Below are 144,179 nucleotides of genomic sequence, written 5' to 3' on the forward strand. Positions count from 1 at the left end.
AAGATGATTTGCAATTTGAAGAGATTGTTTAGGTTTAAAGTGCAAATCCAGAGCATTGAACACTCCTAGAGTAACACACACCTTGTATTTGTTGTTAAACTCAGACCTGCAGTTGTGAGATTCTCTATCAGAACATAATGCAGGTCCTTAATAGGCCTTAAAATTTGGTGGAGTAGCCATGCTCAAGTCAAAGCTGTGATTATCCAAACGCTTTACATGGATCAGACGTCTCTGTATTTCTCACCAAAACATATCCATCAGCAATAGATTTAACGTGTCCTTTGTTTAGCTCAGTGTGTTGGAAAGCATTGCATTTAGAATATTCTTGTTCTTTAACAATAGATTTTTAAAAAAATCATATTGAAATCTGCTGCAGATTTAAATATTGGTAAAAGTTGAAAATTGATCAGATTTGTCAGCTATGTTTGGTTGTTAAAAATCAGTTGCTACTCACAAAAAACAGCTAAAAAAGCTAAAATAATCCAATTAAARCAAACTAATAAAAACAAAACACTGAAAGTTTATATTTGTCTGATAGTGTAGTGAAGCTGTTTGCATATATTCTGTTTTCAATTATTTRGTTTCATGTCAGTCTTGGCGTTTGTTCYTCTGTGTTGCTGCTGTRCTTGCGCTCAAATTTTCTTCTTCAACTTGAAAATACACTTTGAAGGTTTTGGCCGGTGCTTTGGAATGATTAGTGTGTCTGAGCTTCCTTGGATACAGTATGGAGAGGGGCAGTGAGGCAGGGCTGCAGGGAAGCAGCAGAGGAATGAAGCAGAGTTCATTTGCATATTTATTGATCTCTGCATACTGAAGGAGGTAAGAGGGTAGTGTTAGATCTGAGCCACTTTAAGGCATGAAGAGATTATTTTCATGGGAAAAAAACTTCAAAATGTGCAATTTCATTGAACTGAGATTAGTTTTAGAGGTTTAATTAATGTTTTGTGAATGACTAACTCTTAATAAAAGTGCAAAAGATCCCAGCCTTTTCTGTGAAACAACCCTCATGAATTTTTGATTTCTTTCCATATTACCATCTTTGCTGTTGACKTTTTTTAATTCTATAACTGCATGAGGAACAAAGTTAAAGCAGATCTKTTGGAAAAGCAGACATGACTGGCACTCAGAGGACATACAATGACACCGACTTATTACCTCCAACTTGGTGCACTACTGCAGCAGTTACATTTATACACTAATAGAAAACCATAATATGAACAGGAGCACAAACAKATGTTAAATAAATCAGGTGCTAATATTTAAAACATGATTTCCTTCAACAGTCAGATTAGAAATTAAGTATTTGCTCTATTAAGCCATAAAACATTCAAACTCAAGGAAAGGCCTGGAGAGCTTTTCACTGAGAATTTTAACAAATATACAATTCCAGCAAGAAGTTTACATACACTATTTATGGACATTGATTTCATATTAATTTTTGAGCCTTYAATTTTTTTTTATTTGAGCAACTCTTTTTTTCAGGATGTGCATATTCTGCAAGATCCAGCACAAAAAAAAAAAAAATCTCTATAAAACAAGATGTATGTGAACATAAGAAAATACTTTAGAATGTCTCTAAACACATGAATACACTAAAATCATCACTTCTTTTTTACTTAAGCTGTTCTTAGGGTTTGTTATTAATTTAGTTTTTATTTTCTCTCAGTTCCCTCAATAAAGTTTCCAACACAGCTGTTCTGCATTTTGTTAATTAGATTCAGCTGGTTTCTATACTACTACTCATCATCTTCCACATTTATAATTCTTCCAGTTTCTTTCACTCCCTGGCAGATCCTCTTATTCTCACGTCTGTTATCAAGTCTGTTGTCTACCATCCAGTTCTGCTGCTCCTTCTTYGTACTACTCTCTCGAGTTTTTGTAAGTTTGTTTATGTTGATGAATCACCTTGATTAACAAGCTTTTGATCATAAAAAGATTTAAATCAGAATAATGGCAGGAGATTGTGTGTCATTTCTTTGGAACTTGCTTTGGCACAAYTAAACAAATGTTAATTTTGAATAACTTTTATCCTGTGGGTATTGGAGAAAATCTGCAAGAGACTTATGAAATAGAGCAGATAAAATGCATAATAGCCTAACATCTAAGTGACATTGCTGCTGATGAGTTCATGAAAACACCCAACTGGAACTTCTCCATCTCACTAATAGATTAATTTTCTGCATWGGAAAATTGGAAAGGGCTACAAAAGTGTATAAGAGGCAACACGTTTTAAATAAATGTGTCTGTTTAATGTAAACTATGCGTAAACGTTTGAGAAGGATTTCAGAACAAATCAAAAGGGATGGATCATCATCAAGCCATGCTTTATGACATTTCTTTTTGAGGCTTAAGTGTCGATTCAGCATAATGTGTCCTATTCATGTCAGTCCCTCAACAACCTACTCCACCACTTTTAATACAAGATTCAGCGATAAAGCTGCTCACGACATCTTACATAATAGACGGCACTGAGGATGTGCTGAAGATGAAACGGGAACATTGGATCTTTGATTGTTTGTCAGCTTTTTTGCTTGATTTGTAGATCAAGGACTTTATCTTTGCTCCCTTCTGAACTTTCTTAAAAACAAGTTTAATACAGTACAACTCCCCTGGAGATAAATTCCCTAAGGCTTGACAACAACAATATTTTTCAATCACATGGTTCAGCAAGAGTATCTGGGGCATATTTGTTGTCTTGTTTCATGTGACGAGACAATTTTCATCTTGTAGAAATGAGGGATAATCTGAGTTCACATTGTGCGCTACGTCCTTTAGCTCACACTCAATAGATGAATTAGTCACTGTCAACAAATGCCTAAACTTGTCAATGGGGAAAATTAAATGTCTCTAATAGGCTTTGAGCTCGTTTTCAAAGTGGGTACAAAGCTGCATGATTTTCCCACACAGAGCTGGAGTTTTTTTTATYCATCACTAAATTAAAACCAYATCCAGAAACAATGCAAAATTATAATCTTTATGAAATGCATTTTATTTATTTAATCATATGCAATAATCATCATRTTGCTTGTGAAAATATTGTTTAACTGTAGGAGAGCAATGGGATTAATTAATGATTTATTAATTTGGTAAAATGTTTAAGCAAACCTATCCAGTGTTGTGTTCAGGCAGACTAAAGTCACAATTTAATCTAAATGTTCTGCAGATTAGATTAGATGAGCAGTAGACCAAAACTTTAACAACAAAATCCATCCATCCATTTTCTTTCACTCTTGTCCCTCAGTGGGGTCGGGAGGGTTGCTGGTGCTTATCTCCAGCTAGCGTGCCGGGTGAGAGGCAGGGTACACCCTGGACAGGTCGCCAGTCTGTCACAGGGCAACACAGAGACTTAACAACAAAATGATTTACCTAAACGAAACACATGTACCTGTATAGTGTGCCATTTTTTTCATTAGATTTGTTTGTTGCAATGGCTTAGGGCACAGAAAAAATTTTCTAGTCACACAATTAGCCAATTTAGCTTAACTTTATTTTTTAGCACCATTATGCTTACTCTATTCAACTTATTCAAAATTATTGCACCAATGTAGATTACAAATAGCAAATAACTGTTTAATTTCCCTCTACGTCAAGAGCTTTTTTGTGTCTGCAGTAACCTGAGGCTGTTTTTTATTATTATCAATAAGTAATAATCAAAAATAAAGAAATTATCCCCTTGAAGAGAAGTAATACTTTAAGAAAGTTCAAGACTCACAGAAACATCGATGACAGCAACAGAATCTGCACCACYGGTCAACAAAAGCTTGCCAAGGAAGATGGCACCATGACTGGACCCAACAGCAGGATCTGGTAAGAAATGAATGAAAGAGAGAGCATTCAGATAGGGGAGAGTGATTAGTGGAACAATGAAAAGTGAGTCTAATTAACTGAATGAGCTGCAGCTGAATGGATGGGACGAGAACAACTGAGACACTGCAGGAGAATGGCCAGAAATGGCAAACACCATGTAAATGCTAAATCATGCCACAGGAGAAATAACGCATTGTAAATAAGAGGATAAATAACATATACCAAAYAGGACATGAGTAAATACAAGAATCTGTCAAATTTATTCAAGACCACTATGAAGCTAAATGTCCTAAAAGTTTTCAGCTTTAGCAAGTAATGCAAACTAAAGCAACAAAGCACATCAAATAGGTCTGGAGTAAATGTGTACAGGTTTAGTCTTTGTTAAATATTTTAATAATCCACCCTATGTTGAAGGTTTCAGTAAGGATTTCATTCCCCTACAGAAGGCYGAACTGTCGAATGCATTTACTTTTGTAAATTTGATCACTTCATTTTGTGAATAAAACAATGTGTTACTTTAAAACTGAYTACAAATAGAGTKGCCTCTCTTTGTTGTGTGCAACTATRTCACATAGCTATGTTTCTACAGAGCATGTTTGGATTCTCATATTCATAAGGTTGTAGTTTCATAAGGATGTAGCAGTCCTGGATGGTGCCTGCCTGCCTCCCCCTGTGGGATGGCTGAACTTGTTAAAAACTGCCAGATGCCAGCTTCTTGACCAAGTCTCCAAACATGCCTGGTAACAATGTGATCCTTGGRACRTATCCAAGCCAGTCTGCTCTGCCCAGGCCAAATCTCCAAAAGTGACAGATTCTGCTGTGGAGTGATATCCCTTTATTTTAGTTTTCTGATTTATCTCTATGTTAGACATTTTAACTTCTCATTATAGAGATGTGGTAGATGACTATTCACAATAATTTATCTGTAGATTATTCACTTTTTCATTGTTTTCCTCATGTCTAAAATGTTTAAGATGACAATGCCTTTACTTTACTATAATATATTGTACTTATTCCAAATGATTTTGTTTTAGCACCTATTGGACCCTTCATGAGCATACTGATTCTGGCATAGCTGACGATTATCATCCTGGCTGGGAAAGCGACCCACATCTGTCAACTGCCAATTTATTATTTGCTGTGGGAACCACATAAGCCAGTGATGAATGGACCTGCCTCCTCTGCTCAATATGATGCTGCCTGGCTTGCTGTCCAGCCCTGGGATCGCTGACAAAAACTGTTGAAACAGAGCAAACTCACAAATGTGAGCTTGACAGTATTTCTCTCCAGTTTAAACATTTTTATAAGTAMAAATAAAAAATGTGAAACAAAAACCACGATTATATATTACAATTTTGTATGCAAATTTCAATTTATTTAGATATCTATTKATAAAATGTTATGGATCCCTTAAGGCTGCAGTGTGCAACTTTTACAAAAAAAGTTGTTTTTTTTWWATCTTGTTAAAACTGTTATRTCATGACAATTTAATRTGACAGATAATGTGAAAAAAAAGCTCCTCTGCCTCCTCCCTGCGATCTGCAGAAATATACGTTTGATCAGAAACAACCAATCAGAGCCAGGAGGAGTTTTAGCACTGTCAATTACCCTTGTGTAAACCTCCCTCTCTGCTACACTACAGCTTCTTCCCCACAACGGAGCCTGTTGTAAATGCACAATAGTTGGCATGGCTACCAATGACATTTGCATAAACAGTTTTCCTGTATTGTGAGTTGTGTTATACTCTCACAAAAAAGACAGTTTTAACAAATATGTAGAAATCATATTTTCAGAAAATATGATTTCTACATATTTGTAGAAATCATATTTCTACAAATATGATTTGTAGAAATATGAATACGAACATTGCAGTTCGTAAAGCTGCAATGTTCGTATTGCAGCTTTACGAACATTTCTTCTGGAACATTAAAATCCCACTGGAAATATAGCACAATAACATACAAAAGAGCATCTATCCATATTCAAGCCTTCCCACATACAATAAAACACATCTTAATTTATTTTCGTAAAAACATTTTACTTCTGAGGCAAAAGATTTCCGGAGTTCTGAGGAACTTACAAAAATGCAATTGGAACTCTCTAGCTGTTGAAAAACAAGCCAGCTCTGATCCAGCGCTAGCACTGGCTTAGGATAAGCATCACGTCAAAAAGTGGTAACGGTGAGATGAACAATTCCTTACAGTGAAGTCACACGGACACCTMCAGCTGTCTGGCTGAATGGCTGTCAATGTCTCAACACTAACTTCACAGTTCAGGCACTCTGACTYATTCACCTGATGATGATGTAACCAAAACGACTTCAGCGGAAGAAGCTCATCCAAACACCTTGCTGACACTCAGCCGCACGTCTTTTATCATTCACTGGGGATATTTGGCAGCCTCAGCACTGCTAGTTTACAGACATGCACAACAATTTTGAGGGCCGAAACAGCCTCTGCATGTGTTGTWGCAACAGAAACTGAAGCATCTGCCATGAAACAAAGCTACTAGTAATTATATGAGATTTTAGATGAGAAACTCCTCATGTTTTTAGTATTATTACTTTGCGTTCTACTGCATCGTCATGAAGGGCGAAAAAGGGACACAGAAATTCATTTGAAGCAAATTTGAATGGTTTTGATTTACGAAACTTCAAAATAAATCTACGACACACACTTTTCAAATCCAGAACTCTTGAAGCATAAAGTAGCTTTTCCCAGAATTAAATATACATGTATTGTATGTGATGAAACCCTRAATGATTATGGACGTAATCTCTCTTTAGGCACAAACTATATTTGAACAAAACGTATGAAAATGTTACYTAAATCAACTTGAAACAATATTTAACTTGTGATGCATGATGCATCACATTCATACCAGTCCGGCCTCAATCTGACATACAACATTTTCCACATVCATAAAAACACACAATGGGTGAATTTCCTCTACAATTCTGCAGTGTGTTTCATCACCTGACTTGAAACACACTGACATTTTACACAGTTATAGTTTTTACCAATGTTTTTGCACTTCAGTAGCCGACATTTTTAGAAAAAGGACAGCATTAAAAGTTAAATTCAGCTTTCCACCAGTTATTTTTTCACCATCCTTCAAGAATAAACTCTTAAAAACATTACATAAAAAAACAGTGAAGTTAAGGCATTTTTTGGAAGCATATATATTTTTTTAAAGGTTAGGCACACATTTAAAAGACAGACGGATCTATACTATTGTCCTCTATTCCATTATCTATTCTATTCTGTTATGAACAACCTTTCTACCACAAGCCTGCACTGAATCTCTCTCATCCTGCCTTTTCCCCCTGCTGTCATCAAAAATATCGTAGGAAGTGTGAAATAAGTTGATTTGTTAGCTGTCAAAGGGGAACGGTGATGAAATGGTGGAATCCCTTTGACAATAAACTTGATWTATTTATCTAGCGCATTTCCTTAAGATATGGTGAGCAAGACTGAATTTGTAATTGATATTACACTCTCCATCTGGTTTGTCACAACACCTGCTTTTAATTTCTTTTGTTTTCAAGAGCCAATTTGCAGAAGACATTACAGGTCTCTCATGGATAAATTATCAGCTGACCTAATCACTCATACATTAAATAGTTGTAAATGTCTTTCGATTTGCATGTCAAGGATTTTATAATTAAAGTATAGAACTGATAAATATCTGTAGGACACACTGTTCCCTCTTACAATTAGAACATTGCCATAGACATAAAGACCCATCCACCAGAGCAATAATATTATATTAACTTATAGTATTCTAATTTTTGAAATTTGTTTTTTCATGATAACTGAGTTTTAGCATTAAAAACTGAGTACACATTGTTGAATGGTTTTCTATAATTCCTATAAGGTTGAAATTACACAGGCCAGGCAAATTTATYCTTACAGCTCCATGGTTAGGTGGTTAAATGTTGCAGAAAAAAACCAATTTTTGAAATCATCGACAACCTTCTGTTGTTCAGTTTGAATATTGACCTCTTAAAAACCGTGGAGCTCATTTTATTGCTTAGTTTCATGGTATTGACTATTTAGCGTAATCTGAACATTTTGAACAGGGTTGAGATAGGGGCCATTACACAAGCTTAATGCTAACTGGCTTTATCTATTCAAAATCCCTTTTTATGCATGTTTAATATGGAGATACCCCTTCACTTTATAGGTGTATTTTTTTTTTCTTCGATGCATCTGTATCACTCCCTGCTAAACAGATCCATGGTATATAAAATCATTCTCCAGAAGACATTTGACTTCCAGTTGAGTTTATGTGTGCTGATTTTGGAGCAGAGGATATGTTCATAGTTTGCACTTTAAATGGTAATGTTAATGTTAAACTGGTGTYTAGGCTCATTGTAGTTCATAAGATTGAGCCTTAGCTGTCCCTTTTTCTCCGTTAACCAATTTCCCTTTAATCTCAGGTTAGATTATTAGAATTTGGACAGCTGAGTGTTAAAATAGATAAAGGCCAACGTTAATGTTGAAGATGGCGCACTCATAGCCTCAACCTCAAGTTTTTTTCTTCAATTTCTAGACATTTTATTAGCCAGCTCAATATAAGGAAATCGACCAGTTTAAAAGAGATGTACCAATTCTGTCATTGAGGGCTGTAAAATATCTATTTGCTGGTTTGTTGAGGACTTCAAAAGCTTGTGGATTCTTAGCAACCTGTCAAGGTACATTTAACACATTATTGGTGGGAGTATACATTTAAAACTGTGTGATCTGGTTAAAAACAAGAAAGATTCAAATGRATAAAATTCAAGACATTAATCTCTGTAACTTAGAAATGCAGAGTGAACACATTTCAATGCACTGCAGCACATCAGCCAAAATGGAGAATTGCTATGTCATGTTTTGTTTAGTCAAACCCAAATGTAGGCACAAGCAGGGGCAAAAAGGTGAAGGGGAGAAATTTTAATAATGAAAACTGTTACACTTACAGAGCTGTCACCAAGGGAACAGGGTATGGAACCAGGGTAAGAGAAACAGACTGTGCAACATATGAAGAATGTATAAATGAACAATGGACAGGAGAGAACTTTTATACTAAAGCAAAGGTGGAAATGACAAAGAACCAGGTGAGCTTATCAGGAGAAGTGTGGTACAGCTGTGGCTGGGAGAAAGAAAGAGAACTGAGGCAGGAAGACAAATTAACACTGAGTGAGCTGGACAAAACCTGGAAGGACCTGCAAACCAAAAGACGGAAAGTCAAGATGATGAGYTAAGAAAATACATTTGAATGTAAAGGGAAAAGAATGTGAGAATAAATTAAAAATATAAATACAAAAAAACTAACTTATATGGCAATGCAATTTTAGCCATAATGAACACAGGAAAATTAACAAGCCTTATGAATATAAATRAACTACAAGAAAATAATAGAAACACAAGAACCCAAATAKGTAAAGGTTGTGAAAATTTYCTTGAAATATGCTTAGTTATGGAACCAGGAAACACAAAATGCACATCAGTCTCTTGCAAGTGATACTCAAAAACTGTTTATGGTCATTTAAGATATTGATTTGATTTAGTGAATCAGTCATTTTCTCAAAACGTTTCTAATTAAACCGAACTTTCATTTTTATCAGTGTTTATATGCTCATCTGTGATTTGATTTGTTTTGACTTGAGTTTTCCTGCACTACAGCTTGTATGTTTGCGAAAACCCTTAGTCAAATTGTAAATGGGTATATTAAAGTTGATCTCAACATCTCTGTGACAATCAAGAAATACATAAAAAGACAAAAGATCCTGAGGATCCTTAATTCTACGTAAAGCGGTGGCAAGTTCATCTAGAGACCGTAAGCACTTTCAAATTGTTACAAAACGATACACTTTACTGAACCTCTGACTGGAAATTGGAAACATTTCTTTAAAATGATAAAACTACAGTTTCTCCAGAGCCAATGGCCAGTTACCTTCAAAATGCCCCGTCACACCACATTGGATTCTCTGTGCAGGCGTTTGTTCTGGCCAAATACCAATTGATTTCCTTTTTACAAAGACAAGTGGCTGGCACCCAGATTGTTATATCATCATTCATTGTTTCAGGCTCATTCAGATAAATTTGATCACAGCAGGATAATAACGGTCAATCACGCTGTAAAGTAGCTTTAATGTTGCCTTTGTCATGCTGTTCCAACCCCTGAAATAGAAAGACAGCCAGCAGAGTTTGCTACAGAGGCAGGAGACAGAGRGGTGTTAAGTATTCAAGGATTTTAGCTATATGAGGGTGACTGTGGTCCTTTATTCCAGCAAATAATTTATGCTTGGTGTGACTCTAAAGTGTAAATAGYARGTTTTATTTGAATCAGTTAGAAGARAATTATGKTACATGAATCTACCCTAGCTATGACCTRGACTGTAGTTAGTGAAAACATTTATTATAGTGAAAATGTTAAGGGTTTTGTTGGAATTCATTTTCTGAAGACTCTCTTCCAATTCTGGTCATTCAATAAAGTTTTAGATAAATTCTCCCAAAACTGCAGATCAGACATGATCAGGCATTTATTAGATCAACTGCTGAAATTTGTTTTAACATTAAATCCGATAGACGTTTGCTATATCATTTCAATGAGCAGGTTTCTTTATCACTTCGTTGGTACTGATTGCTTTAAAGCCAACGTCACTTCATCTTTACTGTGCAGCGTTGATGTGTTTGTACAGTGAAATCCATGGAGCTCACCGAGTTTATGTGTAGGCTTTCCTTCCTGACACTGAATGTTAGTGGGGTCAACTCCTGGTTACATCACTGCTTGGCACTCGGCCTAATAAAACTGCTGTGGGAGTGTATCGGACCCGGCGACTATGACTGCACATTAGTRCCTTCAGATCATGTAACATAGAGGCATTACAGTTTAAATGCTTTTTTAAAAAAACGCATTTATCTAAATATTTCCAATGCACGCCACCATATGTCAAAATCTGCAGGTCATGAGCATTAACAYGTTTCTGTTTGGAAAAGTTCAGCTGTCAAGGCTACTTTGAATATAAATTTTTGTCTGGCAGTGCAGCACAACGGGGAGCAGGAGCATGTAGAAAATAGCACCRCAGATTGTCCTTACTGTCACGTCATGTTGACTCTAATGAGCAAGCTGGAGCAAAACAGACAACAGCATCCATTCTGATTGAAGCCGCAGCCACATTACCAACAACTTTAGCAGCCCAGAGCAAGATTAACATCCTCAGATGCATCTCAATTGAGTCACTGATGCAACTCCAACCCATTTCCAAATGAGCGTCTGGCGAGACCCTCCCTGTCGAAGCGGATAGGATGACGGCACAGAGTTGTACGGACAAAGGGTGAGGGCGTTGAGCTGCAAACAGGATGGAAATGACTGAGAGAGACAGACTGAGATGCAGAAACAGAGACGGAGATGGAAGAAGACTTTCTGTCTTCACATTTTGTGTGTTTTGTTTTAGAAAGAGTGATTCTGTGATGAAWMGCTGTGTGACCTAAATCTGAGCTCTCAGAAGAGAATTAAATAGATATCATTAGATGGTTGCTCAAATCCATTTCTTTCAAGTTACAGTACTTTAATAGCTGGAGCAGACTGAAGGACTGTTGCCAAGGTATTTGATTATTAGCGTGTGTTTGGCCTCAGAATGACGGTTTTRTAATTTTCTTTGATGTATTTTGTGTGTTTTCAGGGTGATTGGATCCGTCAGCAGAAAGTGGAACTCATTAGCTTTATGCTATGTTGTTGCATGACTTATAAAAACTTGCTAAGGCTAGATTCATCCCTATTTGTAAGAGCAACAATTACAATAATTATTAACCTTATATTAGTAATTATTMAACCTAAAAAGAAAATACTTAAAAAATAAATTTAAATCTACCTTTACACTTTTCACACATTTGAATCCAGGCCATGAGAAGAGCAAAYTACAAATATTCGCAATAGCCTCACTTAAGAGGACTGTTGAAAATGTTTTGAAGATAACCAGACACTCCTCCATATTTAAGTGATGCACGCTATGTTTAACCCTGGGGATCTGAACAGCTCATTCTAGTTTAAGGACCGATAAATTATAATAATGAGACGTTCGTGGTTGTCAAATGTATGACAAACATGCTGCTGCAAACTTCCCTGAGGCCCTTTACATGCGCACACAAATGGCTTCTTCATGTGAGGCCACTCCACTGTTGACTGAGTGATTTGGTCCAGTGCCTGCTCCTGGAAAGTCTTTTTTTCCTCATGAGATGAGGCAAAAATCCAAGGATCCAACTCATGGATGTGTAAAAATGGCACAGCAGGACAAAGTCGGTCAACTGGGTTTTCTTTGGGTTGTTATCTTTGTCTAACAATAAGGTGGTGATCTGAAAAATGATAGGTTTGTCTAAAGGGAAGCAATTTCTTGTCACCATAAGTGATATGTTGTCAGGTTTTATAGTGGCTTTTTTTTTCTTTTTAACATTGTYAGTSTTGTGTTGGAGCAGCATACAAAATCTGTTCTGTGGAAAATAGGACAAAATATGTGTTGCTGTCAAGAAAAATGGATAATCCCACATCTGGAGCATCATAAGTGAGTGAGTTATGTGAGACAAGCTGCTGAGGTTTCAAACATATTCATGGCATTGACTTCATAAGCTCAAGCACCGTGTTGAATTTGAACTTGGTGCCAGAAATTCTTAAATAACTTGAATCTATATCAGGAACAACAATGTCTGATCTGGGACATACCCTTTATTTATTTTTACCATGCTGCCATTCATTTTGAAATAACAGTACATGTTGAATCTTTTCAACTATTTATTACTGTCAATGTGCCTTTCTRCAACCTGTGTGTTTTTTGGTTAATATAAAACGCTTGTGATATACTGCCTGCAGCGATTTATTAATGTCGTTAAGTCTGACCAAGAAAAACTGCTGCATAAAAGTGTTGGAAAATTACACCAAAGCGCTCGCTAAAAACGAAATAAACACAGTGAGGGGATCTCAGATTTATGTCCAACTGCGTATCTGACACAAAGCTTTAGCAGCTTCAGCTTGTAAAAAAAATCCTGTCAGGAGTTTAATTTCATGAAAGTGTAATAAAGACAGAGTCTGAGTATTGGTTCATAACCTCCATTAAAACTAGATGAGAAGCACTTCAGTAACACTAAGGAATTTAAAAAGGATTCTATGTAATGACAGCAGAAAATGAATATGAGAGCTTAAGTAATAATTTTGAAATGTGACAGAAACAMAGGTACTTTCCTCTGGCCGCTTCTAAAAGGCTCCATTTCTCTTGCCAGATTGAGTCCGGACTCTGTCCGAAACACAACAAGCTGCCATAAAAGAGTCATTGATGTTTTAAGGAGCCTCCACCTCCAAGCYTAGGGCCAATTTCAGAGCCTCAGAATGAAATAAAACTGAGGGAGGGGAATCTGTCATCACGTGTTTTTCCTCAGAGCTTTCAAACAGTAAGTCTGGCACCTGATCCAAATATAAACACTCACTCACTCTCACACACATGCACTTGTTATATTTCTCCCCTCAACATTACTTTCGCTCACAGTTGTCTCTCACTGCTGCCACGTGTAGTCAAAGCTAGAAGCCATAAATCCCCCATCCACTAAGGACAGTGACAGCGGCAGCAAACAATGGTACATGTGCGCATCAGAGTGAGAATCCATCCTGCTTGACTGGCTTCACTCAGTCACATGCATCTTCATTTATGGTACAGACAAAGCTAAAGAVGTTTGTTGCAAGTTTCAGAAACTCWTTGGTCAACGTAAAGATATCTGAGCAACATTAGGAGTTGGTAGAGCTGTTGCCTTGCAGCAAGAAGGTYCTGGGTTCGATTCCCAGCCCCGGTCTTTCTGCATGGAGTTTGCATGTTCTCCCTGTGCATGCGTGGGTTTTCTCCGGGTACTCCGGTTTCCTCCCACAGTCCAAAACCATTACTGTCAGGTTAATTGGCCTCTCCAAATTGCCCCTAGGTGTGAGTGTGTGTGTCTCTGTGTTGTCCTGCGACAGACTGGCGACCTGTCCAGGGTGACCCCGCCTCTCACCCGGAACGTTAGCTGGAGATAGGCACCAGCAACCCTCCCGACCCCACTGAGGGACAAGGRTGTAAAGAAAATGGACGGATAATACATAAGGCACAGAAGGCTCTTGTTTGACTTGAAGAATTGTCTTTAGAAATGTATTAAAAATGAAATATACCCGGAAAATACTAAACCAGAGAAACATTCAAAGTTTTTACACATTTTCTAAAGTGTATGCCTCCATCACATCTTGATTTTGTTATTTTTAGCTTATTGCACCACATTTTGTACCGTAGAAAATGGCTGCAGACATGTTGTTTTGACTTTGAGCAAACTTTACAAAGGGTGAGGATTTACAGAACCATTGTTTGTCTAAGCTAAATTGGAAACAGATGATTAAATTTAAAGAGATAATTATGTGCAGAAAACAATGAATGAAGTATAATCAGGCTTTATTTCATAGTAATTGTTGTTGCCATTAAGTTAAACTGCTGTGATCACAACATCATAAAATATTGTTTATCAAACTGAATCATGAAACTTAGCTTGCCATCGTTACTTCTGTGGATAAATGAGACCAGTGTAGATCTTTCCACCCATCAGCTATTTGAATGTATAACCAGCTCTGCTCCCAACAAACCCAATGAACCCAATAAAACCAGTGAAAAATGAGAAAAGACCCAGACAGTATTACATTTCAGTGAATATTTTATACTTATGCGACCACCGGGTATGGCCAAGACAGTTTATATCTCTGCAGTTGTTATTTACACAGATCTGTCTGCTCTTTTGCTTAATAAAAAGCATATTTAAACAAGTTCACATTATGTACATTTCACGGTAACACTTTATTTGAAGGGGGGTGAATAAGACTGTCATGACACTTTCATAAACATGACATAACACCCGTCATGAACATGAATAAGCCTTCATGAATATTTATGACTTTTGTCATAAAGTGTCATTCAGTAAATTATGACACTTTTAATACAAGTTGACGTTATTCAAAATGTCTTTGTTATGACAACTTGACATTAACCAAGAAATCATTACTGATATAWATTTGTCATAAAAGTATTACTGATTGCACTTTAAAAATTTGGTGACTTTATGTTATTAAAGGTAAAGTTTAAACAGTAAACTTTACCTTTAATAAAGGTAAAGTTTACTGTTTACCTTTAATAAACAGTAGTAAAACAGTAGTAAAAATAACAGTAGTATTTTTACTACTGTTAAAAATAACAGTAGTAGGAATCATTTGCTTTTCAGTTGTAAACAAAGATAGATTATGTAATAKATTCTTATTTAAAATTGTGTATACACGATAAGGTGATGGTGTATTTTTGTTTTTTACTCAAGGTTATACAATGAGAATCTAATCCTGGCCCATGGCTGCTGCACACATTGGTATCGTGTTCAGGATTGCATACTAGGCTACGATGCAGCTCTTATTATTTCCCACAATAATACTTTTGTGCAGTGTGCTGTTTGGCCAACAAATAACAAAGGAGCCAGTAGAAATTCAGAACAAAGGAGAATGTTGTATTTTCTACTACATCACAAGAAAAGAGTACAAATATTTCATAATGACCTTTGGAATAGAAACTYTTTGAAGTCATCCAACTCCTCCGTAATCCACAGCACAGCAAAGTCAGAATGCAATTGTGAATAAAACAAGATGAACTCACACCCACACACGTATATATATATATATATATATATATATATATATATATGCACTGGAAAAGTACTGGAAAGGTACATGCATACATGCATTTTTCCACTCCTCCAGTTATATAACGTTCCGTTGCCCTACTGGAGAGTTCATTCATCCATTCATTCATTCATTCATTCATTCATTCATTCATTCATTCATTCATTCATTCATTCCGATGTTGAGCTGATGACCTGAGTGTCAAGAGAGATGAATCATGTGGGAAAGCACAGGCCTCCGGGATGAGCAGTGTTTGTCCTGCATGTGCGTTTATGGAAACGACATGCTACTGTTCATGTCCATTCTTACATGCCCTCTCACATTAAGTAGACCCATGTTCCTTCACATGAAAAAATGCTCTGTGATACTATTTCGTGCAGGTTTTTTTTTTTATTTGTATTATTTTGCAGTTGTGTAAGCGTTTTGCAGTTGTATTGGAGACTTTTGGCAAAATGAGGTGCACTTACAGCGAAGGTCATGTTGGAGACAGATACAGCTGAAGGCTTTAATAAGCTGCTGTCAGTGCCACTGTTAAGCCAGTCTCTACTTGTACAGAGTAAGGAAGATCATAAAGCTTTTTCACTTAAACATGCCATGATCTGCAATGTTATAATTAGTTGAAATATGTATTACATAACCCCAAATAAGAGAACAACTTACTGTGGATCATTGGGGTCACTTGGTTTATGGTTCAGGTCCCTACTTTGGCTGTGAAATAAATAACATTTTCTCGCTCCCCAATCCCAGCTCCACTTTCCAGCAGGCATTCACATGCAAAGCGAGCAACAGGCATTCACGTTCCTGCCTGGCAGATGCGCACAGTGAGATGCTCCCAGAGGCCTTCACTGCCGCATACAGGCAGCCGCCACTGACAGCCAGGCGCTGAAATGGACGGTGACAAATAGTAGTGGACTTTTTATGCCCCAGCTACTCTCAACCCCGCCCCCGCCCCCACCACCACCACAACAGCGCCAACTTCAACACTCTTCCCCTCGGCACCCTCGCCTCCTCCTTCATCTATTTTTCCCCGCAGATGACACACACATACACACACACACACACACAAAATTGGAGGCACAGCTTATCAACAGCTCCTGGGATTGCGTGAAAAGAAGAAGAAAAAAAAGTGACGGCACACAAAACAGTGCAACATAATGTGAGTTTACTTCAGTATAATAACCAATGTGAATGGATGTAGAGACAGGAAGTGTTTTAGACATTCAAATGTCATTTTTTACTCATATAAAAACATAATCCACACATTCGATTACACACAATTAATCCCAATAACATTCAGTTCCATTGATACACTTAGATCTCAATAAGCCTTGTCAATAAAAACAAGGTTAATAGATTAATAATGTAACTCTGCAAACTGATATAAAACAATCTCATTTGTCCTGCCGTTTTGATTTTATAGATTTTGTAGCGGCATACTGGTACCGCTTATTTTTCTGCAAAACTTTTATAACAGAAACGATTTAAAACAGGCWCTCTATAACCGTCTGCCTTTTCCTTACTGGGGATTTTAAAATAACCCACAAAGACATACATGTCAACAACTGTGAACAACGTCTCACGGTGTCAGCTGTTAATGCAAAGTAACTTTATTTGTTCTGCCAAATCATGAACATGATTATTCAATGTGATTTATGGGAAAAATAAGAATCAAAGTTCAATGAATGAAGATGTATGCACCAAGCAAGTGAAGGAAATATTATCTCTGTAAAACCTTAATTTATATTTTTTCTATCCCACTTCTACTGTTGACATTAATAATTTCTTACTTTTCTAAATTATGACTACATTGTTCTTTTGCTAATTTCTTTTGATAGCTTGGACCATATTTTGAATAATTCTCCAAATAAATAAAACATAAACTTTGCTGTCCCTAAGCCTTTGTGCAACTAATTGCTCTTTGTCTATTTGAAAGAAAGAAAAAGTTGAGTTTAAGCTTTAGCTTCCTGCAGGAGACAGAGAAACTGAGCAACATGATGGCTGGCCATTCTCATAGCATTAGCAGTTAAAGCATTTCCATTTGCTTTAAATTTTTTTKAACAGGTGGTGCGTTTAGGCATCTGGAAAAAGTAACCCCAGATGAGCCAAACTTCTTAGGGTCCACGCTCATTTTTCTAATATTTTGGTGAATTTCTACAGCTTTTTTTTTATGACATCCCATAAGAAATAAGTGTGCTTGAGGTGTTATCGTAAAACACATCAACTGGTATGCCTCCATTTGACACAAATGTCATCAGATGTCATTAGAGGGTTATACAGTTGTGACATCATTATCTGAGCTTTTCCAAAATGCACAAAGGAAATGTAAACTTAAACCAAGTAAAGGAAAAGCAAAAAGTGTGGTTTAGTGTGCAAAACAAAAATAAAATCAATATAAAAAAGGTAGTGCTAGGCTTTGTTAATACTAACTGGCATGAACATAATATGTGTGTGTTTGTGTGTAATATATAATTTTTATTCCATGTCACAATTATCTTTTACAGCTTTGGTTCAATTTAGCTATCATGGGAGCCATTATGGATGTTCCCAGAACATGCAGGCCCAGCATCAGTTGTATGTATGAAGCATCCATCATCATCCACAAACCTCCATTACCCTGCTGAGCCCATCAGATGGGAGGCATCATGAACCCAGTGAACTGACAAAGATGAATATAAATTCGGGAAATCCTCTCATACCCCTCGTAGACAGCGGGGCTCACATTTGCCACAAAATATAGCAAATTAATAAATATAACGACAGACTTTCCAATTTGAAACTCGGCCGCACAAAATGTAGCAAAAAGCAACCAACAGAAAATGAATTTCACCACATAGAAGTAATATRTGATACAGAGAAGACAGCTGTAATCTGAGAGAATAAAGTCCTTCCATGGTGATGACTCACTGGGCAGGAAGAAAATATAAATGGTAACAAAATTACAGTTTTAAAGGTTAAATTACTTCTATTTTTGATGTTATTACTTTAACATTATGATCTTGGTGTATGGTGTTGTAAGTTTCCTCTTAGAGAAAAGACTTTTTTWAAAGTGTACATATAACAGGTTACCATCTCTGAAAGGAAGACAATAATTAAGTCTATTTCTAAAACAAGCTTGATTGTTTCRAAACATTTTATTAGAACTTTGAAGAGAGCCCTGGGATTCCTTATTTCATTTTACCATTATTTATTTTACCATTATCATTCTACCATTATTTTATTTTTTTATCGTGTGTAGTAAATAATAAAAGATCTATAAAATGATCCGGCATAGGGGTGTCYAAGAAATAACAGAGGTAAATTTGCTAAGCTTGCTGTGTCTGATCCCAAATGTATTTAATCCTAAAAAAAATTCTCTCAGATGCACATTTYATGACTTTATCAAACATAGTAGTTATTCATAAACTCCTCAACTGTCATATACATTACACATCATTCCTTTAAGAAAAATATTCCAGATAATAAAATGCTTTGTAAATACTGCTTTTAAGTTTTATATAATTTACTTGCAAAATAGCAAATGACACCAAAGTTAGCATTTTAAAATACAGAATGCAAAGTATTTGAAAGYTCTACGTAGTAAGRTAACGAAACTATGCTTTCATTACTGTAAACAATGAAAAATAATAATATTTTCAGATTGTTCCRGTGCAATTAAGTAATCTTGCTTCAGTCTTAGAATACCAAAACTTCCTGAACTATCCTTCTCTAGAACACATTGTGAGGAACACTTCTGACACCCAAACACACACAGTGAAACAGAAAGACATAAAGCAGAGAGTTGAAGAGCTGAGATGCATGATTGAATTATAAATTGGCAGCTTTGCCGAGTGAAGATTGCAATTGCGTTTCATCACGCACCACAAGAGGAGCAGCCTGTCACTGCAGAAGCTGCCAAACTCTCTCAGGGTTTCATTATGATGGTGGAAGGTGTTGTCCATAATGACCATGAGTCGTACCATCGTCTGTCTCCTCTACTTCGGTTTCACCAGCAGAACTGATTTAGCATCCCGATGCAAAACAAACCTCGTTCCTTTGCTGACCTTTCCTGCCTGTAGCTCTGACATCAGTGGCCAAACAGAGCACTTTTTTTCACCCAAGGTTTTCTTTCAGCAGGAAAGTGCCAAAGTACAATTGTTTGATCATGAAAGTCATGGAATTCTTTATTTTCTAAATTTAGTCTACAGTATTCATATCCAGGGTAATTTAATTTTCTTCTGACAACAGAATGTGGCTTAGCACTGGCTTGTTAAAATCTTATTTCTGAATGAAAATGCTATCTGGGGAAGGAAAATTAACTTTTCAAAGTCTGTGATGCTGCAACAAGTGTTTGAATTATCAATGAATGCTATGCAAAATTATTATCAATAGCCCTAAAACATTTTCACGTTTTGTACTTAAACTCTGGAGCAGCTACAGAGATCCACAGATCTATTGGGAGAATCAGATAACTATGAGCTGTGAACTCCACATTTCATGTAGGGGACACAGCAAACATGTAAACGATTAATGGATGAGATTAAAATGTAATTTATTTTTGCTTCATGCAAAACACTAAAACATGTAGTGCAAACACACCATCCTCACCATCAAAACTGGCAGTGTCAGCATCATGCTAGAAAAAATTCAAGGGTAGACGGATGTAGCGAAATACAAAAGTTCAGCAACAGAGTTGGATGTTTACCTCGCAGCAGAGTAATGATGACCCTAAACGTACAGACAATGCTACAATGCAATTGCTCAAATTAAGATAAAATAGTAAACTTAATTAAGAAATTTTGGCAAGACGGTCACCAGATTTGCAAAGCTGGTAGTGGGCAAACCATAAAAGGCTTACAACTGTAGTCACTACAATATATTTAATCAGGCAGATGCACTTTTGAAATGTTTGCTTGAGAATTATGAAGCTGATACCTAATTTTATTATTATGCTTTGGTTTATCACTAAACTTCACAATAAAATATTTTAAATTTGTGGAGGTTATGCTTGAAAAGGATTAAGAGGTATTATTACTTTTGCCAGACAATGTAAGATGCTAATTTACTTCTTAACTTAAACTTAATTTAAAAAATGAAAATAGGAAATGATATTCAGCTTCATAAACCAAGAAATTGTTCCAGAGTCCCATTTAATTTGCAAGCTACTTTACAATAGTTTGAACTGTTTGGATTACATACAATCCAGGCATCTGTTTATCTGTAATTTTGGTCAGAGAGGTCACATTTTCACGTTTTAGTCAAATAATTGAAATAATATAAATAGCATAAAGTGTTTATGACCTACAAACATAAACTTAAAAAAAAACAGAAAAAACTTGTTTTCAGCAAAGGAACTGTCACAGAACACCAACTGTATAACTGTGCCAATATTGCGGAGCAAAGCCCCCTGAGGGGCTTTTGGATCAAATATTGAATCTGCAGCTCAGTAATGAAAGGTCAACCAGAAAGAGAAACTGTTGCAGACTGTTATGCATACCGGGTTTATCTCAGTGGAAGGATTTATGTAGAGATTAAAAGGAAAATATTGCTGATGATAACATGAGCAAAGTATGAACAATGTTTTTGCTAAATCCAGTACATTTACGACAATATTGTGCATTCATTAGTATGTATACATAGACAGTATACTGTGCCACTTAAGTAAAATCAGTCAATTAATCTAGTGACCAAAAGTGTTCAATGGACGTATAAATATAATGTCTCTCACATTCCCTTGAGCTGTACATTGTAAATCTACTCCACAGAAGCACTGGTGCTCAAAACTAAAATAAAAAACTCTACAGTGTTTGCTGGGGGATCAGGGCTTTCATAGGTCTTCCATTTCCACTTTAGGACATTTTCTGTTAGCAGGTAAAAGTTTAAAAAAGTGCTGTCTATAATTAGGGTGTAATGTTCTTCATTTGAATTTGATCTGACTAAAATGCATTAACTGTTGTATATTTGAAGATGAAATTGCTCAGACAAAGCTACAAGCAAAAAAGATCAATTGTCTGTTATTATTACTGAGGTGATTTCAGACAATGTTTCCCAACACATGGTCTACTGACTTAGAATTGTAATTTCAATCCTAATGTTGCACCGTATCCCCACATATTCACATTTTGTCAGGCTTCAACAACAAACTTCAGTAATGGGATGTTATGTGATAGACTTGTGAAGCACAGTGATACATCGTTTTCAATAAAATGCTCATTTGAGCAGTGTTGCATGCATTTTTATTAAATAAACAAAATGTTCCATTGTGTGAGTCAATACTTTACAGAAGAATTAGAGGTTTAACCTTTTACCTATTCTTCTTTTCTAAATAGTTCAAGTTCGGTCATTTTGAAATGGGAGTTTTAAGAACTGTAATTTATAAGTGTTTCCACACATTGTTGGTTAGATTTAGGGCTCAACTTTGACTAGGCCATTTAAACAAATAAATATGCCTTGGTCTAAATCATTCAACTAATGCTTTGGTTGTTTGCTTCAGTCATTGTTTTCATTGTTTCAAGTCTTTCACAGCCTTTAGCAGGTTTTAAGCTCGGGTTGCCCTGTATTCAGCTCTTTCCACCTTCCCATCAAATCTAGTCAGAGTCCTTGTCTGTGTTGAATTAAAGCACCCTCACAGCATAATGCAGATTATTACCTTAAAAAAAACATGGATCATTTATTTACTACTTTTTGCTTGTTTAGAACATAAAACCTGCCTAAAATAAAGGAAGATTTGTGATTGTAAAGTGAAAAACTGCATAAACTTTCATAAGTTTATGAAACTTATGGAATAATGCAATACTCATAAGGTGTGAGTATTGCAAGGTACTGCAGGTATCCGCTATTCACAGTAACCAACAGATAGCTCAACACTGAACCTGAAAGTTGGCTGCCCTAAAAGTATTTTAAAAATGAAAATGCGCTCCGTATTCTTCAGGTAATGTGCTCGGATAATGCCAGGCACCTTTTTTATTGTGGATTTATATCAGCAGTGACTTCACACTCTCCTCATTCCAGATCTGCAAATGCAGTCCTCCTGCTATCCGACTGGGCACACATCCAACCAATTTTCCAAGAACAGTGGTTCCAAAACCGCTCAGCTGCAAACTCTGACAGTAACAGTGGAGGAGCGTTGCAGCGCCAGCTATGCAAGGCTGTAGTGCACAAACTTTAATAAAAAGTTAGTTAAAAATGATCCTAGTGTCAAGAAAAACACCTTAAACAGCTTATGAGCATTGATTTGTTTGACCTTTCGGTAACCACTGCTCCAAAGTGAGATCAAAATGCAGCTAGGAGGTCTGAGACATCAAGACTTAGAATCTCCACTGCCTGATGAGGGTGTGACCCAGAAGAAGTCGAAGCTGGAGAGGCCAGATGTTGAAATGCCACGCTTCAGGGGGCGAGCTGAACTGAGCCTGAGTGAGCAAGTGAGTGACAGAGCGCGTGATGGAGGCGGTGTGTACAGTACGGTATCAGCATGCTGGGGGATGAAAGCCACGTTCAAGCCTCCTGTCAGCAGACAGCAGCTTTTACCCCATCCGTGTTCTTCCTAGTTGCAACAGATGCACCACTGACAACTTCTAGAAGCTGAGAGGCAGCTCAGCATGAGTCTTCATTCCCCGCAGCTCCCTGGTTTCAGTCCGAAGGGTGCTTGAAAGCTGCCGAGGCTCAGCCGTTTACTTCGCTGAGGCAATCACTCCCAAATTGGAGGAAATGTAAATGACTTACATAACCAGCCCCCTCCTTTCTCTCACCCTAAATAACTTGAGTCAGCACTTTATAACACTTGTACTAACTCAGTCAAAGTGATTGAAAATAATCAAGCAAGCAAGAAGTTGTTTGGAACTCATAGTGCAGCGAACTTAAAGACATGATATGAATAAATTAGAAGCTGATGAATTTTTTTGTTAATCTCTGTGCATCTTTTTGATTTTTTATATGAAAAACTTGAAAAAAATATTGAGAAACAATATCTGGCTTTAGAGTCTCACTAGTACACAACAAGTGTACCACAAACAGTGAATATGTCCTTCTACTTTTCCAACTTATTGTGTACAGTATTTCTCAATTTCACTTTTTTTTTATTGTGACACATTGGTCCAGAGTGCTGCTACCATCTACAGACCCAAGTTTCCATTTGTTACCTACACACATGAGCCCACATACACACACACAGTATGCCTTTCCATCGTCACAGGGACTTTGCATTACCAGTACATGCCTAACCCTAAAACAAAGCTAAACTTAATTCATACCCTAGTCCTAAACCTAACTTGTAACCCATAAAACAGCACCTTTTCATAAGGAGCAGTCGGTCCTCACAACATATTAGTATTTGGAAAACTGGTCTTTGCACTGCATTAAAGACAAGGACACACTATTTGTATTTTTCCCTATATTAGGACTTTGTATTGACTTCCAATTATCTTAGTAATTGCATTTTTGCCTAAACCTAACCATTACTAGTTTATTCCTAATCCTAGCCTTAACCAAAACTTAATTCACACCTTACCTCTAAACCCAACCCCAAGCGCTAAACCAGGAGGTTTACCATATTTGGACCAGGCTTGACCCCCATAAGGCCCATTGGTCTCCAGAGGGTTAGTAAATATGACAGTTATAGTTTAACATATTCAAAATATAGTGAAACTAAGTAAAATAGAAAAGAAAATTAATTTGTTACCCCAGAGGTTAAATCCCCCACCAGATTTAAGCAGAAAATTTTAAAGCTTTTAGTGCAACATGAGATTAGACAGTCTCTATACAACCACAGCTCCTGGGTAACCCTGGAAACGAATGCTTGCATGTTCATCCTCTTGTCACCAGCTGCAAGCAAACTGCATTACAGATCCCAGCTTGCTCCTCACATCACCTCCCAGGTAAAAGGTGGAAGGTAAAGGGTCTGTGAGGCCCTGCGCATACCGAAAATAGCATCCCTTTCTCCTGAACACAACCAAGAAGCAGCAGGTGACATGCACTGAATGGACAGCTGCTCAGAGAGAAGTGGAGGAGATATTTTTGAAAATGTCATGCACTGGGATTATTAGCATACCCCTTGTACGAGTCTGTATGCAGGCTGTCACTGTATGCAAGCATAACGGGCGAAGACGTTTGCTCTCCTTCAGAACCAGAGGAAGATTTATTATATCTTTCCTTTCGTAGGACGCATTTGTTCAGGACACACTGTTTGGTGAAAGGGTCGTCATCATTTCTGCCTTGTATCTTCAGTCAGATTCAGGGAACAAGGAAAAGCAATGACTGTGTCAGGAGCAAGACGGATGACTTGCATTCCACAGATGATCCTTGGAAAAGTTCCCTGTACAAACCGCCACGTGTTCAGCTACTTACACTGAATGAAAACTGTAAAAGCTGAAAGAATCTCCCTCATGAAAGACAGCAGGGGAAAAAAAATAATTTGCTCAATCTGCCCAGGATGACTCAGCTTTTACAAAGAGCGCCGTAAGAGCACCTTCAAGGGTAGTGTGACCACTGATTCCTGTGGGTTTTATTCAACACGTGTTGCTGGTACACAGAGGGGAAATGTGGTAACGCTGTCAGGCACACTAACTGGAAAACAGCTGTATTTAGATTGTTAGCCATCTCAGCGGAAATTAGGAGTACTGAGCAACGAGCTGACAATCTGAATTCCTCTCTTTACATGTCAGATACAAATACAAGGTTTAAAATGTAAGTACAATTCATTGTGGGTGTTGTTTTCGACTGCAAACCAGATCATCTATTTAAGATTTTTGCATTTTCCTCAGCTCATTCTACATGTTACTTTTTGCTGGGCTTTTTAGGATACAGAGCTGAGTAATTGAGCGAGGAAGGCAGTAATCCACAACAACCTCTGGGTGTTTTTCACACACACTAACTGCCTGTTTTAATCAATGTGCTGTTTGTGGTAGTGAAAGCCTGGAGAGTGCTGCCCCACTGTGTTTGCACTCAATAACTGCAGCTGGTTCGCTATAACGACACTGATGCAGTCACCTCGACTCAAAACAAGTTGGCCTTGTACCCGACAACAGAGGAACTCTCATCAGAGTCCATTATACACTTCCTGAGCAGCTGTCGGGAATGTGGCTCACATCCCACATCACCATCAGAACAACACAGAGCTGTAACATTAGGGAATTGCCTTTTAGTTAATACACTAATGTACCTGAAAGCTGGTGCCAATTGTGTAAGGTCCACTGGTTACGGCCACGTGGTTTTGTTTTATTGTGTGCAAATAATGTAATTTTTGGTTCAACGTGGTTTGTAAACAGAGTTGTGTGAGCTTATGGTCTGTTAAACTAAATCAAATTAACTCTGAAGAGCTACTGCGTTACAACCTTAAAATTCTATGTGGTTTATGTTGCAAACTAACAAAGTAGCACTTAAAGCTGGAGTATGTCACTTTTATAAAAAAAAAAATACATATTTGTGTCACTATGTTGTGATAGTATGAAACAAATTATCTGGGAAAAAAAATCAAGCTCCTCTACCTCCTCCCAGGGATATTGCCATCTGAAGAAATGCATCAATCAGAGTAAGGAGTGTCTGATTATACGTGTAAGTACCGAGTACATAAGCTTGATTGCCAGCGCTAAGATCCTTATTTCTGTTGTTTGCCCTGGGAGAAGGCAGAGCTTGATTTTTTTCCAACAGATTATCCATCTCATGTCATACTGCTACAACATAGTTTTAATAAACATGAAAACAAACTTTTTAAAATAAAAATTACATACTGGAGCTTTAATAGATGGGAGAGGACATACGGTTGTCAAAATATTTCCATTTGACCTACGGGTCGAGAGTTTTCACTTGGYTTGATCTAAACCATTCCATTATACGTCTGATTGTTTCTTTAAGATTGTTGCCCAGTGGCAGCACTACTGCATGTTTTTTGCAGCAGATTTGATTGGGAAAGCACACACACAAAAACAAATATTAGCATGGATCAGTGTTTATTCAAAGAACATCATACAATCGAAACAGAAATACAGTAGGTTAATTCAGTGCTACGCTTAAGGCACACTTTAAATTATCTCTACCAAACGTGTGGAAATAATTTCCTACAGGTGTGTTAAATACAAAATGCTAGTCAAGCTGTAAAAAAAAAAGTAAGCAAAACATTAAGTTAAGAAATACAATCAATAAGAAAACATCAGTACCATTTGATACAGTTGGCTTAATTTTGCTGTTTATAACTTTGGCATAGTTATATCAAAAGATGCAAAAATCAAAAACAAGCATCGTTATTCTTGCATGCATCATAACATAATTTATTTTAACTTAGCTTTTCAACAGTCCAACAGCACATGAGCTATGAGGGACACCAACWAATCCAGCAGCGCTCTAATAACATGTAATAAAGTTGATTAGAAACATATTTTTATTATAAAGACACTTCAGGGAGTAAAAGCAAAACATAAAATCCTGAAATGATTTGCAATAATGTTAAATATTTAAAAGGCCACTCTAATCAAGACTCTGAAATGCATGACTTTTGCATTACTACTGACACAAAATGTTGTCAGATTTAAAGATTTGGGCTTATTATAGCCCATGATACTGGTATAAAGAAGCTGTTGAGATTCAGGATTAACACTTTCTAAAAGTACCAGTTTTACTCTACTGATCTTTACGCCACTCTCCCACATACCAGCCATCCCATGTGTATTAAGAGTACTTTATGGRAATTGGTGTGGCAGAAAACAACATTGCCTAAGTCTCTAGGAGGCTATTCCTAACTAATTCAAACAATATGTGTTAAAATTCCCATTGGCTCCTTTCAGAGGCTCTTCCTCCCCATGCTGTGATTTTGAAGACAAGGCTGATATTGCAATCTGAGTGCACTAATTGCATAAAAAAAGGTTTGTAGTGTTTTTCCACCCTTTGTTTCCTAAAATTAGATTCTCTGATGTGCAATTAGATCCCTTGCATTTTTTTTATTCTCCAGTGTAAAAAATAAAGAAAKAACCTACAAGCTATTTGAGTATAGTACATGGCTAATAAGGCTGCCTCCTTCACCAACACTCTTTTAGTATGGTTCTACTTTCAGACTTCGGTATAGGCAGCATGTAAACACCATTCCAATAATCTGCAGACCAGAGGGAAGGAAGGTAACATAGGTTATTATGTTTACTGAATACCTCCTTAAGTTGAAGAAATATATATACACACTCACCTGTACACAAGCAATCCCAATGCCGACAGCTCCAATAATCTTCAGATGTTCCAGGATGAATTTCTCCAGTTTGCTGATGCAACCGCCCTAAATGAAAAAACAAACAGTGGCTTCARGTTACATCAGTACWTGTGGGAGTATTGTTGAAATCTCACTTCAAACAAATGCTATATATGCAGTACAGTTCTGCCGCACATACTGTCTATGCTGAAATTTCAGGACAGAAAGACAGCCGAATCGCCCTCAGCGMGCAACATGTTCTCACCTCCACCTTGTAGATGTTGGAGGGGTGATCCCTTTGACCGCACAAGTCAAGTTCAGTCTTACAGCAGCTGTCAGGGACCTTCCTGCCCTTTGAATCTGCGCTGCGGATCCACTCGCTCTCCACCCAGTCAGTTGAGTTGTTGCTCCCACAGCATTTGAACTGATGGAGAAGAAGGAAGTTATGCATCTTGAATTAGGAAATTTAATCAAACCAAAACATATAAAACTGTCACAGTCAAGGAGAATCGAAAAAAAAGCAACTTTTTTGTCAAAAAGTTAACAAATCCTGCCTTTGTGGAAGAGTGACGAGCGTAAAGCCATTGCATGTAAGAGAAACAGCAAACATGTACAATGTACAAAGACTAGATTGGTTTTATTCATTTTTTTGATTGTTGCATTTTATTTTGGATATTTAAAATATGTTCTGGTGTTAAGTGCTGTTAACAAAATTAAAACTTTTTTWAAATTTTGCCTTTGAGAAGACAAACTTGATAAATGTCATCAATAGATTACTTGAAAATAGGCTCATTAACTAAGATATTATCTGGGACAATTTATCATCCAGCAAAATATGTCATTGACACAGGATAACTTCAGATTAATGGGTCCGTTAATCTGAAAGAACGGACCCATAACAACTTCTCCATCTAATCTGAGCAAATTTTGCGAAGAACAGACAAATARATTCTGTCTATAGATCTGAAAACCTTATAGACACATTGGACAAAAGACTTGCAGCTGTAAATACAACTGAAACTAATTGCAAGAAGTATTGGCTAGAGGGAGCAAAGTATAAATGCATGCCACACTTTACAGACTTTTTCACAAATCATAAGCCTATTTTGTCTTGCAAAAGCATTATTTTACAAGGCACTTTAGCTATACTTGGGTGTCAATTTAAAAAAAAACAAAAAAAACTTTTGGTTTATAGTTTTAATAATCCAGAACATCAGAGGCGAAACATAAAATATCAACATATACAAGGACAAAAGTCCAGTTGTTTGCTTTTCCAGCCAAAAGGATATAAAAAAAAGATTGGAGGTAAAATAATCCAAAAGACCACAAAGGGTTTGAAAAACACACAATGTGATATAAACTAATCAATTCCATCTACATCWGAGATTTATTCTTTCCTGCTGACAAATGGCATAGTTAGGGGTCGAATGCCTCCACAAAGAGTGGRAAAGTCATTCAGGGTTAGTTGAAGACATAAAGAGAACAATWAGATTTGTTTTGACTCAACCAATCATAAAAATCTCTAGCATGATGGAATGGTAAGTAAGCAAAATTCAGTCCAATCAAAAACTATATGCAAATTTTGGTGACACACAGACAAGCCTAACCAAAAACTATCMCATTCATAGAGCTTTATAGATTTTCAGGTCTTGCCAAAAAAATATGGCAACTTTTATGCTGTAATATTTATAGAAATGCCCATCTGTGCATCCATCCATCTACTTACCTCTTGCTGCAGCTCGTCAACAGCCTTGGTGATGTGCTCGTTTTCATCGCTCTGTCTGTACTTGTTGATCATAGTGGCCTTCAGGTTCTGCTTTAGCTCGTCATTCAGCTGTTAATCCAAACAGACAGCCACATATAAATGCTGTAGCTACCCARTACAATTACAATAGGCGTCTGAGCACAAAGCATGAACGYAAGTGATGAATTAGCTGCAACCGCCAACTTTACTAAATATAGCACACAAGTAACACTGGGGATGAAACCTMTGTTGTATCAAYGCATGSCACAGATGGCAGTTCTGCAGTCAGTAAAGYCAGTATAAAGGAAAATAAAGTCTGTATTTCTCTCTATTCTTTAAGCAGTGGCAGAAAAATGCTCACTGGAGGAGCAGGAGGTCTGTGGGGCTCAGTTTCTATGGCAACAAGCCAGCTGGGGAACCACTGGAAATCAAAGCATGAAGGGGATATCAAGGGAATGAATGATGAAAAGATGAATGGAAGAYGAAGAGAGAGAGACAATAGACAGAGAGCTGATGACAAAAAAGGAGAGGATGGAAGGGAAGATAGGAAAGTGAAATGAGGGTGTTAAGATTTCCATAATACCTGTTGAYAGTTTGGGAAACGGAGTGAAGTGGAAACATCCAGAGACAGTATGGCACAGCAAGCACAGYATTGTTAATGTTACCAAACAGCTGCAGCTCCCCAGATTTTTTTTAAGCTTAAATGTTTTCTATGGAATAGCTATCAAATAAATAAGGAGTTTCCCTCGTTCTGAAACTTTAAGAGGGAAAGAAGAAGACAGGTGWAGTTAATCAAACACAGGCGAGTTCCTCCATAAAAGCAGATGTCGTAAAACTTTGCTTCTCTAATGGTGCGTATCATTTGTAGTTGGAGCTCGGAAACTCCAACTTGGTAGTTGTAAAAATAACAGGAATACCCCTCAACGTTGGACTGCCCACTCAGAAAGTGGGAGTGATTCTGACTATGACCAGTTACAATTTGTAAGTCCAACGTTGTGTTTCAACATGGCCGCTTCTCGCATCAACAGCAGTAAGCTGTGGTGGAAACATGTTTATTTAACAAGAAGACTGTTGAAGACTGGTAGAGCATTGGCTCAGTTGTGATATCAAATCCTGTTCTGAGGGAAATGCAACACAGCATGAGCACTCAGGTTTTTATTAACACAATGCCAAGATAGAAAGACATCAGCAATGGTCCCTAAAGAAATGAATGTAGATACAACTGCACAATGCTATAAAATCTTGCAGTATCTATGTCACTCCTGAATAACTCAATGAAGATATAATTTTCAATAAATCCAGATTTTCCTCATTTCCTTTTCATCTCATCTGCAKTTACAGTGTAATTGTAACTGCCTGACCCATGGAATAGCCAGTAAATATCGCAYTGCACTGGCSAACTTAATGCCTGGACTGTATAGTTAAAGGGTTAGTCACAGGTGTACCAGAAAATCAAGTCATCTGAGTAAAAGGCACCCAGCAAATTCACTCTCAAGACCTTTCCAGATGAAGAAATGCCGAAAACAAAAAGAGCCAAATTTGAGTCTCTACAGGCTCTCGTCATATCAGAACTAACCCAGCAAGAAGGTCTGCAGCATCCATGTTCCTATGTTGTCTTTGAATCCCAGTTTATTTATTTTTTCTTCGCCTTAGCCAAAAATTCCATCATACTGCTGTAAAGAAAAGTCAGTCCCAAAAAAAGAAAGAAAAAAACAACTAAAGAAATTCCTCACTTTTTTATTTATTTTTTATTGTAACTCACCTAAAGAAGCCCATTTCCTTAGGCTACCTTCTGCTGGAGTCAGGTATGAAATAAAGGAAACTGGGCCATGTAATGTGAAAACTGGCTGTCAGCTATCTGAGAGAAATTRGCTCCTAAAACCATGAACATTGTTTCAATCCAGAGTAAGGGAAAGACATGAACCAATAATGTTTGTAAGCTGCTGATATGTTTAATAATTGTAGTAGCTATACTGATTGCAGTACACTTCAAGACTCTCCAGTTGCTGAGCTTCAGTCAATTCAACTTTAGCTCTAGAGAAATAGTTATGTCAAGTCAACATTGCCAACACAGAAGAAAACGCATCTAATTTGCTCCTGTTAACAGCGAAGGGAAGATAATACACAGAGACGGCTGTGAGGTTCAGCTTGGATTTTAAAAGAGCTAAAATGAGATAAACCAAATATTTATACATTCAGGTGTGGAAACAAAGCCTAAACCTGTTGCTAATATAGGTGAGAAAAGTTCAAACTCAACAAATGGTCTCATAAAGCGCTGGCAAAGCATTCAGCCTTGATGTGTGTACTACTGGAGGCGTTTTTCATTCCGTTTGGACTCAATGTATCACAAATAATATGGGCAGTCAGGTATTCATATTTTTAATGGGCTGTCCCATGTTTCCTTCCAGCAATCTCATTTATCATGCTGGTTTTGTTGAACTTAGGATTACAGCAGAGCACAAGCCATGTGGGAAAAGAAACAGTTGTCTACGTTCTGTTACAAGGCTTTTGACTGCGTGCTTGGATTAGGAGCCACAAAACACTGCCAGCATGCTCTATTGATTTTATAGTAGCACACTTTGTACTGCTACACACCTTAAACTCATCTGAAGCCAGATGATCACTTTTTGTTTAGTACAATCACATCTACTTACAGCTGCAGTGTAGATTTAATAAGGTTTGATTCAAAATTGTACTGTATTGAGATATTCACCTGAGTATCTCGTGCTTTTTGCACACCAATTTTCAGAATGCAAGTAGCTGATTTTATATTCATTCTATTTGATAAATATGGCTTACCTGCTGATAATAGATGTAGGCCAGGACACCAGCCAGGATCTCCAACAGGAAGATACATAGAAGCAGCACAAAGTACTGAGTACAGAAAGAACAGAGGAGAAGAAACACACAGTTATTGGACAGTAATGAGATGAAGAGACAACTTACTAATAAATTGCATGTGACAGCTCAGTGGCTGTGTCTAATCCTGCTTCCCTTGATTTATCTCAAATAGTTTTTCTATTACAAAACCGTTGTGTTATCCTTACTTAAGCTGCAGCACTGCTACAAAAGTAGCAAAACTGTAGTAACAAAGAAGTTTGGCGGCATTCCTTTCCTAGAAAGGCGTTTCTAGAAATACTACTCTTAGACATTGGCCAACGGTACGAGATTTTAACAACCAACAAAGCGTCCCAAATCTGCACTAATACCATTTAGTAATACTAGCAGATATACTGATAACAGTTGCAACAGCCTTTATTCTGTATTCCAAACAGAGGATAGGATACCCAATTAGTTATTTCAGGTTGTGCAGATGAAAATGCCTGAACAAACATRGGGAAAATGAAACAGGCACACTTTCTGCCAATAAAATCTGCCAGAAACAACACAAAAGGAAACRGAGAAAAGTTTCCAAAACCTTGCTGGTTCTGTAACGTTAGCAATTAAAACAATTTTGACAGCAACAGAGGATTCAGCCAATCTCTCTGCTCCAATCTTCATCAAGCAGACCACAATGGAGGGATTCAACAAAATAAAATTACTTGAAACCCAAAGAGCAGTTTTATAAAAGGTTATTGCAGTTTTAGTTTTTTAATTGTAACTTTGCAAAATCCTTTGCATAACTGACTCATGACTATTGGAGAATACAAAGTGTTTTTCTAACAGTTCACTGAGCTCTAGCCAGTGCTTGGTGAACTGTGTGTGATTGTGTGAACTGTCAGACTGAAAACTGAACCTATTAAAGGATATACTGTACAGTCTATTGTGTGCAATGTGTGTTTCACCTCCTCGAAACCCACATTGCACACAAGAGAAGCGTGGACTSAAGTGTGTSTCTCTATACCTCCTAAACTCAGCTGCTAAGGAAAGCTATAAGGAACAGCAATGTGGCATTACTCTGCATTTAGGAMTGCATACAAAAGTAATATAGTTACTGCACACACATCAGTGTTAATATGAGGTGATCCTAAAGTAAAATGGGCACATATTAACCAATACCTATTTCTAATTTGTTGCTGTTTGTGTATGCGTTTCTAGAGGGAAGGCATTTGCTTGGGAATGTTGCAATGAAAGTGATMCAGGGCAAAATTGTGGGGTGTTAAAATGAAACAATGAGGCAAGTTCAGTGGGCACACAAGTAAAAAAATAAATAAAAATAAAAACATGAAAATATGATTGCACATATTACATGTACAACTGTGCTACAAGTAAAGCCTGATGGCAGACAATAAAAACCAAATTATAAAAATAACCCCCTTCCTTTTCAGATGATTTGAATTTTCAGCAGTTTGACTCAACGTAGTAGATAATAGAGCTTCAAACCTTCACTTTATCACAGTTATAATCTCTGCTTATTCAGAGAGGTTTGTTGTTCAGAGTTTATTACCAAAATCTGATTCGTGAACTATAGAAAAAAGAGGGAGCGTGAGGCTTTGTCATTTCTTGCCAAAAGAAAAAGCAGCCCGTCTCTCTTCAGAATAGGAGACAAGAAGCGATAWCATCTGACCAAGAGCTTGGCCTGAATTTCCCTTTGTCTGCCTCGATCACAGAGAGAAATTCAGCTTTGTGGTGGACTTAGTCTCCAACTTTGATGGCTCAGCCAGATTAAATCTTTGAACAGCTCTGTGAATGCTGAAGAAGGGAAACGTTTAGAAGCTCAACAAAATACAAACGTTCAATGTAATAATTTTGAAAACRGTTGATTGGGACATTACCAGAAAAACAAGGCCTTTAACACAGGGTTTTTGAGTGTTACTGTGAAGTTACTCTAACATTTCACCAAGAGTTAGGTTATCGTAATAATACAACACAGAATATGAAAATAACATATAATCATAACATTTTAAATTCCAAGAATAGCTTTTATTCCTTTAATATTTTATTCATCTATACATTTACTTATATACTTAAAAACATGTATTTTGTGTCTGGTTATTTTAACATTAGTAGATTTCCCATATARTTTCTGATTTTTAGTAGTAAGATGGATGTTTTTATTGCTATAATTAAAGTGTAAGTACACAACAAAGTAAGGTAATGTGTCTATATTTCCTAATAAAAACTACTCTGTCTTCCACAGACTGCAGTAGATKTGCAGGGTGTGATATTCAACCTGTAGTCGCCTGTAGAGACTGAATGACTGAGTGCAGAGATTTAAAAGGGCCTCTCATGATTTCAGACCCATTTTCTCTCACAGACTGTCACTTTACATCTGAGTCACCATTCTTCTCCCTGTATACATCAGGGCACAGTGCAGCTCATGGCAAAAATCCTGTTTGAAGTTTTGATTCCCACAGCTCTGCATCGTGTAACAGCTGTATGTCTGAAAAAACTGTTTTCTTTGTAGACAGCAAATWTATCAATCTTGAATTTGACTATTTAGGCTCAGTTGATAGAATAGAGGCTGTGGTTATCCTGGTTGTTGTTGCACCTTTATCTACCACACTTTTTCCTTCCACTCAATGTTCCACTTTTGTAGCTTACTCTACATGCACAGGGTGTCAATGTCTGTCTGCTGGATATCTGTCAAGTTATACATACATCATAATATGATAACACAACATTTGTGTATTTAAAAAATCCCTTTTCTTGGTCTCTTAATTGGGTTTTTTTGTGTTAATTTCAATTCAMTTTTTGATCAAATTTAAATGAATTTAGTTGAAACTTCCTAACTTTTGTGCAACATCAATAAAGTACTTTGGCTAAAAGTTTGAAGATTACAGAGGCATAAATCAGAGTAGACATAAAATGTGGTTATTTTTGGTACTACATATTTATACCAGGTACAAGTGAGTCAATAATTACATTTTACAAATAKAATTATGGATGAGATTTTATTGAGGGGTCTAGCAATAACAATAAACCCCATTTCTTTAAGTCTGAAAGATTAAAAATATGTCAAGATTAAGAAAATATAGTAAATTATTCATCCATTATGATCACTCWGATTTTGTGTTTTTTTGGAATCTGAATTTCATAAATAAAACATTTTGTATRAAGAAACACTAAAYTTCAAAATGCTAATGCTTTTAAGATTTAAAGAGAACACCTTATTTCACAAATKTGCCTCTTTTTGGACCTGAYTAAAGTCACGCAAACATACAAAACGACCCCTTGATTAACTCTATCTCTGGCCGTCTCCCACCTGACAACTTCATTCCTTCTCTGTGATTCATGACTTTCATCTCCACTCCTCACTATGCATCAAGGAGCACAGGCACAAGCAGAATGTGTTCATAGATTTCAAACCAAGACTCTGCTTCAGCCACTATCCTGTTCAGGTTTCTTCGATCTAGTGTATTTAAACCTATGCATTTATTATAATTCATCATCCCTGATGATGAATTATATCTGATCTGGGCATGACGCATCTAAGGCTAGGCGATTGTTCAAAGACCCTGGCTGACTCAATAAAGGCTTTCATTTGTGGTTCATGACCAGTGAACATATTAGTCTCGAAAGGCTCATCAGGTTTCTGAGCAGCAGCTCTGACCGAAATGAAGTCCAAAGCAGCAATCTCTTTAACCTTTGYTTCTGCACCCAGCCTGCTGCTCGAGATAAAAACATTCAATAAAAAGCAAAGGGAGACAACAAATACATTTAGATAAGGAAAGATGGCAAAGAACAAAGAAGACATGGATGTTGAGAAAAAGATTGTAAAACAGAACAGAATGCATKTTTTGCTTGTTAGATTTGGTAGAGAACTAAGTTACCAATCTGCAAAAGATCGCTAGATGTTTCAAATATCTTTTGATAAGTTAATATATGTCTTATTGCTATTATGTTAAATTTGTGTCTTTTATTCAAGGGAAACATTTTTTGACAAAACATTAAAAACGTTAAAACAAAAGTATACAAGAGAGCAAACAGAAAAGACAAAACAACAAGATKAGATGTACTGAATTTTTTGAAAGCATTTACTTGCCAATAAGGTTTGAGCCAGGTCTAATTTCTATTCAAGAACTATAAAGAAAAAGTACTACTCTCYCACAGTACATGCAAATYGAGCTTAAGCTAATTATTCCTTAAAAAAAGAAAAAAAGTGAAAAACTAGCACAATCAAAGCTGACATCTTCTGTTCTGCAAAAATCTCATTTAGTGTAAACGAGAATAAAAAATAAGAGAAACTGAATGAATTTGCTCTTCCACAGCTGAATCTAGCCACTAAAAATTAAACTCCATTTAAATTCTTAAACTTAAGAAGACACACTGAATACTGCGTGTCGTTATTCTCCCCGTTCTGTTTCTTTCAAATATAAATGCAATCAAGGTGAGTGTTTGGAGAAACTCACCACACCTCCCTCGCCAGGCCYTTGGCAGTTTGCTCTTTAGATCTTTGTTCTCCTGACCTCTATGTARTGTAAACATCATCCATATCCTCCCTAAAAGTTCTTTAGCCGAAGGAAACAGCAGCTGGTCTATTTAGGCCTTAAAGCAGCAAAATACTGCAGTGAAGCTGTGGAGGGAATCGTTTTGAAGACATCAGCTCTTGTGACCTTCAGGTTACACAACAGAGGTGCCAATCAGTGCATGTGTGCTCTCAGCAAGAAACAGGTGAGAACCCCCACATACCCTCACAAAAAACAATTACCTTTCCACTCTCCCCCTCCTTCCTGTCCTTATGTTCAACCTCTATTAACAATCCAGATAGCATCTCTCCTTGCCGACAAGTATATTCGTTCATGCTGATTCATCGCTGTAATCTCAACTCTTCAGAATGCATCAAGCATTGAAATCACGCTGGAAAAGAAGAGGTCACATGCGAATACATTTCTGAGTTAAAAATCTAATTGATTAACTTAATGTGGATTTTTTTTAGGTTGCTATACATAGATTGAAACTAAGAGCAGAATATCAAGTTTTAAGTACTTTATTCCAATTCCACAGAAACACTGAGAAGCTTGCAAGAACAAATGAGGAAAGAAAATGAAAATGTAACCATAAATTGACTAGTAGCTCACACCCAATGAAAACTGTATGATTTATCATAGTGAAWAATTWATTTTGTTTGYTTAAACAAAAYAAAATTAAGAGCTAGATCCCTCTTGAAGAGGTAACCCATGAATRTCTTACATCTCGCATGAATCACTGCAGCTCCTTGTATGTTTGTGTTCATCAGGCATTGCTAATGCATCTGCAGTCTRTACACAATGCAGCAGCTTGCCTCCTGTCTGAAAGCAAAAGGTGCATCTACATTATCCTTGCACTGATTTCCTATTTCTTACAGAATTCAGTTGGATATTTTACTGTTAACCTGCAAGTGGCTTAACACCACACTGCTTATCGGATCTTCTTCCCTATCAAGAAGAGACCAATGGCTCTTAGATCCACTGGTGAATTACTCTCAGATCCAGACTAAAAACTAGAGGTGACTAAGTCTTTTCTGTTGTGGACCCTGAGCTCTGAAACAGCCTACCTTTAAAAAGCAGAGACACTCCAATACTTGCTCTATTTAAATCTTTTCTACAAAAAAATATTTTTTTTGGCTTACAATTCTAGCTAAGCAGGGTTTTGTGGCAATTGTCAAAAGGTGGAAGCTGCACTGAATTGGTCCAAGGCCCAGAATCTCTGCACCTACATCCTCTAGTACAGAATAGGCAGGAGAGGTTGAGGGGAAAACAAAGACAACTGGATGGACAACATCAAAGGGAAGATAAGTGGGGGGATCTGCGGCTGTTGCCAGAGAGCAGCGGCAAAAGTCCCTGAACTACAATGATCAATGATAAGGATGGGACAAGACAAGACTAGACCTCTTCTCAGAGGTCAGAGAAGTTCCATCACATTGTGGTTAGCAGGTCCTGACAGCACTAAGGTATGTTCAATGATTAGAAAAAGATGGAATTTTTGTGCTTACTTCTGAGTGGTCACAAGTCAGACTGTAAGTCAAATAASGCCAAATATGGTCATGTCTATTAGCAAGAATTTAAAACTGATCACRATTCAAAAGTAAAAAGCTTCCATCACAGTGCAATGGAGAGAGATGAAGTACAAACAACAATGCACACACCTACTCACACCTAAGGGGAATACAGAGAACCTAATTAAACTAACAGTCATGTGTTTTGATTGTGGGAAGGAAACCGTACATGGATGAGCTCTCTATCAAAATGCAAATTCTATGCAGAAGCAGCATAGAACCTTCTTGTTGTAAGGCAATGGTTCTAACCACATTGTCCCCCCATGTCACCCTCTGAACACAGTCACAAGAGTTAAATGTCTGTATGAGAAAAKTGTTTTGAGAGTGTTTTGTAGGTGATTTTATTGGAAGACTCTGTGCTGTGCTGTGTCTATGTTCCAAGTCCAAATGTCTGTTTTGTCTGAAATATATTAGCAGGGATCTCATAACATGCAAGTACTGGAAAAATAGAACTGTGGTTTTAATACTTGCTTAATACTTTTTGGCTTACTGATCGTAAGGGAAAATCTTTTCACATGCCAAGAAAAAAAAAAAAAAGAATCACTCCACGTTATTACAAACTCAGCTTCCACAGTTGTGCTTAGTGGCAGAAAAAAACATATTTGTACTTTCTGATTTTATTTTGTTGACGCTGAACWTCAGAAGYGACTWCTGTTTCACACATTGTGATATTTTCACAGCACTGAAGTTGCGTGCAGCTTCCATTATCTTTCTACCTTGGTGTGATCTCTTACCACTCCCAGCAGCTTCCTCTGCTCCTTGAAAGTGGCACAGCAGCCCAGCACGCCTGTTACCATGACAATGGCTCCAGCCAGGACCAGTATGTAGGCGGAGGCAGCGTAGGTCTTGGAGGGGAGGAGGCTTATGTAGTTGCTCTTTTCCACCAAGGTCCAAACACCCACTGCCATCACAACTCCTCCTGCCAGCTGGGAGAAAAAGGCACARGATGGATTCAGGGTTCTTTCAGTGGACAGAGCGTAAAAGCAAAACAACTCACACTCTGGTCCAGAAAGCTGTAAAAACTGTAATAATTGAAGTAAACTTTTTCTCCAGAGAGAAAAAGTTTACTTCTCCAGGGAGAAGTTGTCTAAATGAGAATCTAAAGGACAAAAACAGGGATTAGCACAATATGTGTTAATCTAAAGAATAACTATAGAGAAGAACTTGAATKTTCTTTTCTTTTCTGAAATAACAGAATGGAACAAATTGATGGATATGTGCAGCAGTCATGTTTCATTAACAGAAAGTGCAAAGCAATCCAGGTTTTCTCATTTACTTGTGCTTCATTCTGCTAGGTACTTAAAATGAAGTAAGTGGTCTGTTTGGTATCATTTAGTTCTCCATTCGTTAATAACTTTTCATTGGATTAAAACACATGCTGAGTTTGAGTCAGTTTAGGATAATTTCATTAGTTTTGTTTTAGTGCCTTTTAAATTTTGAGTTGAATGTAGCAGTAAAACATTCACACTGATATTCAGGTAAAAAAAAATTTATGTGGTTATTTTTATAAAAATTCTGCTTTGTATTTGAAAGAGTGAACAGAGCTGGACAAAAATCTGAAAGGGCAAAAAGGGATTTTCAACTATGGGAAAAACATTTTCTTCCCAGAAACAAAGGATAAAACATTTGCATAGAGAAAATGATTCTCAAAAAAAGACAAACTTTAACTGTGGCCTTGTAAGTATTCACAACTTCTAAAAGCAATGATACGGCTTACATGTTTTTGAGCATGAAACAAGACAAACTAATCAAATCTAAATTAAAATAGGAAGATCCTGACAGCAAATACATATCACAATTCAGAAGAGAGAATAAAGAGTCACATCAATCTAACGTAATTAACACTGATTCATTAATTACATAATAGTTGGGGGGGAAAAAATAATACGCAAGAACTGAAAAAGCTGTATGTAAAGCAAGTACCTGCTTTACATTGTAACAGAAACATGAGTAAGATATGCCTTAACCCGTTAGAATTAAAGAGAATCAGGTTTAAGCTTTAAAATAATAGTAATAATATTGTTTGGTTTTTAACTCCGAGTTAAAAACCAAACAATTGGATTATTAGTTAGAACATATCCACAAATATTTGAAACTCACACATTGGGGACACCCAGTGGCAGTGAGAGGAACGTCTGAATTTCATGTTGGATAAGAGAATTTGTCCATTCACAAAAACATGCTAGAAACTCACAGGTACCCACAATGAGTAATATCACTTACGACTAGTAACTGAAGGAAGAAGTTTATATTTTCTGTTCAGTGTCTGAATGCACACCTGTGCCACACAATGTGCATACTTTATAGCTTCAGACTTGACTTTTCTCATTATTCTGTGGATTTTAGGGTAATATTCACACAAACTCTAAAGCTATAATGTTTAAGACTTTAATTTTAGGTTTAGTTTATAAAAAGGTGTCTAATCTTTTTAAATTTCTGGTTTTCTTCCATTTAAAAGCAAGTTTCTTGTTTGAGTCATGTACTAAAAAATGTTTTTACATTTTTGAAGTAATAAATGTCCGGAATCACATGTATTTTTTTAATCCATATTTCAGGCATAATTACTACATATTTAACAATAACAGATAATTTCCATACATTTCTGGATTATATAAGAACCCTGTAAATACACAAGCAAAATGTAGTAATTTCACTAATTCTCAAAAATCAAATGTAACTGTTCTTGAGAAATGTAAAAAGATCTACCTGAATTTTAAGGTCATATGTTTTATGAATACAAATGAAGAAGACATGAGTGTTCAGTTTTGATTTAGTAAAAAAAAATGTTATGACATCTTTGCTCGTGTAACTACASGTAATTTACATCATTATTTTCAATAGAGAGAAGTGATTCATTATCACAGAGTGGAAAGTGTTCATTCAAACTCAGAATGAGCTACAATCAAGCAGASATATTCATTATGCTGATTGCATCTCTATATTTAAACCACATTGTGCACATTTGTTGGAACAAATGTGAATTCTGCTACATCGTCTTCCCCTTTTGGTAAATGTCAAAAGTTGTTTTAATGGCAAAGTTTTAAAAAAAGAAAATCTGCTASTTGACATTAAAATATTTTTTTTTTCTAAAATCCAGATCAATCTGGTCAGGCTATCTAAAGTTGGCAGTAAATATTGAAACAAAAACAGCTAAAAATATGTGAGATGTCTAAACTATCAGCAGTGAGATTAAACCAGGCAACTTTAAGTTTTAAACAATAACTATTATGATCATCTAATTTCTTTTCCACTCCAAATCCAGCAATCTGTAGCAGCTCCGCTAAAATTGTTTAAGTCAAATGTATTTTTACCATAAGTGCATATTTGCAGAGACATTACTACAAAATCATCTGTGACAACTCAGCGTACCCAAATGGAAACTTACCCAAAAGAGAAAATTAAAAGTAAACAGGAGGTATTTCAGGCAGACAGTTCCACATGCTTCCTTCTTCTCCTCATGAGCCCCCATACTGGAAAGAAACATTAGACAGACAACCATAATCAAACTGTGATGCCAACTTGTGATTTGTTTTTAATATACAACACAAATACCACTATTAATATACAATAAAAATTCAATTAAAACAAAAAAGCACCCAAACTTATCAAGTCCGTGCCAACATAAGGGCATGATATTTGACAATGATGTTTATAAAAAGACTAAAACTGTTTGGTTTTTTTTTGTTTTTTTTATTAACCCATAATTTATTTMCACAGTTATTTCCACAGCTGGTACACAATACCAAGTAAAACTAACTTCACAGTCACTGTGAACAACTTCCACTAAAAGAATTGTTACACTGTTAAATTAGACTGTGGAGAAGTCAGAATTACTTTAGAAGTGTGGGCAGAGTCAGTGAGTTGAGTTATTACATCTGAATGCAGATAGCTCCATGACTAAGAGGTGAGTAAGAGCTAAAGGTTGGAGCAGGCTGGAATTAATGAATAATCACCCACTTCTCAGGTGGTGGACATCTTCTCTTTTAGTGACAAAAATTAACAAAAAATAAACCCAAAACATTGTTTTCTTCTAATGTTGAACATCTTCACCAACTTTTATGTTCTTAAATTAACAATTTAGTCTCCAAGATACTATTTCAAGAGTTAAAAAGAACTGTTGTAATCTAAATTTCCTAAGAATTGCAGGACTTTATGGATTGCTAATGGCACTTTCTAGACTAGTAATTTGATGTTTAAAAGGGGCAAACATGCTCAGGAAATACTATAAATAACCTCTTTAATCTCTTTTATAACTTCTAATYTCTTCTCCATTTTGTAAAAATAATAATAATTACTCAGATAAGCATGGTGACCTCATGTGCTGCTTGCTGAACCACAGACGTTATGTGTCTTACTAAATTTTAAAACCTATTTTTAATCATTGTTATTGATATTTTCTATTGCTTACTAAATTATTGAGGTTGTTTTCTTGTCCAGCACTACTTTCAGCCATAAAGAGGTTATAGAAATAAATTAATCCCATGTTTTGAAATATAACCAATCTGATTGAATCCATTTTAAAAACACACTAACRATATTCTAATTAGAGAGCCGTCTCATCACAGTTACCCTACAAGCTAAGGTTTGAGGAGTGAGTAATGAATAAAACACTTTGCAATGACTAAAGCTGCCTTTCTGGTAACTGTGCTCTTCACACCTAGTTTTTTTAAACCCCCAGTTTTCTTGGATAAYTTCCCAGTCAAGCCCAAACTCGTGGTGCCTCCTTCTCCACTTCATTGTCTCATCCTGACTCTCTCTTCTCCTTTCCCCACCCCCACATTTACAATGCAGTATGTTTCTATGTGGCCACACATATGACAGAGTGACGGAGTGTGGCTGCTCTCCATCTGTTACACTGGGGCCTTTTAGTGTGCTCCTGTTAATTAAATTCAAACAAGACGTAACTGCCAACGCTGTCTTTTTCTTTCCAGTGCACAACACGAAAACTGCTGAATAAAGATATCTGTTTGAATGCCTGTGAGCTTTTCTTTCAAATGAATCTGGATGGTTTGTGGATCTAATTAGGCATTTTCTTCATTACTYAGATAAGCATTAGGCAAGAAATGTCTCTGTTAAAGCCAGTGCTGCCTGTCTCTGACAGAGCTGCAACAGCACCATAATTTCAGCTCTTAGGATTGATTTGAAGATTTACAGTGTCTTAAACAATGCCAGACTAACCATCCATTGTACACTTGCACAACAGAAGCTAAATAAATTAGACAAGACACATGATAAATGTAGTAATCCTTTCAATCCAATTATTTTACCTCCACTGTCACTTTTAGAGAATTAATGCCATAGTAATCTGACACTGGGATTATTTGTTGGTTTTTAGCTTCAACTGTAATTTGCTATAGTTACATATAAAATCTAAATATATGACTTTGTACCATTTGTTTATTTCTTAAAAGAAAGAAAAACAAAACTGAATGTATGATTGGGAACATATATAAAAATTAAGTCATTATTTAGAATATCATCACATATAATTTCCAGTTGAGATACTGTCTGATTACTTAGTGAATAATATTAAATCAAAAATTATAAAATATAGTTTATATAAAAAAAAGTCATGCCAGGATATTACATCTAACAAAATAATCAGGATTTTAAAGTAGTATTTAAAAGTAGCACTTGTATGTGATTGATTTAGGCTCAAAACCATAAAAAAACAAAATTTTATGTTGTTTTTTTTAGATACATTAGCCTCTTTCTGTCATTGAGGCATACTATGGATAAACTAAAAAGTTTTATGAATTGTGGACTGCATTTTATGCATGATTAGACTTTGCTTTCACCAATATGCACTCAATTTACCGTATACCTTGACGTCACCAGATCATCGCTGAATAAATATTAAAAGAAAAGAAAGGTTTAGATCTAGAGAGAGAAAAATAGCAGTCACAACTTTAAAAGAAAAAAACTTATTTTTTGCATATCATATCCATGCCATAGCTTAATGAAAGCCAGAACTACTTTAAATAAAGTACAATTTCAGCAAAAAAAGAAAAGATAATCAATGTAAAGATGTATTCTGAGTTTTTTTAAATGCATTTTTTATTGTAGCAAAGTCTATCAAGCGATTTTGATGTACAAATTTGAGCTTGCTTGATAACTTTTGGATATTTTTCAAACTAGCAAGAGACATTACTCCAGGTTTTGCAACATCAGGAAAAACGGGTAACTGCAATAAGTTGCTTAAAACTGCCATAATATTTTTTTTCTCACCTCTTTTTGAGTTTTTCTCCTAAAAACATACATGAAGAGTAGTGCACTAAGGGCGAATATGTTAGTAGCATAACTTGCATGCATTGCAACCTAATAATATTCAGCCAATAAAATATTGGTCATTTTTTAACATATGAGTGTCGGTCGGATAAATAAAACGGGGTTGATGTGTGTAAACACGGTTCTTCTACTCAAAGTGATCATTTTCTACCCAGGTCATATGTTGAACATTGATATATCAAGCATGGTGTATTCTTCCAAAATGCAAAATAAACCATAAATGGAAACAGGCATAAATGAAATCACAGACCAAATAGCAGTAAGTTTAAATATGGCTCCAATGAGTCATGCACAAACCTGGAAAACCACTGGAATGGAACACAAAGTACAACTTTCCTGAAGTTTCTGGGCTTATAATCAACATTTTAATTTTTTTGATTAAAGCCAATATATCAAATGACTCCACCAAAATGCTGGTTACATGATTATATTCCAGAAAACAAAAACAGTTTTCTGTACTGTTAAAGCCAAGCTTTGTGCAAGCTAGCGCTAATGCTGAATGGGCTGACATAACTCGCAGGGAAAATGGTTTGTTTTTAATCAACGCAGCCCACTTTTAAGTCTTATAAAAACTAATGAAGACACAGTTTTTGTGTTAAACTGGGGAACGTCTCAGCAACTAAACCCATATTATGTCTATGACTAAACCAATGTCGACAGCAGTTCCGTCTGTAGTGTTTACTAACTAACCCGCAGTCTGGGCTAATGTTGACCACATACTACTTCCTGTTTTCACTCACCTGCTTTTTCTTCTGTCTTCTATTAGTACAACGAGATGAATATGATTAATATATTACTAAACGTCGCCTATGTTTAGTTTGATAGAAGCTTCGCTGAGAGGAGACTAAAAGGAGGAAGAAAAAAAATCTGTGCTAGGCTCAGAAAAAGAGGCTGGAGCTGCTTTAGGAGACTCCTCCCTATGCCACCTTGTTTCTTGGTTTTCATGTCCTGAGGCGAAGAGCAGATTTCATCAGGCGTGGCAGAAAAGTCTTCCACACGGCAGAGGATTCGGACTAATCGGCTATATTAGAAATAAATAAATAAAGACTTGAAAGGATTCAAAAAGTTATAATTCTGATTATAACCAGAATTCTGGTTAAAAATTCAAAGAGTCAGAATCAGGATTCTAAAATGTGTTGGAATTCTGAGAAAAAAAAATTCAGAATTCTGGGGGAAAAAAGTCAGAATTGTGCTCTTATTTTTCTCCTTGTAATTTTGAAGGGGAAAAGCCTTGTTGCAGAACTCACATTTTCATCTCAGTCATTTTTCAAATGGGCCATTCAGTGGTTGCAGAATGTGTGGTTTACTTTGTGGCAATCACATTTCTGGTCATACATACCTCTAAGTTTCATTGATACAGCTGCCAATCTGGCAAATTAACAAAGCATATGTTCTAGTGTCTCTGAATTATCCATGGATGCTGTTACAAAAGAACAAAACAATTGGGAAAGGAAAGTGCAAAGTTGTTTGGATATAACATTTTGTGTTTCTCGTGTGTAATAGTACAGGCTTACCACTAGATGACAACAGTTGCTTTAAAGCTTGACTCCAGTTTGCTGCAATCCTTACCGTATTCTTGAGGGGAAATGACCTAGAAAACAGATCACCTTTATTTACATGAACTGTATCCTTCATAGGAGAGTATAGGTTGTAAAATATCAGTTTGGCTTACGAAACAAGTCAATATAATGCATATACATGGAAATAAAGAAGAAATCCACAAGTTTATGGAAACATTTTAAGCTATAAAAGAAATGAAACGCAAACAGCGCAGGTAGGGAATCTAATCAGGCTTGATCAGATAGCCACACATTTCCCCATGGCCTGATTGAGAACTAAAACAAAGCCAAAATTTTTAAATTGACAAAACCATAAAAACAGAAATTTAGCATAATCTGCTGGTACATGAGTCTGTATACAAAGACTGACCTGAAGCACATGATGACACAAATCTCTTGCGTGTTTATTAGAGAGGTGAAAGGATAAAAGCTGCTGCAAGGGCACAAGCTGTCAGTCTGCGGCACACTATGTTGTTTATGAACACATGCGTCCCTCAGAGAGACACAGAGAACTTCAGCTACTGAAATGAACCCTCCAGTACAGGTTTGTTTTTTGTTTTGGCATAAGTTTGTATGTAAATTTCTAGATGGTAGGATATTACATGTTCTATATATTGAAGGTAAAAAAAATTGAAATAAGGAAATGTAGTAGAACAGTACTCAATACTGCAGGCTGAGTGCATACTAACAACAGTTGCTTGCTTGGTTACATGGCTATTCTTTTCCGGTGAATAATTCAATATTTTTCATTAAAAGGTGTATGCAAAAAGAGGTGTAAGACAACATTTCTAATTCTTTTTAAAAAAAATGTCTGATGTGCTGTATGATCCGTCAAAAAATGTAGATGCCTTTATTTGCCTGCATGTGGTTTGTGTGCTGTTTCATGTGCAAAGAAGCCACTAATACCACTAACCGAAAATCTGAGTAGGCCAGCTTTCAAGAGTAAGTAGCCGTCTCCTCCATGGCCGAGTGTTTGGAAGTACCCCTAATCTTTCTCACACCTGTCATGCTCGTGCTGAGCTATAAGTACTGGGACCGTGAGAGGATCCACCAGGTGTCACTGTAGCAGCTCCATATTGACAGCTTCATGAGAAGAGGCAAGGACCACAAAAATAACACTGAGAAACAGAAATATTAGTGAAGACAGGATTTAATTTATCTTTAATCTGCAAAAGACAACCCATTTTTTTTCTTTTTAGTCCTGTAATAAATGAGGATAAAGCTGATTTTTGACAATTAAAAAGTAATTGTCAAAAATTTAGACCAATTTTCTGGTGAAAATTGATCTAAAAACTGAATTAATTCCCACCTAGTTTCTTGGTTTGGATGCTCTAAGTGTTATCAATAATTGTGTTTCATTTAATTTAACGTAAACATATGTTGCGTTTATTGCAACATATGTTTATTACATAGATTCCTTTTAACTCTAGCTTTCTTTCCTCAGTCTTTAAAAGCATGCAAAATATAAAACATTCTAAATGTTTTTTATAAGTTACAACTGCTTTAACTAAATGAATCTGTTGTCTCCTTCCACAGGACATCTGCCCTTTTCCCCTCAAGACACTGATGTCTCACCAGTTCTGATATGCAAGTCTGCAGGTTGAACTGCACAGCTGCATCTGCGGGTTTTGTTGCAGTCAAATGTAACATGTTGACATCTCTGAATGCTTGGCAGCTCATCTCCAGACCAAAACTTGCTTTCCTGTTTGAGAGTGCTTCTGTTTTTCCAAAGTAAACTGAATTCAACCAAACAACATGGAATGAAGCACTAATGTTATAACAAACGGGCTAGATCTGTATTTGGGAGAGCAGGACCACTTGAATGCCTCACTGAGGCATCCAAACTGTCAAACCTGCCGCGTTCAGGTTGATGTTTCTCTGTGGTGGGATTGAGGGAGTGCTGCAGCCTTGGATCCACAGTGGAACCACAATCCGCCAGGGCACCCAGCCTACGGGTCGGAGATGCTCCATGCCAGCAACTACTCCCTTGTGTTGTTGATTCAGCTCAGTCTGCTCTCTTTTGACCTGTTTGTCAACTCCTTCAGTGAGCTGCTAAGGACTGAACCCGCAGTGCAGTTGGTGCTTTTCATGTGAGTCAAACTTTTTTTAAGGTTTCAGCAGGGTAGCAGTAAGAGTAAAACATTTCTACGGTTAGAAACAGCCCACTTACATTGATACCAGAATGAGATCTTCTTTGTCCTTGTTGTTCTTATGGCTGCCAGTTACATAAATATATTTCCTTTCCACAGCATGCAGGACATTTGCATCTTATTTAACCTGATCATCATTCTGCTGATGTTATTCAACACCTACGTGTTCCAGGTTGGCCTGGTTGCCATACTGCTGGAACGATTTAGAGCCCTGATAATGCTCTCCGCTCTCTACCTGACCTTCAGTATCATACTCCACTCCTGGCTTATGGTAAAAACATGAACAAATGGATACAACAACATAAAAATAAACACAAGTTTGATATATGTTTTCTTTTTGTTTTATCAAAAACTTCTGAAGAGATCCTGTATAAGAGACTATTTAGAACGAACAAAAACACATAAAGAGCAAAAACCTACTTTTTGATTTTGGGAAAAGAAAAGACAGATGATCATTTTATCTTTCAACAATTTTTTTATCTGTTGTGATTGATACAAGTACAGCATGGTTTTACATACATGTTAACTAAAAGAATGGCATCAATTATGTTTTCTTACACATTGATTTCAGAATCTGCGCTGGCTAAACACAAACCGATTTATCTGGACAGACGGTCTGCAGGTGCTGTTTGTGTTTCAAAGATCTGGTAAGATCATTTAATTTTTACATCTTAAAAATTTTATCCACACACTGGATTCACATTAGTCTAATGTCAAATTGAAATTATAGTGCCTTGCAAAAGTATTTGTTCCTTTTGAACATTTTCAAATGTTTTGATTTTACAACCCAGTGTCTTCAAAGTGTTTTTTGTACTTGCTTTGTCAGACCAAAGCAAGTATAACATTGTGAAATTGGGAGCAAATGTTAAATAAATGTCATTTCATAATTTATTTATTCAGCTTCTTTTACTCTGAAATCCCTGAGCAAAACTAATTACCGCTTGCAAAATAAGAATTAAACCTATGAAAAGTTGTGTTATGATTAAAACACAACTGTAAATATATTTATGAAGATGCCAATGACATGAAATTCTCTCCAGATGGTGAATCAACTCATACACTCATATTCAAAGAAATAAAACCACAGTGTAATGAGGTGGAATTATACAGATGAAAAATATTGAACTTAAGAAGAAAAGAAGCAAAACCTATTGAAGTCAATCAATAATTACAAAACAGTCATGTACATTTAGTACAAGATAATATAATCTTGTTCAATCCCAAATGGGATTGAAGCTAGGAAGAATGGATCTAAGTCACATCTGAGCAATGTGTGTGACTAGTTTCTTCATGCATGAGCCGTTTTTTTCAGGCAAAAACAAAAGCTTTTGCCTGAAGTATTACATAAATTTCACGATCAATCTTTTTTTCCTATGTATTCTTTTTTTTATTACACTTATGAACATCTATAGCTTGATTTCTTTGCATTCCTGGACTGGAGCTATTATTTCTGACATATTGTGGAAATTACATGCCAATTGCACCTTCAGAAATATACTGACATAGAGAATTATTATGTGTTCAGTCCCTATTGTATCTGTTATATTTTGTGAAGAAAAATTTGACAAAGCTTTGGTCTTTATAAAGTTGGTAGAGACATCCAAAACTCTTCCAGTTGTAATTATAGAGAAAGACTTATTGCACTTAGAGGGGGGGCTTTGTGCTGGTATATCATTTCAGAGCTCCAAAAATACATATGAAATAATAAGTATGAAAAATTTAAATGCAATACAAGGCACTGTCCTTATACATTAGAGTCATTTATCCACCTTTTAAAATACCATTTACCTCATACAAATAAGTATGGAAGGTTTTGGATATTTTACAGCATTCTTGTTTTTGACTCCACTCTTAATATCCATCATAGATCCTCGAGAGAAAAACTTGAACTATTCTGAGCGTTTTGTGAGGGAACTGGTCCCGTCTCATGCATTTAGACTCCAGGCTTTAATATCACCTCCCCATGTGGTGGTTATTTCATACTGTTATAAGCTCATTAGTAGTTAAACAGCATGTAATCCTTATTAAGTGCCACCTCTACTTGTTTAGTCTGTGGCATAAGAGCCATCTAGACTTTTGTGTGGGACTCACTGCTAAATCTCTGTTTATTATGACACCATAAACTTTATCAGGTTTAGTGGTACTTATGTCTAATCTGTGTGGCTCACTTTTAGACCCTGCCTTTTCATAGGGATTTCCTATTTATTTGTCTCTGGATACTGGTAAAATTAACAATTAACAAGTATAGAATTATGCCTCTGATGATTATAAAAAAGTGCTCAAATTGCATCATCGATGCGTTTGGAGATGTTTTATAGTAAGTATACTACCTTCTTAATCTTGTTTGTTTTCCATCTGTGTAGCTTCTGTGTTGTACTATTACTTCTACAAGCGGACCGCAGAGTACCTGGGGGACCCTCGTCTGTATGAGGATTCACCATGGTTGAGAGAAGTGTTTGTTCGGTCCAGGCAGTGATCTGCAGAGGAATCTACAGAATGATACCACAAGCCATAGCTCTAATGGCACTGTAAAGAAATTACCCATGAATAATGCTGAAAAATTTTAATCTCAGCAAACTCTGGTTGTTTTAATTCACCTTGTTTTCAGGTTGAGGAAAAAATTATTTGGCATCTTTTTAGAATTTAGGAAATAACTAATTCACAAACTGGAAGAAAACACAAATGAAAGTCTGAAATACATTTATTGAAACATGAGAAAATGTTCAACATGACAGCCCAAAAATATAATCCATTTGACATTTTCTTTCTCTGGAGAATTGTGCCAAATTTTAAGGTATTTCAGGTATGTATTGAAATTGTAAAATGACTGCCTAAACAGAGTAGAAATATTTTGTAAAACTTACCATTTGTTATATGCTACTTACACAATAGCTTTGTGTCACAACATATTACCACTTAACTTTAAATGCTATCCTAATGTTTATGACAATGTATAATAACATACTGCATTGCAATTTTCACATTTCTTTTATACATCTTTGCAGAATTACAGAATCTCAAATATACAAACCAGGTGACTGATTTTTGCATTTCACTACACAATGTCACTTGTTATTTTGTGAAACAAAATTTTTTTGTTGCAGTCCTTTGAAAAAACTAAATAGTTTTATATGTAATTAAGACTATTTGTGTCGCTCTGAGTTTAATTTTTATGGCTTGATCAGCCCCATTTTTGACACATTCATTTGTTTTATTTCAAAACGCAATAAAAATGCAATAAAATTTCATCTGAAATGCAGTGCTGTCTTCATAAAATGTGTTTGGTTAAAGTGTTTCATCCTCTGCTTGAGCACTTGCATTGAAGCATGATGCCAGTTTACTCATCCGAGTTTGACGCTTCGCCTCACTGATCTCTTCATTCAGGGATGAGTCCTGGAAATCAAACTATGAATCAAAAAAGAAAAGAAAAAGAGTTTGAAACAATGGCTTTTTGTTTGTCTGTTACAAGAAACACTATGCAAATGTTCTGGGTAACTATGCAATGAAGGGCAACAGTTTCTGTGTAAATAAATACAAACTTAAAACTTGGAAAGATAACTGAAGAAGTCTGGAAAAATAATCTGAACATCAGAAACACCTGACACAATGTTCATAAGTAAATAGATTAGAACAGAATATATTTTATTGATCCTCAAATGGAAATTGCTTAGCTGTTGACAAGATTGTGTGATGTGTTAGTGTGTGTTAATAAATCAAAACTCACTTACACTGATTGCATTTTTATAATATTTATCCCCCTCTTCTAGTTGTCCAGACTGAAAAAAAGTCCAAATATATGATTAATGAGGGTTAGGGTAAAAACATTTTATGTACTATATTTTTTTGTCCTTCAGAATTAAACAGATTTTTTAAATGAACTAATTTAACTCTTTTAAAGTTCGTTTCCAGCTTTACAACAAACCCCATCCACTATTTTTATTTTATTTCTGACTTGAACTTCAATGTCTATTTCATGCAAGCTTTGTCCCCATGTTAGTGTAAGAAAATGTTTTTGCTAAGTACAAAAAAAAATTAAAAATTCAGTCTAACAACATTCTGGTATATCCTGTCCTGCAAACCCCACAGAGGTCAGACCAGAACTGAAATTGATTGTGGGTTTAAAGAGTAGTAATCACTCACCTTAAGGCTGATTAAAGACAGGTAAGCCCACACCTCTGCATTTGCTGAGTTCAAAAGAGTGGCCACAGCTAAAGCTTCCTCAGCAACACACAGCTCCCCCAACTACACAAAAACAAATCAAGACTTTAATTTTTTTCAATGTCAACAAGACTCTTCAGAGTTCAGAGACAGTGTATGTCTGTTTGACAGAACAAAAATAAAATAGTCCTAAATTGGGTGTGTTTACCTCCACTGTCACCAGCTCACCAGCTCTTCTAAACTGAATCTAACACTTCATAATATACCATGTTAAACCTGCTCAATATAGAAAATCTTCAATAAACTAATTTAAAAGCTTAAGAAAATTTAACTAAAGCCACTTTTTCACGATTACCAATGTGAACTTTTACCCTGTAGCAGGCTTTGCCGAGGCCCAACCAGGTCAGGCACGATGGGGACTGCTCACATGCCTGCAGGAAGACTTCTTTGGCTTGCATAAACTGAAGAATAAATATCATAAACATAGTGTTAGTGACAAAAAAAAATAAAAATAAATAAATATTTTTTGAAAAATGTAAAAAAAAAAAAAAAAAAAAGCAAAACTATTTTATTTCAGAGTTGTGGAGAAAAATTAAATCTTATATCTCACTTACAGCTCAGGTCAAAACACAATAACCAACATCTAACCTTTTCCTCAAGAATATAGATAGCTCCCAGGCGAAGGAAAACGATGTGAGTGTCTGAAGGTGGCTCTGGAAAGACCATGCTCCACTCATAACACTCCCGGGCTTCAGTAAATGCGCCTTGCAGGTAGTGGCAGTGACCTTTCAAGGCCCAGGCATCTGGGTACTGATCATGTCATGGACAATTAAATAAGAAGACAGAATAAATAGCTTAAATCCCATTTTCCAACTTAAAAATACATGCTTTTCAGTTTTTCTGAATAATGTTACTTTAACTTTAAATTGAAATCTTATGAAATTAAAGTTAGAAAGATCTAGATTACACTGCCATTATATTTATGGAAACTGATTAACACCTTTCTATTAGAGAAATGGAGGCTTAAGTGTACATCTAAATGTACAACATTTCCACAAAAATCACTGCAGAACTGCAGCGATTTGCTAAAGGAGAATTATTTTATTACTTTAAAAGGGCCGTGATATTACCCAAACATATATTGTAGCTGATCCAATCTTAAAACTTCAGAGGTTTATAGGCTTTTGCTGAGAACAACAAAGCAGTAAAATTGAATTTTACAACCGGAGAAGAAATACTTTGTACACCAGAGGGTGATATTTCACCTTTTAGTGAGTTCAACTAAGCAGTAAGCAACATCATATAAAACACTATGTGCGCTTTATTTCTTAAGATTTATGTTAAATCTAAAATAAAAGAGGAGTCACCAAAATAGACTGTTCCAAAAGCTGCAAATAACATGGAAACTATATGGTAATGGTCTTTCTGTCTTAAATCAATAAGAAGGAAATGTGGAAGTACCTGACTTTTGTAAAACAGTGCTTCTTTCACGCTGTCAATAGCACTGCTGTAGTCACCTTTGAGCAGCTGGAACTGGGCTAGGCTATAATAGTAGGCCACACTGCAACCTCCTTTAGAACCCAGCAGCTCTTGGGACAAAGCGTGTTCTGCCATCTGCCAAAAGAGCACAGTTAGTTCTAAAACTATTTATTTCATCTTGTTGATTTTTACAGCTCAGAATTAGAGTATCCAAATGTTTATTTATTGAATGATGCAGTGTTTGCAATAGAATATTACATCAAACTAATTTTTTTGACTTTCTATGACTATGACTATAACTTAGAGAGGACAAATGATTTGACAGCATTTAAACAATTGGACCCTCTTGTTGTGGGATTATACACTGCTAAATCAAATAGGTTTGAATACCTGTAGGGCATTGTTCTGCAGCAAGAACTTCAATGTTTGTGTGAAAATGGAAGAGGTGAGTTTAGTTGAAGTAGTCCACGATTTGTCACTATGAATTGACGGCTCTCTGCTGTCGTCCATGTCGTGATCTGGGAACTCAGGCTCTGTCAGAAAAACACCATCAGTCTTAAATGCGCTGTCATGTGTGGCTTATATTTTACCGTATGCCTGGATGCTTGCTCTAATGTTACACCTCACCTTGTTCAGCTATTTGAGGTGGTGCAGGATTATCTGTCTCCTGCTCATCATGCTGGGCCTTTGCTTCCTCAGTGCTGTCATCGCTTGGTTTAGTCTTGTCATCTGCATATGCCCCGTTTGCTTCCTCTGCCCCAAAAACCTTTTTGGCCTCTAGAAATGCTCTTTCAGGCAGGAAGGCTTCGTTTAGACTTAAATGGAGCAAACCTAGAAGGCGGATCCAAACAAGTTACAATATGTAGTGTACATTACCCCTGCTTTTAATTACCATTTGTTAGAGGTTAAGCAAAGATGGATATAATTTTCTTAAGAATATTTGCACTAGGACTTTACTAGTTTCTGGACTGTACACCTCAGTGTTGCTGATTTTAAAATCTGTGCTTCATTGTAATTTATTTGAGCTGTTGTTTGCAGCATTTCTGTAAACATTGTCATGTAAAAATTGTATACATCTTCTGTTTAAGAATTGCTTAACTTCAGAACATAATTGTTGTAGAGTACCCTCAACATTCTACATATCTAAATGTTTTATTTCAGTAGTATAATCTCACATGCAGCATGAAAACTGCAACATTTTTATTAAAATGTCCTATATTTTTGCAAACATCCTGATGTATGTAGATCCTCCATAACATACAACAGCGGTACAAAGGTCTGCCACTTTTTTCACTTTGACCCTACAGTGCACTGACTTGAAGACAATACATTTATATCAAACAATAAGCAATGGTTCCATTGGAAATTCAAATCTTTAGGATTTTATCACAAAAAACAAATAAAAACCTCTACCTTTCAGACAGATTTCTACTATCAGTGTAAGTATATAAGTCTAAGCAAATGCATTTAAGAAAATAGCAGACACAGAGCACAGATCATTCAGATATTGTTGCAGACCACTAGACTTCACTCCATTGTGGAAAATATGAGCAGGATGTTATGTAAAGTGGTCCCCACATTGGTGAGAAATCCTGATTGTGAACTGACCCATCAGCGTCCAAGCTTCCACACTGGGCGGTTCTAGGCTGGTGGCTCGCTCCAAGAAGGTCTGAGCTTCATTGTAACGTTCAAACATCACGGCCACAACCCCACACATCATCAAACTGGACAAATAAGTAAAAACAGAAACAAACTACATGATCAACTATACAGCAACAACAAAGGTTGATGATTTTCTGTGGTTTACGACTTGATCATCAAAGAGAGAAACATTTACACATTACTAACTATACAAACCTGACTAATTAAAATGTAACTTTGTTTAGATAAATTCATAATCCACAGCATAAATGAAGCACTTCTAACCTGGGCTGGTGTGTTTGCTGGATGGATACAGCGTCATGGTAACACTCTTTAGCTTTCATATAGTCCCCGGTCAACATGTACAGGCTTCCCCACTCAAACTTGTACAAAGGTTCATCAGGGTGCCTCACCACTAACTGAAGATAAAAAAAACACAGATCCCCAATTAGTCTGCCAGCCAGATTCATCAGCTTCCTTCACTGCTGTGTTTAATATCTTAGATTCATTTTTTCCTGTTCTTGTACCTCTTGGTAGTACTGAGCCGCCTGTTGATAATTGCTTGTAAGTTGTGCCTCTTTAGCAAAATGTCTCAGCTGACTAGATTCCAACTTCATTTCATCAGTGCAGTCTTCTGCCACGTCACTGGAATAAATCTGCAAAGAAGGTGAAGATAAAGATCACTAAAAAATCCAAACAATATCCTTAAACAAATGATGGCAATGGTAATGGGCTGCACAGTGGCGCAGTTGGTAGAGCTGTCGCCTTGCAGCAAGAAGGTTCTGGGTTCGATTCCCGGCCCTGGTCTTTCTGCATGGAGTTTGCATGTTCTCCCTGTGCMTGCGTGGGTTTTCTCTGGGTACTCTGGTTTCCTCCCACAATCCAAAAACATGACTAATGTATAGTCTTAATTGGCCTCTCCAAATTGTCCCTAGGTGTGAGTGTGTGTGTGTGCGTGGTTGTTTGTCCTGTGTCTCTGTGTTGCCCTGTGACAGACTGGTGACCTGTCCAGTGTGTACCCTGCCTCTCGCCCGGAACGTTGGCTGGAGATAGGCACCAGCACCCCTCCTGACCCCATTAAGGGACAAGAGTGTAAATAAAATGGATGGAATGGCGATGGTAATACCTTGTTGAGAGCCACATGCATTTCATCCACTAGGTAGACGTAGAGCTTGCTGACAAATTCTTTCACCTCTTGAGGATCAGTGAGAGGCTTGGACCGCTGCATTTTGTCACGTACAATCTTTACCACTGCTCGCTACAAGCCAGAAACATGCAAATATTTTAATTGAATTTGACGAAAGAAGATTCCTTTACAAAAAGAGCAAAACAAAAACATTTTATTAATAGATATATCATAGATTCAGCCCAAGAAATCATTTTAAACCTCAAACCTTGATTTGCTCCTTGAAGGTGAAGTATCTTCCAGAGACATTAAGACCTCCCATCACCTCGGCCAAAATTTGCTCTTTGCTAACGCTTTCCTGCAGCTCGTTCTTTGCTCCAAATATTTCGGCAAACTGTTCAGAGACAGCATCCACCGCATTGCCTACTTGGGTGTGAAAGTCCAGCACAGCCTACAAGAGCACACATTAGAGACAAGAAATCTGAGAGTGAGAAACCTTTCCTGACTGCAAGATATAATATATGCATATTTTTATTGAAATGTATATGGGTTTCCCACCTTTTCTGCTCTGCTAGGACCAGCTGGACGTTTGGGTTTGGGGGGGATCAGTACCTTCACCCTGTAGGATTTGAAAACACTTATTTTAAGTTCACATTCAGAAAGGAACAAAAAGAAAGACAGATAAGGAAGTAAACGGACATTTTAACAGTTGTTTAAGGCGTGAATGATAATGTTAACTCAGAAAAGAATGCAACACCAAATATGTAATCTAGAGATTTCCTCAAATTGCATACCCAACAAACAATTCACTTGATCTTTACCAGAGTTGTTGGTAACTCATTAGATTATGCTAGTGATCCTCAAAGGTGTCATGATGGGCGCTTTTTTAAATGTTTTGACTGTAGAACTAATGTATAGTCTTTCAGTATTACCACTTGGACTTCTTTCTCCATTACACATTCGTCAAATCTTAATTTTCATGGTAACCGGATGAGCCATGTCAGGTAAAAGTGATTCCTCGTGTGCAAATACAGTTACAGCAGCTGTCTGAATAATTATGATCACTGCATAAGTGTGAATAAACTGAGAGAGATTGGGGGAAAGGTGGAACAAAAATAAAGATATTACTATTTTTTTTGTCTCCATATGGTGAATTAGTTTTTATTATATTCTTGAGTTTCTTTATTCAAATGAGCTGTAGTCATTATCAGGTTTTTTGAAATATGGCACATCTTTTATWACTTCCATTTTTGAATACATAACAGATGGTTGTACAGTCAACTTGTGTGTCTTTACTTGTGTGCTTTCATATTTTGAGAAAACATATAAGCTAGCTCACATTTTTTGCCAAAACAAAATGAAGAAAGTAAATAATAACAGCAAATTCTGAATCATCAAATAAATGTAGATTTTTTTTCTTTTTGCAGAAATAAAATACAAAAGTGTTACACAATTACTGTAACTGTCTCAAGAAAATGAAAATCTTTGTAACCTTAGAAATTATTCAACTTTTGTTATTTAATGTGTGCTAAGATGTAAACTTTTCACAAGAGATGAGCTTACAGACATGGGGATTAATTGCAGTACTTTAACTGTGTTAATGCATATTACCTTCGAGCCAGTTCCTCAGGGGATGTTTTTGGTACCAGTGGTCTACTCAAGGACATCTCAATAATAACATATGTTTTGGCTTCCAAGTACATCTGTCAATGACAACAAAGGTAAAAGATTAAAGTAAAAATCTGCAAAGCAAAAGTTTGAATGTGTCTCTGCTGCTCTATGCTGCAACTAAAATCAAAGTGTGCAGCACAGCATACTTAATAACATCATATTTTTGTCAGGAGCTACTGGAGCACCAAGCTGCCTTCTTTATCAGAAACTTACATTTCCTTCTACATTGACTTTTGTCTCAGTTTCAGATGTGCTTTCAGAAGCTTCATCACATGTGGTGGTCTTGGGAGGAGCAACACTCTGCTGCTATATTTAAAAAGATCACATTATTACACATACAACAAAACATTTCTCATTGCAAGTGTGAATTTAACTTTGCAGTAGTAACTCATCCTTGACAATTAGCACATTCCTGACCTTTTTAGACTGGTCCTTGACTCCCTTGCTGCTTGGATCATAGTTCTTTGCTCCTTTTTTGGGAGGTCCCATTGCTATGCTTGCTCGAGATTTGGCCAGGACAGTTGCTATTTTAGCCTGCTCCTTTAACACACTGGCTTTCCGCTTGGTCTGTAAGTTTAAAATCAACACATAGTTCACTTTAACAAGAAGTAAAAGAAGAAACCAGAAAAAAAATGTAAAAACGTAAGTAGAGTTTTTGATAAGCCCATTTCACAGACAAAACTATCACAAAGTGAAAATAACTATTGATATTAACCACCCATATAAAATATAAAATAAAACACAGGGAAAATAAATATTAAGAAAAAATTAAAACAAGAAAATGTACAGGCTCGTTTTGAATTCATAGAGTCAGTTAAATGTATCTTTGGAGGAAGATTAATCCACAATCTTAGCATCACTTGCTGAAAGATTTGGCTTGTATGTATATGGGAATATATTGTTTTATAGATAATATAAGTTTCAGCACTAGAAGCTATGCAAATGAAAAAACAAAAAAATGACTACTATTACAGTGTTTTTTGAGACCTTGTTCAGAAGCTCGCTCTCATAGAAAGGATGAACAGTGTATGCTCCTCTGATGCGGGAGACTCCAGGATACAACAACCGCCCCGTGTCAACAAATATCAAACCATGAAAGGGGATCTCTGGGTTCTCATCACCTAACTATAAACAGAGACAATTAAAACATTCATCTGCAGTTCAACAGTAGTATGATTAACTGAACTGCTGCCTCTTTGTTTGCCACAAACAGATATCTCTTTAGCAGTACTAAAATATCCACAGAAAATAGAAAATTTATATTTTTACCCTTGATAGTGGAATCGAAGTCCTCATTAATTCCACTGGCCACAGTCGGCTATCTGTGATTTTTTCTTTCAATCTACAAATATAATCAAAATACAATTTTCAGTAGTTTGAGATACATTTTTTTAAATGTATCTCAAACTAAACAAATGTATTCCAGTTGGCTTGTTTCTTAATTTGCTCACAATGTAGCAATATTTTTCCTCCATTTGAATCATGGAGCAAAATTCACTGTTTTCTGGAAACTGAATTTTGTTAAAAACCTAAGTTTACTTTAGTTTTGGGGGAGATTATCTTTTTTGTTCTTAAGGACAAATGTATTAGGATTTTAAAATGCCTTTTTACTGACTTTCACTTTGCAAAAAAAACAAAAAAGAAGTTGAATGTTCGGTTGACCTGGAAGCTGCATTGGCATCCAGGAAGCATCGAATCTCTGTGTCCCATCTCACTCTGTTCTTTGTAATCTCTGCTTCATGACGAAATGGTAGGTCCTGCATGAACATTCAGGTCTTAAAATTTCCTTGTGTGTTCAAACCTTACTCTGATGGCTATAGCTAAGCTTGTTTCTACAATTGTTTAAAGGTATAAGTAAATGAAAATTCAAGTAAAAGGTGCTTGTTGTTACCTCTAAACTAGTTAGCTCTCCATCCTCATGATCAATGGGCTCTGGCTGGCAAAATGACCCAGGTAAAAAATGATTCCCTGGTGCCAATAAAGATAGAAGGGGTCTCCTCTTCCGACGGCCTTTGCCCTCCCTCAGACCCCCTGGCTTCAGATGGCCTTCAGAAAACATCAGTGCTTGATCATGCTAAGACACAGAGAGAGGGAAATATTCCCATATTTTAAAATTCATCATCACAGAAACATATTGATTTGTCATCCTGTACATTTTTAATGGAATAGCTGTAACATGACGTATTAGGATACAAAAGTAAAACTCACTTCTGCAGTTAGAGGAACCTCCAGAGCGGCGAAGTATGCAAAGGGGCTGTGAGCTGAACCAGCCGGCAGCGTCCATGTGTCAGGCACTGAAAACGCTGTTTCCACAGTTACCTTCATGATGATACAGGTTGATAATTCGGGTTCAGTGAGCAGTGGTTCCAACACGCTGACAAAAACTTCCAGGGTTGGTTGCTAAATGGGATGAAATGATGCAGCAAGCCACTGTTTAGCATTTATAGACATATTTAGAAAGTAAAATATGATTTAATTTATATCCTCTTTGAATTCCACCCTAAACAAACTATTACAACACTTTATCAAAAACTGAAAACATATGATACAACTCAAGTCATGATATACTACATATATAAAAATAATTTAAAAAAATATCTATTTCTATTGAATAAAGACTTTGTATTTTTTTAAATGTAATGAGTAACTAACTTTACGGCTGATTCCCTGCCGAGATTCTTTAATCCCAGGACTGACCATTGGATTGACTGGAACCGTACTTGAAAAGCTGCATTGACCTGAAGGACAACAGAAAGTCATAAAAGCCTTGGAAGTCCTCCCTCCTCATTCTACAAAATCAGTTTTTGTTTATTCCACCTACATCTGGTTTAAAAGAAGACTCACTCTTCTGACATAGCAGCACCAGAGCAGAAAAAATAGTAATTTCTTAAAGGAGAAACTGTACCTTGCAATAGTGGGAACAAATCCACCACAGCTTGTCCCAGTACCGATGTTTTCAGCTCACCTTTTCTTCCCTCATGCACGACCTCCACCACTGTAACTGACCACAAAATATAAAACTATTGCACTTGTGATTGCACATAGAACGAATTAAACACTACTGATGATGAGACACATGGATGACATTAGGTTTTATATTTGATACATTAAGCTTACATATGATTGACTTTTGGAGAATGTCACTGAAAGACTGGGCGTCATTTAGTGAGTTATAGGTGCAAGTAAAGTCGTAATCAATAGTGTGCTTCATAGGGTTGGCATGTTTCTTTTCTGACTCCCCCAGGTTCATCTCTTCTATCGCAGCATGCAGGAAACTCACCAAATTGTCTCCCTTCTTCCCTTGCTGAAAACAAAATCAACATATAATATAGCATTTAAGAATATTCCTGCCGTTTGGGCAGTCGGACAGACATACGGACAGATAGCTGTAACTACAATTTAACCAACGTTCAAATGACTTACTATGTTACGTCCACATTTTGCAGTTATATTTATCAACACGTGTGTTTTATCGTGTTTTATCGTCTCTTCAGGTGTGTGTACTGTTGACATTTTTAACGGAGAAAAAGTTAACAAGCTAACGCTTTCAGTTAGGTTCTAAGGCAGGCCGAATAAACACGTGTCCATGGCAACAGTGATTCAGCCAATGGTGGGTTCAAGAACCTCGGTTATCACACTACGACAGTTTACAAAGTCAAGAGCCCATATTTTTACTGATCGTCTTGGGGTAATGGTATTTCTTCCTCAAATAGAAAAACAAAAAGGGACTGTTGTATTTTTTTTTAATTTAGAGAAAAAGTGTTAGTAAAACGACGTTTACTACTTTTACTAAAAGTTACAAGAACTTTTGCCACTTTAGATTTTGTAATTAAGTAAACGTGACAGCAGGTGTCACTGTTTCTCAATCTGACTAAATGCAAAAAGCCTTACCGCCATACCTCAAATAAAAAATAAAATAAAATACTTTGAGCATTTGCATACAATTAGTCGACTTTAATTGTCTTAGTAAATTGTAGTGATTTATTGGATAATTCAAAACAACACCAAAATAAACAAACAAACAAAAAAAAAAGCATAAAAAGTTTTTGTGACACAGCGTCTTCTTCTGTGCCTAAGAACCATTGGCATGTTTTAAATTATCTCTGTATAAAGTAAGGCAAACCTAAGCATTTTTGGATTTTGAGTGACAAGTGCACCAACATCTCAAATTTACCCTGTAAAACACCCTCCAGTACGGAGGGGGCGCTCCAACTCTGGATTAGTGCACGTCGTTAACCTAAACGACTTCCCCAACTGTTTCCGGAAGTTTTATTATCAATGATTTTGTCACTCGTGTGAGATTGAAACACTTCTACGGTGTTTGTTGTCCGTTGCTGTGAAGATGTCTTATAACTACGTGGTAACAGCGCAGAAGCCCACGGCAGTGAACGCCTGCATCACAGGTAAATATGACTGATCCGTGCAGGACTGGGACGTTGGCAACCTGCGGGCAAATTGAGCTCCCGCGCTGCAGCCATAGCGCTCAACACAGGCCTGTTGTAGCACTTAGCTGCTGGCTTGTAGCTCAAATGTTTACCTGTAATATTAGGCGGAGTGCTTTATATGCAGTGTACGGCATGGCTATCTGTAATTATTTTCGCAACTCAAATACGATCGATTAAATCRTGGTTATTATTTTTGGCTAGCTGTTTTTATACAACAGCAGATAATTAAATTGCACATAGCCGCTCCAATCTTCTAAACATAACTCTGGTARCACTTGGAAATCTCATTTGGCTTAAAATAGGTTACAAGAAAGTCGAAACAATGCTCAAAATTACGTCCTATCAAACATAATCTCACATTTTGTGATTTATTTTTTAGAACTTAGCATGGTTTCTTTCACTTTCAACTAAACATTAGATAATGACTTGGTTTACGCAGTTACTCTAGGAGAGATTATCAATCAAGTTATGAGAAATGTGTGTACTAGAGCAAAAAAAAAAACAATCTACATATACATTATACAATTATACACTACTTTTATTAAGAAGTACATACGGAAGTCAGATGGAAGCTCAAGGTAAAACTACACGTTTTCGCTCTGTATTTTAATGTCTGAGTGGTATTTTGGACTGCATAGTACTAAGAAAACGTATATCTACCAGAAAGTCTTTGGGTTCTGATCTCTCCTGACACTTTTTATTTTCCTCTTTTCTCTGTGAATGAAGTACTCTGGATTGCTTTCACACTTGTACAATATGTTCATTATGTAAAATTGCCTCTAAATTATATTTCCATGTTTAGACAAACCCCTACCAGCTCCTTCTTGGAGCTTCACTCAGGTAGAGGTTAAAATGTTCTGCTGAGACATTTATTCCTTRGTGTGAATTTTGTAATTACATTTATCTGCAGTCTTGACAGACCTGCTCAGTGTCTCAATTCAGTAGTTATTGCAGTGTCTTCTTTTTTTCATATTATTTCAAATGTCTTGAATGCAAATACTGCACACTCGGGATATACGAAGCTTTTGGGATATTCTCTTACTGCTCTGGATGCCCACAATTGATCTATATTTGTAGATCAAATATCTAAAAATATTTGATCTCCAAATACAATATTTGGAGATCAAATTAATTTCACAACCACTATTTGTAGTGGCTGTGAAACTGAAGCTCATAAAACTTTGTAGGCACATTTTAGTTAAGGAAAAATGTATGTTATTATAATAGATATTGGTATTGCATTGATAGGCAAAAGTATTGCGATTATATATTTTTCAAAAATTGCAGTCCTACTTTTGGTTCTTTTAATTTATAATGCATTCATTCATTTAAAATGAATATAGTTAAAATTCTCAACTAGAGCTGTGAAAGAGAGGCCTTCAGTTTTTGACAGATAACTGTGTCAAAAACTTTTTTTCCGCTTTTCTCTGCTGAACAAAATGTAATATCCGTCTTGTAAATGTTGCAATGTTTTTTGCAGGTCACTTCACCTCTGCTGAGGACCTTAATTTGCTCATCGCTAAAAACACACGTTTGGAGATCTATGTGGTCACAGCTGAGGGACTTAGACCTGTCAAGGAAGTTGGCATGTACGGCAAAATTGCTGTCATGGAGCTCTTCCGTCCAAAGGTAGGAATTACACAAATGCATAAGCCATTTAAAGTTTTCTTGCCTCGGTTACATTCACTTATTTATTAAAAAGACAAAGGGAGAGGAACAACATAGTTTATGAAGAGCTCAAATTGGAAGTTTCCTGGGGGGACTTGAGGGAATAAAAAGCAAGTTCAAAGGCTTTTAAAAGTAATTTCTAAGTTAGCTTTTCCATTTGTCTATTTCCAGAAATTCTGCAACAGCTCATGTTGTCCTATTCCGTGTTTATATTGTACCAAATCGTGTTAATGAAATGCTGAATGTTTTTTGCTTTTTTTCCAGGGTGAGAGCAAAGACCTGCTGTTCATTCTCACATCCAAGTACAACGCATGTATCCTGGAATACAAACAGAACGGGGAGAGTATTGACATCATCACCCGTGCCCATGGCAACGTCCAGGTGGGTAACGCCTTAAAAGTACTCTAGTCAGTTTTTTTTTATTCATTTATTTTTATTGTGAAGTGTTTACATTGGGGGAAGTTTACACGCTTTGCTATTTCCAGTAGAAGCTGCAAAATTAAAAATATTTTTGTCCAACCTCAAACATTTCCACACCTGTTCTTCAGGATCGCATTGGACGTCCATCAGAAACGGGGATTATTGGGATTGTTGACCCAGAATGCCGCATGATCGGTCTGAGGCTGTACGACGGATTGTTCAAGGTCATCCCGTTGGACCGGGACAACCGAGAGCTGAAGGCGTTCAACATCCGGCTGGAGGAGCTGCAGGTCATCGACGTTCACTTCTTGTATGGCTGCCAGGCTCCAACCGTCTGCTTCATCTACCAGGTACTGTGAGGTTCGATTTAAAAAAAGACTCTTCAGATGAGAATAGGTTACACAATAGGTACGGGTATTTGTTTATAGTAAGTGGTTGTCAGTTGCCAAAGTGTCTGACAGCAAGACAAAACAGCAACAGCAGAAGTTGGACAGCATTACCAGGAAGTGGATGGTTTTGCTGCAAGCGCCTGGAATGTCAGGCCTGCAGGGGTCACTGTGGTTTGTTTTGGTATCAGACGGTAAATGAATGCACCAACATTTATGTATGGTGCACAAAACATAATTGACACATTAAAGAATATATCATAATTGTAGTCTGTAGCTACAATGTGTTATATTCCCTGATATTAGATTAAATAAACTAATAAAAATCACCTCGTGTTGCTGAGGTGTCTTGCAAGCATTGCAAATTGAATCAAAAATTATCACCATAGTCACAACAGACTTCAGAATTATTGTCATTCTAGTGATTCTTATTTTTTGTCGGCTGATTAGAAATGTTACTATGTTTTTGTATTCCTTGAATTCGTGTAATAGTCTTCACAGATTTAGGTGATGATATTTCAAGTGTGAAAAGATAGTAATGGTTTAACACGAGAAATTACTGTTCTCTCTTCATGTGTTAAAAACAAGGTATCAACCTCCAAAAACCTAGCTGTGCTTACTATTTATAGTGATGTTCTGAGTGGTGCAATCTTTTTAAGGCTGCAGCTCCTAACAGTAGCTCAAGCTTCCTACACAGTCTGGAAAAAATATGAAAATTTTTGTTTAAGTTTTTTTCATGCCTGGTTTAGGATAAAAACAGAAAATGGAGCACGTCAAAATATTTGGATTTCCAGACTTTGTCCCCAATCTCAGCCTTCTTTCCTTTTGACACAACAACTCAAACAACTTTTCCATTTGCTTAAACATAACTGCACAATATTGACTGGTTTAATCATCAGTTTAGTTCAGTGGTTCTTAACCTTTTTTGAGGTACCGAACATATGCGCACTCACTGAACCCTTCTGTAGTGATAAATAAAATATGATTCCCCCCTCCCCACATTCAAGACATAGTTGGGTCACCCCATGATCACTAAGTCTCTGAGGTAGAGTCTCTGAGAACAGTTCTTCAAAATATAGTCAGTGTTTTCAGCAAAGTTGAGCTGACTGTCTAGGAACGACCCAAGGTATTTAAAATTTGCCACAGTTTCAACAAGTTGGCCTTCGAGAGAAACTGAAACCACTTTAAGGTCTTGTTTAGGTCATTTAATTAGCTCTACATTCTTAAGAGAATTAAAAATTTATAATAAATAAAGACTGCGGTATTCTGATTTAGTAATATTAGTTGTGTTACCACCCCCACGCCACTAGAGGCAGTAGCAAGCCCGAAAAGATGCGACTAGAGAGCAGATTTAAAAGTGCACCGAAGGCTACAGAATTTGGTAAAAACTGTGAGCTTTGCTGAAGTAATTGAAGACAAGTTCAAATCCGTGCTGAGAGTGGAGCTCCTTCAATCAGGGCTCCTCCGCAGCTCTGATTGGCTAAGCAATGTAACATGATCCTCTGNCTCTGATTGGCTAAGCAATGTAACATGATCCTCTGCAGCAAGTGATGGCAAAGCGGGGCGAGTCATCACGACTTTACAAAGTGTGTTTTTATATCCGCGGCAGAGGCTCCGCCGAACCCCTGAGACTGACTCATCGAACCCCTGGGGTTCGATCGAATCCAGGTTAAGAACAACTGGTTTAGTTGCATGAACTTTTTGTGTCCTACCTTAACCTAAACCATTCCTGTTTGTCTTAGGACCCTCAAGGACGTCATGTAAAGACCTACGAAGTTTCTCTAAGAGAGAAGGAGTTCAACAAGGGCCCTTGGAAACAGGAGAATGTCGAGGCTGAAGCATCCATGGTTATTCCAGGTAAATCAGAACTGCAAGTGTCAGTTGGCTTGATTTCGTGTTTCATTATCTTCAAGCTTAAATCATTAAAACAAAAAATTTCTATCCAAATGAAATGAGAAAAAGGAGCTATTAGAGGCTAAATGTGAGCATAGCCTCCTTTTCATTTGTTTAATGAAATATCTGAAATTCCCTCAATGAGTTGGTCTCATAAGAAACAATGGAAATTGTCAGTTTTCTTTTAATTGTCAGTGACTGGTGATTAGCTGGTCAAATACTGCAAAGCAGAGTTTTTGTTTTCCTTTTCATGTCATAAAATGCATCACAGTTAGAGGTGTACTGATCAATTGGCCACCGATCATAATTGGCCGATTTCCATGAAAAAGTGTATGATCGATGATCACTGTCTCGTATTGCCGATCACCAAAACCTATCACCTGTATCTCATTTCACAGCCTGCATGTGCAGCTAATTTTCTTCGCACTATGCAAGCGCGTGGCAAGAAATGCTAAGCAATGTGGTGAGGAACTTTAACGCTCTGAGACTGAATGGGGACGTTTGCTTGTTGCAACGGAAAGTTACCTCGGGGGTGAAGCACGTCAAAATGCATCAATGCAACAAGTCTAATACGACATTTATAAAACTAGGACTTGACAGAATGTGGTTATATCGAGTCTCACTGTAGAACAAAAAGACATGTAGAGCGATCAGACAGCAGGTAAAGCAGCGAACAACTACCAACACTCACCCGGATCAGCATGATGGTCGGAAAGCTAAACAAATAACCTGAAAAATAATTTAAATCAACGAGCTAGCAGTCTAAGACGCTTGTTCTGCTCTCACTGTTCAACCTCTGCTGCGCACTACCGGTAGTAATATTTCACAGCCGTAGCACCATTTCTGCTCCACCTGGCAGTGATCTCTCACACCGAACCTCTGCTTAAAGCTGCAGCATGTAACTAAAACAACAAAATAATATTTTACATATGTATTAAAACCTGCATATTTTGGCATGTTTATGTCTAACTTAGTTGAATTCATTATCGGATAATTTTTTAGTTTTGCCAGATCACACAGTAGAATTTATACCTAACGCAAAAAATTAACAACCAATCCAGATGATCAGCAGTGATTGGCTCTCATGGGTGATCGGAATTGGTGGCAAAAAACCTGATCGGAGCATCCCTAGTCACAGTTAAAAGCATTTTACTTAATAAATACACGGATCAACAACAATGTACTTTAAAGCACTTTTGTGAAGTTAATATAAATCAGATAATGGTCAGAGAATCGTGCATAAATTGTGATCAAAGATTGTGCAGCACATTTATTTCTTTTGTGCCTTGTAGTCCCTTTAGAAGGGAACCAAATTGGATTATGAGCAGCTAAGACTATTGTCATTTGTGTATTTCTATTTTTCATTTGGGTGAAACTACCTGGATAACCAAGCGCGTTCATGTGTTTGCAGATGCTTATGTAAAGTAAGACACCTTACTTCCAGTCTAATTTATTTCCTTCTTTATTTAAAGTTCTTGTTTTTTTGTTATTTGCAGTTTAAATGTTTAAATCATAGGTGTGCGTGCGCGTGTGTGTGTGTTTTAAATATAATCATAAATGGGCTGAAAATTGACAAAAAAAAAAAAAACGAACATCTGAGTTTCGAAACTTTATAATTTTTGAAAAATTATGTGCAAATGCTTTAATTTAGCAATCATTTTTACCCTTTGTGCATGTGTTTTAGTGCCAGAGCCATTTGGTGGTGCTATAATCATAGGACAAGAGTCAATCACCTACCACAATGGGGACAAATACCTGGCCATTGCTCCACCAACAATCAAGGTAAAAAGCATCAAAATATTCAGTTTGCATCAAAGTGTTCATTATCAACCTGCTAAATGTACTACATCTGACTTTTTTTCCCCCTGTTTTGCCCTACCAGGTAAATAAATGACTCTAGATGACATTTCATAATAGAAATTGAATAGAAAATAACAGAGTGTCACAGTACTGGAAGCAGTGTTGTCTGTTCCTCTTGCTGACTTTAGGAAAAACAAAACAAAATCTCACTAAATCCATCAACAGAGGAAGCTGTTTGATGCTTTAAATATCATTTTGGTTATCTGATTCCTCTAAGGCATAATCAATTATGCTGACTGAAACCTTAGCAACACTTTATTAATAAAAATAGGGTTGATATTACATCCAAGGCAAAAACATGTCTGAAATCTGATGCATTGTCTTTGCATAACAGATTCATGTATGCATACCTTATAGTGGAAAACTGTGTATCTATCAGAATTATCTGATGTGTTTGTGTATTATTTGGACATATTCTTGCATCTTTGCCTGTAGTGAATATGTTTACTCATTAAGAATATGGCAATAGGTGTTAAATTCCATCCAGAGGCAGTTTCTTACCGATGACTTCACTTCCCGCACTGGTTTTAGTGTTCTTAAGATTAACTTGCAGTCTGTAGCACTCGGAACACATTCTCAATGCCCAGAGGAGCTCTTCAGCAGCCGCTTGCTTCTATAATTAGAGGCTGTTCTCTTTGTGTGCTGGAGTGCCAGGGTTTCATAAATTTTGGAAAGAACATTTAAATTCTTCTGATGTAGAAGCCTCTAATTTGGAGTTACGCAGCTGTTATCCTCCTGTGTCTTTGTGTCGAGGCCTTTGGCTCTGCTGCTTAGTAACTTATCAGTCTGACTTAGGAGTGGAGGGCATTTGTGCCTCTTTGAAGGCTCATTCATGCAGTGCCAGCCTTTCTGTGATTTTCACATTTGACATTTTGAGAAAAAAAAAAGGCTTCTTGTCTCAGCAGTTTACAGGAATTATTTCAGGGATCTGCCTGTTTATTTTTTTATCATAATTCGTCAAGAAATGTAATTTAAACACACAAAGCAGCTGTTTATAGTGTTTTTGCTTTTTTTAAAAATGTATCTGGTATTTAAACTTTTGTTTGGGAAAGTTTCAGCAGGAACAAAAGGGGGCAGAGGGGCAGGACTGATGCTTCAGATCCATCTGATCCATCTGTTCTTTCATGATCTCAAATTGGCATCCTGCTGGTATTTTCTATCTTTAAAAGCTTCTAGCAGCCGCTGGGATTTTCCAGCTGTTGCAGGTTCACACATGTGTTGACAGAGCTTCATTTTTCAGCTGTGTTGCAGGAGTGTTGGGGGTAAATTTGACTTGTCAGTCTATTTTAAAATGTTGAAAAGGTGTGGATGTTTAGTTCTTTTTTTTGTTGTTTTCTTGTAATCACTGGAGTTGACTGAAAAACTACACTTCTTGCCAGGTAATTATAAAATGTTGTCCTGGAGCACCAAGGTGAAAACAGAGGAGGAATGTCTGCCAAATATACATGATGCAGTTAATTATACATGAGGTGTTTGACTTTGATTCAGCCAAGATGAGCATCACAGGTTTGAAAACTGTCGAAACAATAAGTTTCAGCATAATAAGCTAACAATTCTACATGCAGGTAAATGAGAAATTGTTTCGGCTTGTACAGCAGAGTGACAACAGCAATATCCTCTTCTGAAAAGTGGAGCAATCTCTCGTTATTATTATTTTCGTAAAGGACTTTTAAATTTGTTTCAAAATCCCCTCTGGGACCACTGTGGTTTTTAATTACATGTTAAGTAATTTTTTTTCTTCAGCATTATCGACTGCTTTCTTGAGTATTTTCCTCTTAATAAAAAATATTGTTATATATGATATGATTTTGATGTTTTCAATAAATTTCAGTACTTCAATCAAATAAGTTAAACTTCCAAGCCTAACAATAAAAAGTTGAATGGAAGGAAAAAGTGTGGTAGAAAAAAAAGATGCACACACAACTAGGACAACCAAAATATGGTGAATTCAAGAATTTGTGGAAGTAAACAAGGACTGACTGAAACTGGAGTTGCAGAAGAGATGCGTAGAAGCATCTGGTCATGGTTTGGAAGTAAAGGAGTGGAAATTTGGTAATGATTTGATTTGGAAGGCAGGCCATGTCTGGTGTTGTTCCACAGTGTTCTGTCAAGTTAAAAGTGAGGAAATCCATCTACCAGGACATCTTGGAGCACTTCATGCTGGCCCCCGGCTAACACAATTTCAAGCTGAAGTTTGATATTAAAGCAACCATTTCTTAACACCTCTGCAGACTGATCACATCCATCCCTTCTGCATTGAGGATGTAATTCATACAAAACATGCCCTGACCAAGTACTGAGTGTATATACTGAACAATACATGGACATCATTTTAAAAAAAAAAACTTTTTTTTTTTTTTATTGTTTTTGGTGTTGGATTTTTATTTGCTAGAACCCATGATCTTAAAAGATAATACAACCAAAGGTCTAAAATATGTCTTTGCTTGTGTAATGCATGCATAGTATGAGCATAAGTACCACTTTGATATGAACTACTTGAAATTAATTAACGTTGTGGTAATATTCTAATACAAGGTAGAAATGCACCTCTCTTTACGTGCAGTAGTATTGCGTACCTTGTCCTGCAGAGGGCACTAAAGGTACTTTGTGGTCTTTAAAATGTCTTATGCTGTTGTCATCTAGCCAAATATTGTAGTTTTAAAGATGGTGAGAGGCTGACCACAATGGAAAAGTTGTTTCTCCCTTAGAAAAGGATTCAACATTGAATCAGATGAATAAATCCTCAGCAGAGAGTTTTTAGGAATATTTTAAATTGGTAAAACTATCGGATCAGTAGAGGAAGTTCTACAATTGAGTATATTTGTATCCAAAGTCTGCATGTGGTTTGCAGTATTTAACTATTATTGTTTCTTCATTTCCTTTACAGTTGTGCAGTTCTGGACTGGTTGCTTTCTTTCTTGTACTCCAATTTGATCTTAGAACTCTTTTTAAAACTAAAGTATAAAATTTGCTACAGCTAGTATTTAATAAAAATAGTTTAACTGCAAAGTACTTTTGTGATTCCCAAAAGGAATATGAAAAAAGAAGGAAGTATTTCTAAAATAGAAATGGTTTCATTAAAGAAAGGAGACTGTTGTTACATTGTAGTACGTTGGGCAGGAATGACCTCATGGAGAAGTCCTTCGCTTTAGAAGCGCTAAAGAAAGAGCATCTGAAGTGCTGTCTGAAAGGCTGGCAGAGACGCATCACAGAGTCTTTAGTAACTGTGTGCAGTCATGTCCCGCAGAAACGCAAACAAACCACTCCCGATGTTTTGTCCCTGTCAGTTTCGACACTAGTTCCAAACATTCCCAAAGCTGGTCGAGGTAAAAACTACTTAAAATTCCTCCTCTGTGCTCTCTGTGTTGTGTGACTGTTGAAAAAAACAGATTTGGTATCTAAAGACCCATCCACACCAAAAACTACCTGAAACCATGATAATAATGTTGATTACAATAATAATGTTGCGAGCTTATGTTGCTGTTCCTGATATGTATGAAAACTAATTCTATTGATCCAGAGCAAAAAAACAAAACACATGTGGGATTTCACAATAATTTACAGAGTAAAGAGCATTTGAGGAATTTTAAACATCCAGTTAATAAACCTAACACATATTTGTAACTAATTATTGTCATCACCTGTATATGGAAATGATTCCTGTTTCAGAGGGCATGACTCAAAATGCTCTTTTGTGTCAGAATTCGTTGTAGTCAGATGATTAACCTTTCCATGTAGACACCATCTAATGGTTTTTATGGAGACATGGTGACCTGAGGATGCTCCTCCTTGCTGCTGTTTGGTAACAGTGAGCATGGAGGATTGTTAACCCTTGCTATCCTCCTCAGAGTTGGATGTGAAAGGATAACTACTAATCCTCAGACCAATATGACTTGTGACAGCTGTTTGCATGTTTTTATCCTTACGTAAAACAGAAATCACTGGTGGTTTCCCCCAAAGTTCAATCTTTTAAAACAAGACTAAAAATTCACCTGCTTAGAGTTATCTTTCTAGCTGGAAAATTGATCATTATATTTGATATATATTATTTTGATGATGGTATTTCACAAAATGTTATGTTTGTTGCTTGTATCATAGTTGATTAATGTATTGTTTTGTTGCTGATATGTGCTTTACAAATAAACTTGATTTGAAATGCATGGCCCGCTCTACAAATGAACTCAAGTTAAAGATCATATTTTTCTAAATTTGGCATTCTGAGATTGTTCTACTACAATGAAAGAACTAGAATTTAGGCTTTTTATGCATTTTTTACAGTAGTGCCTATAAATGTGGCTTCCAAGATGAACCCTGAAGCAATCTTTTTTTCTTTTTTTTATATATATATAACATTTCTGCCCTTTACAGGTCAACTTGATATGAATTCAATCATTTTCCTTAAAACGACTATGAACCCTTCATTTTCTTTTTGAAATATTTATTTGAATTCTGCTCTTTTCCTTGCAGCAAAGTACCATCGTCTGCCACAACCGGGTGGACCCCAATGGGTCGCGCTACCTGCTGGGAGACATGGAGGGTCGTCTGTTCATGCTGCTCCTGGAGAAGGAGGAGCTAATGGACGGCACCGTGGCTCTGAAGGACCTGCATGTGGAGCTGCTGGGAGAGGTGCTCATTTGTCTTCTCCACCCTGCCTCCTTATCTCAGTCTGTCTTCACTCTGTTTATCCACCCGACTGTCCTCTGGCTTTTCTGCCATTTGCTTCTCAAGCTGTTTCAGTCATCCATTATCTTGCTTGTTGATTTTTTTTTTTCCTCTTCTGGGTTTTATTCCAACTATTTATCTACCCTGTTTTTGCTACGATTGACTCTTTAATGGTACTTCTACGGAAGATGAGGAGGAAAAAAAATTGAGCTTGCTCCTTGTTGTCTTTTGCCAAACTGTCAATTATCACTTAAGCGGGAGATTTTAGACAATGAGTATTTTAATATTGTGCTCAAAGCTGATCCCATGTTCGAAATATACAGCTTTTAGTGTAGCATTCTTCTTGCAACGACCTTCCTGTGCGTTTGGAGAGGCGAAAACCCTCGTTTCTTGTTCTGAGTGATGCAGAAGCAATCAAGCAGACTGAGTGTTCAGCAAGAGATGGATTGCTTTTCCAAAAAAAACAAAAAAAAAAACTTAGAACTGTAAGCTAGTTTGGGCAGACATGAGCAGCTTTTGATTGGAATGTCGAACAGAAAAGTCTTCAGATATTTTTGCATCAATAACATCATGCATTTTTTATGCTCAGTAAATGAGTTTGCCAAACAAACTGCAAAAACAGTTCTTATTTTCTCAGTTCTCAGTTTTTATTTTTCTCATGCCAGAAAATGAAATGAAAATCCTAATTGTTTTCCTAATTTTACATTAGGTAAATAGTTAACTTGCACTTAAGTTCATATTCTAATTACAGCAGACATGGTTTTGCATATATTAACTGAACTCACCTTTCTGTTAGCTAGTTGGACAGCAGTTCTTTTCTACAAACATTTTCAGTCTTTTTATAACAACCCACTTGTTATAAACTTAAAATTAAGATGCTTCAGGTGTATTCTTATTTATAACATATGAAGTTAAAACTGGTTTTCATCCATCTTTTTCATTAATCATAATGAAAAAGATGATCAATGTCTTTTTCTTTCTGCCTAGCTTTCTAATCATGCAACCAGACAGACATTTAAAAAGGAGCGCTAAAAGCAAATGAGGCGGATTAGCAGTGTTGCTAACAACTCTGTCTTTCAGTGATGGTGTCATTCACTAAAGGTTACTGTGAAATATCATCTACTTTTTGAAAATTGAAAATCAGGACAGTCTTGAGAGTGTCATACAACAACAGTCTTCAGTCAGAGGCTTATCCAGATTCATTGCAAGACTGACGACTACTGGAAATCCTTCTCGCCTAAAGAATCACCATCCAGAATGACTGAAGTCTGAAGATACTTGGATGTTAGGAGTCAGGACGACATTTAGTTTCCATTGGGATAAATAAAGTATTATTGAATTTAATGTAAAGTGTTTTTTTCTTTTTTTTCTTTTGTAATTTTGACAATGAAATTGTGGAAAGCATAATTTATGAGTACAATAGTTTTGGCTTGACCTAACATAGAATTGTACGTATGTCTCTCATTGCTGGCAGACCTCTATAGCTGAGTGCTTGACCTACCTGGACAATGGTGTGGTGTTTGTTGGATCTAGATTGGGAGACTCCCAGCTTGTGAAGGTAAGTAGCAAGAAAACAAAGTCTAACACATGGCTAAGTTTATTGAAACATTAGGGTTAAGGCTGCTAGTGAAGCAAATTTCCCACCAAAATCAGAAGCAAGTTTTTTGGTTCAGTTATTTTCCTATCTAAATTCTGCATTCATTGCATGCCACAAAAATATAAACAAATACATAAAACACTATAGATTTCAATAAATTTCAATTTGTCTGGTTTAAATGTCCATTGAAGTTTAAGGCGCTTAAACCGGACAAAAGCAGCACAGATAAAGCTGCATAAAGTCTGAACACTAACCCACAATTCACAGCTTTAATCTCGCCTACACATAGGTTGGCCCAGACCAAATCCCCAACCCTTTGATCCCAGATCAGTCCTTGAAAACTTTAAAACATATATTTTGTATATTTTTGGATTTCATGCCTAGTTTAAACATGTACACCTTTAGTCTTTCATTTGAAGTTTACTATATTTTATTTTCAGACTTCCGGTGTTGCTAACTTAGTAAAAAATGACACCATTTATTCTCTGTTGCTGTTTGTTGCCTGCAGCTTAACGTGGACAGCAACGAGCAGGGCTCCTATGTCACAGTAATGGAGACGTTCACCAATCTGGGGCCCATTGTGGACATGTGTGTGGTGGACCTGGAGAGGCAGGGTCAGGGCCAGGTAAATATCCAGATCTTCTTTATTTTTGGTTCGTTCTGTCTTTGTGTTTCTTTCATCTTAAAGTCAAGACTTTGTAACTTCCCTTGTTCTCATCTCCTTCAGGGTCTTGTACCTTGCCAGTGATTTTGGTGCACTGCATTAATATTCATCTAGTGTTGTGGCATCCAAGCTGGGTCAGCTATTATTTCCTTGGATTGCGGTTATTTTCAATGTTAAAATGCTTCTCGAGTACACACACCTCAATTGCTCTTCATGTTCAATTTGCAAAAGGCAGATTGTTGCTTAGATCTTTTCCTTCGGTATTTCCAACACTCTTTGTAACTTTAAAGACTTCATATTAGTCATCTGCATGTATGCTAACCGTTCCTCATTTCATTTTACCTCGAGTAAATGTCAAACTGTGTTTTGTGAAAATAAGCCAGGCTAACCCGGATTGGATTTTAATGTCACATTTAAAATGCAGGTATATATATATATATATWTTTTTTTTTTTGTCTGCACTTTTTTTGCTACATCAAAAATCTAATCCATTCTTTATATGCAACCACAAACTGAAGGATTGTGTGAGCCTTTGGCATGACCGTAATACATTCCCATCAAGATTTCATAGTTTTGTAAAAACAGGTTTCTTATTTGACCATTTATCTCACTTTGTGTAGACACAGTGAAGCAGTGGAATAAAGGGAAACAGAGATGCTGTGCAGAAGGTTTTGTTGGCAGGGTTCGACTCCAGGCTTCAGGGCACTGGATCCGCTTCCAAAGGCAGCAGTCTCTGGGCAGAGACGAGCGCGCCATCAGTCACCTACCGCTTTCATCCGTACACACTGTCTGTCTCATTTCATTCTGTTGAGGTCCAGAACTAAATCTAATCCCAATTGTTTTAATTTGCCATTTGCTGCAAATCCATTGAGCATTTTACTCAGTTAATTGATGCACACGCATTCCAAGACTGTTAATGGGGAGAAAAAAACAGACGCAAAGGACTAAGGCACAATTTTCCAGACAAAATGCAGTTTGACCTCTCTCAGGAAAAAAAAGCATAGCAGCTCAACGTGTAGTCCCAGCAGAATATTATGGGCCCAGATGTGCAGCTTAATATTTGGCTTTTGCTAAATAAAAAAAAACGGAGAAGATTATCAGAGCCCTGGGCATTGCCTGAGAGTGAATTTGACTATGTCAGGGCATTTGAGAACATGTTTGGGGGGGGGGGGGTTGCCAGGTCCATCATGACTGTTTGCATCAAGATGAAACTGTTGGGTGGCAGGTGGTACAGGGTGAGATTATGTGAGCCTGGTGTTAATCTTGTTAGTGTACCATGACTAGATGAATAAATAACATTCGGGTGCACTGCAGTCAGGCTGCACAGCAAAGCAGATTTATTAACCTCTGTGGTGTTGGATCATAATGCTGTCATGTTTCTTAATGACGGTCTCAGAAGCTTTGCGGTGAACTGATTCAGCACAGAGCTGCTGAAATGCAGATAGGTGACGGCTCTTCCACTGGGACATGCATCTGGGGCGGCGTGTTGCATTTTAATTTGATTCAATGTAAAGTTTTGAAGATTTTATCAATGATATAGAATCTCCTCATAAAAGTAATTTATTTTAAAAAATAAATGTAAAAGCTAAAAGTCATATTATGTAGATTATCTGTGGGATTTTAACAATCATGGCTTACACAATGGACAGAGTATTGTTAAGAACCTCACAATTCAATTTTAATTCTTTCGATTACAATTCTGTTTTGATTCAAAATTACTTTAAATACTTCAGTATTGATTTAGTAATAAGCAGCATTCAAATAATTCATTGGATTACCAATTAATAATTTGAAATATTACTTGACTCTTAAAGTTTTCCTGCACATTTGAACAGTATGATGGTACACATTACTTTAATAGTGTATACATAAACATTTCTGAGCAGTAAAATATCTGAAAATTAAACAATACCATAATAATACCTGTGCTTAATATGGAGTCCTGTGTTAAAGTTGATGTAAAGTATGCAAACGTAAAGAATTCTCCTCTTTTTTGTAGAAACTGACATAATCATAATCATTTTAAGTATAACTGAACTATATTACCACTCTGAGTCTTACCCCCCTCACCTGTTAGAGTAGGTAATACACACCGAATGGTTGTTTGTCAACTGCCAATAAACCTAAGAAAAAGACAATGAAGATGAATTCTCAACCAAGAATTTTATATACGACACTGAGCTGATGCAGCGTGTTTCTCTGACACTTTTGTCAGCGTTGGCAAGTGCCAACTCCCACTACATAAAGCTTTTCATCAGAGGGAAGGTTGAAACTTCCTGCTTGACGTTAGATGTGACAAATCACATTGAACCGACACCAACAGATTGCACGGATCCCTAAATCATCAGAAGCTTCACAATGGACCTCAAACACAATCCAAAACTTGGATTGTGTGTGTCTCTGCTCTTCCTCTAAAGACTCAGGCCTTGATTTCCAAATTAAATGCAAAAAGAGGACTTTGAACATCTGACCGGCATTTTTGACGTTATGTGGTCACAACATGACCACGTTTATCTTTTAAAAATGTTTTTTATTGGTCTAATGTAAAATTTATGTTTTCTCAGAAACTAAATTGTGGCATTTTTGTTAGCTGAAGCCGTAGCATCAATAACCACTTAAATTCTATCACTACATGATATAATGTAAGCTGCGCCTAATCCCATGAAATGATCAATTGTTTATTAAAAACAGGTCATTATTTTAAAATACTAAGATCTTCTGAAAAATGAATAATAACTTTCAGCTTCCGAAATATTTTTCGCTTCAACTAAAGCCGAAGTTAATTGCTTGTGATTTGATCCATTAGTTTGCCTTTATTTCTAATGTCACCGAGCTCTCACATTTTAAGTTAATTCTCAGTTATTAAAGCCTGCAATCTTCACTTTTGTCATAAAACGTGGATGGATTTCATTAGAATTTAAGAACGGAGAACTCAAGCTGGTGTTATTCTGTGGCTTTATCTTTCTCTATTGTTTCCAGCTGGTGACATGCTCTGGCGCGTTCAAGGAGGGTTCTCTGCGGATCATCCGCAACGGCATTGGGATTCACGAGCATGCCAGCATCGACCTGCCGGGAATCAAAGGTTTGCGTCTCCTGTTTGTTGAATCCTCTGTCTCATCCAGCGGCTCCCTCTTAAGTCCTGACTTTATCAAGCCCTTAATCCTCCACTGACTCGCCAGTAGAAGGTACTTCAACCTGCACATCTGTTTGCCCCAGCAGCCAAGGTGCCAGCTGTTTGCTCATCCACGCTTGGCACCCGAGACCGGGCAGATGGCAAGCATGTCATAGGTCTTGGCATGTTGCTTTCAAAGCACCAGGAAAGTTGCCAGTGTCGGGTTTTGGCGACATTTGTTTCCATTTAGTGAACCGAAGAACTCTACGGCGTCCGCTGTGGGGAAACTGTCAAGTGGAGAAATGCCGTCGGGTTTTAATGACCTTTTTAATCCCACAAAATTAGGTTCCTCTCTAAGGATTTGTCTGATGCCTAAACAAGACACACAGGCCATTAAGAGGTCCGCCTGCACTTGTTAAGCTCCAGCTGTTTATTGACACCGGCTGCCCCGAAAGTCCCAGCTGCTGGCCTGCCCCCTTGTTTCGCCAGGAGGGGCAATTATTTGCTTGCCAATCGATTTGCTCTCTGAGAAGAATCTGCAGCCGATTCATCTTCAAAAATGTTTGCATTCAACAAATGGAATAGTTAAAGATTGAGTTCGATCACTGCAGAATGGTGCTATAATTACAGTTTATCCTTGAATCCTTCCCCTCCAGGTTTGTGGCCACTTCGCTCTGAGGCGGGCCGGGAGACAGATGATATGTTGGTACTGTCTTTCGTGGGTCAGACGAGGTGAGGGTTTACTGTGCAACCTGCCGGATATTTATGGCATAAAGTCTGATTGTAGAAATCTGCTATATTGTTACTTTTTTTTCTTCTTCTCCTCCCAGAGTGTTGATGCTGAGCGGAGAGGAGGTTGAGGAAACCGAGCTGCCAGGTTTTGTGGACAACCAGCAGACATTTTACTGTGGAAATGTTGCACACAAACAACTCATTCAGGTTTGTAACCCATCCTGAATATCAATTAATGAATGAACGACTATCCAAGTCTGTTGTTTGTATTCAAATACATAAATAGAGTCAGTCAAACTTAGTGGGGATAATTGAACAAATGAAGCAGGGCCTTCTGATTTCAGTGTTTTTGTGGAGGCCGAGGTGGTAAGACTCACTAAAGCACCCTTAAGAGATTTGAACTGATAAAGTTGGAATATTTTACAGTTTATGTTCTGGAATATATATATATATATATATATATATAAAACAAATGAAATAACTACTTCATTAATTTACCAATGCTATTTTTTAAAGGCACAAGCTCAAACTCCAATGCTAACTTAATTTCTCAGTACTTCAGGAGTTGCATCACCAGGTTTCTGTCTCTTTCAATGCAGTAAAAGTTGATGAAGCTGTGCCAAAGAACTTTGGATCTTTATGTCCTCAGATATGAATTACAACAACCATTAAGGTTGCTGATCTCATCAATATTAAGCCTTAATGAAAGCATCTCTGTGGTCACTGTTCCTACGAGGCTTTAATTATTAAAGATCTGTGGATTATTACTGCAGTCTATGTAAAATCCAATTCCGAAACCCTTTTCCACGCAATTCCTCCCAGCAGTATGTGACTTTAAGATTATAACCACTAAGTGATATGTTGTCAAGGGATGACTCATGTATATATATCTGGTTCTCTTTGTTTGTCTATTAAAGTCTATTTTTGACTATCTAAAAACATTTAAATCTGAAAAACAGAAGAGATTTGTTGATCTTAATTGCAATTTTTACTCATTCCAACTTAAAATCGACTTGATTGTCTCACAAATCCAGAATTAATTTCTAAACATGTATATTTAATTGTGGTCTTTGATTATTTTATAAACACTATGCTGAATCTGATTTTTAAGTGATTTATTTGGATAGTCCAGAGTATAAGGGCAGCAAAACGATTTCATGCATTTTATACTTGCCTGTAATGAATATTGTGTCTCATTTAAATTCAACTTTAAGCCTGTATTTTTTTTAAATGAAGATCATTCCTGCAGGCCATTCTTACAAATAAATATTTAGACTCTTGTGATAGCTCTGCTCATGCTTTAATACTGGAAAATGTTAAGATTTCTACTACCTCGCAATGAAAGTAGTTATTTATATTATTCAGGTTTTAAAAATGGTCTCACACCTCTTTCATTTAAATTCATCTATAAAGTTTCAGAATGAGACATGCTTTTGTTTTTCCTTTAGCTGTCACATTGACAATAACAGAAAACTTGAGCAGTAGATGGTTTACAGCAATATAATAAATCAACCGCAACAGAATGCAGAAATTTGTCTTTTTAAATATGTAAAGACATAAAAATCTGTGTGCGCAGCAGTACTTTTGTATGAACTATAAATAAAATGATTTCATGTAACATCAAAGCATTGTTTATAATGCATGATGTGTATGATGCCTGACTCTGCAGGCCTTCAYAGCCTTTTAGCATCGGTGCAGCTCATTATTTTGGTCCATCATCCTGCACCAGCTTTGCTGTTTTAATTAACCTCGCTGTAAAAACTGTGTGCAGCTTATTCTGGTAAACAGGTTCAAGCAGGCTGACTGTGCCTTCTTCCTCAGCATGTTATAGAACATTTAACATATAAAGGCGCAGCTTTTAAACAATGCTGAGTGTCAAGAAAAGCCTACGTGCTCCCCTCAAAGGGGCCAGTCAGAGCTCAGACAAGTTAATGTGGGACTAACAGCGGAACTGGTCATAAATACAACAACTATGAGATATGTGTCGCGCTTGTGAGACAACACAGGCTTTGCTGCATATTTATTTTGTTCCAGATGAAAATAAAACTACATTTGATTTAAAACAAACAAAAACAAAAAGCATCACATTTTTGTTTGTAAAAGTCTCTCTAGTGTTTTGCGTTTGGCATTGTATCACCATTGCTAACTTGGGTTGTATTGTTTTCCCTTTGGAGATTTGGAGGCTGGCAGTTTGATATAAACCATTAGTATCATCACCATAGCATCATTCTTGCAAAAGTATTCATACTCCTTTAACTTTTTCGTGTTTTGTAACATTCTAGCTTTAAAATTTAGTGATAAATCATCTCTAAATACCTCATAATTGTGAAGTTAAGACGATTATAAGTGGTATGAAGCTGTACTCGCAAATTAAAATGTAACAAATATACATTTATGTTCAGCCTCTTTATGTTGACTGAGCAACTATTTTCCTTCATAAGTTGTCTAATTAGTGTTGGTATGGAAACAGCTGGTCTGTAAAGGTTTATTAGAGAACTTAAGAAAACAAACAGCATCATAAAAGCATATCCATGTACATTAAGCAATAAGTTGTTGAAAAATATTCCTGGACTGGCCTGACTGCTCTTTCTGCAGCAGGACGGCAACCACAAAGCCAGAGTCACAAAGGAATGGTGCAAATCGGGTGATTTAGATTCACCCCTGGTTTCATACACTTGAATGAAATGAATGGTTCATTATGAAGCCTCTGCAGAACTTGATAAAATACAGAGGAAGTATATCAACCATTCGTTGTACTGTGTCGGGGTGATGGGGACATATCTAAAACATAAAGGACCCCGTCTATAGAGGACTGAAGTTGGCCATCCCTGGTGTAAATAAGAGCAGTTAGAATGGCCTAGTCAATGTCCCGAACTAAATACAAAACTATCGGGTTTGTTAATTGCTTTTCATAGAAGCTGTCTATCCAGTCTATCTCGGGTTGTTTTTCAAAGAATGGGGAGAAAATTGAGTCTACCAAGTATTGACTCTAGGGGAACTGAATACAATTCCACCATTCATCATGGTTCCACTTTAATTATATGCTACTTAGATTGGGCATGTCACATTAAAATGCAAATTTTTATACGCAATGTGAAAAAATTCCAAATAAAATAAATCAAAGGCTGTTATTTATTTGCCAAGGCACTTAATTACAGTGTTGGAGATTGCCCAACATATTCCTTTCAATGTTCTCCAGGGCAAATCTTGCCCAAAATTGTTTTGTTACCTTATATCAGCAAAATCAGCCATATTTAATGCATTCTACTAATTAAAAAGTTGGATGTGGTAAAAAAAATAAATTAATAAATAAAAAAGTGAAGTAGTGTACAATGTAGAAATAGCTTGTGTAGCATTTTATTTTCAGCATGTGAGCCTGGAGATGAAAGTTTGTAGCTTAAAGCAAGATTGAGTTAAAACACCCTCATAAGGACACTAATTTTGTTTAAAATAAAACTCCAAATTTATTTAGGGACTATATTGATACACAACAGGAGGATGTAAAGAACATAAGAAAATAAGATAGCTTAAACATTCATAGAAATTAAAACTAGCTCTTTCTTTTTTGCATGGAAAGTAAAACAAACCTTAGAACCTGAACCATTTTGTTCTCCATCTTTTGCAGCTGATTTCAAGTACTCTATTAAGCGTCCTGTATCAAATATGTGCTACTTTCACATCTCATTACACAGCCGTATTACGGGCCTTTCAAACAGCGCAAAACCTCCATTTATAGTTCCGCTCCTCTCTGTACCTGCTGCAGTCTAATAATGAGGTCTCTATAGCTCCTTTTCTTTTGTTTTCGAATCTCTTCATTGCTGCATGGCTCTTTTTAAATCATTACAGTTAGGAATAATAAATGTGTGTTTTGCTTTAGCCTCAGGCGTTGTATTCTCAAGCTTTTACAGATACAGTTGGAGGAAAATAAACAACATGTTTGTAAAAAAACAAAGATGAGTGTTTCCTTATCATATATTTTATATAAGAAGACACACTATTAGCAGACTTAATAAAAGCCATTTTTGATGAACTGTCGGATTTAAGTGCCTAATTTTCTAATAAAGGACAGTAAATTCTGATAATTCCTATTAAATCAGTGTGTTTGTGATCTGTTTTTATCTTGTTTTCAACATTCAGTGTGTATCTGCTCTACAGGTAATTCTGTTAAAGCATTGTTCTAGTATCTCCTTCGACAATAGAAAGCTGTTTATTCTGCTCTGTCCAACTCTATTCAAAATCCTTTCTCCGTTTTAAAGATTTCATTCTTAAGCTCCACAAGAAAAGCTTAGCTCTTTATTTTCTCTTAAATTGTCTTTCCAGCCAAGTTATTGTTCCTAAAAGGTCTCTGTGTCCCTCCAGATCACATCAGGCTCTGTGCGCTTGGTGGTCCAGGACAGCAAGGCCTTGGTTAGTGAATGGAAGGAGCCGCAGGGCAAGAACATCAGCGTAGCTGCCTGCAATCACACACAAGTGGTGCTCGCCGTGGGACGAGCATTGTACTACCTGCAGATCCTCGCAGGAGAGCTCAAACAGATCAGGTAGGAATACCTGGGGAATCACTCGCCACATACAGCTGGAGGTCTCAGATCATCAAAACAATTTTAATTTCAAAGATAGCTCGAGCAAATTCAAAAAGTTTGCCTTGAATATTGATTTTTACTTGGCAACGGATAACGGGTATCTATGCTAATCTGGCACTGTGTTAAATAGTGATTTATCTCAAAAACTGGTTGTACCATCCTGCTTGGCATCACCTGCCATCAAAGATTTGTTGTCACATCACTGCCTTCACTGTCTGTTGTTCTTTACTGAATTGTTTGGTAACACTTTATTTGAAGGGGTGTGCATAAGACTGACATGACACTGTGATAAACACGACATAATACCTGTCATGAACATAAAGAAGTCTTTATGAATGTTTTTAACAGTTATGAAGTGTCATTCGGTAAATAATGACACTTTTAATGCAAAGTTGCTCTAAAAGTTGCATTAAAAATCCATTAAAAGTGCCAACTTTGAATGATTTTGTAAATTATGATAATTTAATGCAAAGTTGGCATTTTTAATGGATTTTCAATGCAACTTTTAAAGCAACTTTGCATTAAAAGTGTCATTATTTACTGAATGACACTTCACGACAACCGTCATAAACATTCATAAAGACTTCTTTATGTTCATGACAGATGTTATGTCATGTTTATGACAGTGTCATGTCAGTCTTATGCACACCCCTTCAAATAAAGTGTTACCAATTGTTTTAATGCAGTCACATTGGAGGAGGGTTTTTTTTTTATTATTATTTTTAAATAAAAATACATAATGTGTCAGCAGTAACATCTGTTTTGACCTATGTTAGTCATTTTTTTAACATATTGGTATCGGTTCAATAAGTAAAAGTGTTCCAGTATTTATTTTCATCGTACTGCTGTTTGTTTAAACTAATATTAAGAAAACAAGTTAATACCACAGATTGCAGTCTGTTAATTATTCCTGGAAAATTCATGTCAAGATGTTTTCTTATTAAATAAAATGATTAATAAGTGAACAGCTTGATCTGCTAATCTTTACACTTTCAAAATGGTTAATAAATATTTTGAAGGATGATTAAGATTTTTAGTCAAAAAATGTGGCTTTAATTCAATTTGCAAAGAAAAACAGCATGTTTTACTGATTTGCTTTATTGACATTTAGTTCAAGTCAATGTTTGTCTCTAATCTGGTAATTCCAAACTATTAGCTCTATCAAATATCTTGCTGTAGATTTATTTAATTTCAGATGCGTTATTAGAAAAAAAAGCTGAATCTTTTAATGTCCAAATGTGTAACCAATACCTCCAATAAAAGTATCAGCTATGATAAGGCTGATACAATCATAATCATAATGTGATGGTGGGAGTGATGCTTGTACATCCATTAGTATACTGTGTATAATGAGAACACACTGTGCTCAGTGGTATACCTTTTGTAGAAATAACTTCCCGCTGTAGAAAAAGGAATGAATTGATGTTTATTTATTAAATGCATTAAAGTAGCTCTTTAACGTTAAATGTTTTTAAACTCGTTAATGTGTCAGTTTTTTGCCTTCAGTTTGAAGACTGAGGTTTTGTGTTAGCCTGAAGGCCTGGTAAGAAGTCCTGAGGCACGCCGTGATGCTGTTTTTATCTGAGTGCAGCTTCAAGGTGTTTCAGCCCGGCGTTTACCATCGTGGTGCATCATAAATGTTTACCTTTGCTTTTCCTTTCTAATAAACAGAAAATATTAAATGTATTTTCTTTTTTTTTTCCGTTTGCTTTTTTTTCCTCTCTCTTTGAGAGAGAAACAGCTTGTAAAAGGGCCAACAGGGCCGCTTGAAGCACAATGTTTGGTTTCCTGTTTGAGTGCTTGTAAGTAATAAAATGATGAGAGAGACTCATCAGGGCTATGAAGAAGTGTTTGGATTGCATCAATAACGTGCTGCTTTGCTCTGGGGCACAAACGAGTTTGAATGTTACACAGGCCTAGTTTGCTTAATCACATGTTGAAGACTGAAACTCTCCTGTCAGAAGCAATTAACGCGCATGTACTCTGCAAATTGAAAGTATTCATTATCTTTACATTTCTTATAGGAATCATTTGGATAATTTACAGTGCGATAGTGCAGAGTGTAACATTACAGAYGTTTTATTGRWTTGTACCAGTATCTCCAGTGTTTTTGTCTCTTTGTCAGCATACATCTAGTTTGAGATTTTAATACCTACGGTATCATTTTAGAGAAAAAATAAGGGRRAAAAATTWGTTGGAAATGTTATTAAAWCAGACAATTACATTGTCCTAAATTTTTAATCTGACYTTAATGTATGACTGAACATCTGATTGTTTTAATATTTAACAAATTGYAGCTCACAYGAGATGAAAAATGTATCAAAAGTCTTGCTCAGTGTCATTGACACAGTTATCCCCAACTATCTCTATGCATCTCTGTCTGCTGTGCGTCATGCACGCACACTCCTCCATGGAACATGCGTGGAAGCCCGCTTAYGATTTTCTCATCTCCTCCTCCAACTCCKCAGCACCACAGAGATGGAGCATGAGGTGGCCTGCCTGGACATCACACCTCTGGGGGAGGGTGGCAACGAGTCCACGCTCTGCGCTGTGGGACTGTGGACCGACATCTCTGCACGTGTGCTCAAACTGCCCTGTTTCACGGCTCTGCACAAGGAAATGCTGGGCGGAGGTGAGAGCGGAAAATAGAGCCGAGCTTACTGGAAAAAGGGAAATCAGTCTGACATGAGGGCAGGTGGAGATGTTGTCAAATGAAGCTGGGTGTATTATGTTGCACAGTTTAGTGCTTAGTTCTGCAAAATCAGAGATCCATGTAAACAACATGGAAACWAATACCGAAAGGTTTGTAAAACAAACCAATAYCATATTTGTGCGATTATTATGTGATGTTTTTACATACACAGTGAGACATAAATGTATTATGTAAGAGGACCTACCTTTTTTTCTTTATCTTTGTTTGACATAAAGAGTGCATCCACACCAGGCCAATTTAGTYTGCTTTTTAATGAAACTGAAACCAGAAAGTTCTGTTCATTTGAGGAGGTGTAAATGTGCAGGTGAARTCTAAGGCAAACCAAAAAAGCAAACGTGAAAGAAAAAGCTTTTGGTATTTTGCCAAGAGAAATCCTACAACTTCTAAGGCCTGATCCTACTTCTGTTTACATTTCATGAAGAAGAAACGGCCAGATCACAGCTACAGAGTGGCTTAAGAATAACAAACTCTTAAACTTTTGGAGAGGCCACCTTAAAGTCCTGATCTCAATCCCATGAAACACGTCTTATATGTGCTCTTATGAATAATTTTGGAATTTCAGTCATTATTAAAAGCCAAATGATGACTTGGGTTTGGTTTCGATAAACATTCTTGTAATATTGAACTATTTTAACAGTTATTTGTAATATGTATATTTCAAAAATCTTTAGTAATTTAGACTTTTCCCAATGAACCTCATTTGCTGTGTGAGGTTGAATGAGTTTGGCTGCGGTTCTATAGGAGCGAGCTGTTCTGTCAGCCTCGGGGAGGAGACGCTCTGTCTTCTCGTGAGGATTTATTTGCCTTTTAGGATGTGGGCAGCATCTTGTGAGGCAGACTTTATACTCTTCATTTTAAAGATAAATGTTAAAGTAAACGTTGGGACAGACACTGCAGCCTGACGTGCAGCTATTTGGGATTCAAACCATTTTTATCTTGCTTAAGAAGGATTTTTTTTTTTCAATCACTTCATTTTTAGAGATAATAAAAAAAAGAAGAAAACAAAATGCTTGTGTTTTTAGCCTATCATTCAGTTTGTTTCAAAATTTCAGGAGCTGGACAGAATGGGTTTTAAAACATGCTGGAGGGATGCTGTATGGATTCTACCTTTCTGTTGCAATGCTCTCCTGCTTTCCCTTGATGCTGCTGCAGTTTCTCCATCTCTATTTGACTGGCAGTTGTTTAATCTTTAAGCCTTTAAAACTTGTCTGCATTTTTTCTCTCTCTTTAAAAAGGGTATCCTGTAGCCTGTCTGCAGGACTYGGACTGGAAAACTTGAAGTAGAAAGTTTATGTAACACTTTGARAGTTGACCTTTTTATTATTTTACTGAAAGCCGAGAAGTGTTTCTCAAACACTTTGCCCATCTTTACTCTTTGCTGGTTTTGTTACCATTGAATGTTTTGTTTTTTTGTCTCTTTTCTTGTTTGATGGTATTGTTTTCTGGTCTGCAACACACAATTTCTTTAGAATGATCAAATCAATTTCAGTCAAAAATGTAACTGCTACTTTTCAGAGAAAGTTTCACAGATGTAAGAAGACTTYGAGTCAAAGAAAACATTACAAAGTCAAAGAAGAAAGTTTGTCCTGCAGTATGTAATTATGAAGAAACCCTATAAAATTCCTCTCACAAAGACTGTGTGGCAGTCATTTAGCGCCGTGATGATGTAACTATTCCCTGCAGAAGAAAACTAAATGAGCGGTTTGTTTATGTCCTCAGAGATCATCCCTCGCTCCATCCTAATGACCACCTTTGAAGGCAGCTACTACCTGCTGTGTGCCCTGGGAGATGGAGCACTCTTCTACTTTGGTCTTGACCTACAGACTGGTAGGTTCACCAACCAACACAAACGCTCTGCCCGTTACATCTGAGAACATTGCATTTTTTAGATCGATCTGTTTGTAGGAATATTATTTCAATCCGAACTRTAGGACTACCAGTGAAGCTTTTATCACAAAATAACTCTAAAGGCTGTAGAAATCCAAGAACTTCAGTATCTTTAAGCTGGTTACCAACAGATGTCATCCCAATGCACAATATGAGATGAMAATGTGAACTTTATATCTGATTATAAATAATTAATTATAGCTCTGAGCCAGGAGTGTTTTCAATGGAAAATAGATGTTACTAGGACTGAAAGGATCAATCAGATTATTCCATTATTTAGATTATCGTCAACTAACTTAGTAATCAGTCATTAACTAGAATAGACAGACTCAAAACAAGACAATAATTGTTCATTTGCATTATTTTATGTAGTTCCAGTAATGTATAAAATGAGTTAAATAGTTAAATGAAAAGTCTGCTGAATGTGCCAGTTGTCTAATCCAATTAATCATCAGAATAATTGATAGAATTTATTAATAATAGATATTGCACTGTCAATGGCAGCATTAACTCAGTGGCCCGATGCACTAAAGGTATAATACAAAAGAATTAAACCAGGAATACTTTCAATATWTAGATAAAATGTGGAGAATAAAGTCCATGGCATTGATAAATGTAAAAAATTCATAAATGTTGTGCAGCAGGAGAAGATGTTCAAATAGGAAAACCTAAGCTCACTTTTCACATTTTTAACTTTCTATTTTTCAGTTTCCATTCTGCATCATCTTTGTAGATTTTGCAGGAAATGTGTTGGAAGAACATTTTATATTTTACACAACCAGTAACAGAGGAGTAGCATTATTAAGAATTCATAGCATTCAAGGCCAGTTTTAGTCCATTTTTGTGTTYAGGCTTAAATCCTCGAGCCAATTCTGCAGACATTCCCTAACTGCATCATATTTGTTGCTTAGCAGCTGGAGGACACGACTCTCTCAGTGTGAAGGTTTTAGCAAGCGTGCTTCTTAAATTCTTCATGAAAGTCACAGTTTAAAACATTTAGTTTCGACCTTAGTGTTTGTTTTCATGGCGACAAAGCACATCTCATCTAATTAAAACTGTAACGAGTAGCTTGTTAAGGTACAAGAGCAGTTTTCAATCTTCCTTTAATTTGGACACAGGTATAAACATTTTTTATTGGTCTACCCTATTTTTTTGTGTTTACTTTTATTTCAGCTAACTGTAAGTTGCCTGTAGGCAAATATATTGTTCTGAAAGACGTGTTGCACTCTGCCAGTTTTGTTATTGTGGCTCTCTGAAGCCAAAAGATGCCAGTAAAACGGTTTTGTCCTGTCAAAGTCCACACTTGACTGCATATAATTGGACAATTGTCAGCAAAAAGACATTTTACCACAGATTTCACCAGCTGTAAATTAACTTTGAGTTGTTTGAATACGCCCGACTGGCTGCTCTTTTTTTTTTTTTTCTTTCTAATTATGAGAACTGTTATGAACTTCTCAGGATTAACCAGATTAATTCTGTGTTCTTGTTTCATTATTTGCACATTAAATGGTACATAAGTTGCATCCAACTTTATTTACCCCTCAGGACATTAACAAGTGATGAGATTTCAAAGTGCAGTCAAGTGTTAAAATGTAGTCCATTAGAGCTGCATCTTATTGTCATTACAGATTATAACATAATTTCCTCATTGCACAGGATGAYGTTGTATTGTCATATCATCTGTCTGAAATACCATTCTGCCTCATGACTGAAGAGAAGTGCTGCAACTTTGGAAGTGTTGTTGACAATCAATCAAATATCAGAGTTGCAGATGATTTTTCTTTCAGCCAAGTAAACAATAAATAGACGTTTTTCCTCCGAWTGTTTGCAGACAGTAAGAAGCTCCTGTTCAAACCCCAACTCAGGACTGGGGTAATGCTGCAAGAACGTACACAGGGATTTAAAAATAATCAGATCACTTCTCCTGTAAACTTCTTGCTCTAAATTGAATAAAACCAAGGCAGAAACTGCAGTATGAGTGTGCATATAAATGTACTCATTAACTTTGGTTTGCTCAGATCACAGGATCACAGACATAGTATGTTAGTTAGAGGGGAGAGGAGACCAGAACATCAAAAGACAGAGCCAGGCCCTATGCTGAGTATGCCATATATGCCTTTACTGCACACGAATTAAAAACAAGATAAAACCAGTAAAGGCAGGTGGCTCTAAACAAAGCTCAGGGCTCGCTGAGCACACAAGGACAAACATTACTGCAAATTGTTCCTCCGACTTTAACAACAACTAGAACAACCACCTTTCCACCTGGAGTTAAATATAAGTCTTGACCTCATTGTGTTTTCCCAGGAGCCCTCAGCGAGCGTAAGAAGGTCACTCTTGGCACGCAGCCCACCGTGCTGCGGACCTTCAGATCGCTGTCCACCTCAAATGTCTTCGCCTGCTCCGACCGGCCCACTGTTATCTACTCGTCCAACCACAAGCTGGTGTTTTCCAACGTCAATCTGAAGGAAGTCAATTACATGTGCCCACTCAACTCTGAGGGCTACCCAGACAGGTCAGCAGGGAAACTTTTTCGCTACAACAGTGTTTTCTCTCCTTCCTGTTTGTTTTTAGAGTGATCTATATGAGCACTTTGTTTTAGCATACGCAGCTTTCTGCATGCGTTTCCCGCAGACTGCATTGACCTATACAGTCAGTCTGGTTGGATTTGTAGGACAGGCAAATGTTATCCTTTTTTTTTTTTTGCTTTCTTTCTTTTCTCCCCTGTAAATTACTATTTTTGTTGCCGTTTCTCTTTTTGTGATTTCTTTAGTCTGGCTTTGGCCAACAACAGCACACTGACCATCGGCACCATTGATGAAATTCAAAAACTTCATATTCGCACAGTTCCCCTCTACGAGTCTCCAAGGTCAGTCGTCTATTCAAACAATAAGTTGGGGAAAAAAAACTCAAAATAAATGCTTCACAACTTTTATCACAAAATATGTTCTCATTTGTAGTGGCTGTATTTTTTTCAGCCTTGATAATGGCAAAAGCTGCTCAATTTATTGTCTATTCTACTTCAGCTTATATTTATGGTAATTTCTTGTCTCCATCTCACTATCAGGCGGATCTGTTACCAGGAGGTTTCGCAATGTTTCGGGGTTCTGTCCAGCCGGGTGGAGATCCAGGATGTTAGCGGCACCACGTCTGCTGTACGGCCTAGTGCAAGCACACAGGTACTGCATCATGGGACTCATTTTGCTGTCTCATATAAGCAACCCGGCTGACTAAGGACTTGAATGCACTTTACGTCTMACAACACATTTTTCTTTTTTAACATAATCCAGTTTGGTTCAAATCAGATCCATCCTATTAAATCTAATAATTTAGTCAGATTTGAATCCAGTTCCACATAGTTAATTTAAATGTGTTACAATCCAGTCACATTAAGTTGATCGTAGACTTCAATGTGGCAAAAAGGTCATCAAATTCTTCTTTCTAAGCAAGCATATGGTGACAGTGAAGAGATACCGCTTACTTTATATAAGAAAAAAAATGAAAACCTCCACCAGGTTCAGTCTGCTGTCTGTCATGACCAGGTGGCAGTGAGACTGGAAAACAAAACAGTACTTTTGATGACGTACAAAAACAAGAAGTTAATAGCAACAATAACTGCTTTTTAAACGACTACCTTGTGTTTAGCTGAATTACACAGCTAAACACAACAACAGTGTCCCAGGAGTACTTTCTATTACCTCTTGGCCACTTCTCCTTCTAAAAAGAGATTCTATCTCAAAGGACCTCCTGTGGCTATACAGGTTAAATAGATWAAAAAAAAACGGGTATTAATAAATATGGAGAATAAAACAGAGCACACAAAATCATTGCCAACAATAGCTGTAGTAGAGATTATGCTCTGCTAAACAGAGCAGCGCTGGAAAAATAGAAGTTTATACAGGTAAAAAAAGAATAATACGTTAAGGTAATATCGACTTTGCTATTGATGAACATAGATGAGGATTTCTGTGTCAGGAATAATTTGCTGCAAAAATTTTGTCAACGATTACTCCCGGAATAAAAGACACRACTTTCTACTGTAGGGAAATAAAAATTACTCAAAGATCGAAACCTCAATAAAGCTTAGCTAAGATGAGAATTGTTGGCCCAGCTGTACTTTTTGTTGGAAAGAAGAATAAGTAAAGTTTCAGTGGCTCAGTTCAGATGGAGACAGGAGCAAACACAGCTGGAAATATACCTTCCATAGTGGGGGGGAAAAGCAGAGTACACAAAGGTAATGGCAGCAATAATCCTACCAATTGTTCAGGCTGGAAAAGAGACAACGTTCCCAGTCTGAAGCCCAGTTCTGAATTACATCACTATCAGAATATTATTTGGTAAACACTCCATAATGAAGGTCATGTTCATAATTATCACATAGCAGCCTCAGTGCCTGCCAAAGAACCCTTAAAAATGACATTTAACATCATTAAGGAGAGTCAGTCAAATTGTGTTTTTTTTTATTTTTTATTTATTTATTTTATGACTAGTTTGTCTCAGAGACGGTGCGCCGTCCAGGCAAATTAAAATAGGCCGAAGTTCASAGTTTGTTGTGAGAATTATTTATGAAAATAAATTTACTGTTTTGTGTATGCTAAATAATTTTCTTGATTCATCCTGAAAATACCCTTAATATTTTAGCTCGGTGGTTTGTTCCAATTAATTAAGCATAATTTCCTATTTTTATTTGGAACGGACTTGATTTTTTCTTTTTTTTTATAATTAAGTTGAAAAATATGTGCATATGGTTTAGTAAATAAATCTTCCATCTAAATTACATGCCAAATATACCTTGGCAGCTGGGAAAAAAAAACCCTGAAGCAGTCTGTCCAAATCTTCCTTATGTGAGAAACAGTATTGCTGTTTTTGTGCCAGATGTACCTCAAACCATTCTTTAGTAAGAACATAGCGAGATACGGACAGAGCCATCTATGAAATCATTTTTTCCTAATTAAGTCTAAGTCAACTTTAAATATTTTCATTAAAAAAATTATTTGCCAGCATTTCGAAGCAATCGGATCAGCTGGAGAGTTAATTAAAAAGTCCTCTCAGCCGCGTGCATGTGCTACCTGTCCTGCTCGTTTCTATAGATTCTCCAAAGGGGACAGGTGTGTACTTTCATTTGTTTGTGTTTACCGCCGCCGAGCCTCTCACATCTGATGACCAGAATGATGTTTACCTGATTTTCGATGCTGCACATCTGCTGCTGCAGATGGTGCAGACTGTGCCGTTGGCGCTTCCCACGCAGACACATTGTGTATTGTGCTTTTTTTTTTATTTTTTTTTTATTTTTTTTTTTTGTCATGTCATGTCATGTCTTTGCCCTCACTTCTCTCTCTGCATCCCGTCTCGTACGTCTACAGGCGCTCTCCAGCAGCGTGAGCTCCAGCAAGCTCTTCCCCAGCAGCACTTCTCCACATGAGACCTCCTTTGGTGAGGAGGTGGAGGTTCACAGTCTGCTCGTCGTGGATCAACACACCTTTGAAGGTGAGACAGCCGAGGCTGCATTTCCATTTGAACTCTGAGCTGCTGCATCCATGCAAAGCGTCTGGTGGCTAAATGCTCCCAGCTTGGAGGAATAGTTGATCTCATAAGGACTGTGCCGTTTTAATCAACTAAATTTTCCTTATTTAATCTCTTACATTTAAAAGACTTAGGTTATTTTTACCACTTACTGCAGTTTGGTGTTGATTCTCTATTCAGTCTTTAATACCAGGAATGAAAAGTATGCATATATCTGTATGCGGTTTCTAAATTAACAATGAACACGTTTTATAGGGAAGCCAAGTGGAGGTGACTGCTTCCTGCTCCTTTCTGTTTTGCATTGCAGATTTTATTTCTGCACCCAGACTTCCTTTTAAAAGGCCGGTTGCTGCTCTACCCTCATAAATTAGTGTATGTCACCTGTTAACAATATGTAAATAAGAGACTGTTCCAGCACAATGTATCTGCAGCTGACTACACTGTTAATATGAGAAGCATTCGGATGCAGAGGACATAGATTTTGATTCTTGAGCCGCTTCGTATATCAGTTACTTAGGCGTGTTATTGGCCGATCTTCATTAGAAAGAAGCTATGAAGCTATTAAAAAGCCTCTCAGGTGGAGAGAAGTGAAGGAGAGATTGATAAATAATATCCCAGAGAAAATATTGATAAGTGAAGATGCATTTGTCTTTGCATAATAAGTAAATCAATGCACCCGACACCAAATCTTCTCTGACAGAAACTATGAGGCACATCCCTTCTGGGATCCTCAATATGGATTTAGTTAAATAAGAAGCTCTGAAGTGATTTTCCTTCTCCTGGAGTCATTTCTTCATGGCACTTTGTATATAAACTCATCACATAAAGAAGGCAGCCTGACCATATAAGAAGATAAAATTAGGTGTGCTGCAGGATTCTTTTTTTTTTTTTGACGATAAATGAACATTGACAGCTAATAGTTAACGAATAAACAGAAATCCTTCCTTTTCATCAACATTTTGTTTGTTTTGACCTTTATTGTAGAACAGCATTAATTGACTGTTTCAACGGCACTTTGGCATCTTGTTGTACCGTTTTGGACACCAAGTTTATAGCCTCTTAACATTTTCGCATGTTGTTGCATCATAATCACAAATGTTAATATATTTTTCAGTGGTTTTATGTGATTGAACAACACAAAGTAGTTCATAAATTTAAGTTTGGTGCAAAATTATGTGATATTCAACTTATTTTCCAAATATAAAGCTATGTCGTGTGTGTTTATGAATCTCTGTTACTCTGATACCCCTAAATAAACACACAGTAGCCAAATGCCTTTAAAAGTCACTGATGTGTAGTTTTCTTTTGAAAAGTATTATTTTGCTTAGCGTCACAATTATGCACGTTGCTGGTGTGTTACATAAATGCCAATAAAATACATTTCGAGTTCTGATTCTAATGTGAATCTGATTCAAGGGTTATTGGTAGGAAGGGGTGATGCGGCTTCAAAATAAAATCTCTGAACTTGACATACCAAGTCTAATTTCCAATTTCAAGGTTTTTTTTCTTGCTTTCCCTTCTTAAAAAATGATAAATGACTGAAAACATGGTGACACAGTGTGAACCTATAGAAACCCAAGGAGAGCATCGGTGAAAAGAAAATCCAGATTTTCCAGAAATTTAATCTTGGAAAACAGACATTTCGATTAACCTGTTTTTTTTTTTGTTTTTTTTCCCCTCACCCTCAGGTACAAGTACTTTACTTTACACTCCACCTTTAAATTTATAATACAGTTTATAGTATTAATTCACTTAACATTAACTAAAATCAGTTTGTTCTTTTTTTAAATGGATTCTTTCCACCATTTAATGAGGTAGTTGAGCAGTTTTTATTCATGACTCTTGTGCAGTGACCTGTAACCAAGGACCGCTCATGTTTTGCTTGTTTCGTGTTTGTTTGGTGGAGTCAGAAGTGCAGGTGGTACTTCGGTTTGGCTGAGGTCACGTTTCTATTAGTATGAAAACACAAATGTGTCACAATAATCCAGAAAACGCCTTTTTTGATTTTTAGTGATCAAATATGTCACCACAGTTAACATGTGTAATTGATAGGGTAGTCTCTCTAAGTAGCTTCATAAAGGAGTTTCGATCTGTTCTCACACTCTGCCCTGTTTCTTCCTGCTTTGTGTTTGTGCCAGTCCTTCATGCCCATCAGTTCCTCCCCAGCGAGTACTCTCTCAGCATTGTGTCATGTCGCCTGGGAAAAGACCCATCTGTTTACTTCATCGTCGGCACGGCCATGGTTTACCCAGAGGAGCCCGAGCCCAAGCAGGGTCGAATCATTGTCTTCCATTACACCGACGGTCAGTACCAGAGCTTCCCTTAGTTTTTTTTACGGTTTCAGCAAACTAGCCCGACTGCGCTCTTTGATTCTTCTCGTCTTTTCATGTTTGTCCTCTCACCCAGATCAGCCTGCTTTGTTCTCTCCATCCTTCATCCCGTTTCATTTTCTCCTCCCTGCACTCTATATTGTATTTTAGGCAAGAACACTGTGTCCTACTGGGCTCCTGTTTCCCTTCTCACTCAATCATTTTCTTATCACTTCCTCTCAAACATTCCCCCTCTCACCAGCACTGTTTTGTTTTTTCCTCACACACTGTTTCTGACAAAATGCGTTGCTTGTATGTCGTTTATCCAAGTCCAGCGCTTGGTGTTTATACTTATATTCTGAATGCAGCACTGTCTCAATTTCAGATTTTTCTCACATCTCTTTCCCAGTTGTTCTCTCTAGGACCTTGTAGGCGCTAATTTAACTCAGCGTTGCATGTGTGGCACTTTGAAAGCTCACTGAATGAACACTGACTGACTGATCTTTCCTGCAGGGAAGCTGCAAACCGTGGCTGAGAAAGAAGTGAAAGGAGCCGTCTATTCTATGGTGGAGTTCAATGGAAAACTACTGGCCAGCATCAATAGCACAGTAAGTGATGGTACAGAGCTTTCGCTTAAGTTTTTTCCTCCTCATATTGTTTTAATCATGTTTTAAAGTCTAAAATAGAATATGAAAMTATTTTAAAGGGAAATATAATAATTTATAGCCATAAAACATTCTGTAAATTACAATCAGCATGTCTGTTGTTTTATATGGCAGGTAACCAAGTTACCTGCTTTAAGGCTTCACTTGCAAAGATAAAAAATAGAACCATCTTTGTATGATGGCTTGTCATCTGGGTCTGCAGAGTCCTTTGGACTATTTTTAGATTTAGGATGAGGTTCATGTCTTAATTAAAGAAGACTTTTCTTTAAAAGGAAAATGTCAAATGCATTTGCGGTCACTTAATGGCCACACAGAAATTGGATTCCATGAATACTTTTGCCAGGAATGTCAAGTATGCAGAACAAAACATTTATCAAGGCTGTGCCTTACATTTCATTACAAAATACCAGAAGTTGCTTTAAATCAAAGCCCACTTTGCTTCAGCTGCATCTCATTGGTTTTTTGTTTTTTGTTTTTTTTCTTATCTCTAAGCCAGATTAAGAGTGTTTGACTGCAGATGTGATCTGGTTCTATATGAACGTTAATGTTATCGAAACGCTGCCAGAATTTTTAGTGTTTTCATTTAACAATTTTTCTCCAAAATTGATCATTTTCCACCCAGGGTGAAATACAGCGAAATGTAACCGTCGTGTCCTGATTTGTTACGTTCCCAGCTACTGCACTCAGAAAGCATTTATCCTCCTGCTCTCTAGATAAATCGCCATATAAGTCTTCACTTTATGAACGGAGTTGGAGCTGGTAATTCTACTGCCACAGTGTCTTGACAGGACATAAGTTGATGCCTGAAGTTGTTTCCCAAAGCAAATATCACTTTTCAATGATTTTCATCTTAGTTCTCTGCCTTTGTTCGTTCACATTTCTCATTGTTATCTTAATAGAAATAAAAAGAACTACTGTCAGCTTTGAGCCTGAACACAATTGAAAATAAAAAGTTGTGCATATTATGTGCTTTTCAAGTTTCTCTTAAGTCTTTTGTCTAATTTTAGCTCAATCTGGAGCTCCAGAGTGGACCATCTGGTTCTGTCTTTGAAACTGTCTAAAAACCTCCACCTAAGTTGTCTTMAATGTTCATTGACCTGYTGTAGAGGTTATAACGCTTAACATTTTATATCCTATTATTTTTGACCTAATCAAGATAAAAAAAAACAAGTTTCATCAACAAATTATTTGCTGTGCTCCTTATGCTGTGCTTTTGTGGGTTCAGCTCCAGGTGACCTGTTTCTTTTCTCCTAGATTTATTTTAAGAGCCACATGATCTCTCAAAGCAGAAAAGCACTGTTCTATTAATTACATTTTGCCAAGTCTAAATAAATCCACCCCATGTGTATTGGAGTGAAATCACCTGACATAGTGTGAAACAAATAGTCTTCCCCTGCTGCCCCATAATACCAGGCTCATCACGATCAGCTACAGACAGATTAAAGGGATTAAAAACATGAAAGGGAGCTTTATCTGGAGATATCAAGGATACAATTGTCATGGATTTCAGATTTCTGGAGCTCAAAGTCTCTCACTTCCGACTGCTTTCCTATCCTACTCTGCCTTTGCTGAAAGAAACTGTTTTACTGAATTAGCTGTCCATAAATACACTATTATTGTCCACTTAAAAGAGAAATAAATAAGTGGATTCTGGTCTCCACARTTTTGTATTTCAGTTTGCTGACTATTTAATTTGAAACACAGAACATAAACGGATCATGGAAGAATAAAAAGTTGCTTAAGAGGTTTGAGAGTTTTGARGGTTACGCACAAACACTCATGAATTCTCATGTGTCTTAATTTTAATTGTCTGAAAAAGGAAAAAAGAAAAAAACAACTTCAATGTTTCAGTCTGCCACATGAATCTCCTCCCAGATGTTTACAACACAAGAACGACCTACCAAAAAAACAACAACACAGTATGTAATGGGGTTGGAGAAGTAAATGTTTCAATTTTGGTTTCGGGGATTAGAAGACAATCATAATACTGTTAAAAATGACGAGTTTATAAAAAATGTTGTGCTTTAATTGAAGCCTGGTTGATTTACCCAATGACTTTTTCATTCTATTCACCAAAAAATATAATTACATTTCCCTTTTATTTTATTTTTTGTCTTTCTGTGTTCCATATGTGGATGAGCACTAATGGTTTAAGACTTTATTATGCTTATTCTTTAATATTTATAGTTTTTTGGGGGAGTTTTTTGTTTTGGATTTCATCTCTTTTTGGCTCACTGCACATAGTCTGAGCCTCTCAATCGTGGATTCCTCTCAAATTGAGCTTAACCAGTATCTAATTGGCTCCTACGTCACAATTTAAGCATTGCTATACAGAATGCTTTGCCTTGAGGAACATTTTAATACTCAAGCACAGCATTTATTTGTGCTGTAATAAAACTTAAAGCAACTAAAACAGCAAAAGAAAATATCTAAAGGAATCAGTTGTTTGTGTTTGCAAATTTAATTAAAACATTTTTTTTTAATTGCCAATATAGTAACTTAATCTTAGTGTATTTTTACACCAGTGAATGATAAATTAAATATTTGCCATTCCTAGTTCAAAAAATGTATTTTTCAATTTATAAAAKTATTGGTCATGAACTTTTTTAAGGAAACATTATACTTTTCAAACATATCCGATGGGCACAGTTATGATGTTACCTTTTGCTTGATCTAATTTATTAAGAATTGCATTTAATATTAAAATGCCCGTTGGTGTTTGTAAAATGAACAGTGATGCTGTGAAAGCACTTAGTTGAGACACACCCCTGGCTCTCCCACCAATTTCAACCACAGCATGACATGTTCATTAACTGGTAAAAGTTCATTTATAAAGCAGACATTACCCTCAGATTCAGACACATTAATCAGTGTAAAACTGAAATATATATAAAGTTAATAATGTCCTACAAGAATAACTACTACAATAACGGTTAAAATGAGAGCTGCCTTTCTTTTTCAGGTCCGTCTGTACGAGTGGACGGCCGAGAAAGAGCTGAGGACCGAGTGCAACCACTATAACAACATCATGGCGCTCTACCTGAAGACCAAAGGGGATTTCATCCTGGTGGGAGACTTGATGAGGTCTGTCCTGCTGCTGGCGTACAAACCCATGGAGGGCAACTTTGAAGAGGTGAGATGTGAGGAGAAAAAGCTTGAAGACTTGGAAAAGGTGGGGAAATTGAAGACTGCGTGTTGCTGCTTTGATACAAAATCACAAAGCAGTTTTCACTTTCAACCCACAGCGCTTTATTTGTATTGGCTAAGTTCTGCTCCAGTGTACATTTCTTACCGTAACTCTTAATATTTGGAGTGCAAATTATATGAGTAAAACATTTTAATTCGTTTTTTTTTTTATTATTATTCCACATTGTCAATTGACTCTYTTGCACCTTTCTTGTAAAATTGGGAAACAAATCATTAGAAACTAACTAAAGTTGTCAGTTTACAGTTGAGCTTTTGTTCAAATCAAACAAACTGGACACATTACAAACTCATTAGGGAGAACGATGAAAGAGCGTTCTGTCTCCTCAGATACCGTGTGTCTGTCACAGGCTCCCTGCGCAATTATAGAGCAGAATCTATTGATTATGTGTCAGATTTCCTCTCTTCAGTATTAAAGGAGTTCATTATAATTTGCAGAGAGAAAGCAGCAGTTTTGCACAGCTATAATTTTTATTCAATTGATTGGCTCTCCTAAAAAAATTGCAATATAAAACCAKAAATAGAAGTTAGGGTTGCAACTGATGATTTTAGTAATCGATTAATGTATCAGTTATTCTGACGATTAATCAACTAATCGCACATTCTGCAGATTTTTTTATGAATTTCTTAATCCTTTTTTGTGCAATATTAAATTATGCAAATAAACATATTACTCAATACCTTGCTAAAATATGACAATAAACAATTGTTTTGCCTATACTGCAATAACATAACTTTCCTTTAGTGTATGCTTGATCATGCAGCTAAAAACCTACTACTAAAACAGCTCAGCCTTTTCTGCTTGGCCTGGCATCAGTACAGTGTAAGGYWAWYYKSYKRMYWWTTTTTTTAGAATAATTGATAAATATGGAGGGACACAAGGTGCTTAATAGGATGTTTTTATTATTATCATTAAATAATTTGAAGCTAAAACTATGCCACTTGATGCATTTTSAGTAGAACATGCTTACAAACATGTTCTACTCATGTTTTTTGCATTTATACTAAATGCAAAAAAGAAAAAAACAAATATGTTTTGTACAGTTTTGGCTTAATTASTGCTTTGAGTTTGTTCTTTCAACAAAATTGCCTTTTTGAGTCTTTATAATCCAGTTGTCAATTAACCGATTTCTAAATTAGTTGACGATTATTTCAGTAATCAGTTCAGCACAATTAATCAGAATAATTGTTTCAGCCCTAATAGACATAAAAACAAATTCTAGTATAAACCAGAAGTCAAAAGTTAACACAATCAGCAACAATTAGGGGTTTTGATGACAGCATTTACTCTTGGTTAGCGTTGGCTTATCTTTGCTTAAAAGGTATATTTCTTAAGACAAACCTGCATGTTTTTGCCTTTTTTCATATATTTTCAACAGATTGCTCGTGACTTTAATCCAAACTGGATGAGTGCCGTGGAAATTCTAGACGATGACAACTTCCTGGGAGCAGAGAACGCCTTCAACTTGTTCGTCTGCCAAAAAGATAGGTGAGAACGGCGTAGCCTCTCTCTGCATGTAGACAGGGAAGCTCAATGATCATTTTCTTATGATCATTATATTCCACCATAGCTGCTCTTGCAGATCAGAAATGCCCCTAAATCGTCTTTGCCCAATACTTTCTCGCTCAGACTGATGCTGTCATTAGGATGCTGCTCCTTTCACACGCACAGTCCCATGATAGCTTTTAGACCAACATTGATATGACTGTGGTACTGCAGGATTGTCCTTGCATTAGTGCTGGAAATTATGATTCATCTTGCAGCCAAGCTTTTAGCCACTCTCCTGCTTTTTTCTTCCCTCTGTTGTAATTTCACTGAATGTTGACGTTAAGGAAAAGGAAGAAAGATGAGGTCTGAAGGAGCTTGTGTTACATCCATGCCTTCACTCATTATCCATCTAATATGTCAGAGCGGACGTCTCGGTGCTTTTGACCTTTATTTGTGCAGCACGTCTCTGTTACTGTTGCTCTTTTCACTGTTTCTCAGACTTTCAGCCATTACCTCTCTATCATGTGCTGACCTTTTCCAACATTTCTTGTGTCTCTGCCCATCTTGTTTTTCATTTGATTGATCGATGGTTTGACCCCCAACAAGCCCCAGTCATGACCTTGAGATCATTTTGTCTTCATGTTCGTTCTCTCTCCGTTTGTCCTTGCCACACTCAGTGCGGCCACCACCGATGAGGAGCGCCAGCATCTGCAGGAGGTCGGGGTCTTTCACCTAGGCGAGTTTGTAAATGTCTTTTGCCATGGCTCACTGGTGCTGCAGAACCTGGGGGAGAGCTCCACACCCACTCAGGGATCCGTACTCTTTGGCACCGTTAACGGCATGATCGGTAAGCGCCTTAATTAAAACAAACCTTTTTTTTTTTTTAGCATGTTTTAAAAATATTCAAGCATTTTCCTGCTTGCTGAGAGCACCCTGTTAGCATGCTTGATGGTTTTTGCAAGCATCTAATTTCAGGATTACCTGGCTTTAATCACAATTTTTACACTAGATCAGAGGCATGCAACCTCTGACATTAGGCTGCTTGCATGCAGCTCTTTGGCCTGTTGGCAGCGACTCATTCTTGTTTTGGTCTGAAGAGTATTCAGTAAGAATTGTCCAAATCAAATGCAGAGAAAGTGTACTGTGAAGCCATAGATTTTCCACAAAATGTATGTAGTATATTATAGAAGATGGTAACAGTATTGCACAAATAAAATGTATCCCAGAACTGTACATAGCATAATGCAGTGTGTCATTAAACAATATAGTGCTATATGATATAGTACAGTTAAACTGTGCAGGGGATAGTGTAGTATGTTGCAGTATAGTACAGTATAGTATTGCCAGTACAGCTGAACATAATGTGGTATAATGTTGCAGAGTATAGTAGTTTATACTATATAGCAAAGTATTGTATTGACCAAAAATATAAGTGAAATAATGAAGCATACCATAGTATTGTAGTACAGTATAGTACTGCATACCACATTATACCATGTCATGACATAGATTAGTTTATTTTTTATCATTCCAAAGAAACCATAAGTAATAAAATCTAAGTTTTCTTTATATTAAAAAGGGTTCATATTCCGCTCATGAACTTTCATCATAAGGAAAAGGAAAGTGCTTTACGACTGATGGTTTTTATTTGGTGGCGCAGGACATAAAAATGTCTCTCTGTATTGTAATGATGACTCTCCCATACACAAAGATCCTTTCGGTTCTGGCTCCAGCTCGGGACATAAATTTGAGCCGTATCAACTCCAGCTCCTCATTTTGTTTCCGTGCATGAAACATGCATGGGTAGCTGTTTCTCCCAGCATTGTTTAGGTGAATGAAAGATTTCCCAAACAAATGTTTAAATTCCTGATTTTCTTTGTTTTCTCCCTGCCATTGGTGCCTCCACATACAAGCAGCTATTGATTTTATGCTGTGACATTCACTGTTGAGACTTCAGCTCACTCCTGTCTTGATTCAGTGGATATGAGCAGGATTTAGTTTGCAGAGCCGTAAACTCCCCGGCTTTATTTCTTTCCTAAGACTCTGCCCGTGCTGCTCAGGATGAATCCCAAACATCGCTGAACTTTTATTTGCTTCTGCTGGCGGATATTTTTCATTTTCTGGCACCAGAGAATCTATTCACAGTCTTTCAGAAGCCAGTGTTCAGGTCTTGGGATTTAACAATAAAATCCAGCTCTTAACATACTTTGTGAATAATTGGAATTAACTTGCCTTAGGTTGCAGAGAGGTATCAAGACTAATTGAATACACAAAGATCCCTCAAATCCTTTTTCCTTCAAGCAAATAATGATGTAAAACTTTCATCACTCAGTTGACACGTTTTCACCTCTCATTACTTGGCTTGAAACCAGTAACTTCCAGCCTGGCAGTGGTGACGGGGAGATGAAAAACAGGGAGTGCTCATCATTTGGACACGGCAGCACTCCCACAGCACCAAACACAGCACATTATTTCACCTCTGCACCTCCTGTGATTCTCTAAAAAGTCTCGGAGGAAAGTTTCACAGGAAATGAAAACCACTGTCGCCCTTCCCTGTGAGAACTTTCCCTAACCCTCAAACTAAAATGAGCTTCAGAGTGTAATGAAGATAAAACGCCACTGCTGGTCTTATCGCTCTGCGAGATGCTGTGATGTATGATATGTTTCTTAGAGAAAGCTGCAAGGCGATGGGATTATTTCCCCTAAAAGAGAATAACAGCCAATATATGCATCCAAACTTTTCAAAGACTTTTTTTTTTTGTATAAACTCCGATATGGCAATCTAAAGATGATCACAATCAGAGATTGCGTGTTGACTCAGAAATTCATTCTCATGCCAAATTATTTGATCATATCTTAAAAAAAATCAATCATAAATGTATTTTTATGTCTTCAAACCAACAGAGAAAATTCCAATAACTTGGTGGGTCATGTTGTTTTCTGAATTTTTGCAGTCAGTTTACARTCATTTTTTTTCCACAGACAGGATGACTTTTTAAATCGTCTTTTTTAGTCACTAACTGGTTCAGACAAAAAAAAAMMAAAAAAAACATGCCAAACAAATAATGTGGATATATTAAGTTTCTGCTCACTTGAACTGGGTTGAACTTCCAGGCAAGCAAGACATTCATGTTTCCATCCACTGCTGAGATGCTGACAGATAAACAGCTGTCAGGGTCTCTTCCCCCCCCCGCCTTCGCGTGTCATTAGAAAGTTTAATACCAGCGTAATTACGGGAGCATCAAAGCCTCAAATGAACGAGGGTTGTGTGGAAATCTCTTGTCTTCTCAAACAGATCCCCAGGTTTTGTTTTCCATTTTTTCACTTAATGTACATCTGAAAGTATCATTACCAGTTTAAAGCTCTTAATAAATTGTATCCTAACATTACTTTTCTTTTGTTTATAATTAATAGCCCCGATTTTAGAGGGCTGAAAAAAACAAGAACAGTAACATTTTAAAAAATGTAATTCCAACATAGATAATTGACAAATAAGTGATAATGTGTATTGAATAGCATTTGGCCTTTAAAACCCCAGCTGTTAAATAGTAATTAGTTTAATTTGTTATAATTGTTGCTTTCGTCGTTTTCCTAAACCCCCCTCATGGTGTCGTGTAGAAAAACAAACTCAGCAGCTTAACAACTCCCTGCTTGTGTTTGCAATCAGTTGATAAACCTTATTTAATGGAAATTTTGTAAAAAAAAAAAAAAAAAAAAAAAAAAAAAACTTTTTTAAATAATAAATAAAAATGTGCTCAAAAGAGAAAACAAGCTAGCATTTATAGTTACCCTGACCTATGCTAGACGCAAGTACAATTTAATATTTTTTTTAACAACATTGATCCAGTTCGGTAAAGATAAAGGTTTTGTTCAACAAACATTTGCCAAGTAGATCTTTAAAGTTCATAATGGAAATTGAGGTGAGTGCATTTCTAAAACTCATGGGGGAAACTTGCCTTAAAGCTTCATTATGGAACTTTTATGAAATTGTTTTTTTAATAAAAATTTTTTAAATTGTCACTATGCTCTGACAGTATAATAGATAATCTATGAAATATCTAGTTCCTTTAGCTCCTCCCAGTGGTCTTATAGCCATCTGCAGAAATACACCGTTCCTGATCAGAAACAATGAATCAGAGCCAGGAGGCGTGTCTTAATGCTGTCAATCAAACTCGTATTTGTGCTGCAGCTGTGTTAATGGTGGAGAAATAACCACCAGCAGAGAAAAAGGGATGTGAGCAGCGTGTTCATGAGGGGGATTTACAGCTCTAAGACCCTCCTCATGTCTCTGATTGGTCGTTTCTGACAGGGTGTGGTTTAGTTCTGCAGATGGCAGTAGGACCACAGAGACGTGTCAGAAGAGCTTGGTTTTTCACTGTTTATTTGTCTCATACTCTCACAACATGGTAACTGTTTTAACAAATTTATATATATATATATATATATATATATATATAAAAATACATTTTTTTACTAAAGTTACCTACTACAGCTTTAAAACTGTTAATGAATGCAGACATGACATTTCTCTCTTCTCCTCAGCTTTTTCACACCTTCATAAAAGATTATCTCTGTGCTTTTTTTTTAGGTCTGGTAACGTCTCTGTCCGAGGGCTGGTACAGCCTCCTGCTTGACCTACAGAACCGCCTCACCAAGGTCATCAAAAGCGTGGGCAAGATCGAGCACAGCTTATATCCTTCATGTCCTGAACTCCTGTGTACAGTAACCATCTGAGACCTGGACGGGCCGGGGTTGTTCTGGTGACGGCCCTGGAAATGAACAACAAACCAATAATGATGTTTTTACAGACTTTACAGGCAATTGATACATTTTTAATGCTCAAATAATTAGTTTCCATCCTGCTGCATAAGAAAGGGACTTTCCTTTTCTTAGAGAAAATTGACAATGCTACCCTGTGGTTTTATTTAATCATCATTTTATTTAATGCTCAAAGGCCCTCTGTTCACTCTTTGTTTATAAAATATGACTCAAGAGGGCCTCTATGATTACCATCTATCTGGTGCATTGAACACGGTGTCATCTGCTGGATATTTATTAAATCTGCCTGAGGTAAAGTTAGCATGGTCACACCCAAAGGGCCGACCTCGGGCTGAATCGGCTGCCTGGTAATGATTTATCCTTAACCGAGTGACACCTGGAGGTCTTTCCACACGGAGCGCAAGACGGAGCAGGGCACAGGCTTCATCGACGGGGACCTGATTGAAAGCTTCCTGGATCTCAGTCGGGCAAAGATGCAGGAGGTCGTCAGCACTCTACTGGTGGGCGCAGTTTCTCCTCTTCCAGTTCAAATCACCTGCACTTCACCTCATGTTTCTAACATATACATTTAACATTTCTAGATTTATCACAAACGTATAAATTTGAATGCTTTTTACTTCTCAAATGTTCTTTGGTTTGTTTGTTCGTTTGGTCGACGGAAAGCCTATTAAGAACATTCCAGCAATAATCAAGCTCAKTTCTATAAAATTGCATTCAATGTTTAAAAAGTTTCTTGGGGACAAACTCCCCTGTTTATAGTGATATAATTTTTATCAGGGGATATTTATCTCTTAAGGGTATTTATTTATCTGTCTGTCAAGCTGACTGACTGACAGTCAATCACCCACAAAGAGGATTATTTCTTCTTTTTTTTTTTTTTTTTGCTTGGATGTTTTTCTTTTTTTCTGTCTCTGTCTGTGTGCTTTTTTCTCTTAAACTGTCTGGGGGAAGATTTGAAGGTTGAGTCTCACTTTAGTGGTTAAGAGCTTCAGTCATTTTGGCCTCAGCTATCCTTCCCTGATATGTGACATGCTGAAGTGGACACTCTTCTGTCTGGACTCTGGCATTCACAAACCAAATTGTTTTGTTTACACACTACTAAACCCAAAGCCACAGAGAAGAAACAATTTAGCTCTATTAAGATCAGATTTAGGAAACGAATCGCCATTTATTTCCTTTTCTTGAAGTCTGCTCCCCTGGAGCATCTGTATCTCTCCTGGTTCCCTCTCTTATCTTGAAGGGGGAAGAAAATTGGAATTGTTGCCAGTGGATGCGTTAGCTTGGCTTTTAAAAACATAATTCTTAAATTTGTCGATTATAGCTTCGATAAAGAGTTGCAATAAAACCTTTTTTTAAATTGACACACAAGTTGGTTAATAAAGAAGTTTTGTATAAATCAGAAATCAGAGCAGAAATGATAAAAGAGAAATATTTTTGTTTTAATAGTTGTAAGTTTATAATGTCTGGACAGGTATCTTTATGTCCCATTTCAGTCAGTCAGGTGGGGGTCTGGACTTTGACTGGGCCACTGCAACACCCTGTATGAAACATTGTTCTGGTTCATGTCCTAATTTACCCAAACTGTTGCTACTAGTTAGCCTCATGTTATATTTTACAATATTTGGGCATGTGGTCAGCAGATGCTTTGCCACATAATGAAATGACATAACAAGCCCATGATCATCATGGTTCTGGCTCCATTTCTAGCTATTATTATGAAAGCTTCTGCAGGCATATTGTTTTTGAGAAAGACGAGGCTTCCTCCTGCTGAATTTTGTGGAACATCCACACAATTGATAGTTCCTGCTTTTATTGAGGCGGTCTGTACATCTTGTTCATTTGACTAGTGAGACTTTGCTTCTACTTTTCCTTTTTACATCCAGTGGAAGCAGTAAAATGGTGGATGCACCATTTTTGCTCTCTTTTTGAAGCTTAAAGGACCTATTCAAATTATTTTGCCTTGAAAATATCTTAAGTTTTCTTGTGAAGAGCAGCTGATAATAGCAACAAAATGTTAGTTTTTTCCTCCCACAAAATTAAAGTGGAACATTGCTTTAAACACAGCTGCAATAACTAATTTGCATCGCAGAGAAACTGAATATATGCATATTTTAAATATTTATGTTTTAGTTTAACTGTAATTGTGTGAAATCTGGAGTGAAATCTCTTTATTTTCAGGGTGAACTTAACAGACAGAAATCCAGATTGACATCAGTTTACACCTATAAGGAGGTCAGATTTAAATGGAGCAGACTTCGAATAGCTTTTTTTTTTTTTTTTTTTTTTTGTTTTTCTTCCATCACGATTGTTCAGTGCTTAAATTATAAATGGTTCCTGTCTCTTTGGAAAAGTCTTTACATTTACCTTCTGGTGCGATTAATAAAAAATAAACCAGAGGGGAAAAAGCTGCAGTCTGTTGTCTGTGTGGGAAAGATAAAAGATTCCCAGCGTTTAGGTGTGCACTTCAAAACATCGGAAATAAAGCTCTGAAAACAATGGAAAGGAGAATAACATTTCATCCAAGTGAAATATTTGCGGACGTAGTCGGCTGCTGCTCGTGCATCTACTCGTCTCGGCTCACCGCTCGTTGTCTTTCATTTTCAGATCGATGATGGCAGCGGCATGAAGCGTGAAGCCACGGTGGACGAGGTGATTAAGATCGTAGAGGAGCTGACGAGGATCCACTAGCTCCTTTCACCATTCTGATCCCTGCTGGGAGCGAGTGGGGGCTGAAACGCTTTGGGCTTTACAGATGTGTAAATAATTATAAACGGTGTGTGTGAGTGTTTTGACCTTTCGGTGAGCTGCCGGCTGTTCAGACCCTGAAGGGCGCTACGTGACGAGCGTGGGGCTCTTCAGGTGAAATGCTTACCGGCCAAAGTGACGACCTTGGTCTGAGTGAGTTTGAATGTGAGTTTGTGTGTGTGTGTGTGTGTGTGTGTGTGTGTGCGTGTGCGTGTGTGTGATGGGATGTGGCTATAAAAAGGAACAACCTGAAGCTTTCCTCGACACATCCATGCTCCCAGATAATTGTGGCAGTTTCTGATAGGTTAAAGGTTTCTCAATCCTCTTCAACTCACATTATCGGCTGTTTGCTATTGAAGTCTGAAATAAACACACTGTATAAGAAATAAAATGAGGAAATTGATAGATTTATAGCTATTTTGTCTTTGTGATGTTTTCTTTGTTTATTCTAATAAACCTTCCTTTAGTATTGCTCCGTGTCTCGGTCTTTGATCTGTTCTAGATTAATCGTCATTGTTTGCTGTGTTTTGTCAGACCACAAACGGACTCCTCTGAATTAACTTCTAAAATTATTAGTTGCTGTATTTAAGGTTATTGAGCTGTCTTCTATAAAATTAATATAATATTGCTTATGGACAGAATCAAATATTTTATGATCAGAAGCTAAATAAAGATTTCAAACATACAGTTTAAATCAAAGGTTTACATACAAATATATGGGCCTGAATTTTGTGCTAATGAAGATTAAAATTAATGTTAGCAGGTCCAATCGAGTCAAATGAAAGCAGGAAGCTTTTTGTGATTCAGGCTTAATATTTGACCACTTTTCTTAGAAGAATTGATTAAACTGATTGAGTACTGTTGGGTTTAGCATTAAAGCCTTTCCAGAAGTTTTCGATAGGATCGAAGTCTCGCTCACGCATGTTCCAAAACCGGTTTTCACGTGTGCATGGGCTCACCGAAATAAATATTGGAAATGTGATGAACCCAAGTGTCAGCATGACCTGATCCAAGAGGAAGCATCTGCTCAAAAATCAACACCTTCAAACTTGACTGAATTTTGCAGCTGCTTACATGGAGAACCAGAATGTTATTCAAAGAAAAGTTCATGACTTAGGAGACAAAAATTGAGTGGTTTGTTAAAAATATGAGGAAAGTTGCCAACAGTCTGGGTGAAGCTTTCTAACCCAAAATCACTGCTCCAGCTGTTGAGCCTGTTTTTATGCCAGTAGTTCTGGTATGTTGGACAGACTGATGACCTCCAGGTTCTTCCAACTTCACCTCAAATCAACAACTACATAACTGAAGCTTGCAATTAACATGAAAATCTCCCATAGTCTCATTGTAACTTGCTAAAAGACAATCAAATATTTGTGTGGTTTTGATTTTATTTATATTTTTGAACCTCTCAATGACTTTGACCTTGTTTGAATTTGACAGACTGTAAAACACAATGTCAAATAAATTCTTTAAAAAAAGACACAATAGTGACTTTAACAAACCTATGACTGGAACTGTAGCAGATTTTTTTTTTTTAAAAAGTGTAGCTTCAAACAAAACCAGTTGTCAATTTTTTTTCCTAGTTCTCACATTTACATGAGCTTTAATTGCAGGGTGTTTTTAAAGTTTTCCTAAAGTTGTTGCGGTTCCCTAATTTACTGAATTAAATCAGGATCTCTGATTTGCAGTTAATGCAGCCCTGCTGCTCTTAGCCCACACAGTTTTAATGAACAGCTACCAGGAGGGAGGAAAATAACTTTTTTTTTTTTTTTTTTTGTGAATCAAACCTTTTGATATTCCAGAAGCTACATTGTTTTCTGAAGAGCCTGATTAATTTATATTGTGTACATATTTTATGTCGCCTGCATCAACAATGTGAAATAGGAATACATGCTCTTTCTGTCTGAGTAAACAGAGGTCCTGCAGGCCGGGGTACAGCCATAGTGACAGTGAAATCTAGTTTCAGTAATAATGCCCTGCACTGAGGATTTGAAGGAAACTGGTCATGACTGGCAGTCCAAGTCCTCTGCCAGTTCTCCGCAGCTATTTTTGTCCTTCTCTCTCCTTCCTGAGGCACAGAGACTCTTGTTTATCTCTAGTTGCCATTCAGACTGGATTTTTTGTTTTGTTTTGTATCATTTAACACTTAAACCTCCTTATGAACTATTAGGTAAATAGTCCCATTTCATAACTGCAGAGGTGCATGAATCATAATCTAATTTCGTGTTTAATTAAAAAACAATGTGGGAAATTTAATCAGTCTCTTAAAACCTTTCCCATGATGTTAAATTTAGGATATTATCTGAAACTCCAAAGGGAAATGTTTTTTTATTATTTTTGTTTCATTGTGATTTAAATGCAGTTTCTCTTTCTTGTGTTTACTCACTCTGTAATGTTAAATTGTCTGAGTTTATGCAGCACCTTTCTATTCACACTTATTTATACGAAAGACATTCACCCAGTCACACTAAAACATGTTTTCATGCGCAGAACTGTAGGCAACTTGGTGTTAAGTGCCTTGCCCAGGGCCAAGCTGGAATCTAACCCACTGAAACACAGCCACCCCGTTGTGATTCTCTACTAAGGATATACCAGCAAACAAAATACACCTATTGCATTATGTTTTATTCAACACAGCAGGGTTTCTGGAAATAAAATAGCAATGTCCAGGCTGCATTCTAAAAAAATACCTGCAGTTTTACAGTATGTTGACATTGTTTGTATTATTTACCAAGGAATCTAGTTTAAGACTTGACTCCTGTTAGGTGAAAAGCTAAAGCTAAAACTTTTCCACACATTACTGACTGAATTAACTTGTTTTGATTTGAAATGTAAAAAAAAAAAAAACCTGCACTGTTTCAAGAATATTTTAATGACAAGAAAACAATAGCAATATTTACTTTTCCTATCAATTTCTATGACATGTTTTACTGGACATTATTTTTGTTGAAACATTACACAAAACCAAATATTGCAGAACCTGCTAAGGTCTCGGTGAACTACTGTGTTAATTGCATTGAAGGTAAAAGCACAGGCTGACACTAATGCCATGAAACTAAACCAAAGTTGCACAAAATATCAAAATACATCAATCATTATGACAGTATCCACATGTTTAATGTTGCAGTTTCAAAAGACTGTTTTGAGGCAATTTTGCTAGGATATTATATAGTTCATGCTTAATTCATGCAAATGCATTAGTTAAAATTTTTTAAGCCAAGTTCGACGGTCAGTACATTTCACTTTTTAGAGAATCATTCAGTTTTATGCTTCTCTTTTTTTGTAACAAACTTCCATATTTTATGAACTACTGATTTCTTTTAAATCAAGGCTAAAACCTCACTGTTTTTAGAACAGTTTTTGATTAGTAACAACTGGGAATTCATGAAATGTAGACTTTTTTAAGTCTACATTTTACCTTACTTTGTCAGTGTAATGTAATGCTTTTTTGCTTATTTTCTTCTAATCATGTAAATGTGCTAAACAAATGAAATTGCCTTGCCGTCTCCCAGTGGAATATGCTTAGGAAACGCTCAGATGGGGGCCTCCTGGACACATCCTGATGGGATGCAGAGGAGGAGTAACTCTACTCCACGCTCCCCTTCTTGGTTCTTGTTCTTTCAGTCATGATGGCTGTGACTACATAGGAAAACAGCATCATTCGGTAAGAAGAAATCAATATATTCTCCCTGCTTAAAATGTGTCCATCTTTCATGAGTCAGGATGGAGGAGATATCTTGCCAGCACGCACATGGTTTCAGTCTGAAGAAAATACAGGAAACCGCTTCCATGTGGACACACCACCTGCTGGGAGGGATATTGAGGTCCGGCGAGCGGACTGGTAGGTGCTGGTGGATTTTTTTTTTTTTATGCATGAAAAATACATTAAACAAGTCTTGTGAAACCTGAAAAATGAATAGTTGCAAGTCAGAACTTTGTTCTTTAATTTTCAGTTGGATCAATGCTTAACTAAGCTATCTGTATTTCTAACTAAATCCATTCGAAAAACAGGGAAGATATTAGCCTTAACCACAACCAAGAAATCCCTTTTCTGTTTCCTGGTTGCACAACTTCATTTGAGAGTGATTGTCGAGTCCCCGGTGTGTGAGCGTTTCACGACTGCTGTTGCCCCATCTGCTGCAAGCTGTGAACACAGAACCAGTTTAGAGAGTACAGTCAGATCCCATCCCCACCAACAACATACCTCCACCGTTCCTCCGCTCAAAGAGATGCCGTGCCTTCACACAACGTTGGCAGCAGTCAACGATGCTGGCCGAAATCTGTTTGGAGGAGAACAGGGTGATTGCTTTGATCCTAATGAGCAGCAGCCACTGTAGCAGACCTGGCAGTGGCTGATCTGAAGCAGCCCTGAACACAAAATAAATGAAATTAACTCGCTCAATCAAATCAGCTTTACTTTGGCAAGATTCAGTAAGAATTCTGGCTCCGTTCTTTTGGGGATCAGTTAGCTGTGATGCTCTGCAGGTCCAATGTGCGAACGTTATTCCTTTAGAGGCCCAATTTGGCTAAATCAAACTAAGCTCAGCTTTGGTAGAAATATGTTGGAAATAAATAATGCGGAATTGGAAACAAGATTTTTTTTTCTTTTTATTATTTATTTCTCAGATTTCACAGACTTTTTTTCCTCTTCAACAGAAACTGTACTTTTTTTTATCTTCTTGGATCTGTTTTAAATAATCATACCAAATGTTTATTTTTATATGGTTACACCACACTTTTTTATTTTATTCCAGATTGACAACAAAATAAATTGAAGCATCAAAATAATAAAGTAACAAGATTGCAATTTCAAGTTTGTACTTTATCTTGTGCAAATTAGTGCAATTTTAAATTAAAATACTGTTCRACTCATATGTACATCATGTATTTAACCAATTAAATAATCTAATTATCAATCTGAGGTGAATTCCTTTCCTTTCCCGCTGATCAAATAATTATTCTACATTAAATAAACATTAATGAATTTATTTTGCCTCAGCACTGTTATTTGTTTCCATCTGAGATAAGAACCTGTCTTCCAGAAAAATCATTAAAAGCTATTACCTCATCAAAGTGTAAATTTGTTATTGATCTATCGCTACCCTGTATTTAGAGGTATACTGAATAAAAACCCAAGTAGCAAATCAGACACAACTGGGACAAACCGGAAAAACAAACTACTTGTTTCAGGTAGGATAATGAACGAATCTTCATCAACTGACCGAACCATTGAAGCTTTAAGAACTTTTCCCACATCCTTGTGGTAAGATTTCTCTTCTTTTGAAAGGAATGGAGGGTCGGAGAGGAAGAGTGGTACTGCTCGCTCCATCCCTGAGGATTCCTTCTTTCATTGACTCTTGCCATGGCCAATAACATCAGCAATCCCTTCTGTGCTGCTGAAGACGCCGATCTCTTCTCTTTCAAGGGATCATGCTGGCATCAAGCAGCAGCGCCTCACCTCTGTCTAGAGGGTGAGAAATACTGGCACAAAGGCCTTTTGAGTCGGCCGGTGGGGGGYGGGGGGGTCGCATCACAGAGAGTCACAGAGTGTTGATTTCTCTCAGCCAGCGTTTGGGACTGCAGCACACACTTGGTGGCTATTAGTGAAAGGAGAGGCTGTTTTGGGGAAATGTCCCCAAATCCGTTTGCACAGCCTCTCTTTGGGATGATACACACTTACTGGTATGGCAGTTTCTTTCTAAACCTATTATAAGCATAGTTGAATCTGTGAAAGAGTGTAGCTGAAATCACTAACAGACCGAACACAATTGAAATAGCCAGACATGTTTAGGGGTTGCAAAGCCATTTCTAAGAGTTTGGAATACCAGTGAACCAAAGGGAGAGCCTTAATCCATGACTGGAGTAAACATGAAGCAGTGGTGAACCTTCCCAGGAGAGACCACTTCACTAAAATTACTCCAATTACTCCTAGAGCACATCGGTGATTCAACCAGATGGCTACAAAACAACTTAGTGCATCTAAAGCTCTGCAGGCCTCACTGCATATTCAAGATACAACATTAGGAAAGGGAGACTGGACAAAAGTAGCTTCCATGGGAGAGTTCAAAGGCCAAAACCACTGCTGACCAAAGAAACCATGAAGGCACATCTCACTTTTACCAAAAACATCTTGATGGTCGCTGAGACCTTTGGGGAGCCATTCTGGTGACAGATGAAACAAAACTGGAACATTTGGAAGACATGATTCATGTTACATGACAGACCTAAAATGTGACAGAGCATTAGAGAAGCAGAGCGTTTGGGGTTGATTTGCTTCCTCTAGACCTGGATGACTTGCTATAACTCGTGGAATCGTGAATTTTGTTCGTTATCAGAACAACCTGCAGAAGAATGTCTAAATCAAGCTTCGCTGTTTGGTCATGCAGCACGACAATGGCCACCTCTGAATGACTGATGAAAACCAGACATATAAAAGTTTTAAATCCAGATTAGATCCTGAAGTATGAAGTATGCTGTTCATACTCATACTCTCCAATATGGCAAAGGTAAAGACAGTCAAAATTCCTCATGGTGGTAGAACGAGTTACTAGATGTAGGAGGCAATTACATTTTAAATCAGGCCAGGTTTGTTTGGAAAGTTTTTTCTTTCCTTAATAAATGACATTACCATTTAAAAACCGCTTCTTTGCTTAATTGATCTTAATCCAGTATTCCAGCTGTGTATTCTGAAACATTCAAGTTTGACAAAAGAATAAACAACAACAAAAAATCTGTAAGTCTCCGAACACTTTTGCACACCCCTGTATTGTATTATATTAATGATCCTTCTGTTTCCAAAAAGCAATTTTTCCAGATATGGAAAGGTGTAAGAAGTTTGTCTCTTACAAAAGAGTGAGCATTCCCTACCCGATTCACTCCCTGAAAACTGATATATTACCTCATACAAGCTTTCTGCTAGATGTTCCTGGCTGACATTGTATTTCCAGAAATATATTTTTATAGAAAGTAAAAAAAAAAAAAAAGAAATTACTTTCTTGCTTAGATTTTTCTGAACATTTATCAAAAGAGCAAATTGATTCTCACAAGAAAAAAACAATAAATTAAGTTAAAAGATTGATTCCCCCACACAGACAAAGAGAAACTTTGTTGCACAACACAGGAATGGTTTGGTGATGAAATGTCTATTTCATTGATGGAGTACTGAGTTAAAGACAGAGATACCGCTCTCTGTGCCTTCTCTGAATGTGTTGGGAGTTCTGCTAAAACTGACTCAGAAATCAAAAGAGACATTTTAAAGCAATCGACAGACAATTCACCACATTCTCACTCTATTAAGGAAAAGAAAAAAAAATACAGCAGTCATAAAACATGTCTTCCTCAGCAAATTGTTTTTTTGTTATCCATGACTACTATGAGTAGAGCAACTTCCAACAACTATCATTAACACACAGTTGGATCAGTTTCTGTCATAAAACAGCCCAAAACCCTGAACAAGTCATTTCCACTATGAAACGTGGTGGTGGCAGCATCATACTGTATGGAAGTTTGTACACCACAAGTTTATTTGAAAGACACTTTAAAAATGTATTCCACTTTACAATAATGCATCACTCTATTGTTCTATCACATAAATTAATATACACTGAAATGTGAGGTTTGGTCATGAAAACATGTAGAAGAGCTAAGGTTCTGCAGTAAATGTGAGGTAAACAATGCAATGCCACATAACCCAAAATGACAGAGATTTAATTATAAAGTAAAATAAGCCCTCCAAGGTATCAACCATCACAGATGAGGGACAGTCCCTCATATTGAACAGGGGCGGTCAGCTTTGTTCTGCCTACTCCGGGTTATGCTGCATGTCGATTAAACCAAGAAGCTTTGCAGGAGCAGCTGGGAGGCTGAGGTAAGTATTTTCTCCTCAGGTTGTTTGACACATGGTTATCTTTAGAGTAAACAGGTGTAAACCCAGTCAAGAGTTTCTCACCCCAGCCCAGATCCCTCCCTGTTCCATCTCACATCTTTTAATTACACTTATCCGGAGACGGATGACCCTCCTGGCTCTTCCTGGCACTGAAAGTGATGGAGTCTTTGATGTTAGCGCCTCAAACCTTCAGCCAATCCAAAGAGCATCTGCAGCTGTGCTCAGAGTCCTGCCCTGATTAAATTCAAACGGCAGATTTACACTCTTTCGAATTTTCCTCAGGGAAAAGGTGGGATTTCCCCCACTGCAGCACCCTGTTCTGTTTATTCTTTTCCCAACTTCCGTCTGCCACCTAAGTCTTTAGCTCTCCTCAGAGCAGTCTTTAAATGATAAATATGACATGTTTTCTTATCAACATTTTTCCCTCTCAGTATTAAATGACATATCAAATGAAAACTACTCTTCTGTAGTGTGCCACTCTGATGGATGTTTGAAAATTTGCTGCATAGTTCTGTATATTCAGGTAGCACAAAGTTTATTATGCATATAGCAATATTTTTTGTTCTGTTGTTTTGATGCTTAATAGATAAACACAAATGTTGATAGGAAGTTCTCGCTGGAAAAAAACAGTTCAGGATGTACTTCTCCCAGATAGACATGCCTGACACCTGCCACTGGTTTCCAGCAGCTCTGGGAGATTAAAGGACAAACTTTTGACAGGAATGTACTTTCATATTTCTACCCAAGAAAACAAAAACAATGTAGACAACGTCACAGTCATAAACTAGACTTTTTACTTTTCCACAGTATCTGTAGCTCTAATTCAGCTTCCCCATTCTGAAAATGGTCTCCATTTCAAATGACGTGAAAAATGAGGGTGAGTCTGGTTTATATTGATTTACAGATTTTATCTGCCAGTTTACCACAGTGGTGTGTTTCTAGTTTGGACATTCAAACTAATGACAGCATTATGTAAAATAGATCAGTACAAATATTCAATTTTAATTTGACATTACTGTCTCCATAATTTCCTTTTTTTTAACACAGTTATGTAAACTGCCCTAACTAAGCATTAATAAAACTTAATGTTTTTTACATTTTCTGGAGCTAACTATAGAGCAGTCCTGGATATATATAATAAAAAAAACTGTTAGTTTGCAGGACTCAACTGCAGATTCACCTTCCAGTGTCCATATGCATAAGTTGGAGTCGCCCAGTCAAAGGCCAGACGTAAATTCAATTGAGAATCTGTGGTGAGACTTGGAAGTTGATGTTTGCAGAGGCTGAGAGGCTTTTCAAATAAAAATGGAAAAAAAAAGTCTGTTTCCAAAATGTGCAAAGTTGGTAATGACATGACCCACAAGACTCGCAGCTAAAGCTGGTTCTACAAAGTATTGAGTCAGGTGGGCTAAATATAAATGCACACCACAATTTTCAGATTTTACTTTTATTTCAAAGCCACGTCTAGTTTTCTTTCACTTCACAATTGTACAATACTTTTTCACTTTATTWTGTTAAATAAAAACCTTAATTATGTTCTAAGTCTGTGTCTGTTTTCATTTGTTATGGCTGAATAATTTCTTATGTTTTTAAATGTATAAACATGTACATTAACTGTACAACATGTTCACTTCAGGGATAAATTATGTAATAACTTCAGATACTTTTAATGTTTTTACATCATGATAATCACGGTGTGGTTATTAATAATGGGCAGTTGTCCTTGGTGATTTGATGGAAGTTTTCAATTAAATTCATGGAGAGGCTATTTTGCTGGGTAATAAAAGTCACTAAATATAATTATTCGCCCAAGGTTTGACATGAAAAGAARTAAAATAGCTGCAAAAACAGCAAAGTGGTAGAAAGCAAATGTGACATGAAGGTAGACTTCATCTCAGGGTTTGAGATGAAGTCTACTGTAGTAAAAGATGACATTTTTCAAGAGGGACTTGGAAAAAGACTGAAACTACAGTTAAATCAGAAGAGCTGAAGAAAAAAAAATGCTGTCTTAAAATGCTTATGGCAGCAGGACATAGATTTGAAAGGCTACATCTGGCTAATCTAGAAGTTTTTCAAACTATAGAAGTTTAATGTATTATACATATTTGGAGAAAACCAAGACCAGAATATCGTCACAAAAATGTCATAACTATCAATCAGGTCGTTGGAGAAATGCTGATTCTGGCAAGTTTTTCAGGACCTTTAGTCCTTGTAGTCAATAAATCAATCATCTGCTCCTCTCTACATTAAGTATTCTTGAAATTAAATGAGAGGCCCAAATTTGAATTGGCAGCATTACAGCTGAGAAAAAAAAAGAAAAAAATCAATGTGCCCAGTCAAAGTCCTGACATTAAACTGAATAAATTCTATAATGAAGCCTTAAGAGGAAAAAAGTTGGCAAAACTTCATATTTTTATATTTAGGYTGCATTTGTCATTATCAAATAAAGACATTGTGGGACATTGATGTTTTATGTTTTCATATGTTAAAAGAAGCYTTTMTATTTGAAAGTGTGTTCATGTGAGCAGGGAGACCAGAAACAATAAGAAAGTAAAACCCTTTGTTAGAGGACAAAAACATGCTTRTTCCGTTTCAGTAACAGTTTCATACAAAACACAAAACTCACTTTGAAAACCAGATATTTAATAATCCGTCGCATATGTATAAATATTTAATGGATAGTCATAATTAATGAAGGACTGGTATGCTTACTTTTCTTCTTTGGTGTAAGTCAAGGTCATGAAGTTTCTACTCCCAGCAGATCTCACACTCTGTTTAAACATGGTTTGTCATGGATACGTTTTTTTCCCCCATGATGTCAGGGTCCAGTGCACCAAACGTCAAACCTTTTATTCTCATGTGGCTTTTCATTGGAGAACATGTTTTGCCGCAGCTGTCTCCTCCTGACTCTTCACAGTTAAATCTGGCACTTACTGARGGTGTGTCTGAGTGTTTCATTTGACTTTCTTGACTCCCCAAGAAAACCTCTGCTCTTTGTCAGAAACCCAAAYGGGTAGAACCCCTCAATTTTACCCGGATGAACTCTGCKTTTCCCTCAAGGAAACAAGTGGACTATTTTATGGAGTCTAAACAGCATGGTTAATGCATTGGGCTCTGGCAGGATGCCTCTGCTCTCTGGCACATAATTTTCRACTTCCATTCTCGTTCTGCAGCAGCTGAGGGGATGTCTTTCTCCTGTCGCAGTACTGTGCTGCAAGCCGATGATACAATAAAGCAGGTCCTGACTGAGGGCTCTTTGTCTTTTCCATTTGCTTAAAATATTCTTAGCCCATTGGGAGGAAACTGCATCCCCTTTTTGTTTTGTTTGCACTATTGTATGTCTCCCAGAGCAACTACCTTAAGATTTTAAATTTGAGAATAGTAATATTTCATTCCTCTTTCTAGTCTTAGAAAATATGTCTATTTGCAGTAATAAATTTAGACCTTTAGTACCCTGCAGAACTATTAAGAATTGGATTACCAGAAGATTAGAGTTCTGCTTCTGTGCGTCGTCTTCCCAATCCAACAATTATCCATAACAATAAAGGAAGATTGAGACATGTGAGCGCTGACACAGTGATTGAAGTATTTCAGAGTTGACTGAAAATGCATGAAATGCCTCATCATCTCTTTGAAAAGGAAACTGAGTGTTTCTCTGTGTATTGGTGATAAGAAGAGCAGACGTCTCCGTTTTAAGATTAGAGACAGGAATGACCCTGACATTTTCCAAAATTATACAACCATGAAGATTACATTTGATGAAAAACTGATCTGGAGATCACTAATGCTCTCTCTGCACATCATTTCCACACAATTGTGTTAATAATGTAGTGCTTGTAATCACGTTAACTTAGATGGGATTGGATTTGATGCTCAGGCATACAGCATGAAATATTCAAGTCGAGGTGCCCTACATTAGGCGATGGATGTTTTTTTTATATTTTCTTAACACACTGGAGGCGAGTGTGTGATACCACCGCTCAACTCTGATAACCATGTTAAGATGCTAATCTGGCAGTCCAAACATGCCTTTATTATGCATGGGGGGAAATCTAGACATCTTCCAGCACTCAGTGTACGATACAAGTGCATTTACTAGGGAAAAAAAAAAAATACAGTGCACACAGATGCAGAAGGAATCACATGTTGTTGAGCATGTTGAGTGTGGTCAGATTTGTAAATAAAAAAGTGTTTATCAAGATAAGAGCTRTTCTCTGGTAGTTTTGGACACTCTTGGAGCTTAACAATAACAGCTACAATGTTCTTCAATACATTTTACTGAGTTAATGTCTCAGGAAGATAATGGGGTTTATTATCTTTCTCTGTAACACTTTGTACAGTGTTGAGAGGGCTGAACCACAGGTGGTATGGACATCAACACCAATCTTTACAAACTTTTGAGATTGCAGTAGAACTCTGAGAAGTGGATGAAAAAAATGCTTTAGGATCTAACAGCTCCCTCATTGTCTGGAAAGAAGGACCAGTGCCAACGTCGGTACTACATTCYCTGGTGCGGAAATGCTATCAGAACTTTATGTTTATTTTTTTCTTTTTCAATTGTTGCATGCATGAGATTCATAGATTTCACATTGATTATTAGAATTAATATATGGAATAGAACATATCATATGCGTGTTTTGGGGGKTTTTTTTGCAGAAAAATGAAATTAATTACTAAAATTTGCACCACGCGTATAGAGAAAACCTATCTAAATATATATTTCTTTAGCACATATTTTGAGTCTAACAGACACAGGCACTTATTTGAAATTTATTTTACCAAAATTAATATGGTTGAGTATCAGAGAGAGAGAGAGAGACTCGTCCCATCCTCTATAGACATAGATGCTAACTGTCTAGACATAGAGGATGGGGAGAGACTCGTTTTTTCTGTTTAACAGCTTAGTTTTCATTTGGTCAGACACTGATAGGAAACTTTTAATTGCAAACACCCTTTAATAAAAGTTTATTGACTAAATATAACTTGTAGGAGGGCATGTTCTGTCCTCATCTAACTTTAATGAGGTGCTTCCAAAAGACCTTTCCTTTAAGTAATAAATCGTTGAGCTAAAAGAAATAAATAATTCAACGTCTAGGATCTATTTTTGTATGTACAGTGCACAACCAGTCCACTAGCGGACTAAATACAATATTTCAGTGTGCATCTTTCTGATGCCACCTTCGCTACAGTGATGAATTTGTTGTGACAAAAGCCATGACCCCTTCTCATTTAAGGATGTTTAAAAAATTTAACAGTGCACCGAAATTGCGCATGTGGATTTGTCAAGCAGCCTGCAGGCGCACAACTGCATGAATATTAGATAAGAGGTCACACTGGTCTCTTACCTAACATCAACCTGCAGGTCATTCTTTGTCCTGCTGACTGATGGGAGGAAGTTTGAATCATTCAGTGCTGTCTCTGCCCAGGTCATAGAGTAAGGTTATCAGAAGTTTACATTTCCAGTGCAGCTGGTGGATCAACATGGAGTGACTGGTAAAAGTGGATTTTATGCTCGGTTGCATTCGGTTGATTAAATAAACATCACCAACAAGGCAATTATTGCTGTTGTCAGCAAAAATCAGAGAATGAGTGTTATGTGCAAGGAAACAGGTGATGAAAATAAAATGTGTAGATCTGATTCAGCCTGTTGAGAAGGATTCAAGGAGAATACTAGTGTACAAACAACATCCTTACAACGAAGGAGGACTATTTACATCCTAGAGTGGTCCAACCAGTCCAGACATGAATCCAACAGAGAAACTGTGGAAAAACTTGAAAACTTGAATGTTTCATATTTGATCCCAGCTCCCTCTTTTTAGAGGGAGCACTTAACCCCAAATTGCCCACCAGTGTATGGTTGTGTATCAGTGTATGGAAGTAAAGTCATTTGTAAATTTGATTGGGTGTAAGGCACTTTGAGTGGTTGGTTGTAACAGGAAAGCTGCTGCATAAATGTGACAAAAGTTCAAGTTTAATTTTGCAACACAGTTTTTAACCTTCCATAAAGTGAACAAATATATGGTTTATTCTTATTTTTGTCTTATTTTTGGTTTTAAAGGGATATTTGTTGTGTGAGTGCACAAAAGGTATTTATTGTTCTAAAGAAAAAGAATTAGGCTTTTAATGTTTTTCCGTGGAAACATATAATAAGTAATTCAAGATAATAACCAAAGCTGTTTCTGTAAAAATAATATTTAACACATTTTCAAATTAAACCAAAAATACAGCAAAAACAATTTCCTCTCTACAATTCAATAATCAGAGTTTTACAGGAAAAGCAASTTGGATATTTACAAATTATAATAATTGACAACTATAATTAGAATTTTAACTCACAAATCCTCAGTGTCACTACAGGAAGAGCAACAAAATAATTTAACAGTCCTGCTGTGATCTGCCTAATAACTTCAGCTCTTATTACTGTTACACAGTGTCTCCTGGAAAACCAATTAGGAGAGCCTCCATTGACACTTTAGGGGGATTTCTAATGAGGTAAAGTGTCTTCTGCTTTCAGCAGGCCACGGCGCCCTGTTGAGCTCACCAACAAGACAATTATTGCTGTTGACATCACACCTGAGCATAAAAAGTGAGAGTTAATGTGTCTGAAGTTTGTGAACTAAAGGTTGCTTCAGGACCACACAGTGGAAAAACAATTAGTGGACTATTAATGTGGTCAGCATTCTGTCATTTGGTGTTTTCTGCCTTTTGCCTTGAAAAACCTAATTTTAATTCATCTAGAAGTTATTTTGCACTGCCTACAAATTGAACTGCAATTTGCCGTGTCAGTTGATTGGTGGATATTTAAACAAAAGCAGTCAGCGTTGATGGATGGCCACCTGCAACAGCAGCTGCCAAGTCTGACTTTCCTTCATGCACCGTCACTCAAAAGTGAAACTGGGCCAGGAAGCAAATTCAGTTCATCATAAAATGCGGGAACACACAATAAATGTTAGGAAACCTGTTTATCACCTTATCTTATAAAGGATTTTTGCTATTTCAGCAAAATATCGGGACGGTGGCTTCAAAAGTGTTTCCGTTTAAATTTAACAAAACGTTTCTGTTTGGATCTTTTCCCATCAAATCTGTTCTTATTTGCATTTATATACGTTTGAATTGACTCTAATTTTAAGCATGAATTTCTTTGTAAACAAATGAGAATGGTTGTTGGAACTTGGATAAAACAAATGTTTTCAGTTTGTCCTTCAGCCTGTCAGAGCTCTTGGATGGCTATTCAAACATTCAAGGTCAGCATAGAAGCACTCAAAAACTTAACTTAGATCAACAAACTTAAAATATCACACAGCTGAGCCTGTTTGCATACAGAACAATCAGAGAATCAGATGCTATTTGTGAATTGAACAGCAGACAGTGTTGTCTGTGTTCAGGTTTGAAGGTAAGTTCTCTGCAATATGGAAAAATAAAACTATTAAAGAAATGAAAACAGTGCATACAACTGAAAAATAGGAAGATGTCTATTTAGACTGAAAATCACAAGCTGGAAAAGTAAAGTCATTCTTGCTTGAAATATTGCAATTTTAAGATCCATTGTCACATTTTCATAATGTTCAAAGAAGAGTGAACAGATTTCATTCTGTTAAATGGGACTTGAACAAAACTCTGTCCCTAAATTCACCGCTGGATCCAGTAACTGTGCTATCCAAGATGGAAACCAGCGTGTCCAGGATTTTCTGTTCTGACCATCATACTATGAGGCCAAGTTCTCTGTCCACCACATCAGTCCTCATCATTTCCTTTTGAAGATTTATGTAGGAACTGCCCTGAGCAGCATTTATCAAAGGCTGTGATGTAATTTACTTTGACAAGTGCAAAAATCCTGTGCTTTGTTTTAAACTTGAGCTCACGCCAGCGATCACAATTTTTTACTGTAAAACCACCATCACAATTTTCCTGTAAGAAAGAAAGTGAGGAAAACAAAACCTTTGCATCTGAACACGAGTGTAGAATTGAAATGCAAAGAATGTTTCTAATACTTCAAGAACTTGGATCATCATGTTGTGCAGCCCTTCTCTTAGCAACTCTTCCAAAGGGATAAAATGAGAGAATCTGACATTCAAGTGCAGCAGATACAAGCTGTTCTTCATGAGCCATAAAATGGCAACAAAATATCTTCTTTTCTACACTGTAAGCATTCAGTCATTAAAAGAAATAATCTAAACGTTTAAAAGGATTAGGATTGTATCAGACAAGGCTGGAGGAGAATTTACGTTTATCTTACCATCAAACCTACAATAGAGAGCGGAAATTTCTAAAGCTTACTCTTAGAAAATTACAGGAAAGTGTTTTATCTTGCAGTGACCAAACTGCCATTTATTTTAAGCCTTTTGTGCACTGTGTTTACCAGAAGTGCTGGAAATTGTGGATGTTGTCATGTTCTTCCTAACCCAAAACTACTCTAATCATTTAGTGATTTATTTTTTTTTATTTCTTTATTTCTCCATCTACTCAAGGCTTTTTCTGAGTACTTTGAAGGCTGGGATGGTTCACCACTGCATTATAATATTTATTGCTGGAGATAAAATTTTATCTTTATTGAGTTTTATATCCAGCATATCATAGAGTCACCATTAACCGCCTACAGATTAAGGACTGAACTTTTTTATACCAAAACTGTTGAGTATAAAAACATAGAAGCCACAGGTGAAAAGGAAACATTTAGCCTCAATCACAGCGAGCCGTGAAAGATTTAGCACAATACTAAAAGACGAACTGTCACTTTTAAATTGTGAGCAGTCATTTTTTAAGCTTATCAGCTCCAACAGTGCTTTTCCAGCCAAGACGTTTGCTTTACATAAGAAATGAAAGAATAAGAAATGGATAGAATTGCTCTAAAAACATGACACACCAAGGAAGAACTGTTTAGCTGTGTGAGAGACTATTTCACACGAAACCATGACTTTTATCATTTAGAAGAAAGTTATGGGTAATTAATTGTGATTGACTGATAATAGATAAATAATTTGCTAGCAGAGGCTGAACTTCCCAGAGATCCACGTGGGAGCAGCCTGACTCATCTGAACCTGTATAAAAGCCTCAAAAGTGATTCATTCAAGTTTCTGATCATTCAGCTCAAGTGGGTTGTTACAAATTAATCTGTCATTATTATCCTACTTTTATGGATCCTCCTGAATTAATGTGAATGAACCGCACAATCAGATCCTAATCTTCAGGAACCTGCAGCCATTTTCCAAGCACAACAATAGGGGGGATTTTTGGCAGCAAGCTATGGCCTCCCCACCAACATGAAGCAGMGTTATTGATTGGTCATAGTCAAACCTCCCATTACAACAAATGGATGCTGAAYGGAGATTTTCTTCTCTCATTCYGAGGGAAGGAATCCRAAATGTCAGCCTCCCTGGTGATAGATGGCCATTTCCATTWAGCTRCAATATACCCCARGGGGATTTCATTACCATCATATAAAGTTCAAAAAATGATCAGCTCTGTCAGATTTACCTTTCTTCTATGAACAAAGATGATAATATGAATGCAAATGGCGKATTAACCGCTTGGAATTGACAGTGAAGGTGAAGGAATATGTCGCTTAATTTAGTAAAGTCTGTTATATTTGATGAAATGCCTTTCAGATTTGTATAAAATCCTCTAAAAGGCTCAGTTTGTTCTCTCTTTTCTACAACATTGACCAAACCTGACATTGTTAGTGCTCAGCTGGCCGATTTAATATTCTGTACTGCGTTTCCACTTCATATCGGGTCACATCAGCACAAATAGCATGTTTTCAGAAGTTTTCAACACTTTTTTGGATGTTTTTTCAGTAAAACAGCCCAAACCAAGTGGAAATCGTAGGGACTCCCTGTCTCTCCAAATTAGAAACACAGCTCATGCTGACAAGTGACGACCTGGATTAAAGCCATTTCTCCCAGTTTGAAAAGGCTACCCATCCATGCCGCTTTATCCATCCGGAAAGGGCTCCCAGGTTTGGGWCTGGGAGCGATCCCAGGATGGYGAGGTGAGGGAGCAAGTGGGCAGGTATGTTTTATTGATCAAGCACAAGACGGGGAGAAAGCCTGCGAACACGCTTGTGAATAATGCATGAGACAGCGTGGAAAGGAAACAGAGATCTGCTGAAGCAGTGAGGTGAATTTGAGAAGTAACAGAGGGATGAGAGCCGGAGCTGGGGTTTTTCGAGAGGGGTTTGTTGTGAGGTAGGCAGCTGCAGTTCATAAGCCCGTGGCCTCAGCGAGACTTTTCATGCTTGTTTCATGATTGATGCGCGCACTTTCGAGAGCTGGATTGCTATTTTCAGGTTGTTGAGGTGATTTGAAGGGTGCAATGTTTCTGTTTCCAGTCTGTCCATGAAAATGGTGTGACAAAAGGAGCCAGTACACAGGTGGATAAAGAGACCCTTGTCAAGTCACATCATTAAACCTTTCATGAATAGGGGTCACTACAGCAAATAACCTGGCTCTATGGAAAAGAGTAATTTGCCCCTTGTTAAATCATTCATTTACGGGGGAGGGCTGTGGGAAGAGTAGTTATGGGTTTGATTCCAGATTCCTCCTACCATATGTCCATTGGCCCCAAGGCAATTACTGTTGAGTTGCCAACCAATCTGTGTATTAGTGTATGGATGTCTGAGGATTTGTGAATGTGGCTGAAATGTTTCRTATGACTACAAAAGTGGCATTATGTTTGAGCTGCACATTGTCCCTGTCTGAATGAAGTTTACTACTAACTACTACAACAAAAATCACAGTCTGTTAACTGTGATTAAAAACATTTTTTAAAAAGCCAGATTCACTTTTAGCATCACACACACCCAATCTTGGTTCCTCTCAGACCCATCAAATCCAAGAACCACTSAAATAGAACATAAAGAAGACTAAAAGATCTGAAAAAGCAATCCATCATATTTCTGCACATCAAAACTCAACATGCCCACAGGTGAACGTTCTTTGGAAGGSCTGTCCTGGTCAAATTTGCTTCACYGATGGCACATCTGTCACAAAGGAGCCTAAAACAACATCTAAAGCACTGCATGCTCTACATGCATCCAGGAGACGGTTCCAAAGACTCATGAATGCACGAGACTTTTGAACCTCTTCCTCCCTGTTAGCCAAAATGTATCGTAAGCCCTGAGGTTTCTGATAAGATGTTCTGTGGAGGTGTGTGTGTGTGTGCGTGTGTGTGTGTGTGTGTGTGCGTGTGTGCGTGTGTGTGTGCGTGTGCGTGTGTGTGTGTGTGTGTCGATGCAATTGTGTTAAAACTAACATTTCAGAAGAAGCTCATCATGTTAAGATGACTCTAAAGAATAGATATTTTGGAATGGCCTAGAGAAAGTTTAGCCTTAAATCCAATGAMTATRATGTACTGGGACCTTGATTTGGAATGAATTCAATTCCTCCAGAGTGATAGCAAAGACTGATTTACAAGATACTTTTTAAATAGGGTCAGGTTTTTTGTTTTTGTTTGTTTGTTTTCCGCAATCAATAAAATAATCAATCAAAAATGTCTCTTTATCTTTGCATGATATAAAAATTGTTTTGATGATCTGCAATATTTATGTGAGACAGAGAAGAACTACAGAAAAGCAAGAAATCTGCAGGGGCCCAAACACTTGTTTTAAACAGCSTTTCAATGGCTTTGAGTACATGTTTAAGAAAGCTGAATTTTCTTAATTCTTATAAATTTTTAGATCTCTAAAGATGAAAACTCATAGGATTAGAGATTATAATAAATCATACACATATGGGATGAACAGTTTGGRAATYGCTCTGGTATTATAACACACATTTCTACTAAGTTAATCTCCTTCTTATCGCTTAGTGCTTCTATGATTGCATCATTCCAACAATTTTAAATCATTCTAGTTCTTTCTTTTTAAACRTTTATATCTACTTGTAATTAATTTGTCTATTTTATGAGATTTTTTTCTCTCTGTGTTCATCTTAAGTCCTGCAACAGTCACTTTGCATTTTGAGATTCCTTGTGCAATTTTTTTTTTCCATCTCTGCAGTCATTTTACACCTWATTTTCTCTCATTGTGTCTCCTCAAAAGAGTTCTGCCTGCACAGAAAACGTAATAAAAGCATGTGTCCATTAGAGATTCTCAGAAATCCATTCATCCTCAGGTTGTATTGTCTCGAAACCTTAACTTAGGCCAGCGTGTACCTTTTTTTCATTCTCTCTTTCTTTTTTACTCTTGGTCATTCAAGGATAATTTTCACCACCAGAATAGTTTATTTTTCTAGCTGCTGTCACAGTAACTGAGCGGCTATTGACAAGAAGAGGACACAGTGACAGGCAGCACGAACCGAACTGGCTAAGTCTTCTGTTGTCAAGTTTTGTAGAACATGTTTTATCCTCCACAGTAAGCCTACAGATATCCGTTTTCATTGTTTCATAATGCTAACTCTGTGAAACCCTGCACTTGGCAGCTTTGAGCATAAACCGGACTTATGTCTTAATAAGAACAATTGAAGGAAGCAAAGAATGCAAAGGGTATATTTAATGAAATGTCTAAAACCAATGCATGCACACTGGCAGCCTTGGTATCCMTTATAATTCGCAACATACTGGATGTTTTCTGCCCTGTAAAAGTTACATAAAGCAACAACAATGAAAAGACAGACTCACCCCCTCTCATTTTTTGTGTCTAAAACACACATTTCTAGATTCCTTTACATGTTAAACAGAATACATCCAGCTGTGATCTTGCATAATCATGGCTCCCTTTYTCACTGCTATGTTGAATCTTTTATTGATTGTTACATTTGCATTCCTTTGACATTCTGTTAGCGACGTTGTTGTCTTTCCKGCCTTCATTCAATCAGATATTGTGACATAAAGTGATGTTAAAATGAAGTGAAAGGACRGTTGACAAGATTTTGTGGTTCTGTTTAACACAAACATAATGYGGACATGACAGATGTGTGAATGYGTGCCTCTGATAGATAAGACGTTGGGGGAGGAAGCAGGACTTGATTAATACTCGAATGTCAGCTTCCTGCAGAGGCTTTACTGTACTCTGCGGCAAACACCAAAGAYATTCATGTGTCACATCTTCAATATGGCATTTTCTTATWCAAAATAAAGCCTTAGTAGGGTTTCCTTTAGTTAAAGCTTACATTSTACCTTGCAGAAATAGGCTCATCTTGCAACTATGAATTTCAAAATTTTCACTTTGGTTTTACCTGATGGACCAACACAAAGTAGCTAATAACAATAAACAGGAAGGCAAATCATACATGGTTTTTAAAAGATTTTTAAGAATAAAAGTTGAAACATGTGTTTATCATTCCACTCTCTTTACTCAGATACCTCTAAATAAAATGTACGGAATATTTACATCACTCTAAACGCACCATCAGCGTGGTAAAACCTGGTGGTGGTAGCATCACAGTTTGAGGTTATTTTTACTCAGGAGTGAAAGGGAAGCTTGTCAGAGTTGAATCCGATTGATTGTTTGAGGCAAAGATTGAAAATTATTACACATTTTTTAAGAAAAAATGTCCAGAAAAATGTCCAAGAATATGCAGCGCTTTTAAGAAACATACTATCCCAAAAACCTTGCAAATGTAACTTCAGCACATCATATTAACCCAGAGAAACTTAACACAAATACATGCATCACTTTCGGATTTTTACAAGTAAAAAAAAAAGAGTAAAACTATATATGGATCACAAAGTACTTATGTTGGTCTGTCACCTATGATTATAATAATTAACTGTGGAGTGAAATGAGGTTGGAACAGGTTTAACTTGAAACAACGAGAGAAAGGTTCAAGGGGTCTGAACACTTTTGCAAGGGAATGTAGGTTGGCTTAAAAATCCCTCCCACTTCAAATAATAGCATGAATTATTCCAGAGTCTGTTGGAGACATTGTGGAAAAATTGAGTTTGACACAATTGGTAATAACCCCTGTTGCAGGATCATTTTCTTCTATTGAAAACAATGAGAGAACATATTACCATATAACATAATGCAGCGTGATTTCTTTTCATCAGTGATAATAATACTCTGCATAATCACTACTTGATCATTGGGTACAGTGGAAACTCCCTAAAGCAAAAGCAGCAGGAGGTGCAGTGTTTTTGGGTCACTCTTGCGAACTGGTAACCAGCAGGAAGCCACATAGGCTCAGAGGGGAAGAGTCTAATTAAAGCCTCCGAATCTTCATTTTCTGTGGGTGGAAAACCATGAACAGATATGAATGGGTGGAAATATAGTATATGCCTTTGGTTAGTGAACAATAAGTGTTGAGATGAGTATGGTTTCAACAGGGGGAAAAAAAAAAGCAAGACTATCCTTTTACATCCATACTACAGTTCTGGTGAGAAGTTTCTGTTAACTTCTTGTTCAAATGATATTCATCTTAAATTTGTGCATTTAGCAACGTTTTGCAACTGTTCTTTTTCCATTGTGGACTGATTTTAATATTATAAACAGGACTTTAAAAAAAGAGAATCACACAGTCTAAATATTCTGTATATTATATATAATATACTCTAACAATGATATCTACATGCAAAGATGTAAGTAATTAATTCCACATAGAGACTAAAAAAGTCAGATATTCTTTAGTGAAATTGGATTAAATTAAGACACTCACCCAGTGTTCTCACCTGTGGCTGAACTAACTTATTAGAATCTGGGCTTTGACTAGGCATAGGATTTTCCATTTTTGAATCTCATGAAGTCAGATGGTCTTTGCTGAATTTACTGGTATGCTTTGGGTCATTGTCATTTTGGAAGGTCCATTTCTGCTTCAAGCTCTTTGTTTTTTTTTCAGATGGTCTCACATTTTGCTCAAATGTTTTCCTAAAGCATCCACTCCCATCTATAGCATTAAACTGTAAAATATATTTTACACTACTATTTTGCAAGTTTTTTTTTCTGATTTATTGTATATCACGCACCTTTTGTGTGTGCGAGTTCTTAATGTTTCTGATTTGCGGAATACCTCGCACCTTTTGGGGCCTATTTTATTTCTGGATGGACGTGTGAGAAGTCGTAAATTTAATTTTAATTGGTTGCTTTACAGACACAAACTCAACTTTCAATCGTAGTCTGTACATTTTTAATAGGGTTGAGTTTTGGGTCATTTCTCATCTGCTCTCCTCATTCTAAAATAAGTTTGGATGTGTTTGTACTCCCAAATATATCATCTATTGCTTAATTTGAGATAACCTTGCTGTGTTGGGAAAGGTTTTGCCTCTCGGATTGCCTTCAGTTCTCTCTATCCAATTATTCAGAAGATACTTACCCTCCCAAAAAAATACCCTTTTCTTTATCTTTTTTTATGGCTGGTTAGCTATTTAAAGTAATAAAAAGCCCTGTAAAGTTCTTTGTTTCATTTCTGAAAAAAAAAAAAAAAATTAAACATACTCAGTTTGACTTTAGGGAGGAATTTGAAAAGTTCCCACAGTTTGATTGCACTTGAACTTCTGCTCTTTGAGGTCCATATAGTTTGGAGGCATTAAAAGAGAGAAGCAATTGAAGGAAACTCTTACCAAATGAAGAAAGGGGTCCAGCACCTGCAGTACTTGAACTTCAAACTGAGGCAGAAAACACTAAAGCTTTTTCTCTCCTATGGGCCAATTTAATCAAAATGCGTCTCTGGCGTATTCACTGGCTAGATTATGCTTGACTGCCCAAGATAGGAAATTTAAGAAAAAGAAAAAAAAAAGAAACTTAGGGAGTCACAAAAAGGGCCAGAGGAGACTTCAAAGACTGTAGATGAGTCTTTGTCATTTGAGCGGTGATTGGTGCTGGGGGGAAACTGCCCCAGGCCAGTCTCAGGGCTTCTGCCACTGCACAGCTCATTGAAATTCTCTGACTGAGACTTGGTGCAACCCTAACGTTCCATGTAAATGCAGCTAATAAATAAGCCACGGGATTCAGAGCAAGTGTGTTAAACGTATCGAATTAATGCGTGATTAGTCTGGTAATTACAAAATGTTTTAATGAATCTGGAGCGTCTCAGCAGAGGGACTGAATTAAYCATTTTAAGCGCTGCTTCCTGAGAAATTTCCGTTATTATCCTTGTTTGTCAGCTGCGGGTTTAACGGAACTGCACATTAAAGACCTTCAGCTTTAGGAATGAAAACATGACGAGCGCTGATCCGTCGAGTCAAAACATTTAATTCACATCATCGCAGGAGACATGCACTTGCAGCACAAAACCCAGTGCGCTTTTCTCAGCTGAAGCTCCTATTTTTAAAACACATACAAACCTGAAAATAATTTAAACAAAACACATATTAAAAAAAAAAAAAGGGTTACGTTTGTTTTATACATGTTCATAATACTGTCTGATAAAATATATCACAAAAAATTAGCTTTTAACACAGAGCAAAATAATGAATGAGAGATAACACTGACACTGTGCTGGTCGATAGCAGGAGTACTGTGAACTGGTGACATCTGAGAGCCGATGTCACAGAGAGGACAAGCTTAGGAACAAAAAATAGTTTTTCATTGGAGAAAGTGGAGGACGCAAGGTTGGGAGGTTTTTGAGTCCCTTTTAGATGAGAAACAATCCAAGCACTCTGAAGGGCGGAGGGTTCGATCGCTAGGCGTAAAAAGTCTCTACTTTCACTGCCTGGCAGAACATTGTCATAGAGAAGACCAGACCCAGGATCTGCAGAAACACACAAAAAGCAGGGATTAATGGACTCACATGTCTCTGAAGATGGCTGCGGTGGACATAAAAGGAGAGCTTTGGATCATTTAGCACTTTGTAATATTGCTGGTTAACCATAAATGACAAAAAAAAAACCCATCATTTTCTGAAAGTGATGCATCCAAAACATTTCTTAGATCACAATAAGAGGAGAATTTCTAAAGCATTCACTGATTCTTTAAACAACTAGTATCTCCAGAGAACCTTTATCTTCTTCTTTGGTAGAATTTTTATTTATTTATTTTTTATTCTGACCCCCTTCATCCATGGGTTCCCTCTGGGTAGTTTTAATAAAGTGTTTTTTTAAGATACTTTGCATGATTTTGTAAATTATGATAATTTAATGCAAAGTTGGCATTTTTAATGGACTTTCAATGCAACTTTTAAAGCAACTTTGCATTAAAAGTGTCATTATTTACCGAATGACACTTCATGACAACTGTCATAAACATTCATAAAGACTCCTTTATGTTCATGACAGATGTTATGTCATGTTTATGTCATGTCAGTCTTATTCACACCCCTTCAAATAAAGTGTTACCGGATTCCTTAAGATATGCTATTAACGCGAGTCTGTTCCAATCTTTTACCCGCACTCTCTGCTTTATTTCTTTATTTACAAAGCATTGCAAACAGGCACATTGAGTTATTTTATGCCATTGGAACATTGCAGCATTTAACACATTACTAATATGTCTCCTATCAGATTTACAGCTAATGGCTTTTTTGCCTTCCTTGTTATCGGTTAGGCTTTTCAGCTCAGTACGGTGCAGCCACACATCAGGATAAAATACCTTGAAGTGTAGCAGATTTGAGCAAATTGAACTCTTTTTGCGGCGAGCCATATTTGCGATTGCTTTACAATTTAAATATGACTTTCTATTACAACCACAGCAGGTATATAAGTGACAAAAAGTAGTTTCTTGTAATGAGGTGAGACCCACACTTTCATTTTCATGAGGCCCAATACCAAGCGACTGCAAAATGAACCATTAAATTTGTCAGACGTACTCAGGGTCAGGACTGTGTTTCTAAACACAAAATATAAATGTCCTTCTGCTCTCTGTCAGTGCATTCTGTTATTTTCAATCAATAAATACAAGTTGGAGTTTTAGTTCCTATTACTGAGGAACAGCTGTGCACAGTTTGCCCTTTACCTGCTGGGAGTGGCAGTTCTCACTTAATGCAACTCCCAGCTGGGACAGACTGTCCTCAGTGCACCACAGTAATTCTGCCCTCAAAGGAAAGACTTAATTTAGTGGAGTTCACTTCATTAACCTCTATATGTGAAGCACTTTCAATGCAAATAATCATATGGTTTGTATAATGGCTTTCTATAGTGGAGAAGTAGAAAGATTTGAGTCAATGACTTGACTCAGTCAGCTGGTCTTTCTTGGAGAAATAAGACATTAGCAATTTGCATTACTGGGAATAATCAGCGTAATGAAGTTAGGATTCTGCTGTATGTCATTGGATCCTAATCTGACTATTGATTATACTGGAATATGTTAAACTGATCTGAACTGAATTTGAATTCAATTCTAAATAACTCACTTTGTAAAGTGAGTGCCCTAAATACGATTAAATTAAATAAATTAAACAAATTGCAAAATTATGCATTCATACATATTCCTGCCATTTATTCGTAAAGTCAGCAGTGTAATCACTTTTCTTTTGCTGCCATTGGATATTTATGTTTGCTTAATCTCTAAAGCAAGCAGAGCACATCTTTGAGAACTGGATGCTTTTTGCAGTGAATGTTTTCCATAAATATACCTAAATATGGCCTAAGGTTCTCCTAATGCATGCTGCACACTACCCATATTTACATGATGGTAAAATATGTTAGCAGAGAGAAAGATGCTGTTTTTACTGCAGTGGATTTTTTCCTTACGAACAAATGTTTAAGGATACTTTAGTGCCTGTAGTCCATGTAGGATAAAACATGACAGTATATTCAACCAGAACAACCAGCAGACCTAATTTTGCAAAAATAAAACTTGGTTTCTTACAAAAACTGCAGTTTTTTCCATCTTTTTACAACATCACATTGATGACATTTCAAGTCAAATCAACTTTACTTTCACAAAGCATTTCAACAACAAGGCAATTTAACATGGTTTACGTCATGATTCAGTTCTTTAATTTAATGATTCAAGAAGTGAATCATGAATTGGGTTTCACAAACTCTTTAAAGGCCTTTTACAGCTTATTCAACTTTCTAAGCACTTTTGAACAAGTTTAAAAGTTTAATGTCTTTTTATAGATTTTTCTTCAACTTGAAACATCCATCCATCCATACATTTTCTTTCACCCTTGTCCCTCAGTGGGGTCGGGAGGGTTGCTGGTGCTCATCTCCAGCTAACGTGCCGGGCGAGAGGCGGGGTCACCCTGGACAGGTCGCCAGTCTGTCGCAGGGCAACACAGAGACACACAGGACACACAACCATGCACACACACACCTTTAGACAGAAAGATGCAATTTAGACAGACCAATTAACCTAACAGTCATGTTTTTGGACTGTGGGAGGAAACCGGAGTACCTGGAGAAAACCCACGCATGCACAGGGAGAACATACAAACTCCATGCAGAAAGACCCCAGGCCAGGAATTGAACCCAGAACCTTCTTGCTGCAAGGCAACAGCTCTACCAACTGTGCCACTGTGCAGCCCTCCAACTTGAAACAAAGTAAATTTATTTTCATTTACCTGCAAAAACCTCAATCTATCATATTTTATTGCAGCAAAAAGTTTGACATTTTCCAGCGAAATGGTGACAAATGGAAGAAAAAGTTATATAAAGAGTCAAAACTTAAATTAAAACTACAATAGCTGACTTCATGAAAACTACGTTTGCTCGCATGCTGCTATAAACAGCTCTTATTCGTGGGGTATAAACACATCTCTGGGGGTGTCAAGAACTGTTAAGCAGCAGGATGTCAACAGTTAATACTCTGGAGTCCTGTGAGATTTGGCTTTTTTTTTTTTAGTGCACCCTGCAGGAAGCTGGTTTGGATTGAGACCCGGGGAGTTTGGAGGCTGGGTGAATACTTTAAGCTCCTTGTCTTGTTCCTCAAGCTGTTTGAGCAGTTTTAGCAGTGTGGTGGGCCGTGTTGTCCCGCTGTGGGAAGCCCCTGCTGTCAGAGCTGTGCTGTTTCCATTTGTCAGTGGGTTGCCTTTTCTGCCACCGTGTTTTAGATGGATGGTATATGTCAAAGTAACAGCCACACAAACCTTGAGACTCTAAATTTCCCTGCAGAACCTGGGATTGTAACAAGAGGAGCACTAATATTCACCTTCAGTTCGAACGAGCATGATCAGTAAAGTTATTAGATTTACATTCATTCTATAGTATGTTTATACAGGTTAAAGGAAATTTACGTTCACATTGAATGAACCTTAAAATATCTGACTGGTATTTAACTGAGTGTAGGGCTAAAAGAGCTTCCACAGAATGTTGCTGTTTGGTTTAAACTGTGGAGCACAACTAAAACAGAAATGCGTATCTCGACACAAATCATCTCTCACAAAAAATACAGTTTTAAAATTTAAAATGCTCAGTGCTGCTCTGAACTGAGTGTGTTCATGTATTTGAATGTGTAAATAAATTAAATAATACCCTTGAAAGAAAGCCTATTGTTTTTGCTCATAAATAAACATTCTTTTCATTCATTGAATTGTCCCTGAGCTTTTTATTTCATACATTTTTCAGCAGAGAACCAGTTAGGCTGCAGTTTGTGGCCTTAACAGGATCTCTAACGAGTTTTAAAAATGCTCTACCACACCTTGGTTATCACTTACGTTTGGCTAGAAGCACCGGGGATTATTATAAAAAATATGAATACCGTTTCTTTCCCCTTSATGCTGCAAGTTATAACAACACTAGAAAACAAACTGTGCCATAAATATTTCGGGCTTCTAAAATGAAGCTTTCTACCACCTTCACAAACTGGAACTGTGATAATGTTCTCAAAAAAGAGAAACACACTTSGATGTGCTTCTTGTTTACATTGTGGGAATAACTCTATGCAGCCTTGTCTTTTATAATCGGACTTGTAGCTAGATGCATTACCAATGCTAGCATAAAACACCCCACAGTTGTACAAGGTTGCACTTATAGAGGAAAAATGAGCGGTGAGTACAGTATGTGCATATTCTCAAGATGACACAAGAAAGAAGCAGAAATAATAGCTMAGATAGAAGAGAGAATTTAACCTAAAACGGTTCAGTTTAAGGTTGCAATACATATACAGGAAAAGCATACAGTAAATAATGCATGGTATACATACTTGAAACCTTTTTGGGGACCTTACAGAGATGTATTGCTTTCATTCCTAGAATGCACAGGTCCTTTATTTTAAATTCAGTGGTTATTTACAAACTTGAGTGATGCTTTAACTGGACAAACAGACTTTCATGATTTTACAGGCGTATTTACCCCAACATAGAGGCTATTCCAAAAACCTACATGCTGTTTACCTGGAGACTTACAAGGTATTTACTGACACCTCAGATTACTTTCTGAAGTTTACAGCTTACTTTTACAAGAACAGACAAGATGCTTGTCTTCTTGTGCTATCTTTTAGATAACTGTCTAAATGTAAGAGAATACACATCCAGATCTCACAAACTAATTTCTGGAAACTGTTGAGTTATTTACCTGGAACTTAGAGGTTCCAGGTAAATAACCTGTAACCTGTAACCCAGGTTACAGGTTACATTACCAGAGCTTACACAATACTTTCCARAACTTACACGTTGCTTTTTATGGAACAGTGTACTGTAGTTCTGAGAAGTTACCTTTAAAATTGTKGATAGTGCTAGATCATCAGTTACTGAATGAAAGAGTCTGTTTCCTGTACGTACTCTTCACATTTCAGGAACCTAAATGTTCTGGGGAAAAAAGGTTGTACATTCTGTAAAGATAACCTCTAAAATCTGGAAYGTAGGTACGATTTCAGGGTGTGACTATTATGCTTCAGAAATTGTCAGGTCACTTCAAAACCACATAAATTAAGTTCTGGGAGTTTTGGAAAATATCAGGTTGAAACTGAGCAAGTTAAATAAGACTGTTCACAAAAGTGACCAGCACAGGTTCTAGGAAAAATATTTTACACATTTTAAGAAGATATCGTGTTAATTATGGAAGATGTTTTGTAAAATCTCAGTTGCAGCTTGCAGACTCTCAAAGTTACAACTTCAAAACTCATCTCAAGGAATCTGGAAACTAATCTGTCAGTAGGTAGATTGTAGAAACTACAGTAAGCAGAAGCCATATTATGTAYTTTACATTATTACTAAGCAAGTCTACTGTGTTACTGCATTTTTACATACGTAAAACAGAGACTATTATTCAGGGTGCCCCAATCTAAACTTCCCAGCAATGYTTTTAGTTTGTTACGTTTTGGTGTTGCTGACCAACAAGGCAGTGTTTGGTTCAACTGTTGTGACACCAGAAGATTCTTCCACTTTCGACAGTATGTGGCACCCTGGAAATGAGAACAGGCTGATATAATGCTCTGACTCAGCCGGCAAACACCACAGATCTTTGAGATAAATCTGCCAGTAATTACATGTTCTTTCCGGTTTTCATTTTTCCAAAAACGGTATTGACTGAAAATAAGCCTGCAGCATCAGGGGAGCATTCTGCACTTGATGTTTTCAGGCAACATGGAGTATGTATCCTCTCAGATTARGGAAGCACATCACGAATCACTCAGCTGCAGGGGAGATAAGAGAATTTTACGCAAAGCCAAGCTCACTATGTGGTCCTCAGGAGGCTACCCACAAAACCCCCGAGTTCAAGTCTTCATGTTCCAACAGTGTGAGACTCATTCATGTCGTAGACTAAGCTGCTTTAATGGCAAAGACAGGAGAAAGCTTATTACAAAAAACATTCATTTTTAAAGCTGTCATTACCTGAGTGAGAGCTGTGCATAGAGCAAAGATCCAAAGTGCCACCAGGTTGTCGTTTAGCCAGTCCTTTACTCGCTCGTAACATGGCTGCGGAGACACATAACCAGAGAGACTAAGCCAACCTTAATAGATGATAAGAAAACACAGCTTAGGACAGCAAACATCTTCTCCATAACGATTGCTCTTAAAAAGGATTGCTCGTTTCCAGGAGCTTTGCTTTTTAAGATAAAGGTCAAGTACACATCAAATAAAACAGAAGAGTCATTTATTACTTTCTCCTTCCTCTCTGAACAGGTCTTGTTTTGAGTCTGTTTTACAAAAAAAGCATTCAAATCATATATTTATTTTGTGATGAATGATTGTCATTTCATTGCTGGGAAAACTAAAAGCAGAAAAAAATGTTTTTAACCCCCTTCAGATGTAAGTTGTGACATTTTTTATCCCCCCCCCCCCTTCCAAATCAAAAGATGTTTAAGAACAGAATAATATCTTGTATCAGTCTGGAAAGGGTCCAAAAACCCTCTCTGAGGCTTTAAACCACAAAAGAAGTCATGATCTACAAATTTGGGGAAAGAAAACATAGTGAACCTACCAAAATTATTTCATGAACGCATCATTAGATCAAAAAACAGGGCTGAAATCATCCTTTGAATTTACCCATTGTTTTTGACATTTTTTGTTTTTACGACCTGAAACATTTAAATATGTTTAAAAGGCAAAAACTGTGAAAATCTGCAAAGGTGTAAATTGTCTCTGGGAGTACTGTCTTTTGAAACTAACATTTTCTGCAAAGAAAGGAGAGATGCAATTACAGAGCTACGTCTCCCAGATCAGTGATATGATGAAAAGGACATCTACTATCAAAGCAAAGTAAGTGGCTTTCTAAGTGTTACTTGCTATATGGCTCAATAGACCTTTCACTGACATGTGTGTCAAACTGTGTGTTGGATTATGATTAATACACTGCAGCATGTTCGGCCTGATGCACTGTAGGAAGGAGGAGTGTTATCAAAACAGGCCACTGCACTGTTCTAATTAAATTATTCATTTCAGAAGACGTGACGCGATGATTGTGCTATATTTCAAATCTTCTTACACCGAGAAGCTGAGTCAGAGCTAAGGAAACCAAACACAATCTTCTCTCCTTTTTACTGTTGCTTGAAGTGTCAGTGAACCAGAAAATATATATACCTGAAAAATGCTGCTGGGTTGGATCAATATGGAAAGTCATGCAGTGGGCCTGAATTTAAGACAGGTTTGGGGGTATTTATCACATTGTTGTTCAACTGCAACCCTCCTGGATCCCAGAGTTGCAATGGAATTGATATAAATTTATATTTTATGGTTAGACTTCCACTGCAAACTCTCATAAAACAGATTTGTGACCTTTCAGTGTAACTCTCAGCTCTGGGATTAAGCCCATTTACAGCCATCAAGCGCTTCATCAAAATAGTAAACTTTAAAATAGTTTTAATCAGTCTACCTGAGCACCAGTGGTTTGTTAGGAGCTCACGTGAGGCATTTACCAGATAAAGAAAGATAATTTCTCCTGAAGTCATAAAAGCTACAGACAGGTCTGAAGTGAAGTGAGTGCTTAAATCCAGAAGAGTTATGATGTTTTTATTTGTAACCAATGAACTCTTTCCTACTGGTAGTCTGTTTATTGTAAAGAAATATACTAAATATCATTGCATCGAAATTACAATTTGATCTTGCCATGTATAAATGCATAAAAATAGTCTGTTCGTCATGGGTCATCAAGGTAACAGATCCAGCATGGAAATGAAACATGTTTCTGAAAAGCAACGGCCTTCAGATTGTTCCCAAAGATACAAAAGTGTTCCTAGGCCAGATTAGATACATGTCGCCGCCTGAGAGTTTTGCTTTGGCCCAAAGGTCTCCTCCTAGAGAAATGTTCCTGGAAACATTCCCGGAGCAGTTTGCGTTTTTGTAGCCACCACAGCCTTCAAAAATGTCCTAAAGATTAAGACTAATTCTCTGTTTCTGTTCATTGTGATGTCCAGTCTAAAATAAAAAGTAGCATTCAAAACTTTTTGCTCAGTCTCTACTGAGCAATCTTGCATACAAATATAGAGCAATGTGTTTTTATTTTGTGTTGCTTTAACATTTTAGGATATTTGATGCTTGATTTGTTTCTTAGATTGATCGGCTATTAACATGTCAGTTTGTTGGCATGTGGAATTTTCTATAATTGCAATCGGGTTAAAGATTTCAGGGAAATAAAATGTGTTTTTTGATTTGCCGCTGTAAAGAAATCAGCAGAAAATTGGCGTAATATCAACATGACACTAATACCAGACTACACCTTCTGTTTAGATGTGACCGACAATCAGTTTTAGAGAACACATCGGGCTTTCAGTCGAAGGTGAAATTACTTGGTTGCACTCACAGGTATTGATTAGCTCCAGATTTGACTCTCAGGGACAAAACGACAAAACATAGTGGGCGTGCAAACATCTCAGTGAGGGCCTTCAGAGGTGCAAGCGTAAGCTGAGCAAAATGTGTCACCTGAGGCATAAGAAATAAATAAAATAAAAAAACTGGAAACAGTGACAACACTATAATAAGCAAGGGTTTGTATCTTCGCTTACATGATTGCAGACTCAATGGTTACTCTGAATTTTGGTTTGCAGAACTGGCTGATAAAATGCATTTGACGAATTTATTTAAACCAAATGAAATAAATACTTATTTTGAGGAGTAATCAAAGGACCTTACTCATGAATTCTTGCAAAAGGAGTAATTAAGGTCTTATTGATGGATAGATGTCTGAGTTGTGCCTGGATCTTACAGTTACAATAGGGAGCTACAGATAGATCTGATGTGCTGAGGACCTTCACAGTGTAAGAGTAGAAAACGTTGCTGTTGAGTGCAGCTCCTTCTCTCTGAACAGCAGGAAACCAAAGAAGCTGAGCTGAGGCTGTGCCCCGTCAAGCCGAAATGTGAAGGAAAAAAGTTAACCAAATTCATGAAGCTGAGGAGTCCTGACGGTACGTTTTATAAAAACGAAAAAAAAAAAACTCCTTTGAGAGGCAGGGATGGTTGCTGAAACCATTATCTTACTCAACCTGCCCACTGACTTCTGACCACTGACCCTAGCCCTTTCTAAACCAAATCAATGTTCACACACAGAAACAACAGGAAGAGCTCTGTGTCTAACCCTTTCAAAAGTTTAAAGCCGTGGTTGGTGTTGACTTCATGGAACTCTGCCAACAATCCTACTGGGCCTTTCAATGCTTTCTGAGCTGAATGGCAGCATGTCTTTCTTTAAGGGAACCCTATCAATGTCTCCTTTATCTTCTTTATCTTGGCTGCCCCTCTGAACTGACAGCTACTCATCCCTATTGTTTTCCCCTCGCATAGAAAACAAAAGCACCCATCCAACTTTAGATTAACCTTTATTAGCTATTCCATTGGCAAAACAACCGCACTGCATGTCCCAAAGGATGCAAACATGGATTGGGCATTGTTGTCAGTTTTAGGACATTTTGTAGTTCATACTCCATCTAATCCACACCTACAGGATGAACCATATTTTAATGTTGTGCAGGTTCAAAAAGCATCTTGGATGTTTCTGATTCTCCCAGAAGCACTGTTGTACAATGCCTTGTAAAATTGTTCATTCCCCTTAAAATTTCATACATTCCAACAAAGTAGAGGAGAAATGTGAGCTGAAAGGAAAATGATGCCTTACAGATAGAAACCCAATGTATGGCTTCCATGTGTGTTTCCTCCCTTTAATCTAATACACTAAATTAGACAACAACGTATCTAATTAGTAAATAGTCTCCATATGTGTAATTTAATCTCAGTATAAATACAGCTACTATTTGAAGGTCACATCTGTCATGTTGCAGGTGTGGATTATTCGAAACATTCAGTTTTCACACCTCGGAGTCTGAATACTAAATGAACAACAGAAGAGTAAATGCACATAGAAGGAACATTTACGGTAGACTATAAACCCCA

At 36.9% G+C, this 144,179-nt stretch overlaps 5 protein-coding genes and 1 long non-coding RNA gene across 7 annotated transcripts in view; 2 read left to right on the top strand and 4 right to left on the bottom strand.

Annotated features, from left to right (window-relative positions):
• Nucleotides 1-26,418: 26,418 nt before the first annotated feature.
• On the bottom strand, nucleotides 26,419-45,529 carry LOC103462706 (CD151 antigen-like). Its single transcript, XM_008405651.2, has 8 exons — nucleotides 45,348-45,529; nucleotides 41,705-41,789; nucleotides 39,054-39,245; nucleotides 32,202-32,276; nucleotides 29,385-29,492; nucleotides 27,924-28,082; nucleotides 27,659-27,745; nucleotides 26,419-27,571 (listed from the first exon to the last, which is right to left on the bottom strand). Exons 2-8 carry the CDS (start codon nucleotides 41,786-41,788, stop codon nucleotides 27,512-27,514), a joined length of 765 nt encoding a protein of 254 aa, XP_008403873.1. The 5' UTR covers nucleotide 41,789; nucleotides 45,348-45,529; the 3' UTR covers nucleotides 26,419-27,511.
• Nucleotides 45,530-46,574: 1,045 nt separating this feature from the next.
• LOC103462704 (transmembrane protein 138) lies at nucleotides 46,575-51,564 on the top strand. Its single transcript, XM_008405647.2, has 5 exons — nucleotides 46,575-46,710; nucleotides 47,703-48,256; nucleotides 48,416-48,587; nucleotides 48,888-48,963; nucleotides 50,680-51,564. The coding sequence occupies exons 2-5, from the start codon at nucleotides 48,129-48,131 to the stop codon at nucleotides 50,790-50,792; spliced, it is 489 nt and encodes a 162-aa protein (XP_008403869.1). The 5' UTR covers nucleotides 46,575-46,710; nucleotides 47,703-48,128; the 3' UTR covers nucleotides 50,793-51,564.
• cfap70 (cilia and flagella associated protein 70) lies at nucleotides 51,000-61,979 on the bottom strand. Of its 2 annotated transcripts, none has more exons than XM_008405650.1 (26): nucleotides 61,815-61,979; nucleotides 61,509-61,695; nucleotides 61,297-61,392; nucleotides 61,044-61,129; nucleotides 60,600-60,791; nucleotides 60,283-60,465; nucleotides 60,054-60,148; nucleotides 59,661-59,733; nucleotides 59,379-59,516; nucleotides 58,809-58,958; nucleotides 58,605-58,694; nucleotides 58,332-58,423; nucleotides 57,279-57,339; nucleotides 56,989-57,171; nucleotides 56,721-56,852; nucleotides 56,122-56,250; nucleotides 55,880-56,013; nucleotides 55,562-55,677; nucleotides 54,581-54,784; nucleotides 54,344-54,486; nucleotides 53,936-54,088; nucleotides 53,123-53,284; nucleotides 52,846-52,935; nucleotides 52,457-52,558; nucleotides 52,045-52,092; nucleotides 51,000-51,721 (listed from the first exon to the last, which is right to left on the bottom strand). In XM_008405650.1, the coding sequence occupies exons 1-26, from the start codon at nucleotides 61,902-61,904 to the stop codon at nucleotides 51,602-51,604; spliced, it is 3,249 nt and encodes a 1,082-aa protein (XP_008403872.1). In that variant the 5' UTR covers nucleotides 61,905-61,979; the 3' UTR covers nucleotides 51,000-51,601. The 2 variants fall into 2 exon arrangements, with proteins under 2 accessions (XP_008403872.1, XP_008403871.1); XM_008405649.1 differs by having other exon boundaries at nucleotides 58,605-58,697.
• A 642-nt stretch (nucleotides 61,980-62,621) lies between these two features.
• On the top strand, nucleotides 62,622-110,196 carry ddb1 (damage-specific DNA binding protein 1). Its single transcript, XM_008405646.2, has 27 exons — nucleotides 62,622-62,794; nucleotides 64,317-64,465; nucleotides 64,769-64,885; nucleotides 65,053-65,274; nucleotides 67,053-67,167; nucleotides 68,888-68,985; nucleotides 73,531-73,689; nucleotides 75,200-75,283; nucleotides 75,831-75,947; nucleotides 78,966-79,068; nucleotides 79,755-79,830; nucleotides 79,929-80,037; nucleotides 84,190-84,368; nucleotides 86,879-87,042; nucleotides 88,843-88,950; nucleotides 91,318-91,525; nucleotides 91,784-91,879; nucleotides 92,078-92,189; nucleotides 94,374-94,497; nucleotides 96,672-96,836; nucleotides 97,356-97,450; nucleotides 100,470-100,640; nucleotides 102,091-102,200; nucleotides 102,878-103,047; nucleotides 106,789-106,891; nucleotides 107,356-107,479; nucleotides 109,584-110,196. The coding sequence occupies exons 1-27, from the start codon at nucleotides 62,734-62,736 to the stop codon at nucleotides 109,665-109,667; spliced, it is 3,423 nt and encodes a 1,140-aa protein (XP_008403868.1). The 5' UTR covers nucleotides 62,622-62,733; the 3' UTR covers nucleotides 109,668-110,196.
• Nucleotides 110,197-112,389: 2,193 nt separating this feature from the next.
• On the bottom strand, nucleotides 112,390-115,148 carry LOC108166179 (uncharacterized). The gene is made up of 3 exons (XR_001776448.1): nucleotides 114,947-115,148; nucleotides 113,929-114,004; nucleotides 112,390-113,868 (listed from the first exon to the last, which is right to left on the bottom strand). It is a non-coding gene; the product is annotated as an uncharacterized LOC108166179 (long non-coding RNA).
• An 18,568-nt stretch (nucleotides 115,149-133,716) lies between these two features.
• Nucleotides 133,717-144,179, bottom strand: part of tspan4a (tetraspanin 4a) — a 129,322-nt gene continuing 118,859 nt past the window's right edge. Inside the window, exons 5-6 of the mRNA XM_008405717.2 lie at nucleotides 140,193-140,276; nucleotides 133,717-134,231 (exon numbers count right to left, since the gene is read on the bottom strand). Of these exons, the coding sequence (XP_008403939.1) occupies nucleotides 134,163-134,231; nucleotides 140,193-140,276 (153 nt within the window). The 3' untranslated portion in view covers nucleotides 133,717-134,162. The remainder of the gene's footprint in view (nucleotides 134,232-140,192; nucleotides 140,277-144,179) is intronic.

This window comes from Poecilia reticulata, linkage group LG3 (genome assembly GCF_000633615.1).
Source record: "Poecilia reticulata strain Guanapo linkage group LG3, Guppy_female_1.0+MT, whole genome shotgun sequence".
Taxonomy (NCBI): domain Eukaryota; kingdom Metazoa; phylum Chordata; class Actinopteri; order Cyprinodontiformes; family Poeciliidae; genus Poecilia; species Poecilia reticulata.

Bases quoted from the DNA above. Each gene is read 5' to 3' on its own strand.
- LOC103462706 (XM_008405651.2), bottom strand. From the start codon at position 41,788: ATGGGGGCTCATGAGGAGAAGAAGGAAGCATGTGGAACTGTCTGCCTG. The intron at 29,493-32,201 runs GTAAGCCATATT...TTGGATTAACAG, and splicing joins CCTACATCTATTATCAGCAG to CTGAATGACGAGCTAAAGCA. The intron at 28,083-29,384 runs GTAAGTAGATGG...CTTCTCCATCAG, and splicing joins TTGACGAGCTGCAGCAAGAG to TTCAAATGCTGTGGGAGCAA.
- LOC103462704 (XM_008405647.2), top strand. From the start codon at position 48,129: ATGCTCCATGCCAGCAACTACTCCCTTGTGTTGTTGATTCAGCTCAGT. The intron at 48,257-48,415 runs GTGAGTCAAACT...TCCTTTCCACAG, and splicing joins GTGCAGTTGGTGCTTTTCAT to CATGCAGGACATTTGCATCT. The intron at 48,588-48,887 runs GTAAAAACATGA...CATTGATTTCAG, and splicing joins TACTCCACTCCTGGCTTATG to AATCTGCGCTGGCTAAACAC.
- cfap70 (XM_008405649.1), bottom strand. From the start codon at position 61,904: ATGTCAACAGTACACACACCTGAAGAGACGATAAAACACGATAAAACA. The intron at 58,959-59,378 runs GTCTCAAAAAAC...TTAAACTTACAG, and splicing joins AGAGCGAGCTTCTGAACAAG to ACCAAGCGGAAAGCCAGTGT. The intron at 52,559-52,845 runs GTAAAAGTTCAC...GTTTTTGTGTAG, and splicing joins TCGGCAAAGCCTGCTACAGG to TTGGGGGAGCTGTGTGTTGC.
- ddb1 (XM_008405646.2), top strand. From the start codon at position 62,734: ATGTCTTATAACTACGTGGTAACAGCGCAGAAGCCCACGGCAGTGAAC. The intron at 73,690-75,199 runs GTGCTCATTTGT...CATTGCTGGCAG, and splicing joins ATGTGGAGCTGCTGGGAGAG to ACCTCTATAGCTGAGTGCTT. The intron at 97,451-100,469 runs GTAAGTGATGGT...TTTCTTTTTCAG, and splicing joins TGGCCAGCATCAATAGCACA to GTCCGTCTGTACGAGTGGAC.